Here is a 140502-nt window from a genome sequence, read left to right as displayed (position 1 = left end):
TTAGCAAACCAACCGTCACGGAACTTGGATGTCACTTGTAGTACACAGTCAGTAATGCTGTTTTTAATACTTTTTAATGTGTAGTTGTTTGTGTGGCTCAATGTTTTCTGACTTTCAGTAGAAACATAATAGAACCCAATAGGAATGAATGTGTAACCAAAATAATTTTTATCTTTATCTATTATTCCTACAAAAAGAGATAGATAGATGGTCTTTATTATCCCGAAATGACTGTGTTACAGCAGAAAGTTACAAGGACACACACATACAGAAAATAAAAGAATTATACTAGAGATAATAAATAAGATTTAAAAAAAAAAGATAGGATGAAATAAAATTCCAAGATTTTATTACATAAAAGTACCAGAACACCTACTGAAAAAATATATACTCAGAGGAAAGAAAACAATGTACATGTATATACAGTACAAGTGTAGAATAAAAATATACAACCTACATACATAGTATATATGACAAAATATATTTTATTAAATATCAAATATGAAGTAGGCCTAAACAGTAGGGGTGGGAATCGATTGGCACCTCACGATTCGATTCCGAGGCCAACGGTTTGATTCTAAACCGATTATCGATGCATCTCGATGCAACAGTTTTTTTATGTACATTTCCATGCGTGATTTTTAAAAATATACATATAAATCTGAGTTTGCTACTCAGAGTTTGCTAATCACTTCCTAGACAAAGCAGCTAGACAAAGCTTAGATTTTGACATATACAGTATTTGTCACACACAAGTTTTAATGAAATGTTTTATCTACTGAAGTTTTTATTTTGTAGTCATTCCATGTTTAAGCCTTAAACATGCTTGTGAAAGTCACCTTCTCTCCCAGTAATCTTCCATGTCAGAGGCTCAGTCATGTAATGTGATAAAGTAGATGAACATCCTATATGTGTTTTGCCTAATTATTTGTCTTATTAGATCATGTGTGTATGTATGTGTGTGTGTGTGTGTGTGTGTGTGTGTGTGTATGTATATATATATATATATATATATATATATAACATTTTTTTTTGTATTATCTTTAAATCGATTATTAACTTATCAGAATCGATAATCGAATTGTTCTAGAGAGAATCGCAATGAGAATCCATTATTTTTCCCACCCCTACTAAACAGTGTGCAAGTGTGAAATACTGGGCCATATGCTGGTGTGTTTACTTTGGTTTATAGAAAGTGATTTTCTTTCCTTGGGTTTAAAGGCCTCCAGAGTGTGTGAAGAAAGGCTGCTGGTGTCAGGGAGGACACCCTGTCGTTGGAGCCATGGTGCCTCTCAGTATCCCACCTAAAGCCATGGACCAGGGCCTGTTTGGGGAGCTCAGCATCCAACCAGTCACACTACTAAGCCCCTGTGTGCTGCAGTACCCCAATCTGGCAACACAACTCACTCACATAAAAATATCCTTTGCTAATTTTAGCATAAATCTGCTTGTGATTTTCACAGACAGAATCTCTAGGTGCGAGTTATGGAGGGTGTCTGTTGCGGTGGCTTCGGGATTGCGTCTCTGCTTTTTTCAGATGACGTTCCGCTAGCTTTATCAGATCATGACTTCATGTGCACACTTGGGAACTTTGTATTAAGGCAGAGCTGAGGGTCAACACCTCCTAGTCTAGTAATTTCCTGCTGTAAAATGGTTGATTGCTCCCTTTGGATTGTGAGTGAGGCACTACTCCAAGTGAAGAAGTTGAAGTTGTTGGGGTCTTGTTCACACATTTATGCTTGAACAGAACTAGTTTGTTCTGTGGATGGAACTAAGAGTAGAACCGCTGCTCCTTTCTGATTTGGATTAGTGTTCCTTGACTTCACGTGTCCAGGTATTGGTATTTGGCCCCAGTAATGTTCCTGTGGCAGGCCCCTCCACCTTCTTCCAGAACCTCCCTGCTCATCTGGACTGTCAGGAACTGGGCCTGCACGGTCTTCACTGCTCCTCCTTCAAAGGTAGACAACAACAACTGATGGGAACAACACATACTGATGGCCAAGATACATTTGAGGTCATTACCTACGGGCTGGTTTCCTTGGCCAGCGTCAAAGCAGAAGTCTAGTTAATCCTGTCTTAAAATGTGACTTTCGGAAACACTTGTTAAATTGATTATTTTTTAGAGCCCAGGCCTGAAGCTGCCCATAAAAACTTTGATGGTCCACAAAAGGCCTATGATTTGAATCATATGACTGAAACCAGACAGAACAATGGACGTAGAAAAAGGAACACACACGGAATGCAGTAACAAAAAAATCTTAAGGTGATAGCACTTAGAGAGAAAGGGCTTCAATGCTGAAAATCTGGGCTCCAGCAGTGAAATGGTTGTCACTGCATTTTCTAAATCCATCTCCTGTAAATTATGTCCACATGGAACCCATCTGCACTAGCAGTTTATGTTTATTGTGAACAGTTGGCTCTGAAGTAGTTGAAACATTCTCACAGCAGAGAGTTGGGGTGGAAGATGGGTTTAAAATGAGTTTGACATTACACGCTCAGGTTTCCATCCTGTTTTATACTAGAAATTAGTATTTTCATTTGTCATATTTAACCTTGACAATGACTTTTCCCAGACCTTACCTAAATGTGTTTAGTTGCCAACATCTAATCATACCCTTAATCTTGCCTCGGTTTCCATAGGTGATTTAAAAAATAAATTAAAAAAACAAACGTTGAAAAGTGCAACATTTTGCAGTTGTGATCACCATTAGTGTTTTGAATTTTTCACCTGAAAAGTAATGGCTTATTAACATAATTCTTCTGTATGGGTTTTTCATGTCAGAGTACATGGCAAGCAGGTGGTTGGTCTTCGGTGAAATAGTCAAATAAATCCTTTTGTGTCCAGACAAGAGTCCGCCTTTTTGAATGATATTCTTTCTTCTTTAGTAGGGACATTTTCTCTTAGGCAGTCAGTTAAATGAATTAGAGTTGAATCTAGGATAAATCTAAACCATGTGTGAGAGAACTGCATGTTTATTGGAAAGAGACACTTTTTGTGGAACTAAGCTTAATCATCACTAAATAATCTCTGAATCACTTAAAATGTAGCTGATTTTTCAGAAATCGCTCTTGCATAATAAGCGTTTCTTGTCCGTGTAGATTACACGATGACTTACAACCACGAGCAAAACCACAGGTCTACATACTGTAAATCACAAGACGCTTTTTCATTCACAACACAGATAATAAACCAAAAAGGCCCCATAATACAGTCCACTCTGGTCTTTGGCTGCTAGAGAGAAGCTCCTCTGTCACAACTATTAAATTGGTGAAGTTTGGTTTATTCTGGCCTGAAAAGGGATGCATTATGAGGTAAACATCTGTTAACTCATTGAACTTAAGTGAACTCAGGTTTTAAAACTAAAGCTGTAAAACCAAATGTAACAGTTACTTACCCAACCCAAAGGTGTGTCTGCCATTACCGCAATGATACGCACATGCGATTGTTACAACCCACCAGTGTGCCTTCAACTAGTGAGGACTTGCAGTGTTCACTGATTAAAAGTAAATATCGTCACTAATAATCATGTTTTCCTTTAATTTCCTTGTCATGTTTTCCTTTGCAAAAAATGTTGTAACTTCCTTTGCAGATCATGTGCACAGCAGTGGCATGGTGTACACAGTAGAGCAAGAACCCTGTAAGGATCCAGAGCAAGAATCAAGTCTTCTGCCAATGCAGCAGAGTCTCCGGCTTTACCTCTTTCTGCAGCACAGTGACCCTTTCAACTGCCACCTCTCCGATCTGATGGGTGAGAGACAGCTGCATGTATTATCACAAAACACTGCGTTAAAGTTGGTCTTTCTTACTTTTTTATGTCTGTGATCCTCCCACAGCCACAGAAGTGCTGATAGAGCACTACCTGGAGGATATTCTGAACAACAACAGGCAATCAGTCACAAAAGCCCTGCAAACTGAGCTGCAGAACACACTGAAAGCCCAAAATCGCAGAAAAAAGGCAAGTCTGACATACACATACACAGTAACTGCAGAGAGGAAATGTGTCTAAAATCTTATTTTTATTTATTTTTTGACTGTGTAGAGATTCAACAAATATTCAACAGAAAAAAATTATCAACAATAGGTTTGATAATCAGTATACTGTTGGTGTTTTTTATTAAGCAAAGATGTCAAACATTTGCAGGTTGTAGCTTCTCAAAACTGAGGATTTGCTGTTTTCTTTCTCTGTGTTTGATTAGTGTAAATTTAATATTTTTGGGTGATGGTCAATATCATTTTTTTCTGACATTTTATAGATCAAACAATTTTTAATGAATTGAAAAAAAGAATCAATACATTATTGAACATCAATAATGGATTTGGGCCCTAATAGTATATGTTTGGGTGTTAAGGACCAAGAGAAGCTGCGTTCAGCTGCTGAGGTGATTCTCAGCTCGTCCATCAGTGTTGTGAGCTGCAGCAGTAACATCGACTTCAGAACTGCCTGTCTGAACAGCATGAAGGTGTGGGATAAAAACAATTTTAAACATGTATATGCATATAGTTATAGTTAATTTTAAAATAGAAGTTATTCACTTCCACAACTCTCATATTTACAATGAAGCCACTGGCAAATATGGTATCAGGTTAAATGCTACACTGTAAATAGACTTGTTACTTACAGAAATGTTCATGTATACGTGTTGATAGTGTGATAGAAGTCAGATGTGCCTCCATAATGTACGTGTTTGTCAGGTGCGTGACACTCATGCCCTTTCATCCTCCCTCCGTGAATCACTGAGGAGGGTGACATCATGGAAATTCACTCCCAGGGACAGGTGCCACTCAGCTCAGGTGAGGGGCATGTTTGTTGTTCACTGCTACCAACCAATTACTATAGCAGCACTTCGGTGCTTTTAGACATGTGATTTTAATCCACAATCTACCACCTCGTCATTACTTTCACAGATGGAAGGAGAACATCCTGAGAGTGATGAGGCCACCAGAAGAGAAATCTGAGCATGTTTGTGTTTGTCTTGAAAGAGTTTTGTTCTGGTTCAAGGCTGTGGGTAGCCTGGTTGACGCCAGACCCTTCTCAGTTGGAACTGAGAGTTCGTCAGGGTTTACCCAAGCTAGGCTGTGGGAGCATTTCGTTTTGCAATTTAAAGTGGGATAGTAGTACATGTTGTACTGTTAATGTGATGGTGATAGAATCTTATCAGCCTCAAATTTAAATAATGCTGGATTTTGTTTTTTATTGTTGTGTGTGTTCCACCAGATGTTTAGCACAGTTTTAAAAACGTTCCCAACAGAGATTTACATTAAACTGAATTTTTGATATGAGATCATCCTTTGTTGAGTTTTTTTAAATAATTGTTTTATTATGTATCCAAATAAACAATATAATACAATAACATGAACATCCGTACAATATAATGTACTTTATACATTCTTATTGAGATTGTAAGTTTGCATCAGTTCAAGTTAAGCTACAAAAACAAGACTAGTTAAACGTAAAAATATTTCGACAGGGCTGAGGGCTAAAACTAAATAAATACTCTCATGGAGACCGCAAGAGGGCATTATAGGCTTTTATTGTCTGGCGCTGTTGATTTCCGCTTATTATTGTTTTGGGATGTGACGTAAGTTCCGGCCGCCAACACCAGCAGCCCTTTTTCGCGGTAAAATGAAATAAGCATCTGACGTTCGTCAGATTTATTCTGCCATCTAACGTGTACCTTATTGATGTGGCTAGCATTTAGAAATCGCGTTATTAATCAATTGGCTCGTCGGCGTTGCTATGAAGTCAGAGCAAAGCTAACGTTAGCTACCCAGTATCATCAAAACATTGGACCGTCAGACGTTTTAGCCTCCATAACTAACGTTACAAAGTCTAGCTAGTAACGATAACGATAGAGTAAAAAAACAATGGCACTAGTAACCGGAGAAAGCCTAAAATCAGAGCTGGAAATGTTCGACGTACCCTGCCAAGATGACTCCGTCCTCGACAAGCGTAAGTAGCTAACAAATTATGATTTTGTGACATTTTCTAGAAAAAATATGTCGACAAAAGTAGCTAAGAATACCAGTAACTTAACCCCAACAAACTACTAAATAGTCACCAGGGTGTAACGTTACTCGACTGTACTGGTACATTTTATACACCTTATGTAACGTTACAGTGTCTGTTTTGTAACGGTGTTTATGAGGTTTCTTGTTATTTGTGCCCTATTATTACCTATGTAATAAAGTCTGGTTCTTTTAATGCCAAACATTGGCAGTGACTGCAGGTGGCAAATCCCCCACATTTACATCACATTGTGTCTTAGCTCCTGTGATAAATGAGAAAATTCAGTAAAACGTCAAAAATACAATGATTTTGAACCACTGAATGTGCATTATGTCTCAGTGGCGTACAAAAGCATCTGTATTCACGTTAAAGGTGCCTCGGTATACTGTATTTGCAGTCATCTTATTGTTACCTGCTCTCCTTCCTATCTCTCATATCTCCTGTGTCCCTCAGTGGTGGAGCAGTGTATTTGTAACAGAATACAGGCAGATGAGATGGTGCTGGAGTGGGTCGCCTACAGCACCACAAAAAATGGACTAAAACTCACCTTGGACGCCCTGGAGCAATTTGAACATGAGGTACCAGGAACATTGATTCTTTGATTTGATTGTTTCTTTTTTCTATCAAATGCCATATACATTGTGTTACTGATATTGTTGCTTTGAACTTGGGCCTCTGTTAGTCAATATACACTGTCCTCACCGTCATTATGTATTTACAGCAGGTTCATTTTCTTTGCAGGTGTTAAACAAGAGAAATAAATCTAAACAAATCCTCAGAAAAGAAGAAACTCATAACAGAACCAGAGACATCCACTCACTACAGGACTTGTATCTTTCACAATGAACTCTTAATGCTTGACTATCCAGAACCTTCTCTTGTCTGTTGTCTATCATGAGTGTAGGGTAATGCCATTGTGATACAGTCCTTGACATTATTTGTTCAGAATCAAAGCTGAGGAAGAGGAGGAGAATCTACTGGATGCTTACTCTACTCCTGCTAAGGTAAGCAGTCTCTTTTGACTTCAGACAGTGTTTCTGTTGAGATATTGACTTTTAAAGCTAAAGTGTGTGTGTGTGTTTGTTTGTTTGTTTGTTTGTTTAGGGCTCTCAGAAGCGAGCACTGACCACTCCTGAAAACCCTCATTCAAAAAGAAGTGCCGCTCTGCTGGCCAGCCCGGGCCTGCTGCTGTCTCCTGCCAGCTTTTCTCCCAGGTACTCGGCAATTAACGTTAAGTTAATTTGTTCCTTATTTTATAGAAATGGTAAACTTTCTGTAAAAATGTTCTAAACCCGTTACAAATATAGTAATAGTAGTAAGAAACCAAACCTTTAATTCCAACTGCCCTTTTAGTTTAAATGGATCTTCATGTGCAATGCATTGTCCTATTACCACTTTGAAGTGAAGGTACTGCATAATCTTGTGCCTATGACAACAACAGAAAACAAATCATTTTAAATACTCTGAACCACTTGTTAATGTTGCACTGTGACCTGACTCTTCCCTTCTCTCTTTTAAAAGTGCAACACCCTCACAGAAGTACAGCCAGCGAGGAGGGAAAGGGGAGGTGGTGGTTACATTCGGGGCTGTGCAGGGAACCCGCTGGGCAGGCAGGAAGGCTCCGGGCGCCGGCGTCCAGCTGGAGCTCCTGGAAGGGCCTGAAGACTCCCTCCGCTGCAGCTACAAGTACATGTTCCAAAGGCTGCGCGATGTTCGAAATGGTAAGAGACAAAACTACACTGGAGGGAAGGGTCCTTTATTTTAAAACTCGTAAAAAAAACCTGCCCAATGGCATAACTGACACTTATACATTTCTATTAAATTATAGATGAAACGGTATACACTCTGCTCAGATAAATAGAAAAGTTTTTTAGGATTACACATTGTTTGAAGTCTTTGCATGTATTTTCCCCAGTGTTGACGGAAAAGATAGAGGAGCTCGGCGACGGCCTCAGGTCTCACTTCACCATCGAAGAGTTCTCCCCCGTCTCTCTGCCTGCTCAGGTACAGAGGTGGTACAGCTGGGAACAACCTCTAAATCATAAAAGCCTTAAACCTATGATTTCCAAAAGTTTGGAAAACACCATGGATAGCTTATAGTTATAATTGATGTTTTACTCTGGCAAAGTTGTATTCCCTGAACTAAAAAAATGTAAAAGCAGCTTGGTGCTAAACTTTGTACATTTGAATCAGCTGTTGAATATATTTTAACATAGATGCAGGAAAAGGATAGTCATGGTATGTATATCCCTGCAGGTTAAACATACTGGACTAGTTAGTACTAAGAAAAAATATAACTTCTCAATGTGCTCCATATTTGTTGTTTTAACTGACTTAAACTAGATACAATGTATTCAATATAATAAAGATAATTTATTAAATGCATTTGCATAATTAAGTTTAGCCTGACTGCTGTGTTTTGTCTCTTCACCTGTAGGACAGTATAACAGTGTTGGGTCAGGTTTGCTGCGACAGTAATGGCAAACTGAATGCACACTCTGTTCTGTTGGAGGCGGGACCGGAGCAAGGTGGTCAGCAAGTACCTGTTGACCTATCGGAGCTTAAAGAGTATTCCCTGTTTCCTGGTCAGGTGAGCAGAAGGAAACGTCTTGTCTTGGCAGATCAAGCTACAGTTGGGTCTGCTTTGAAAGTAATTTTAACTACGGCTGCACAATATGTCGTTTTTTTTTACTGTCATCGCAATATCAACCGGTGCAATATACACATCGCGAAAGGCTGCAACACATGACAATAGACACCAAACAGATATTTTGTGTTAGAAAATATCAGCAGAAAACTGCACTTTAAAATGTAACGTGTCTTTTTTTTAGTAGTGCCTTTTATACTCAATATAATGTTCAATTAGTCCATAAAAGAATGTTTTAAATTCAACAAGCAGTTTGTTGTATTGTAGACGAGTACCGAAAGCAGCAGAAATGCAGAACTAAGTACATTTCAATATCGGTTTATGTATCGCGACAAATATCGTTAGTGCGATATTCATCAGCATTATCGCATATTTTCCTCATATCGTGCAGCCCTATTTTTAACTGTATTAAGGAATATTTCCGACATTATTGAATCATGTATTCTGCCATTGTAAGTAGGGCTGAACAATTAATAGTTTTTAAATCAAAATTGAGATTTGAAATAATGCAATTGGCTAATCGGGAAGACTGCGATTAATCAAATTTGAAATAGTTAGTTGAATGTTAGGCAGGGCAATTTTATTTATATAGCACAGTTCAGCAGCAATGCAATTCAAAGTGCTTTACATAAAACATTAAAACTTAAAATTAATACAAATTGATAACGAATTGAAAGCATTTAATACAAAAATAAAAACAATGTTAGTAACATTTGGTTTAACATTTTTTTTAATTCCTTTTTTTAATTATATTTACTGTTATTTCATAAGATAAATGCTGGGATAATGTCCCAGATTGTTTCCAGAAATGTCCCATTTTATTTTCAGTGGATTTTTTTTAATTTATTTAACATGATTGTAGAATGTGAAATATGTAGATGCCGCTATTGAACTGAGGCATATCAGTTCACAGGAAAGTACTGATATTTTTTATTGGAATTGTTTTTGGTTTTTTTACTATAACTTTAGAGTTTATGATAAATGTTCTATGTTTGAGTGTTCAATGTTCCTTGTTTATTAAAAGAAAAACATATCCATGTTCTCATCCCTGTGTAGGAATATAGAGCGGTTTTGATGGTGCCTCATGTTATAATGCTCCATGACATGTTTTATCTGTTACACAGTAAATATTGAACTTTGGCTAAACTTAAAAATAAATAAAACGCAAATCGAATGGTGATTGCAATATCTGGCAGAAAAATCGCAATTTGATTTTTCTCCCCCAAATTGTTCAGCCCTAATTGTAAGTCCCCAGAGTGCATTGTGATTGCAGTAATTAGCTCGCACAAAGCGGTGGTCTCTCCTTTACCTGTGCACTGAGGTGTGTGTGCAGCAGGTTACACGGCCACCAAGAGTAACAGAGTATGCCAAGGACCTGGGCACGAGACTCACCCAGCGTCTGACCGAGAACTCTGACAAGCAAACAACAATTCCCACATCAGAATAAATAACCGCCTGCCTGCAGTGTATGAAACTCAGTTATTTTTTCCTCAGGTGGTCGTGATGGAGGGAATGAACACAACAGGAAGAAAACTGATGGCTTCTAAACTCTATGAGGTCAGCAACAGGTTAACACGTTTTTTTCAAAAGTGTTAACAAAAAGTGCTGACACATAAAGAGAGTCAAAGATAATGCCTTTACAAAGCAACATTTACTTGAAATATTGCTTTAAAATCTCCGCTTTAAGAACTGGGGCCTGTTTGTGTATCCTTGTCCTTTTTTAGGGAGTCCCTCTTCCTTTCTACACTTCTGAGGTGAAAACGGAGATGGAAGAAGGTAAGCGATGTTGGTTGATAACATTTTTATTTTTGGGGCATTTTAGGCCTTAATTTATATAGGACAGCTGAAGACATGAAAGGGGGGAGGGGGGGGGGATGACATGCAACAAAGGGCCGCAGGTCGGATTCGAACCTGCGGCCGCTGCGTCAAGGAGTAAACCTCTATACAGTATATGGGCACCCGCTCTACCATGTAAGCTACCCAGGCACCCATGGTTGATAACATTTTTAAAGTACCCCATGCCAATCTCTAGGTATGGTGAAGGGTATGTGATGATGTGGAGCTATTTTAATTCCAAAGGCCAAGGGAACTTTATCAGGATGCACAGTATCCTGGATCCATGAAATAACTGGCCTTTAAAAATAAAAATCTGCCTGCCTCTACGGGAATTTAACATAGGGGTGTACTTACTTTTGTTGCCAGCGGTTTAGACATTAATGGCTGTGTGTTGGGTTATTTTGAGGGGACAGCACATTTCCACTGTTATACAAGCTGTACACTTAATACTTTACATTGTAGCAAAGTGTAATTTCTTCCGTGTTGTCCCATTAAAAGCTATAATGAAATATTTATTAAAATGTGAGGGGTGTATTCACTTTTGTGAGATACTGTATGTGTGTGTGTATATATATATATATATATATATATATATATACACACACACACACATTTTCAAGGGCGTTTTACCAGTAAACCTACTTCAAAAGACCTCCCTTGGCCTCTCTCTAAAGACCTCTTTAAAGCACAAAACGTGTACAAAAGGGAACACATAATAAAGAAAAAGAGGAAACCGTTATTAAGTTTAACGCTAGGGTCCTTCAACTACAATATCAGGAGTGACTGTGCAGTCGGTTTTTGTCAAAGTTAGATTTAGTTCTTTGTCCCTTTTTATATACATTGCATACCCACTGGTCATGTCATGCGATTGCAGAGCCGATGAACGTACTGGTGGCATGCGGACCGTACACTCCCTCTGACAGCCTGACCTTTGACCCTCTGCTGGACCTAATCAATGTCATTGTGAGGGATCGTCCTGATGTCTGCCTGCTGGTATAATTACTTTTTTTTCTTTTTTTGCTTTATCACAATCAGCGTTTCTTCCACATGCAGATGGACCATACATACATACATACATACATACTTACTTACTTACTTACTTACTTACTTACTTAACATGTTGCAAGATGCACAAAATGCTCATGTCTTTTCTTCTGTCACAGTTTAGTAGCTTACAGTAACACAGTTGTGACATGACTGCCTGTTATGTTTGGATTTTCTAAGTCTTCTTTCTCTTCTCCAGCTCGGGCCGTTTGTGGATTCCAAGCATGAACAAATTGAGGTACATCTAACTGTGGGCATTTTGTGTCTTTATACCAGAATACCCACTGCTCCTCGATCTAATGTTTTGCATTTTAGAACAATCTGATTTGAACATCCAAAGTCAATACATGGCCATGCGAATTCATTTTGTTCAACATATTCATTTCTTTTGTCCAGCTCTTCAAATTGAGTTGATTGATCATGAATTGGTGTCCATCTCTATCTCCGTCCGTTTCTCAAATAGAAAGCTCAGGTGACCGAGACATTTGAGGCCATTTTCTCAAGATGTATCGAAAGCATTGTGGATGGCACCAAAAGGTATGTCTCATATCTCCCCTACTATGAAACTATGATTCCATTATTTTATTAAGACCGGTTTGTTTTCTTCTATCCAGTGTTGGCTGTCGCCTGGTGTTTGTGCCCTCCCAGAGAGACATCCACCATCATTTCATCTACCCACAGCCTCCCTTCACCCTGCCCAACCTCAGCAAGGACCAGGCCCAGGTCAGACACACAAAGACCTGAGTGTAGGAGTCTACACGTAAACTAAACAGGTGTTTCTCCCTTGCTGATGAGCACATGCAACAGGCTTGTGAGCAATCAGAGAAAGCCTCAATGTAATAGTATAGCGTTAAACTTGAGATTTGATGAGTCGCTGCTCTTAGAATGGGTCAACTAGCAACACCTCTTTCCGACTTGTTATCAACAAGATTCAAATTATTACTTTAATGCACATATCAGTCTTACAGTGTTTTTCTTCCTACTCTGCAGCGTGTCACCCTGGTCCCTGACCCCTGCACCCTGCTGATCGACGGTGTGACCTTTGGTTTGACGTCCACTGACATCCTGTTCCACATGGGCGCAGAGGAGATCAGCTGGTGAGGAAGATTTCAAATTTTCACATACCTACATCCAACGCTGGAGCTTGTTTGGTAATGAATTTGAGAGGAAAATGTCTTAAAGAACTGAATGTTTTGTGTGATTCTTACGTTTTTGTTCCATTATTCACATGAACAAACCTCTCTGCCGCACTTTGGATTTATACTCAAATACCAGAAGCAGTAGTTGCATAATATTGATTATATATTTCAATGAATGGAATTGTTGTACAGTGTTGTGTTAAAAATTGAAAATGTCTTGTGTTGCAGCGGCACTGGATCAGACAGATTTTCTCGCATACTGAAACACATGCTGACCCAGCGGAGGTATGAGTGCTAAAAGAGTTCCTTTGTTCTCTCTATTTTTAAAGATGATCCAACATGAATACACCCCCACGTTTGTGTTTTCACCTCCAGTTACTACCCGCTGTACCCGCCTGCGGAGGAGGTGAACATGGATTATGAGAAGTTCCAGAGCTTCGGACAGATGCCACTGACCCCCGACGTCCTCATTATTCCCTCTGAGCTGCGTTACTTTGTAAAGGTACAGAACTCCTGTTTGGGTTCACATCCTCTACACAAACGTTTAGTCTAGTTATTGGTTAAGGGCTCAACAGTCATTTAATTCATTGTCAATATGAAAATAAGTACCGCTATGAGTTCAGTTTCATAATACAAAAAAACCACACATTTTATTAAGTTAATTTAGCTACGAGTCCAAAAAACAATTTAAACATAATGTTGACTTCTGTAAAGAATTTTTTTTATAAACCATTCTCGAAAAGGGTGATGGGTAGTTTTCTTTTTGGATTATTGTATATACATAATGTCTTTTTAAAACCTCAGGATGTGGTCGGCTGTGTATGTGTCAATCCTGGACGGCTGACCAAAGGCCAGGTGGGCGGGACCTATGGCAGGTTGCTCATTCAGCGCAGCGCTGCATCAGACGACGGGAGGAGAGGGAGCCCCTGTTTGGCTGCTCAGGTGGTGAAAATCTAAAAGGAAATTCCAATTTTTGAATGCTCGTAACCAGGACCAGTGTGCAAGCAGCTTTGAGCGCCGTGTGTAAAATATGTAAACAAAAGCTTTACTGTACTGTTGAAAGCATCTGGTGTATTTTTATATGGCAAACGTGTCAGTTTGGTGGAATATCAGTCACACAGACACAACCGCAATAACAATCTCTTCAATAAATTATTGTCACTCTTTGTATTGTTTTTTGTACTATTCTTACATCTACTGTTTGTCACAGCATTATATCTGTTTTTTTAAGCCACTGACAATTTAAACATAATGTTGACTTCTGTAAAGAATTTTTTTATAAACCATTCTCGAAAAGGGTGATGGGTAGTTTTCTTTTTGGATTATTGTATATACATAATGTCTTTTTAAAACCTCAGGATGTGGTCGGCTGTGTATGTGTCAATCCTGGACGGCTGACCAAAGGCCAGGTGGGCGGGACCTATGGCAGGTTGCTCATTCAGCGCAGCGCTGCATCAGACGACGGGAGGAGAGGGAGCCCCTGTTTGGCTGCTCAGGTGGTGAAAATCTAAAAGGAAATTCCAATTTTTGAATGCTCGTAACCAGGACCAGTGTGCAAGCAGCTTTGAGCGCCGTGTGTAAAATATGTAAACAAAAGCTTTACTGTACTGTTGAAAGCATCTGGTGTATTTTTATATGGCAAACGTGTCAGTTTGGTGGAATATCAGTCACACAGACACAACCGCAATAACAATCTCTTCAATAAATTATTGTCACTCTTTGTATTGTTTTTTGTACTATTCTTACATCTACTGTTTGTCACAGCATTATATCTGTTTTTTTAAGCCACTGATTGAAGGAGAAGGAAACGAAAAACAAAACCACCAACATTAGAAGTTGTTTAATATAGTTCTCAAATGTAACTAAATTGTGAGGTAGAATTTTTGTCCTATTCTTGAGTTTTGGCAGTTGAGAGAAAACACATTTAGCCATAAAAGTTGTCAAACTCATCAGAGTCACTTGGGTGATCCGATTTTGTCGATTTGTCCACTTGAAAAATGTCCACGTCACAAATTGCTGGAAAAGAAATCAAACGCATCAACATTTTCAAAAAGTAAGGGTTTATTTTGTAGATAGCTAATCCGTCTTTTAATTGTAAAGACTGAAGAAACTGTACCTTTGGGTTTCTCATCAGCTCTTGGATCCTTTTCCCTGAAAACGTACAATAAAAAAAGTGAGATGCATATTTCTGGGTGTAGTTTTTTTCCTTCAGAGAAGTAAAATCAGAACTCACTCTTTTTTCTGTGATTGTTCTTGAGGTGCCAGTAGACGCTCGACATCATCCTCATCACTGAACTCATTTGAGTCATCGTCTGAGGATCCCCCCTCCTCATTATCATCATCTTCACTTGCCTCCTCTGCAATAGTGTGCATCTTTTTAGATCTGAAAACACCAAATTGCTTAAAGTTCAGGTGCTGTGGCTTGTGATTAAGATCATTTAATTGATTATTAATTATCTTACTTGTCTTGTGGTGAGATGATACTGTCCTCTGAATCGCTTTCCTTCTCAGCTTCTCCTGTTTCGTCTCTTCTCTGCTCCTCTTCCTCCTCCCCCGCTCCTTCCTCCTCTTCATCTGACTCCCCGTCCTCTTCCATGTTGTCCTCACCTCCTTCGCGCTCATCCTCGTCCACCTCTTCATCCTGAGAAGATGCAGAACCCTGTTGTCTGTTCTCTCCATCTTCATTCTTCAACCTGTCTGACTGGTTTTCTTCATGATCACCCTCTTCCTCTGACTCCTCATCCTTTTCCTCTGTCTCCTCTTCTTCCTCTACTTTATTCTTTCTTTCGGAAGCGTCATCATTATCCTCCACATTTCTCTTCGCTTTCTCTCCATCTCCAATTTTTTTTTCTGATTGATCTGTCTGACTGTTCTTTTTTTCTTCAGCATCACCATCATCTCCTAGATCTTCCTCATCCTTTTCTCTTCCACTGATTTGTTCAGACCTGCTACTCTCCTGCTTTTCCATTTCAGCTCCACCTCTGTTTTCAATCCTTATACTAACACTTCCTGATTGCTCCTCTCTCTGGGATGCAGACTCCTCTCTATAGTTCTCAGATTTGTCGTCAGGACTTTGATTACCCACTTTTTCACTCCTGGATTCCTCAATTAGACTCTGTAAGTCCTCACTAGTAGACTGACTCTCTTCTTTGTGACTCCCTGAGTCAACTCCCTTGCTTCCCTTTGCTACCTTCTCAGCCCTTGGTGATTCAACTACAAGCCCCCCACTTCTCCTCATCCCCCTACTAGTGCTGGTTCTGCCTTTCACTGATGAGTTGTCACTTTCGGAGCTTTGGGCCACTGTGACTGCAGCAATGACAATGGCACTGGAAGTCCTAGATGACCTTAAATGAGTAATGGATGGAAAGGAAAAATATGCAGAATAAGTATAATAGGTTTGTGTATAAGTGGATTTGTATGGTAGGCAGAACAGTGGTTCCCAACCTGGAGGTCAGGACCCCCCCCCCCCCAAGAGTTGGAGTATTGTTTTTTATTGTGAAAAGTTGCATAGTTTTACCTCTTCAAGACTATAAATTATTCAAATGAAAGATGAGGTATGCTGTGCTTGTACTCTTCTCTTTTTGTGTGTATTACAATTCATTACTAATATACTATGTGTGTAGGAAAGGAAGTACTTCTCTCATAGTTCTCTTATCCCAAAGTCCCATAGTTTAGAGTTAGTTGTTTTGCAGCATTGTCTGATTTTTGTTGTGAAGTTACCATATACTGTATATTATAGACAATATGTATAGAGAATATTACTTACTTCTGAGAGCTGCATCTTTCTCTGTCTGAGGAGGAACACTGTGATCTTCCTCTCTCCTGCCTCTTCTTCCTCTTCTCTCTGCTCACCTGACTGCTCTCACTGCTCTCTGCATGGCCATCGGACAGACGAACTGGACACAAAAATGACATATCAGATCGAGGTGACTGAAAATATCTACGGAGGAAGAGTAAATGCATAAGATGAGTTTACAAACACTGAAGTTCGACTTGTCACATTTTTCCTTTCCCACCTGGTTTGATGTCCAGCTCCTGGGATGCATGACTGCTCCTGTCTCCACCACCTCTCTCTCTCTTTGAGCTTGGTGCTCGGCTTGTGTTAGCCTCCTCCCGCGCCACCTGTGACACCCCCATCTCAGGAGGAGGCTCCTCCATGTACAGCTGACCCCACAAAGGCTCAGAGCCTGGAGGGATCCCAGCCGCACCAGCAGCCCAGGACCAGGGGTAGTCCAGCTGCAGGGAAGCCCAGCCTGGGGGGTTTTGCCTGGGGCTGGGGTGATGATGACCAGGTGTGTAGGCGAGGTGGTTGAGCTGGAATGAGTGAGGAGGTGGAAAGATGCGTGGTGGGAGGAACGACGGAGGGACATGAGAGGAACCCTGAGGTTGATAGGGTGCTCTGACAGGAAACCTAGCCGTCTGGGACTGAGGATAGGTCTGCCTGGAAGACTGCATATAGGGGAGATGAGGGGAGCCATCTTGGTTGTAGTCTAAGTGGCTGTTTGTGCTGTAGTGCTTTGGAGGTGCGGCAATTTCTTTTGGCATTGTGGAAGGCCCTGCTAACAAAGATACATATTACATAAGAGTTTGTATGTCTCTGTAACACACCATTAACATTGAAGAATAAATGTTGAGTCACAAAAATTTGTATTGTTGTGGTCAAGTCAGTGAAGAGGAGGACACCTTGTGAAAGTGAAGGTCGATCGGCAGAGGACTTTGTCACATGGTCCTCTGTGTTCTTTAGACATGACCTCAAATACTCCTCCGTCCTCTGTTAAAGAAACATTTTTGTCACAGAAATAGAGCTGCTAGGCATGCAGCAAAAGGTCAACAGAAATGCCTTTTACATGTATAAAAGATTATTTTCAGATAGCTTTTTGACAAACACTCTTTACATCAGGCAGGTTGAGGTAGAAACGGTTACAATGATTATGATTAAGAGGCGGAGCGGAAAGTGCTGTTGTATTGCACATCCTCTAATTTTGTAGTTGTTCAGTTCACCCTTTTTGAGTGTAAGAAGAGAGGATTTTTTTTTTATATTTTGATGGCTCTCTTAAAATGACAGAACCAGCTGTATGCGTTGGCCACAAACTTTGTGAAGCGTGACTGTGACTCGCTTGTACCTTCCTCTGAGCAGCCTGTGTTTTCTCCTTGAGTTGCTGCTGCCAGCGGGGGGAGCTCTCCTCCAAGTACCGTTCATACTCCTTCTGAAGGGGTCAAAGGTCAAGAAGAAGATTCAGCACCAGAGCTTCACAGTGGCAGGGGTAAACAGATAGATTTACAGATGGGAATTGTGTGTTGTGTTTGTGTCTGTGCACCCGAATAGTTTTCATGGCAGCAGTGAGAGTTATCATCTTGCTCAGTGTGTCTTGGGCTTCGTCAAACTGCTGCAGCAGCAGCCTGTTGTGTTGTTGGGCTTTAAGCTCTCTCTCCTTCAGCTCCTGCCAGCGCTGCTGCAGATGTATTACCTCGCTACAGTAAACACACACAACACACACACACACACACACACACACACACACACACACACACACACACACACACACACAGTGTCAGAGATTCATAACATTTACACCAACATACACTATGATGCACATGCCTTTTGTATGTGCACTTACGGCTGATGATGACTCTGAGGAGATAAAAAGTCTGGCTGCAACAGCACAGGCCTGATGACACAGATGAAGAGACATGAGTGCATCATAATACAGCATCTTAACCTGTGACACACACACACACACACACACACACACACACACACACACACACACACACACACACACACATATATATTATGCGCTCCCTCTTTAGTACCCATACAGTCTATGTTAGTACCTCAGTATTAGTAGTCTATTTGTACTGTGGTAATTTATGTTTGTAATGATAATTATTGTATTATTTTAATTACTTATATAAAAACAATTAAAACCCACCTGACCTCATGGCAGCATTCAAAGAGCTTACCTTTTTTTTAGACTCTGCTCTCTTTGTTTTGTGAAAGTGTTTCTTTCTGTGCCTGTCAGATGTCCAAGAGACAGTAAATTCTCCCTCGATGCAGCCATGACTGCAGGCGATCAGTGGATGCAGAGATTATCATGGATTAAAGTCTGCGCTTTGGAGGGGGGGAGGGACGAGAGACATGCTGCCCATCCACACATAGGCGTGATAATGGGGTTAATCAGTAATGAAAGTTTTTTTAAGAGTCAAGATATTTTATTGTCATTGTATGAACACAACAAAATTATGTTTGTGTCAATCAGGGCAGCAGCAGTAAAATAAATAAATAAAACAAGATTAAAAAACAAACAATAAAAAGATTATTTTTGCATTGCACAATGTACTCATGAGCCTTTGCAGAGTTTATCAGAGTTTTTCAATGCCACACAGGTAACAAAGTTATTGAAACATCCACTTACTGCATATACAGGTCTGGTCAAAGTGTCCCATTAATCTGTACTTAAAAATATTGAAACCCATTGATATGGCACTTCATTGCAACATATTCAGAACTAAATTCTACCTCATTGGAGGAGCTATAGAAAACATCCCTGTCCTGCCATCTGAGCCATCTGAAACAGCTTTATTTTGGCAATGAAACACACATCCTATTTTATTAACACGTATTCCTCTTATATTTGTAAATCATATATTGGAAATTACATCATACAGGTGATGCCCACTTCTGGTCCTGGAGAGCCCTAGCACTGTATATTCCTCAACCTATACATCTGATTACCTAGAACACAAGACAGATGAGCTAATCAGGTGTGTGCAGTATTGGGGTAGATGGACAATTTAGGGGCTCTTAAGGACCACAAGTGGGCACCTCTGGTTTAAAGCAAATTGCATTCACCTTCACATGAGAAATGATAATAGTTTAGATAGACAACTCACATTAAAATATTACTGCTAAGTTTATTTAGATATGGTAATATGCTATAACTTTTGGCATCAAGACAGGGATGGGGAACATGCCAGAAATTCTGTATTATTTAAGAGCCTCAAATAAGAGGTCTTAAGGGCCCCCAGATTTTCTAGCATTGCCCCTGGTCAAGCCTATTTTATATACAGCAAGGTGGTATCAAGGCAATATCCCCCTTAGGGGTTGTAATGGCAGAGCCCATAGGTGGATTCTGGTTAGGTGGAGGGAACAGGTTTATTTTTTTCTTGTTTCTTTAAAGTTTCTTATGTTTCTCTTCAAACAAAAATACACTGAGCAAAGCAGAGCATGTGAAACAGCAGCAGGCTGATGTATGTATGCGCAACCTTTTTTGGGGTGTAGAATAACGCAGCATAAGCACAAATAGGCTAAGTACAAATAAATAGACTTAATTTTTTTTTTTGTATCTGTATTTTAAAAGGGGAACACGATCGTTCACCCAGAGCGGAACCACAATATGTTGTTGCACCGCGGATGTATTTTCATGTAACACGTTTTCCGTCCACCACCAGCGGATCGTGGTAGGGAGGGAGGCTTTAACAGCGTCACATTTCATCTCTTGCATTACATTAATTTGTCCGAAAGTTACATACATTATTATTGATACCGTGCGGTTAATTTAACCTCGAAGAGAAAGCTAACAGAGCGGTTATTTGGTTAACTAAGCTAACCAACGGTTACTACAGTGCGTCTGTCAAATCCGTCCTCGCCCTTTGAGCTGTCACATCACAGAGAGGTGGACACTGGACGGGCAGGAAACATGACGAGTTTGGCGAGTCGGGTGTTTTTCAGGGTCGACAGGGTGTGTCGCCACCTCCCCGTGGTCCTCAACACTTTCCTGGTCTTCTCAATCACCGGAGAGGTGAGCTACCTGGTTCTGGTCGAGCCTTCGCTGGAGGCGGACCAGAATAAGACGGTGTGGTCCGCCTGGTGGAAAGCGGTCCACCTGCTGGCTCAGTACTTCATGCTGGGAAACATCTGCTGGAACGCCGTGCTCTTCCTCAGAACCAGCCCCAGCATAAAGGGGGTGTTCCTGGGAGGACAGGGCATGGGCCAGGGGTGGAGGTAAGGAAGGAGCAGCAGCTTTATCTTTATTGTCCACCAGGGTGGACATTTGTCCGATTCACCAAGCACAAGTGACAACATAAAACATTAAAAGCAGACAAGCAGTTAGTAAAACAAAACACATCGATCATATTACACATTAAAAATCAGTTAATGTCCATGTCTGTGGTTTAAATCTCATCAGTCATTTTGTTGAGTTAAAAATGTTGATGGCACTTGGGATGAAGGACTGCTTGAATACATTTTTAGTTGCCAACGGGACTCTACAGCGCCTCCCGGAGCTCAAACTGGCTGAAGAGAGGATGGGAGCTATCTGCCAGGATATTCCTATTTCTCATTTCCCATTTCCATTTTACCCTCTATGGATATGCCCTGCTTTCTTCCTCGTAGTTAAGGGCTTTTTGGGGTTTGTCAATTATTTTGCTTGCCGTTTAGAATCCTAGAAAGTTTATTCTTAGAGCTATAGTTTAGGTGACTGTATTAGGCAGACAAGTTAAAATACTCTTAACAATAGTTCTGTGCACTAGTTCTTACATTTGCTGATTAACACTACACTACATTTCCTAAGAAGATAAAATTAGCAAAATATACTCTATTTTTAGAGAAGCTCACCTGGCTGTCCAGAACTGTGCCGAGGTAAATGTTGTTTAGGAGCATATCTGACTGTAAATAACAGTGTTTTCTCTCATTTTTCCCACACAGGTACTGCTATACATGCGAGACACATACTCCTCCTCGCTGCTCCCATTGCTACGACTGCAAAGTGTGTGTTCTGCGGCGGGATCACCACTGCGTCTTTTTTGGCCAGTGTGTGGGCTTCCGTAACTACCGCTACTTCCTGTGCTGCTTGTTTTTTATGTGGTCGGGGCTCCTGTACGCCACTCTGATGAATGCAGAGGTCTTCATTGTCATATTGAAAGAGGGTGTGACTATGCACAGTGTCCTGCTGCTGCTCATACCCTGGATCATGCTAGTTTCAGGTAGGATCTGGTTTGTGCAATATTGGTTTTTCAATTTTACCTTAGTTCCTTAGTTCCTTCCTTAGTTGTGGCATTTACCAGCGTTACTTATACTGTACACACTCATTTGTTTGTAATTTTTGCACCTCAAAGATTGACTTATTTGAGTCTAGTTTACTATTTAAATGTGCCATCACAAACACAGCAAATGCCATTGCTTTAAAGTGCTCATATTATGCATTTTGAATTTTCCCCTTTCCTTTATTGTTATATATCTTTTTGTGCACATGATAGGTTTACAAAGTGAAAAAGCCCAAAGTCCACCCCAAAGGGACTTACCATCTTCCAGAGAAAACACTGTTCACAAACTGCTCCAAACTTCTCTGTTGTAGTCCAGCCTTTACTTCCGTGACAAACGTGCGTCACTTTGTAACAGACGTTATAATGCTCGCCTAGCTGCTAGCATGGCGCACCCTCATACTCTGCAACTGACAAGCTAGCAGTACTTACTGCGCATGTGCGACTCCCAACAAAGATAGTACAGAAGTGAGATGTCTCCCTCTGTAGCTAAAACAGAGAGCTCAACACACAGGGTGAAAGAGGAGCTGCAGCAATGTGCAGTACAACAAAAATATGGTAATTTCTGAAAATTAAACCACATAAACCTATTCTGGTACAACCTCTAAATACAATTATGAACCTGAAAATGAGCATAATATGAGCACTTTAAGTTAATTTAATTTAATTTACACAGTCCAATATCACAATTTTGCCTCAAGGGGCTTTAAAATCTGCACAGCATACGACACCCTCTATCCTTAGATCCTCAGTTAAGGAAAACATCCCCCCAAAGCGGAGGGGAAAAAATGGAAGAATCTTCAGGAAAAAGCAAAAGAGGAAGGATCCCTCTTCCAGGATGGACAGATGTGCAGAAGATGTTGTGTGCTGCCTACTTCATTAAGTTCTTGTCTGCTCTATTTTCATCGGCCAGAACTCGCATGAGAGAAAGCTCTGGTCAAAGTGTCCCATTAATCACCCACAGTGGTCTGCAGGGAAACTTACATTCATAAATACATTTGAATGACACTTTAAGGGCTGAACTGGGGGTAATAAGGAATGCAAATACATTAAAAGTTACTTTCCCCACAGCTCTCTTTAACTTTAATGCAGCAGATGGTTTATGTATGCTCGTTGACACATCAGTTCAGTTGTTTGTGATGAAATGGATCCCAGGAATATAACCAAATCTATTTCATGTAAAAATTTAACCTTAGCTTGGATTTCTATCACTGGCTGTGATTTAATCAGTGTTGCTGTCCCTTCTCTCCCCAGGGCAAGTCTCAGCACATGCCTTTGCCTTTGCCTTCATCGCTGACACATGCGTGGTGGGCTTTCTGCTGGTGTCTGCCTTCTTCTTCTTCCATCTCTTCCTGATGTTTCGGGGTCAGACCACAAGGGAGTGGTACTCGACCCGCCGACCCTACAACCTCGGGCTCCTGGGCAACCTGCGTCACGCTCTGGGCCTTCGCTGGTACCTCTGCTGGCTTTGCCCACTCCTCCCATCACCTGTGCCTGGAGATGGGATAAACTTCCAGGTCACAGGATTGCTTGAACCCACCCGGTAACAGCTGAAGGTCTGAATATTAACAAGCCGCATGTCTTTGCTTTAGTGGTGATGGGTAATGTTATCGGGAGCAGCAGCGGCAGGGAAGATCACCTCAGTTCAAGAAGAGGTAGCTTGGGATGGGAAGAAGCCAGTGTGTGGTTGTGTAAGATGTTAATGGGTGTAACTGTCTACCGGTATTTTCTCCGTAGTCTTTACCTGTGCTGAAACAAAGAAATGATGGGTCGACTCTGGAAGGTATATTGACCTTGACCTAAAGGTAATCTGTACTGAACACTCATTGCCTCAGAGTATTAACACAGAAATTAGCATTGTTCCTCAGGAATACTGAGCCCTGAAAATATATGTAAACATCACTGAAATGGGAATGTATTTTATTGATCATGAGAAATGTATGATTTTAAATCCTTGTTAACAAGCACCTGCAACTACAGACTATGACTCCTGGGTAGTCATCCTCTTGGGAGGACAACTTAAATGGACCTTTCTCGTACTGATTTTTTTGCCTAAGGTCATACAAATTTGGCTTGCACTGTTCCTCAATATTCCATAGGATTCTAAATCTGCAGTTGTGTGTTAGTTGCTCGGATCATGATGTGCTTTCCACTTGTCTACATCCACTCCTGAGCTCCAGCTGAGTTTACTATACAGAGCTTTTTACTGGAAATTGTTGCACCAAGTGAGACGATGAGAACACTGAGAGGGTGTTCACAAGAGTTGACAACATATGTGTAAGAAAACAATCAACAGAAATTTTACATGGTGTAAAATCTAATGTTGCAATTTACAGACTAATGTAAAGTAATTTAGTGAATACAGCATTTAAAATCTACTTATGTAGAAAGCACATTTGGACAGTCTTTGATGTTTCACATTACGTTTCAGTCAGTAATTTACTACTACAAACTACACCTACAGTGTAACAACATGACGTGTACTGACTTGACTGCTGTGTCCCAATTCCCTACTACATACTAATTGTACACAGTAAATAATGTATACTAATCTTTACAATATCCTGTTTTTGCAGTAGGTATACGGGAAATCATTACCTTTTTATACAATATGTTTGACACAATAGAATGAAAATGTTCAAAAAAAATGTATAGTTATTTTTATTTTCTGAGGTGTTCCTGGAGCTGTTCCACCTCACTGTTTAGATTATGTAGAAGACACTCCATACTCAAAACCTGCTTTGATTTAGTTTATAGTATGGATTTGGGACACAGCTAACATGTCTCACAGCTTGATGCCAAATGGACTTCTGTTACCTCAGTACAATTTCCCCTCTTTTATTTATATATATATATATATTTTTTTTTTACAAGCCATTGTTTTGACATGAGCTTTTGTCCTACACTGAATTTACATTGCAGAAAAAAGATTTTTTAATAGTTTGATTATGTCTGCCTTTTTTGTGCTATATCATATGGGTCACATGTTTGGTTTTGCTATTTGAAAGTGCTTAAATAAATTGTTTCAAGGGAAGTATGGAACCATTGAAAAAACGTTTAATTTAATTATTTTATTTTATGTATTTCGTGGTGTAATAGTAAAATTGTGACTTTGAAACGTGTTTTTTGCAGTTCCAACAATTTTAAACATGGACGCTTGAGTAAAATATACCTATTCAAATTTCATTCTAATGCAGTGAACCCAACACAGACCGTTTAATTAATCACCAAGAGCCTGTCTTCTCAAACATTTCGTTTCTCAACAGGGGCACGTTGAATTTAAAAACCGTTTTGCTACGGTTTTCCAACGACATGTTTCCTCGAAAGGGTGTAAAACATATTATTAAAACTACATCCATGGTGTGAATTGAAACTACGTGCTCTGCATACACCACCGTTTTGTCTGGGCTGGGGCTGAATCTTTTTACAATAAATACATAAAAATAAATAAAGAAGAAAAAATAAAGGCCTGAAGGCGACCCAGGTTAGTGCCAGGTGCATGGTAACCTGGCAACGCAGGCTTCCTGCGCTTGGTTTAGCAGCCAGAACTACAATTTAGCTGCTGCACTTTAGACCACAGTCTCTAGCTTAACCTTATTAGTTTGGAGTTACTCGCAGGTAAGTCATTTTTGTTGTCCATTTTAAAGCGGATATAAGTATAAAACATTAGCAGTTGTAGTATTATGCAAACCTTTGGTCAACTTGTATGGGTGGTATCATGCTAGCTAACTGAGAAACGTTAGCTAGCTAATGGTAGCATGTAGCTAATGTTACTAGCTAACTGAGTCTGTAAAACATTAATGAAGGGTGTCAACAAGTATTGAAAAACACTAATAATTTTCTCCAACACGTAACGTTACTTTCACATGTATGTGACTTGTTAGCAATTTAGCTAAGCTAGCTGATCAATGATGAGTTTTAGCTAACATTACCTCAGTTCTTTTTAAAATGTGACTGTAACCAAAGTTGGATAACTCTAGCTAGCTATGGAAAGTTAACGTTAGCTACTTTTAAAATAGCCTTTTTCAAATATAATAAGATGTTGTCAAAGTGCCCCCACTAATAAACTGGGAGTCATTTCAATCCCAGAATCTCTCTTCTTTTTTTTTAGTCAGGTAAAAACAGCCTTGAAAGGTTGGAAAATGGCTAAGATATTTTTGCGCTTCTCATTGCAGGGATTTCTGCTTTATGCAAAGTGTCTTAATAATTAATCTATGTTATACAAGTAATGTTAATGTTATTGTTAGTTAGATAAGTTAACTGGATCAGTCTAGTCTATCCTTAAAAGTTGTACATTGAGAGATTCACACCGTCAACACTATTCAATGGACTACAGTCATAAATGTTGTCAAAAATAATTAATTTTTTTATTAAATAAAGGCTGGAAGAAAACGGAAAATATAGCTTACAAGTCGTGTTTTGCTCCTTATGGTAATTTGTTTGGTGGACCTTTGTCGATCAGAAGCACCACGGAGGAGTAAGCCAGCAGGATGGATGTCACAGAGGAGAATATGTGAGTGATGTTCACTGAATAAACCCACACACAAAAAAATATTGCAATGGCACTGTATGGAACTTGATCTCGTGTGTGTGTGTGTTGGCATGTGGACATGCTAGTGTACATGAATACACTTACTAATTGTACTTTTTATACACTCATAGCTTTTGTGTGTGTGTGTGTGTGTGTGTGTGTGTGTGTGTGTGTGTGTGTGTGTAGGACACCAACAGAGATGCTTGAGAAAATAACTGAGCTTGATTATGCTCACAGCCAACAGAGGGACCTGAATGCTAAAATGAGGCAATTGCTGGATGTTGCAGACGATGATATAGCAATGCTGCGCTCAGAGAACGCCAACCTCAGAAAACAAGTGAAAGCGTAACTAGTCACACACATTTGTCCCTACTCAGTAGCAGAAGGGTCCCTGAGGCGTATGACTATCAAACTTAACACTGCAATTATCTTTTAGCATATTAATGATCTGTTTGATTTTCCTGCTGCCTTTGACATGGCTTTTATTTTATATCTGTTTTATCTTTATTTTTTCAATGTTTTTGTCGCGCCACCCCTGTTATCTTTGTTACTTAGTGCTTTTGAACTAGTGCTTTAACATTATGGTGAAAAAACGGTCAGCAGCAGGTAGATGTGTTTGTGCATCAGCAGCCTGGAGAAGAACATCAGTGAAGCACAGCAGGTTGAAGCAGAGCCTTGCAGTTCCCTCCTGTCCGATGACCTCAATGCAAAGAGATGCAGTGAACAAAAGATTCAGAAATTGGTGGGTAACCAGAAGTATAAGAAGGCAAAGCAAAATCCTTGATGATATCTAGTCTTACATTGCAGTGATAAACGGCCCAGCTCTATTCCAGTGTTGCTTCAGGCAGAGCTCTGAGCTGCTACTAACTTAAATTAACATTCAAATGATTTGTGTAATCTTTTAGAAACCACTGTATTCTCATAGTTTGCTTCCTCATATCTCGTATGCTTCAATTGTGTCTTTTACTGTAGTCTAATCCAGGTCGTAGGTCGATGTATTCAGGCCCGCCCTCACTGCAGTGGCATCTCACTTGTAAACCTCAGAAGTATATGTCAAGGATTTTACTTTTTTAGACAACCTTTGACAAGAAAAATGATAATTCCTCTTTAAAATTTCATCAATGAGATTTTTGTAATTTTTACTATGCATTTAATAAAAAAATAATGGATTGCAAGTGTGTTGATCTATAATCATAAAATAGGGTAATACCAGCTAGGGTTTTATTACTATACAGCACTTTAACAGCCATCCTGTGGAGGTTTGGCATCAATGGTATATGTTATTTTTTCTTCCAAAGTCTTACGCCTACTATGTTATAAACAATTCCAGGCTATTTTTGAGACTTAATTACATTCAATGCAAATGTTATGCTTTTTTTTTTTTTACATATATATCCAGGTAACCCTTCATGTTGTTGTGTTTTTATGCAGGAGAAGGAAAACACCACGATAAAGGAGCAGAATAAGAAGCTAACTACAGAGGTATGATATCTGTTACTTTTCACATAGCACTATGATCTGTCATCATATACTACAGTTAGAAGAGGTACAGACATTTCAAAACACTTGGCACATTTAAATTACTTTTTAATTCTGACTTTTTCAGCTCAAGAGCTTCCAGCAAGAGAGAGACCAGGACAAGATTGGCTTGAGCAGGTTCAAGGTTTCACTTCAAACTCTGGAGGTAACACTATGGATTCAACTTGGAGATGTTTGATTATTTCTTTCTCTCCATTCTTTCTACCGGTGTTTGCATTAGTCATGTTACATTGTCAAACCGCTTCTGATTTGTTATGTTGTGTGTTTCTTCAGCGTAGCATGGGAGAGGCTCAGTTAGAGCTGCTTAAAAGGGATGAGGTCATTCATCAGGTAGGAACACAGACAACAGCACTAGACTGACCAAAAAGTCAAAGATTTTCTCATAAAGATTGATCTTTCGCTTAGGATGTCAACATGAATATCTTGACAGTTCTTTGTCTTTTTAATTATTTGAACATCACATTTCTTCATGTGTGTGTTTGTTTTAGAAAAACTTGCAGTTAGAGCACTCGGAGGAGGCAATAGAAGAGTGCTCCAACATCATAAAGGTAAAGATGTTCTCAACCATTTCTATTCAGTTAAGAAAGTAGAAGGAAAAGTATTCACTCAGCTACCGACCGCTTTCAGATTAAGTCTTATCGGAATGAGCTGTTGAAGTGTGTCTGATCATGTTTCTTTGCTCCAGGATCTCAGGCTGACAAATCAGAAGCTGAGTGAGCAGTTGGAGAACAGACGGGATGAGGCCTCATTGTAACTCTGACACATTATATCCTCTTGCTCTAAATATATCATGAAGTACACTGAGTCGTCTGTTTGCAGTCATACTTTACTGTGTGTCTGCTGTTTGATTCTAGCGCTTTTGTGAATGACCTGATGGCAGAAAAGGAAGGATCGCTCAGTCCCCCTCTGTCCTTCGCAGAGGAAATGAATCTGCTGGCCTCTTCAGCTGAAGTGGAAATCAACACGTCAGACTCCACGGATCTTAGACATGTATGACCTCTCCCTCCTGTGTATAGACTTTTAAACTTGAGAGATTGTAAAAATCACTCAGTTGCCACTTTATTTTGTTCACCTGGATAAAACTAATGCAGTCTTGCAATAAGTCCTATAAAGTGGCAACTGGGTGTAGATTAAGAGTTTGATTATTCTGTACTTCCACAAGTGACCACTAGAGCGTGCCACTGTAAATCCAAAGACTGTGGCTGTAGAAATGAGGGGATTAGTGATGTCTGGTACTGTATGTGCAGGAAGAACCTGAGGTGGAGGAGCTGCCGAAGCCTCAAAGTGTCACAGTAGATCTTCAGACCAAAAGGTACTTAAGCTTTGCATCATAAAATGGCTCTGAATCATATTTCGTTACCTCATTCATAATCGTCCCTCTGGTTTCTCCATTGTCTAAGGTGTGCAGGTGTCTTGGAGACAGCCGTCCAGACAGTAAGACTCTTTCTGCTGTTTGTCATTCTCACCGTTTTGGCCTTTGTGGCTTCAGGAAGCTGTACAGGAAACTTTTTTTCCATCAACACCTTGTGGAGTGGTGCACACCTGATGTTACAGCCCTACTGTAGTGTGCAATATGGGGCTTTACCTCCTATTTGATTTAAACACTCCCGCTTATAAACATGTTAACTATTTTTGGCTTATTGTTGTTGTTTTTTTGTAGCTGAATATGTTTTCTACTAAGCAGATCATAGGGCTAATGTTATTTTAAATAATTTATTTTTTGCAAAAATACTAGCCTACATGCAATGTGCAGTGGAATATAAATCGTTTTGCATATTTATTAGGAGTTTGTGCACTGATTTAGAAGATGTATGAAATATTTTGTTTTTATTGAAACATGTCTTGCTCAAACCAATGTTTATATAAAAAAATCATTTAATAGTTCATATTTTCTTAGTCCTCCTGGCCACTACACATCGACTTAAAACCGTACTCACCTGCTCTTATGTACATTGTAAACGTTTTTGTTTGCTGTAATTGTTTCTTTCGTTGAAATACAAAGGGAATTTTGTACTTTGGCTGTATTTTGTAATTTGGATTTTACTTACTTTAAAGTAGTTTTACGAAGGGATCTCTTTATGGTCAGTATGGGGAAAGGGTTACAGCAGCCAATAACTCATTCATACATATGGCCATGTGAGTATGGTATGAGGATACGCTGGAATACATGTGAACCAAAGAGATGAGTTCTTGATGAGAGTAGTAGTCCAGTCTGCCATAAGACCGTTTGTTTATTATTATCAGGTTAGTATCCCAGTTACACTAAAACATTCATTAATAAATAATTACTTTTCACATTTTGAATTCCGTGCTCCAGTAAGTGTATCTATGCCTTCCAGTCGCCCCTCCCAGCTGAAGGCGCTCCCTGGTGGTCTTGTCTGTGACATAGGAAACACCCCCTCCCATACGGAAAATCATAAAGTGGGGGATCAAATGTAGGACAGGAGGGACGAGAGGACGGTCTGAATCGAGGGATGTTTTTTTATATCATAGCTGGTTGATGATTCATTTTGTGTGTGCTGGAGTTTGAGCTCGCGGATGCTGCGTGGGGACTGACTCGTGCTGAGATGCTAATGACAGGCCAAACCTATCAAGCATCCTCCTGTGTCGTGGATGGAGCCCAAAGCTAAATAGCTGAAAGACGATAAATCGGAAAAAGAGAGCCAAAGGCCAGTTTTTATCCAGTCTGTATAACGGGGACCGCACCGGCTGTGTGAGGAGGAGTGGCGGCGTCGTCGGCAGCAGGGACATGTTCTGAGCGGAGAGCCGGCGAGCGGCGGCGGCTGGCGGGATGAAGGCGCCGAGGAGACCGAGGCAGACGCGTCTCCTCCCCCGGTTCTGCGTCTGTGCAGTCGGTCTGCTCGCAGCCGCCTGGATCTTTAACTTCAACGATGTTACAGGTGCTTTTCAAGGAAACTACACATACGAATGTGATGATTTAATCATAAGCACATCCGTGTGTTGTCTATGACCATGCAATTCACATTATTTAAATGTTAGATTGCAGTAATAATACAGATAATTATAACCTTAAACGAGTGTTTTTAGCAGCACAGTAGACAAAAATAAATACAAGTTGGGTACATTTACTGTATTTGTATGTATTTATATGTCAATCCTTTTTAGGCTCCAATGCACCCACTGTGGATCATGACATCTCCTTGTCCAAGAAAGAGCTCATGCAGCAAGAAAAAGACAACAATGAAAATGACAGTATTTCTAGATCCGGTGAGACATCTTTGTGTGTGCGTGTGTGTGCGTGTGTGTGTGTGTGTGTGTGTGTGTGTGTGTGTGTGTGTGTGTGTGTGTGTGTGTGTGTGCATCGATCTACCTCTCCCTCCACCTCATCCCTCATTTCTTCAAACTCTGCACATCTAGATGTTTAAACAGTTAGGCCTTTGAGGGGACCCAGTTGCTAGGAAACTGAATGCTGAATTTGTAGTTGGTTAGCTTGTACATCTGGAGCTGTTCAAAGTGCCTGCCATGACCTGCTGATTAGTAGCCTCTCATCATCAGTTCTCTCTTCGCTTGTGTGTGTGCTTGGATCCAATTGGCTGTTTTGAAAGACTAAGAGAGAAGCAGTGACGGCATCTTACAGTCTGATGTGAGATGAAGAGATTTTGTATCCAATTACAGAGAATATATTGAGCTAGAAAAACTGCCTTGGGGGGGAAACAGTACAGATTAACTTCAAGGCCTCAAAGACATGTTCTTCCTATTAACAAATTGCTATTTTCAAGAGCACCATCTTGTTCTTGGTGATAAAAATATACGGTTTGATCCGTGTCTAAACAAAATCATGTGACAGGTTGTCATAATATCACACACCATATATGTGTCTCTATCCCAACATGTGATGCATGTTAGCTGCTAACTAACTGCACAATGTTGCCTCTGTGCAAGATCTCAGACACTTTAGTCACACTTGTTTCCCACGTTTGTTACCTTTCTCTTCAATGGAGGTTTTATGAATCCTGACTCACAAATAAATCAGAAAGTCACTTGAGAGGTTTCTTCATTTGTTATTTTGAGCTGCCTCATAATAAAAGCTTCTTTATGGTGCAGTGAGTCGTGGCATTAGTTCGAGCTTATGTGCAAGACGTTGCAGTCTAGCAAAACACTACAGCAACCTTACAGTTTGAAAGAGGGTGGTAGCGATGTGTCGTCTAACTCAGCCAAATTTGATGCCTCTAAAGGTTGACTTCATAGGAATTGCTGGCTTTATTGAAAGCGTTGGAAACTTGGGTGCAGATGACATGAGTGACAGTGTGAAGTCTCAAGATGAACCATTAAAAAAAGGGCTGAAAACTCAATTATAATGCAATTTAACTGGTGTCGTGTGGCAAACATTTTAACGTTGAGCTGTCTCAGCCCTTGTTGCTAGGGGATACAACCGGACACACATCCAACAAAGTCATACACACACCCACACATTCACAAAAAGTCATCACAAAAGTGACTGGAGGTTCAGGGAAGATCTGCAAATTACGATTATTTTCATTGATTATTAATTAATCTACTGATTATTTTTTCTCCATTAAATTTCCTAAAACATGAGGCAATGTCATCCAATTGCTTGTTTTGTCTGACCAACAGTCCAAAACCCCAAGATATTCAGTTTACAATCACATAAGACAAAGAATAGCAAAACCATGATCATCTTTAGTTTTCAGCCTGGACCCAACAGCCAAAAATCCCTGCTGAGGCTCCTCTTAGAGGTCAAAGGGCACAACAACTCCTTTAAATACAGAGGTGCATGACCATTTCAAAAGTCAATCAATAAAATCAATCCTAAAAGTGACAGGGAGTCAATGGAGAGAAAGATTAACAACAGCTCTTCTAATTTGAGAGGCGGGAACTTGGGCTGTTGAAATAACGATTCGTTGATTTTAAGAATACTTGTTGACTGATTCTTCTGTGGATCAACTAATCAATCCATCCACTAATTGTTTCAGCTCTAGTTCAGGAAGTTCCCCCATTTTACACATCATTAGATTACTCTCTGTCCATCTCTTCTCCAGCTGTCAGTGATTTTCCTGAAGACCTCTTCACTCTGGAGCAGAAGAGACAGGGAGCGGTAGTCCTTCATGTTCTCTGTGTGAGTATCGGCTCTTCCTAAATGGATGCTTCATTTTGTTGCATTAAACTCACAAACCGAAATGCTTATATAAGCCATATGGCCAATAATGTGTCTCCTCTATTTCACAGGCGATCTACATGTTTCATGCACTAGCCATCGTGTGTGATATTTACTTTGTGCCATCACTGGAAAAAGTATCAGAGGTATGAACTAAAGACATATGTAATATATAAATAAAATCATGTAGGACATATAGTAGAGTTTTTTTTTAACAAGAAAGAGTTAGTTTAGTTTAGAGTCTACAGTTAGATTGTTGATGTTGTCTTTGTGTTTTTCAGGTGTTACCTGGGATTTTTACAAAGCATTTGTTTATTTTATTTTCATCCAAACCTTCAAAGGATAAGGATGGAGTTATTTTTCTGTCTATATTTCCCACGAGAACTCATGCACAAATGCTGCATTAGTCCAGATATCAAAACTTATGTCTTCCCCACCTGTGTCACCCAGCCCCAAGCACATTTGTTTTAATTGAAAGATTACATATATGTATATATATATATATATCTGTAGTTTTAATGTTTGCTGTAGTTTTTAGCAAACATTACTCAAACATGAGTACAAGTGCATTTGCTGGGGAAACTTGTCAATTGTGGATCAACAGCCTCATCCTTCAATCATTAAACTTGTCTTCCTCTGTCCACCAGAACCTTCAGCTCAGTCAGGATGTTGCCGGGGCAACCTTCATGGCAGCCGGGAGCTCCGCCCCCGAGCTCTTCACCTCTCTGATTGGTCAGTAGGCGTTCGTATAATCGATTTCTCACTCTCAGGCATTAGCCCAATGATTGCCCCATTAGTGCTCCAATTACCTGCAATCATAGACATCTTCACCTGATCAGGACTGAGGGGAGTCAAGTTCATGTCGGCACTGATTTCAAGCGTTGAGTAGACAAAGACGGCGAGAAGAGCACATTTCATTTATGCTTGATGGTTTACCAGCTTACCTGCAAATTTATTAAGTGTTTTTTCCCCCACAGATCATTAGGGTTTCAGTAAATATGGACATTGATGAAAAAATACACTTTGGGTAGAAAAGATCCAGGCATTGGCATCGATAAGATTACAGTTTCCATGGTGAAATCTTTACAAAATAAGGACATTGTTCACAGTGTTTGGAAACTTTGGCGCAGAGATAAAACAGATACAGAAACCATCGTACACATGTCGTGGTAATAATAGGGATTATCCTGGATACTGCTACTTTTTTAGAAGGCATAACATACAGTTTAATACAATTGAAGCAGATGTATTGTTTTGATTTGTAAGAATGAAAACTTTGCTTCTAAATCCATGTGGCTAAAGGACATTTTCTCATATTGCATACATATTGCCACTGAAATAATCTATTTTATTCTCAAATGAAAAATAGGCTGGCCTTTACATGTATTAAAGTGACTTAAATAAGTAGCATAAGATAAAAGATATCTGCCCAGCCCCCTTGGTTATGTATATATGTAATATTTCTGTTTAGAGGAGAGAGCTATTATGCCTAACTTTTTACACATTTATGTATGGGAGAGAGATACAATCCATCATTTCTTACAGATTGCCACATTACTTTAGTTTTTGCTGATGATTTATGGCTTGCGCTTTCCTGTTCTGTGTTTTTAGGGGTGTTTATCACAAAAGGAGACGTGGGCGTGGGAACTATTGTGGGATCAGCTGTCTTTAACATCCTGGTCATCATCGGCCTCTGCGGCATCTTCTCTGGACAGGTCCATCTTAAGCTAAAATGAGAACTGATCTCACCTTTTCTGAGCTAATAAAACTCATTAAACATAAAAGCAAACAGATATTTTGTATTTTAGTTTTTTTTCACATGATTACATCTTACAACATTTGCTTGACTTTACTGTGTGTCTTCTCTTTCCAGACCATCTCTCTGAGCTGGTGGCCTTTGTTTCGTGATGCTGCCTTCTACATCCTGTCCATACTGGTGCTTATCCTGGTGAGAAACTCCCCATTTAATTCCTCCAGAAACGACAGTATATATAGCTACCAGTAGAGAGAAAATACTCACGTCATATAATATTATTGTTTGACAATACTGGATTTCTGAGGCCAATATTAATTCATTATCCTATCAGTCATTAATTACTATTATTAGAACATAACATGTTTTCAATAGCATCCCTTAAATGTGTTTGGTTTTTAGAATTGTAACCAAGATGTGACGAGCTAATAGGAGTCAATATATTGGCCAATATTAGCTAATCAATTCTTTTTATGTTCCTTTGATAAGACATATAAAAAGATTTATTTTTTATGGTGTAATTAAAGTATATTTTCATCGTATTTGCAGGTGATCTATGATGAAAAAGTCGTGTGGTAAGAGTGTAATTAAACTCTATTATAATTTAGCAGCCTATGTTGTTTGAATATCAGGTTGCAGGATAGCTGGCTGTCATTGTGATGAATGTGGTATTAATGAATCTGTGTTGGTGTTTGTGTGCATGTTTTAAGGTGGGAGACCATCATCCTGATCTCTATGTACGGAATCTACATAATCATCATGAAGTGAGTGTCTTTCCCCCCCCCCCCCTCTCACATTTCTATCCTGTTGGTATCAAGCCACCACGCACTCTACATCTTTGTGTGTGTGTGTAGGTTCAACAGATCTCTGCGCAGCCTGGCAGAGAGACACTGCAGCAGGGCAGGTCAGCCATGTCTGAGCCGCCTGCGACGGACGACTGCTGTCGGAAACGTTGGAGACTGTGACAACGACATGGTGCCGCTGAAGCCAGGTGCAGCAGCTCATGTTTGCATGCGTGCATGTGTACATCCAAAACATAAAAAAAGTTTCCCTCAGTCTCTCTCTCAGAGCAGCGTTCAACAGACCTAGTGACACAGTTAAGGCTGCCTGTCAAACCCTGTGGAATTCCAGCAGGCTGAAATAGAACAAGACCGCTTAGATTTGTTCTCCACTTCTATTTTGTTTTCCTGTTTGTCTGCTGTCTATCGTTTATCTTATTAAGCTATCCTCTGCTATCCACTGATATCTCCTGCCAACCTCCATCCATCTCCCTGCACGTTTCCCAGATTCATGTGCGGTGGCCGGCCAGGACTCAGGGGTGGTGATGGTGGATGAGCTGCTGAACCTGCACCCCCACCAGCTCTCCTTCTCAGAGGCAAGCCTCCGCCTTCTCATTACCCCGCATTTCCCCCCATTCACCCGCCTGCGCATGGCAGGACGCATGGTCATCAACGAGGTACACCACACGCGCTCGCACCCTGCACATAACGTCCAAGTTCCACCGGGTTTTTTCGGCTAGATTGGTGGGTATTTAAATTTGTGTGTGTGCATCATTTAAAAAAAGAAGAAGCAATATGTCACTGTCAAATTAACATGGTCATATTGGTCAAACCGTACCATAAATATAATGAAGGATCACTGCACTCGTGTGCACTTGTGTACCTGAACTGGGTTGCACCAGCTATTTGTAAAGCCGTTCTAAGGTTTGTGTTGTAAAGTCCTCCTTAAGTTCTTAGTATCTACTCGCTAGTTTTTTTTTTATTGAATTGTGTTGCACCATTAAAACATATGGATGTCACTGTAGCGTCACAAGTTGTAACATAACTGCCAAAAAAGCAGTTTTTTTAATGTATATGTATACATGGAGAAATGTGTGTTTCAGATTTAAGGCGGATTTATGGTTGTACGTAGGCTCCACGCAGAACCTACAACGTAGCCTAGGTAAGTAGCCTACGCTGTTGTGAGGATTTATACTTCTGCGCTGGTGTGCCTGCGTCGTTCTAGCGTATCTCTTTAAAAGAATAGCAGAGCCGGTATGTGTGTGCGCCTGGGGAGTGTGTGGTAGAGCGAGTGAGAGAGTGACGGGGATTAGCTTCGGAACGAGTACAGACTCCGGCAGTGGAGATGGAGAAACAAAGTGTCTCTCCTGTGCTTTCTGACCACGGTTGGAAAGCCATAGCAGGAAAAGTTAACCCTCTCATTAAATACATGTTGTTCACGGAGAAGGAGAACCTGGGAATTAGTGGTGGGCAGATCGATCCAAATATTGATAATATCGATACCAACGTTGGTATTGATACCAGTATAATGCACTGCTGCAGTTTCATCAAAAAGGCGACCTGGCTGTCTGTGTCTGTGTAAGTGCCGTTGCTTTCAAATGCCGCTCCTGTCACAGCGCGGAAAAGGCACACTTTGCTCCTCCTCCCCCCTCTTGTGATTTCATGTTGTACCGTCACATGACTCAGCGAACAAGCAAGCAATCAGCCAGGCCCGGCAGCGGCCAGCAGCACACACACACAAGCAGGACAGAGACAGAGGAGAAGACTGGCAGAGAGGAAGAGGAGCGCTCTGTGGCTATAGTTTCAGGCCAAAAATGAAACAACGGCAAGCTGTATAATTTGTAAAAGGGCTATAAGATACAGTGTTAACACAACAAATTTACACAAGCATATGAAAATTCTGTCCTGGGTTTAACTTATTAATAATCCAAAGGAAAAATCACAAAAACACTTAAAGGTCATGAGAATTCATTCAAATTTAGCAATTCGATGATGAATCCTTAATTATTAAAAAGTATCGGTATCGGTGATACTGGCCCTGTATTTATTTAAATTTTGCAGTATCGCACATCACTACGAAATGAGTAGGGGGATATGCGACGCTATGCGATGCTACCAAGTCACGGCCAAGCGGACCAATCACAGTTGTTGCGGTCTGCGTACTATAATTACCATTATAATACCATAATAATACCATAATTCCTCCTGAATTATGGTATTCTTCGATAGCCTGAGTAACTTTAACCGTTGTTCATGTGAAATCTCAAAGACAGCCTGATGCTTTGTTTATAGACTATTTGTGGGTGGCTGTTTGCTGTTTGACCTATCAACTCCTGTCGATAAAGTATAATAGGGTAAATCCTGTATAGTGCATACACTTGTACTTGTAGCTGTTATGTATCTTTTTAAGTCATTGTAAGTCGCAAGCGCACACACCAAAGGCCACAGTATAGTTCGAAGACTGGCGTAGGGTACAGCGTAGGGTATGGCGTATCTATAGCAGAAAATGTGCAGCATTATATGGATTTATTGGAAAAACGTCAGTGAGAAAGTTGTTTCTTCGTAGTTGCTTACTTTGCTGTACAGAACCGTAGAGGTCATATTCTTTCATTCCTCCCACAGTCGGCCATTACCAGAAATCTTTTAGCTTTAGCTCCATATGCACTGGAAGAAAAGTCCATTTAAGTTTGCTGGTAGTGTTTTTGGTAATAATTATGTTTTTAGTTGCCATATTGATTTGTTGAACTTGTTAACGATTTATCAGTAGCAAAGATACTACTCACAGCGCAGTGTTTGTACAGGAGCTTTGCAGGTAGACAAAAAAGATTAGGGGAATACATTTTTGATGGCATATCAAACACACACACACACACACACACACACACACACACACACACACACCTTATAGTATATTACACCTTATACAGTGGTGTGAAAAAGTGTTTGCCCCCCTTCCTCATTTCCTGTTCCTTTGCATGTTTGTCACACTTAAGTGTTTCGGAACATCAAACCAATTTAAACAATAGTCAAGGACAACACAAGTAAACACAAAATGCAATTTGTAAATGAAGGTGTTAATTATTAAAGGTGAAAAAAAATCCAAACCATCATGGCCCTGTGTGAAAAAGTGATTGCCCCCCTAAACCTAATAACTGGTTGGGCCACCCTTAGCAGCAACAACTGCAACCAAGCGTTTGCGATAACGTGCAATGAGGCTTTTACAGCGTCCTGGAGGAATTTTGGCCCACTCATCTTTGCAGAATTGTCCTAATTCAGTTACATTAGAGGGTTTTTCGAGCATGAACGGCCTTTTTAAAGGTCATACCACAACATCTCAATAGGATTCAGGTCAGGACTTTGGCTAGGCCACTCCAAAGTCTTCATTTAGTTTTTCTTCAGCCATTCGGTGGTGGACTTGCTGGTGTGTTTAGGATCATTGTCCTGCTGCAGAACCCAAGTTCGTTTCAGCTTGAGTACACGAACAGATGGTCGGGACATTCTCCTTCAGGATCTCTTGGTAGACAGCAGAATTCATAGTTCCTTTTATCACGGCAAGTCTTCCAGGTCCTGAAGCAGCAAAACAGCCCCAGACCATCACACTACCACCACCATATTTTACAGTTGGTATAATGTTCTTTTTATGAAATGCAGTGTTCCTTCTACGCCAGATATACTTGGACACACACCTTCCAAAGAGTTCCACTTTTGTCTCATCGGTCCACAGAATGTTGTCCCAAAAGTCTTGGGGATCATCAAGATGTGTTCTGGAGAAATTGAGACAAGCTTTGATGTTCTTTTTGCTCAGCAGTGGTTTTCTCCTTGGAACTCTGCCATGCAGGCCATTTTTGCCCAGTCTTTTCCTGATGGTGGAGGCATGAACGCTGACCTTAACTGAGGCAAGTGAGGCCTGCAGTTCTTTGGACGTTGTTGTGGGGTCTTTTGTGACCTCTTGGATGAGTCGTCGCTGCGCTCTTGGGGGTAATTTTTGGGCGGCCGGCCACTCCTGGGAAGGTTCACCACTGTTCCATGTCTTCGCCATTTGTGGATAATGGCTCTCACTGTGGTTCGCTGGATTCCCAAAGCTTTGGAAATGGCTTTATAACCCTTTCCAGACTGATAGATCTCAATTACTTTCTTTCTCAATTGTTCCTGAATTTCTTTGGGTCTCGGCACGATGTGTAGCTTTTAAGGATCTTCTGGTGGACCTTACTGTGTCAAGCAGCTCCTATTTAAGTGATGCCTTGATTGTGAACAGGTGTGGCAATAATCAGGCCTGGGTGTGGCTAGAGAAATTGAACTCAGGTGTGGACAACCACAGTTATAGTATGTTTTAACAAGGGGGGCAATCACTTTTTTCACACAGGGCCATGATGGTTTGGATTTTTTTTTCTCCTTTAATAATAAACACCTTCATTTACAAATTGCATTTTGTGTTTACTTGTGTTGTCCTTGACTTTTGTTTAAATTGGTTTGATGTTCGAAACACTTAAGTGTGACAAACATGCAAAGGAACAGGAAATGAGGAAGGGGGCAAACACTTTTTCACACCACTGTATATCATAATATTATCCCAGACACAAGCAGACAGTAACTTAATCTTCAAATCTGCTTCCTCACTCTCTCGGCTCTCCTGCATGTGTGCTTGCCATTTCCAGTGCCAAATTAAAGTGTGACTTCCACTGCTGCCCCTGCTCTGTACCATGCCCCTGATCAATGCTTTCCAAATCCCCCTCTGGTGAGGACATGCCTGGCTGCCAGGTCTCATATTGTTAGCTACAGTCAGATGAAGTAGTTTCTCATGTCATTTTCTTTCCTTCTTTTTTCCCTTCTTTCTTTTCTCTGACTTCACCCTCACTCCCTCCCCACCCACAGAGGCAGAGGCTGATTCGGGCCCGGGGTGGCCCAGAGGAGGGGGGAGCCTCGGGCGAGGAAGGCTTGGGTGCTAACGGGTCGTGGGGGAGGGAGAACGGGACGGTGGCCGAGGGAGACAAGCAGCCGCTGGAGGGAGAGAGGGAGAGGGGTAAAGAGACGGGGGGAGAGACAGGTGGGGTAGCACATCCTAAAGAGGAAGAGGAAGAGGATGAAGAGCAGGAGGAAGGAGAGGAGGAGAACACTCCTTTCAAACCCTTCGTCCTGCCACGTGAGTGTTATGCACACTTTGCATCTTTTCATGTGTCAAATATATATCTAAAGCTAGAAAATCTCTCAGGTTCAAACTGACACTAAGATTCACAGGCCGTACCACATTAATAATTTAGAAGTTTAGATGAATCTACAATGATCCCTGTGGGGAAATGTGTGTGTGTGTCTGTGTGTGTCTGTGCGCGTGCACGTGTGTTTTCATAATTTCCTCAGATGGTTGGTGTGTGCGTCTGAAGTGGCTGCTCTCTTGGCCCGTGAGCGTCCTACTTTACTTCACCATCCCCGACTGTAACCTGCCGCGGTGGGAGCGCTGGTACCTGCTCACCTTCCTGTCCTCCACGCTCTGGATAGCCCTATTCTCCTACCTCATGGTCTGGATGGTACGAAACACACTAATGCACTTGCACGTGCACACACACAAACACGCACACACACACATAAATACATACAGCATCTTCCCTCTGTGTTTCTGTCTAGGTGACCATAATCAGCTACACACTTGGAATCCCAGAAGTCATCATGGGCATTACTTTTCTGGCAGCCGGCACCAGTGTCCCTGACTGCATGGCCAGCCTCATCGTTGCTCGACAAGGTGCGCGTGCATGCGTGCGTGTGTGTTTTACATTGTTGAATAATTTAAACTTTGCACATTTTAGTATATTACAAAACTAAATCAGGTTTATTCTTGACCAAAAAATTAAAACTGACTTGAAAAACGGTTTGACTGGATTTCTAATAGAGGTGTTGAAATTAATCAAATAATCAATTCGAATCGTGGACGTGGACAATGCTGCATCGATAATCAGCCGGGCCATAATTGATTATTTCTGTTTACAATTTAATGTAGGCCTAACAACATTTCTGTTTACATATTCTGTTATGTTTTGCACATTCAGGAAGTGCCATGTGCTCAGTGCTGTAGTTTTATGTATCCAATGTATTTAGTATTAGAGGACTGCAGAATGTTTTGTTTTTGAAGCTTGAAAAGCTATGAATTAAATATCCTATATGGCTTTAATGGAAAAATGTATTTGACGCATCGAGATATCGAATCGAAGACATGATAATCGTAATCGAATCGACTCGGGAGATCAGTGAAGATTCACACCTCTAATTTCTAATGTCATTTGAATGCCTTCCCACTACATATTTACACCTGAATTTCATTGTGTGTATGTCAAATGTTGCAGGGATGGGCGATATGGCTGTTTCCAACTCCATTGGCAGTAATATCTTTGATGTGCTTCTGGGCCTGGGCTTCCCCTGGGCCCTGAGGACTCTCGTTGTCAGCTACGGATCAGTGGTAACACCAGCTGTTTTCTCTACCTGATATCTTGTACAGCTGGCTTGACCCATGATCCTAAAAACATAGCGATATCCCCTTGGTTATCTCATCTCTCTCCCCCTTGTCACCTCTTGACTATCCACCTGAAAAATACTTTTAAAATACTTCTGTAGGTAGAAGGTAGAATACGAAGGGAGTATCGCTAAAGCCAAAGAGAGAACGCAGCGGTGGTCGAGCGAGCTAGAGAGTGAATAAAGAGAGGGAGAGCCGTAGAAAGCAGTGAATCAGAGGAATAAAAATATGTTTTCAGATTGTTTCACGGCTGTTATGTTCCAAAGCACATATAAACACACACAACACACCTTGTCGGATTATAAGTAAAAGCAGAGCTTCATCCTGTCTGTCTGTCTGTCTGTCTGTCTTTGTGTGTGTGTGTGTGTGTGTGTGTGTGTGTGTGTGTGTGTGTGTGTAGGTTAGAGTTGTGCGTCGATATGAGACGCTGAGGGGAAAAGCTGCGTTGGCTGAGATTGGCTGCACAACCTGCGTTATTGGCTTGGGGTTATACACTCACGTGGGGCCCAAAGGCACTTTGTTGACGCCCATAAACATGCACACCAAAAGATAAGAAGAAAAGAGAAAATACAGGCAGAGGGCAGGGTCTCTGCAGATACAGACACCACCACACACTTCTAGTTGGTCAAGTGATGATTGAGAGGGATTATTTGTTTATTAGTCTATACTATGTTTTATTAGCATAACACCTTCCTATTATGCCTTTGAAGGGGCTGTACTCGATATTCCAAAAAAAAAGTGGTCTGGGATTGCCTCCACACGGCTCTTACAACTCGTCAAATTCTGGCGCTTTCTCATCCCATACACATGGCATCTACAGTACATGCACTCACGTGCACACGCAGAGAACGGAGAAGCTCGGATTACAACACACAGAGGGAGTGTGACTTCATTCTCTGCCCAGGACGCCATTGCTCCACGATATCTTTACATAGCAAATAATTGTTTATGGCTGTATTAAAGTTCTGAATATGGAGGACAGCCCCTTTAAGTCTGAATATTGTTCCGCATTTAAAAGAAGAAATGAAGTCTTTATACGTGAATGTACAATACATTACTGTATTTAAGTATAGTACAACACCATGAATGAACTTTGTTAAGACATGGAATTTATCATTGTGTGGTTTCAACATGTTAATGCTTTGTCATCTCTGGCTTTTAGGTGACAATTAACAGCAGAGGCCTGGTGTACTCAGTGATTCTTCTGTTGGCCTCAGTCGTACTCACTGTGAGTTCTATCTGATCATTATTGTTAAAAAATCAGTTAATTCATATAGGTATTTCTTAGATTGTAACATGAGTCTGCACCAACATCAGCTGCCTGTTATTTTTTACCAATGATTTTCCTCTCATCTTTTTCCTGTCAAGGAGAGCCCTTGTCTCTGTTTCCAGACTCAGGAAATTATATTTAGAGCAGTGCAACAGGAAATGAAGCTCTCTCTTTCCATCCATCCCTCCTCAGGTCCTGTGTGTCCATCTGAACTGCTGGAGGTTGGACCGCAGACTGGGACTCTGTCTCATACTGCTCTACGCCATCTTCCTCCTCTGCTCCATCGGCTTCGAGAGTTTGTAGAGGACAGTCACACTCCCTGTACACGTGCACGCAGAGTCATGGTCCAACTTGTTTTCCACATTCAGTGCTGCCGTTATTCATTAAATGTACAGACAGATGAATTTTAATTTCACTTTAAGGGTGGCTGTACATGTTTAAGCAGCGTTACTTCAACACTGGCTGCCTGAAAGCTACGTTGTTTACCTTTGATAAACGAGTATTTTACATAGTTTTGTACCGAGTACCTCCAGCCCAGATTTTGTGAAATCAGACCCAAGTGATTATGCACTATGTTTCACAAAAAATTTACAAAGTATTGAATTTGTATTCTGAAACAAAGAATAATGTATAAGGAATCCTAAAGTCGGTTAATTTACTTATTAATACTTTATGACTGCTACGAGTAATGTCAATGACCAGATGATTACACATGTAAGTTTATATAGTTGCTTCTCATTGTGTGAAGTTATTTTATGTACATTTTTATGTCGAGTTTTCATCACGCCTTTGTATCTGTAGTTGTAAACAGCAAAGCATGGCTGGTCATCACGCTGCAGTTAATTGCACTGAGTCACTGTTGTCTTGGCCTTGTTGTCTTGGCCCCCCCCCCCCGCCGCCCTCCCTCTTTCCTCCAAGCTTCTCAGCACAGAGGTGGTGTTTTTGTGCTGGAATAAGGCGACTGTATGCTACAAGGTGTTTTTGAATGTCTGTTTGGAGAGAGACGTTGAGTGTGTGTTGTTAAGTTCAATAAAATGTTTTGTTCTGTGAGGTTTCTCTTTTGTCGTTCTTCACTTGTTTCACAAATTACTGTAATAAATGTAACAAGAATTAGAGCAACATATTAAGAATGAACTATGTACTATACAATGACGTAATGAACTGACATTTTTATAAATGTTTTGTCATACTATACTATGCCTTTTTGTCATTTTTATGACATACTATATTGCATTTTTAATTTTTTTTTCAGCAAACTATGCTATAACATTTTTATGACAAACTATACCATGACTTTTTTATGACATATACTATGACTTTTTGTGACAACCTTTACTATGACTTTTCTGACTTCATGACATACTTTACTATGACTTTTTTATGACAAACTATGCTATAACATTTTTATGACAAACTATACTATGACTTTTTATGACATATTATGCTATGACTTTTATGACACTATGACTTTTTTATGACTTCATGACATACTTTACTATGACTTTTTACTTTTTATGACATACTATACTATAACGTTTTTATGTCTTTTTGTGACATACTATACTGAGACTGTTTTAGGATATACTATACTAATTAATCGCATGCCGGCATTTATTAATTTATTTTACACTTCACTCAGCTTCGCGTCGTGCCTAACAGGCTACTATTTTGACCCTTTACCGCACCTTTACTTATCATCAAGCTGCGATACTTCCTCCTGCTGCAGGCATGATGGAGAAAGACAGCAGCAACACGATTCTAAATGGCGCTTTTAATTTTCCAAAACTCCCGGACGGCTCAGTAGACAAGTCGAAAGCTATATGCACATTGTGTAAAGCCAAATTAAAATATCGCCGAAGCACGTCAAGCTTGAGCTACCACCTACGAGCTAATTAACGTGACTCAGGTTAGTGGGCTCAGTCAAAGCACTATTTTGGAGAGTGCTGAGAGTGCTACTTGCCGACCTGTGGATGAAACCAAATCCCAAAAAATGACTACAGCTCTTGCGAAATGGGTGGCAACTAACTGCAGACCTGTCAGCATCGTAGAAGACTCGGGTCTCAAGACGTACTACGGTTGGCATGTTCTGACCCGTCTCATTGCCGTCGAGGGGGACAGTAGTTTCACCATACACAGCCTGTATGACACGGAGAAAGCAGCCCTGCTGCAAGGTGCTGCAAACGCTGTCTCATTAACCGGTGATCACTGGACGTCAGTGAGTAATCAAAATTATTTAGAAGTTACTGCACACTATATTGACTCTGGTAAGGATAGGGATTTTTAGTTTTTTAGTTAGGTACTTGGAGGAATTGTGCAATAATGACAGATTCACACATTTTTCTTTTGTTTACAGTAAATAATAAACAAATACAAATCCTAAAGTCAAGTTCATAAAGTAACTTTCTTTGCATTCATTTGATTCCCAATCAAGATACACTGGTGAAAGTATAATGGCAAAATAATAGAATTTTAATCATGTGATAAAACATGCGATTACATTTTTATTACTTTTTTCGACATACTATGTCTTTTTTTCTTCTTTTTTCAACATACTCTACTTTGACTTTTCGACATACTATACCATGTCGGGAAGGGAAGTTTGGGGTCCCCTGCTGGAGCTGCTACCTCCGCGACCCGACCCCGGATAAGCGGATGAAGATGGATGGATATACCATGACTTTTTTATGACTTTTTTTGACAGACTATACTGTGACTTTTTTTTCAACATACTATACTATGACTTTTTATAACATACTACAGTATACTATGACTGTTTTAGGAAATATTATACTGTGACATTTTTATGACTTTTTATGACATACTATACTATGACTTTTTCATGACATACTATACTAAGACTCTTTTTTCAACATACTATACCTTTTTATTTTAAACTTTTTACGAGATACTATACTAGGACTTTTTTCTACCTTTTTCAACATACTATACTAGGACTTTTTTTCAACATACAACTATACTAGGACTTTTCGCGAAATAATATACTATGTGTTCTTTTTACTTTTTGCATATTATACTATGACTTTTTTCGACATACTATACCATGAGTTAAGTCATACTCTACTTTGACTTCTCGACATACTATACTATGACTTTTTCTACTACAACATACTATACTATGACTTTTTTTAAACTTTTTTTCGACATAGCATGACTTTTTTTTCAACATACTACTATACTATGACTTTTTCGACATACTGTTCTATGACTTTTTCAACATACAATACTATGACTTTTTTGACACACTATACTATGACTTTTTTATGACTTTTTATAACATACTACAGTATACTATGAATTTTTTTCGACATACTATACTATGACTTTTTCGACATACTATAAAAATACTTTTAATTACTTTTTTTGACATACAATACTATTACCTTTTATCTACTTTTTTCGACATACTCTACTAAGACTTTTCGACATACTATACTATGACTTTTTTCAACATACTATATTTACTTTTTTTTACTTTTTTCGACATACTATACTATGACTTTTTTCTGCTTTCTTTAACATACTATACTATGACTTTTTTTTCAAAATACTATACTATGACTTTTCGACATACTATACTATGACTTTTTATTGTACTGTTTTAGAGATACTATACTATGACTTTTTCGATACTATACTATGACTTTGTTTTCAACTTTTTTCAACATACTATACTATGACCTTTTAATGACTTATGACTTACTTTATTATGACATACTTAGTATTTTTATGACATACTATACTAAGACTTTTATGACTTTTTTGACATAATATACTGTGACTTTTTTAATGACTTTTTATCACATACTATACTATCACTTCTATGACTTCTTATATACTTATACTATGACTTTTTAATTATTTTTCATGACATACTATATAGTGACTTTTAACTACACAATATGCTATGACTTTTAAAAAAAAATTATGACATGCTATACTATGACTTTTAATGACATACTATACTATGACTATTTTGACAGACTTTTATAAGACGTACTATGCTACGATTTTTATGACATACTGTACCATGACTTTTTAATGGCTTTTTATGACATACTATATTTTGACTTTTTTAACTATGTATTATGCTACTTTATGACTTTTTTTACATAATTTACTATGACTTATTTTAATGACTTTTTATCACATACTATATAACTTCTATGACTTCTTATCACATACTATACTATGACTTTTCATGACATACTATATTATGACTTGTTTTTATGATAAATTTTTTATTTTTATATTTTTGAACATAGAACATACAGAACAAACAACTACAATCAAACAAGAACCAAAACCCTCTTCTACCCCCCAGCCTCTGCGGTCTCGGGGAAAAACAAAACAATATACAAGAAAACAAAACAAAACAAAAATCACACCCTGCCTAGTCGCTCTCTAATTCCTGTGGTGCCGAGGTCACCAGGACCGACACCCGTGCTACTGCGCCCCCCCCACAGGCCCACAGTCGATGACCCGGCTCTGTTAATCCTTGCTGCAGAGAGCTCCAGCACAACCACATCCAGGAAGCACGCCAACCACCGCTTTATACAAAGCGAGTGGGGGAGCCAGCGCCGAGCCACCACCTTCCTGGCCGCGGTCGAGCCAGCCAGCCAAATCCTTCCGTCTCCGAAGCAGATGCAATCCAGAGTCGCCATCAAGCAACAAAACAATTGTGTCAGCAGGAACTCAACATCCCATCACACCAGACACCACCGATGTTGTTCCACTCCAAAACCCATGCACCTGCTCACACCCCCAGACCATGTGCAGGAAAGCTCCAGCCCGTCCAAGCTGCCAGAACGTGCAACAGGGAGCAGGAACGACCCCAGAGACGCATCTCCTCCTCCGAGTCCAACACTTCCCACGGCACATGTTGAAGTGGATCAGCTGGTATGGGCTCCTGGAACAGTGGGAAATGTCTCAAACTGTCTCCCAATCAACTACGCTTCCCTCAGGGCTCAGCTCTCGCTCTCATTTCTTTACCATTGGATAGGAGTTCTCCTAATACTTGCATCAGTTCAGCATAAATCCGGACACTAATCCTCTCACAGGAGAATCAACAAGCCATTCAATGATTGGGTGCATTTCAAGACTGCCCTCGTGTCTGAGCACGACTGGCCGAGCGACGAGCTAGAGGCCGGGGCAGGCGCTTGCTGGTTGTCGCCTCACTTCATGGAGGTTCTCAACTCTGAAAACTTTGAAGCAAATTGTCAATTCGGCATCAACTTTCGCAAGACTGCCTATATTTGAAATCTAAACAGTTAATTTCTCGTCTAAAACGTTATCAGACGTGAATTTAATGATGAATAAGATGGTGAAAATTGTTAAAAATGTCTCGTTGTTGGTTGTTGCTCTGTCTGCAAGTTCTGAGTTGGCAGTGGGCGTGACTTATAAGTTCGACCAATCAAGTACACCTAGGAAAAGGGAAAAGACCCTGCTCTGGAGTAGGAGCTAAAAAAGTACGCTACTGAGGCCAGAGGAACTTAAAAATACCCCAATTTTTCCTGTCGGAACACAACGAAAAAAGTGTTTTAGGAACATTTAGTTCTAAGAACTGCAAAAATCCCTCCGGTCGGAAAGACACTGGCAGTTGTTACACCGTATCATGATGATTGGCGGAGAAAAAGCAAAACACTTTTCAGACCTCACCATCTGCGTCGCCAATTCCTATTTTGTCTCCAAAATGTGCGTAGGCCTATGCATGGGTCAGAGTTTGCGTGGAGGACCGCACATTCTCCCGTCAAGTTTGTTTTTTATAAATCACAACCTTTGCGTGGGAAGTGGCGTACGCACATTTTCAGCCCCGTTTTGTGCGTACGCCACATTTATAAATGAGACCCCTGGGCAGCCACAAATTCCACTGTTCCACAATTATGCGACAGCACTCGCCACTCCGACTCCACTGCGCGCACCCTAACATCACAGAAGCGCTCTTGACATCATTAGTCTGTTTCAGTATATAGCTAAGGTAAATTACTTTTCTGATCGTCAAAACTACACCAGAGATGTTTGGCTTGAATATATATGCTATAATAATCAGGCTGCAATGACCTCGCCAACAATTTCCTAACTTGTGCCTTCTACACAGAAAATGTGTCCTAACCACGTATCTTTAAAGCAACTTATTCTTTTTGCAGAATAACCAAAGTTTCAGGAGACACTGAACCAGCATAGGCCTATAAACCGTAGTTCTTTTCCACACATGAACAGGAAGTAAGCTGAACAAATGCCCGTATTTCAGGATAATTACCAATTGTGCCCAGTAGATGGCACTCTAACACAACAAATGACACAAGAAACGACTTATCATTCATTCTCATCTCAGCTGAAAAGACCGTTGAAAAGTTTCTGTTCTGAACCTCCTTCCAGGATAACTGAAGTTGCTTGGCTGACAGGGCTTTTTGAATCCTTCTGTAAAGTTATCGTTAGATACTATGATGGTGCTGCTAACGTTAGCCGAGTTGCTTGCAGACTCAGGCTTTTCAGCTGCCCCAACAGAGTTTGCCTCGGTGGTAGACGAGGAAACATCAACTGTAACATCTACAGATGAAATCTTGCTAATTTTAGCCGCATTACTATGCCGGAAGAAAAAATCTTGTATCCTTTTCTGCGACATATTCTTCTCTACAACTAACGTTCCAGTCAACTGGCTTCAGCCTGCTCGCTTCTCAGTGAGTCACGTCACTTGACTCACTTTCACTTTGACCTCTATAGCAGCTATAACAGTTAATTTTTAGTAGGCTATATTCAAACCTATCCATAACCCTTTTTTACTATTTGCCTCATTATTTGATATACAAAAATTAGGGCTGTCAATCGATTAAAAAATTAATTATATACTCTGTGATTAATTAATTGAAATTAATCGCATACATAATTAACGGTGCCTGAACCAATACTTTTTAAGAAAGTAAAAAAAGAAAAGAAAAAAAAGGGTACTAAACAACAGTTGGTGACATTAAAGAAGGCTTGTTTATTGCTAAGGCCATATGGTCAGAATTAAATGATTTAATAATAATGTATAACAATAACTTATTTCACTAGTAAATTGCTGTTGAACGACAAAAACAACCACCAGATGGGAAAAGGACATTTACAATAACTTCAAATGCACCACGAGGCTGTAGTTTACCAGTTTCATTGAACGCACCGTCTGTGTTGTTTCTCCGATGGCAGCTGCAGATTGTTACATACCAGTGTTGAATCCTCTACAGTAAAACACAGTCAAACTTTACACCGTTTAGCATTAGCCGTCAGCATTTTAACCGTGTTTAATCCAGCTACTAGCTAGCGGTAGGCTAACGTTAGCTGCTGTCAAGTATAGTGTTAACTAGCGTCACGTGCAGCGGTCTTTGTGTTGCCGGTATCGTCTGTTTCAGAGCATCAGAAAAAAGCGCAGACATATCGGCAGGAAGAAGATTTTTACAAGTAAATGTTCCAATTAATGATCCAGGCAGCACATTCTCGTCTCCCTCCTTCATTTTACAGTCCAATGGTGGCTAGAACGACTCCGGGTCAAACGTCAATATGGAATGGATTAATCTGTGTTCTTTTTTTTAACGAAATGAACGCGTTATTTTGACAGCCCTAACAAAAATATAAATAATGTCAGACAGCGAATTAGTAATTATTTAAAAAATAAAACAATATAAAATCCAGCTCCTGCCAACAGCGGGTGCTGCAGTACCCTCAGCACCCCCCTTCCCGCGCTTGTGGAGTTTAACTCCGAAAAGGCAGTTAACCACAGGTTCCCGTTAATGTGTTGTGATATTTAAACAAACGATCCGTCAACGGCGAAATAAAAGCCTCTTATTTACGAGACCGGTCTGAGAGATATCCAGCTTACAGCCGGGGTCTCCGAGTGTGACTGTCCGAGCAACAAGCTAGCGGCCCCAGCAGCGAAATTTTTTTTTGCAGGATGGTAGGGCAAGAACCCGCCCTACTCTCCATCTGAATGGCTAGTACTCATTGCCTGCTCTGGTGGGATTGGTTATGTTTAGGCAAGAGGAGTGGAATTGGTTATGGTTAGGATAAGAATGTCAGGGTCAGCCAATCAGGGATGAGTTCTCTAATGAATATTCATGAGTCTTCCCCTACCATCCTGCAACAAAAAAAACTTGCGCCCCGGCAGGCGCTAGCTGACTGTCGCGTCACTTTATGGAGCTTCTGAACTCCGAAAACTTTGAAGCAAATTGTCAATTCGGCAATGATTTTCGCAAGACTGCCTATATTCGAAATCTAAACAGTTCATTTCTCGCCTAAAACGTTATCAGAAGTAAATTTAGTGATGAATAACATGGCGAAAATTGTTAAAATTGTCCCGTTGTTGGTCTGTCTATGTACCGGAAACCCGACCCTCGTTGAATGCCAAAATTAATGTTGGGATACGGGTGCTGCCAAGTTCATACCAAGGGGGTAAGCCCATAGACATATATAAAATGGACCAACAGATCCCGTTGCTCTGGACGGAACAGTGAAGGATATTAGAGGCACTTTTCCGGTGATGGCTGAGCATTACTGTGCAGCCTCCAACTGAGAGAGACGACATAAATGTGACGTGAGCAACCTGTCTGAAAGTTGTACGCAACTTACTGTCGCATAGTAGAGGAATTACCGTACAGTACAGGAGAAGCACGCAGGCAGTTTCAACTTACATTAGCTGTTTAAGTTTAATTACTTATGTTAACTAGCATTTTAGTTAGCAATAATTAGCCTGTGTCCATGTTATCTCCTTACATATACCTACACTCTCCGTCTCTGCAAGATTTGGAATGATTGAGATTCTTGGCACAGCTACCAGAAGACGTACAACTTTCAGACACGTTGCTCACGTCACATCTACGTCTTCAAGCTCAGCTGGAGGCTGCGCAGTAACGCTCAACCATCACCGGAAAAGTGCTTCTAATTCACTTCACTGGTCTCCGTTGAAATCTATGGGATCACTTGGTCCATTTATTTAACTGTCTATGGTTCATACAAGTTACCAACCAATGCATCGTGCATCTATAAGCTAAATACCACATCCACATGAACAAATTCAGTGGTTCTAAACCATTCTTTTCTGGTTTTATGACTGAGTTTATAAATTACATTGATTCAATTAAGTACTCAAAAAATACTAAGGCCGTAAGAACTCTGGATCTATATGAGTCGTGTGTGACCTCAAAGGTTTATTAATAAGGGTTTTTTTCTTTTATTTTTTTCTCTGCCTACCAGCTTGTCCAGTAGGCTTATTGTGACTGTGGCTGTACCCCTGTATGTTGTGTATCTGATGTAATGCTGTATGTCATTTGTTCTGTGTATTTTGTGTTGTATTTATCTGTAATGATCTGTATGTATAAATAAAAAAAAAATGCACAATCCGTCATGCACATGTACGAACATCTTGCACATGTGCATGACGGATCGTACAGGTAGCACAGATCGTGTACCGACAGGCAGCACAGAATGTGTACCGACAGCATACTTGGTAAAATGGGAGTGTCAAGAACATTTCCGGGAATCTTAACTGTTCTTGTTGAAATGCTTGTGTATTGGGACAGTACTTTGGCAACACAAGATGATGTTTCACAGGGACACAAGAACACAAGTCAATAGAAGAACACAGATTGAGTTTTGGAAAAAGCACTCCAAGGCCGCCACAGTGGAGGAGATGATGCTGGACTCTCGTGCCAGGGAGCTGACCCAATATGAGCTCCCCGAGATCCTGTCCGTACTGCCCAGCCTGGCTGGATCCAGAGTGCTGGAACTGGGAGCTGGCATCGGGTGAGCATGCAGCTGCATTAGACTGTCTGTAGTAGTGGATGTGTGTGAGCATCTTGTTCAGGGTTTCCATTTAATTTAGGGGCCTGAAGCAAAAGGCAGATTCAATTCAAATTCAGGGGATCAGATTAAGTTTTTGATGTTGTGTTGGAGAACTAAACTAGTAAGCTAAATAGATTTATGAGAGAGGCCTGTAATTTTCATCATAGGTACACTTCAACTATGAGAGACACGACGAGTTGAGTTTTTACCAGAAAGTTCTATTTTGGTTTCAATAGGACAGAGGAGCCTCTTAAAGAAGAAGTTACAGGTCTGTGAGAGCCAGAAATCTTGCTTGTTTGTAGGTGACCAAATACTTATTTTCCCGAGGAATTTGCAAATAAATTCATTAAAAATCCTACAATGTTATTTTCTGGATTTATTTTTCTCATTTTGTCTCTCATAGTTGAAGTGTACCTATGATGAAAATTACAGGCCTCTCTCATCTTTTTAAGTGGGAGAAATTGCACAATTGGTGGCTGACTAAATACTTTTTTGCCCCACTGTATACTGACGTGTGTCTCTGCAGTCGTTTCACCAGCCACCTGCTGACCAAGGCTGGCCATGTGACGGCTGTGGACTTCATGGAAAGCTTTGTGGAGAGGAACAGGCAGGACAATGGTCACCATAGCAACGCTACCTTCATCCAAGCTGATGTCACAAAGCTTGATATCCCCCAAAACAGGTGTGTGTTAAACTTTATTTATATAGCGCCTTTTAACACCTCTTACCCCCTACATGAGACTGAGTTCCCTGAGCAGCTCCTTCAGCAGCAGACTGCTGCACCCTCAGTGCAAGAAGGAGCGCTACCGCAGGTCCTTCATTCCAGCAGCAGTCAGACTCTTTAATATAACATCATAATGTAGCATTGCTAACTGTTTCTGCAATATGAGCCATCACTGGACAATATTCTGCACTATGTGTATTTATTTATTTATCACTCTGTGCAATATGTCATATGTATTCACCAGCACCTTACTCATCTGTATATCTGTTTATATACTGTCTGTTTATATAAGGGTGTTTATTGTGTAAACATGTCTTTTTTTTAATTACTATTATTATTATAACTGATTCAATTTTCTTGTTCATATACTTTATGTATATATATTTATATATTTTTGTCCTATGTATACTTAATGTGTATTTGTGTTATTCTGATGTGTGTACATAGTTTTTTCTTTTTTCTTTTGAGCTGCTGTAACACAGGAATTTCCCCAGTGTGGGATTAATAAAATCTATCTCATTTTATCTTATCTTAGTACAACATTGCAATACAAGGTGCTTAACAATACAGCAATACAATGAAAATAAATTTAAAATAAAAACAAATTGATGAAGATTAAGAGAATGCTAAGCTAAAAAGGTAAGTTTTAAAGTTCCTTTTAAAGGTATTTACAGACTGTGATGCCCTCGGCTCTTCTGGTAGGGTATTCCAGAGGCGAGGACTATAGACACTAAATATCGCCTGCCTGTAGTTCTTTGTCCTCACTCAGGGAACAACTAAATGAGCTAATGTCAGAGGACCTGAGTGATCTAAGGCGAGCATATGTTGAGAGCATGTCTGACAGGTATTCCGGCGCTAGTCCATTGAGTGATTTAAACACCAAAGAAGGATCTTAAAGTCTATTCTAAAACTAAGATGCAGCCAATGAAGGGACTTTAGGACGGGTGTAGTCTATATCCTCTGGGATTGCTCTGTAGCCGACGGAAATTCCGATGGATTTCACTCATTTAGGCCGGATGTCCGTTGCCTAGGGCTTCCTTTGTGTTGGCATTTTAAACCTTTTCTCAAATCTCTGCAAGGTAAATCCAGACAGCTAGCTAGACTATCTGTCTAATCTGAGTTTTCCGTTGCACGACTAAAGTAACTTTTGAATGTACACGTTCCACCAAAACAAGTTCCACCCTGAGTTTATTTATAACTTTCTTAGGTAGACCAGAGAGGACAGCATTGCAGTAATCAAGCCTGCTGGTGATAAAAGCATGCATGAGTCTCTCAGTATCTGCCTGGGAGAGAAACGGCTGCACTTCAACAATATTTCTCTGGTGACAAAAGGCCATTTTAGTGAGATTCCCTCATGTGAGATTCAAAATTCAAATCTGGGTCTGTTAGGATATCTGTTCTTTAAGAAACACTTTATATCTTCAATGTTTAGCCATGCAGTGCTCTATGGATGGCAGTACTGGTCAGTCCACCACTTTGGACCAGACTGAAAACTCTCAACACTATTAGATGGACTGCAAGTTGGTTCGGACATTGATTGTCAGCAGACGATAAAGCCTACAGACTTTGATGGTCCCCTGACTTTTCCTGTAGCGCCACCAGGAGGTTGACATTTGTGATTTTTGCTGAAATGCTTCAACAAATGGACGGAATTTGGTACAGACATTGTTGCCCTCCAGCCACTCAGGAGGCATTCCTTTCCACAACGTATGAAGCTGTGCACGTGGCGTGAGATTCTACGACAATGTTGTGGACTCTCACTCCACGTGCACAGCTTTACATGTTGTCGGATTAAAGCAGGCAGCAAGCCATGCATTCTGATGGAGGATGGAGGATGAACATAGTATCCACTGGCTATCAAATCATACATAGGATATTTCCAATCTCTGCGCAGAAACCAGACCGGCTTTATTTAAACAATTTTAGCTTTTTAATATATTTTAATGTTTCCATTCATTGTTCCCCTCAGCATTGACTTTGTCTTTTCCAACTGGCTGCTGATGTACCTGAGCGACACAGAGCTAAAGTCCTTTATAGAGAAGACACTGGGCTGGCTGCAGCCTGGTGGCTTCTTTTTCTTCAGAGAGTCCTGCAACCACCGGTCAGGTACTTAGCTAACAATAAAACGTCCACATCTCTCTTATGAATAGTAATGGTTTACACATTAATGAGAACTGAATCTGACTCAAGAAATTTAAATAGGGACATTTGCTCTTTCTTTCTCATTTGCTCTGTCTTTCTTAGTAGCCAGTAACAGTAGCCAATATCGCTTTCAAAAGCAAATGGTGAAGGATTTTGTTTTAACTTGCGACGTTCTACCAAGGTGACTCCAAGAGGGACTTTAACCCGACTTGCTACCGCACTGAGGCACAATACAGCCACCTGGTATCATCACTACAAGTGGAGGTGCCAGAGGGGGGCCAAAAGTTTGGTTTCGACATTGTGTTGAAAAAGAAAGTTCAGGCCTATGTTGAGGTAGGCATTTAAGTCTTCTAGTAGAACCTTGGGTATAAAATTGAACATGGCAGTGTGAGATGTAGGTGCAAGGATGTGTAGTTAACCCTCTCGTTTCTCCCCTCCTCCATCTACTTCTCCATCCTTTTTGTCCTCCTCCTTTTCCAGATGAAAAATAATCAGAATCAGATCTGCTGGCTTCTGGAGAAGGTTCCCCGCTCCTCGAGCACCCAGAACGGATTCAACACCTTTCAGCAGTTCCTGGACAACAAACAGTACACCAACCGCAGCATCTTGCGCTACGAGAAGATGTTCGGAGCTGGTTACGTCAGCGCAGGGGGGCCCAGCACCACCAAGGTTTGCCAATTTTTTTGTGCCTGTGCACTCTGCAACAAGTGGTAGCGTAGCGATCTACTGCGCATGTGTGGAACGCGTCCTCCAAGCAGATAGTATAAACAGAACTACTGTGCGACCGCCGTGTACGCATCTGTTCTGGACTATAATCAAGCCTTTAGTCTTGCTAACAAATTACCTTCAACAGCAACAGAACCAGCCTTTATCGTAGCGGCTTTATCAGGGATAAATGTTTCTGTTCTATTTTTTTGTTGGGGAAGCTGTGCTTTCTTTCTATAATGCACCCTCTCTCCATGCCACATGAGTAAACTTGTGCCAAACAGACTTCAGACCTGAGAGTGTTTCATTCAACATTATTATAGACATATTTCCATGACTAAGAAAAGTGACATATGACTCGTATCCTTTTTTTGTGCTGACAGGAGTTTGTGGACCTGCTGAACCTGAAGCCTGGACAGAAGGTTCTAGATGTTGGCTGTGGCATTGGTGGAGGAGACTTTTACATGGCAAAGGTAAGAGCCAAGGAATCTGACATAGTTAGGGTGATGCTTATAATGATGATAGAGGGATTTTATAATGATTTAAACTACAGCGAAGCTGATGATTATGTTACTTTTCAGACCTTTGGAGTGGAGGTGCTTGGCCTGGATTTGTCAAACAACATGGTGGACATCGCCATGGAGAGGGCGATCACTGAGAAGCTGCCATCAGTATGTCTAAATGTTCCCTTGTCCAATTAGTTTAAATACCACAGATAACAGTTTTAAATAATGTGCATGCACTCTACCTCAGGTCCAGTTTGAGGTGGCTGATGCCACTAAGAGGTCGTTCCCAGAAGGTTCCTTTGATGTGATCTACAGCAGAGACACAATCCTTCACATAGATGACAAACTGGCCCTCTTCAAACGCTTCCATGTGAGCATTTTCTCATACTTTAAACGGTAGCATTAAGCAGTGGTGGCTAGCCCATAGAAGATGCCAGGGCAATGCCCCTCCTGCTCTACAATATTAATTTAATTTAGTCAGGGAGGGGGAGTATGTTTTGTTCAGTTCAATATGAGCTGTTGTGTACATTATAGTAACACACATTTTTTTCAGTGTTGCCGGTTATATTGTTTTTCAGCAGAAAGTCTGCTTAATTTTTGTCATATTCCCCCTGAAATAAATTTCACCAGTGGCATTAAGTCATTTCATTGATTTCCAAAAAACAACTGAAAAGAAAGACTTTTATGTCATACAGTATACTGTACATATTTCGTTGGGAAACGAAACTTTATCCGGTCTAACTTTTCTGCCTTGGTTTTCATTCTCCGTGTTCTTTGTATCCAGTCATGGTTAAAGCCAGGTGGAAAGTTGCTCATCAGTGATTACTGCTGCGGGGAGAAGCCCTGGACACCGGTGTTTGAGGCCTACGTCAAACAGAGAGGCTATGTTCTCTATACACCCTCACAGTATGGCAAGGTAAATATTCAGTAGACCCTACTTATGTAATAGTTTGTAAAAGGGCTACACTGCCCTATGGGGAGCTAAAACCCTTTGGTCCTCTTTACCAATATGTAACGAGGCGATTGGCACACGAATTATTGCTGAGCACACTGCAGTTTCTGTTTGTACACTGTATCATCCAATATATAAATTAAGTGATATGTCTCATGTTTCTTTTTTCCTCATTTCCTCATTTCCTGTTATCTTTGTACTCTACTAATAAATGCATACAATTCCCTAAATAAAAAACGCACAATATAAAGAGTATGATCCTTTAACTGTTTGGCCTGTGTACATAAAACAACCTAAGATCTGTGCCGCAGGACATTCCACCGGATGCATGTCTTTTCGCCGATGTCCGTTTCCTTCCACTTTCTTTGTGTTGGAATTTTATACTCTGGTGGATTTATGAGGACTATGATTAACTGTTCCTCAGATCGCTGCATGGTAAATCCAGACAGCTATCTAGACTATCTGTCCAATCTAAGTTTTCTGTTGCACGACTAAAACAACTTTAAAACGTACACGTTTCACCAAAACAAGTTCCTTCCCGAGGCTATTTTGCAGAGGCTCCATGTGGAGCTTAGCACCGCCCATGACGATTGTGATTGGTTTGAAGAAATGTCAATAAACCAGAGCATGTTTTTCTCCCATCCCGGAATGCTATGTGGACTAGCCAGACCAGCCAGGTCTGGCAAAGTGAGACTACCAAGTCCCTAAACAATCCTGTCATGTTTAGATGTTTGCCTGCCCACCAGACAGATATGTTAAAGGTTTGCTGCTTTTCAGTGAAGACTTTGTGAAACAACCACATTTGCTTATTGGGTAACTCTTGTTGTACAGACAGCCCAAATGCATAAAAAGTGTGACTGTGCGCTCTGTGGATGTGTTGCTAATGTATTACTACTGTCCATCAGCTTGTGGTGCTGTTCCCACTCTACTTCACCCTTTCTGTCTCTTCTCCTGTAGTTCCTCCAGGATGCTGGTTTCTGCAATGTTTGCTCAGAAGACCGGACAGCCCAGTTTATCCAGGTGATAAAGACAGAGCTGCAGAGAGCTGAAGTCATCAAGGATGAATTCATTCAGGTTAGCATGCACACCCTTTCAACCTAAGGACACTAACTGAACCTAAGGTTATCTCTTCTTTGGATGAGTGCTCATCATACCTGTGTCTGTCCTCTGCAGGAATTCTCTGAAGAAGACTATTTTGCAATAGTAAATGGATGGAGTGAAAAACTGGAACGTTCCAACAGTGGAGACCAACGATGGGGACTCTTTTATGCGACAAGGGATTGAGTGATTGCACTAAGAATTGAGAAGACAATAAAAGAAAAGAAAAAAGGTTTTCTTTCCTTATTTCCATATTGTCTATGCTTTTGTCTGATGAATTGTTTGTTTAAAAAAAATTGTTTATTTTTTCATTTAGGATTAAAAGTAATTTGTGAAGAAAACATGCAGAATTTGTTAAACCTGAAAGTTACAGCAGCAATTAAAAACATGATCACAGTATTACAATATTGACATGTTATTGATATGATGTAACAAAGGATAAAGCATTTACATATCTTATTTAGATAAAAATTAAGTTGGTTCTTATAGGAATATACTGCAAAATTAGCACCCTAAGTTCATCATCTCACAAAATATGGAAAATGAAAAGGAACTGGTTTACTGGAACGATTTAGTCTGCCAGCAGAGTCGAAAGGTTCAGAACTTGCCTGACCTGTTTGGCTCCATGACTACCACACCGCCACAGCTGCACAGTGTAAAAAAGGCCTACATACAGTGATGGAATCGCTTTCTGGTCAGGCAGGCTGCTCAACAGGACATCCTGTCTTACCTAATTAATCTGTCAAACTTGTGTTGTGAGCTCATGAAGTGTCAGCATAAATCTCCTCTGTGAAGTGAAATTATCAGGAAACTAGAAAGGACCTTATTATAAGGCTTGTGTCTTCTGAAACATGTAACTAATTACCAAATTTGTCATTTTAATTGACAGAACTGTTGAATTCCTGTATGCTCTTGCTGAATGTTTACCATTATCTAATTGCCCAAACATTCCTGTCTGTGAAGCTTTGGAATGACAATTCTGGTGAAAACTTTCTTTCTTTGGTCGCAGATATTTTTGTTCTTCTTCGTTGGCTTTAGTTGTTTGTTGAAAGCTCAGGCAATGTTCAGGCATAGGGGCAGAAAGATGCACATATCATGTTGTGATATTTTGATATTTTAAGCGTTATTAGCATCAAAATGGCGCCATAGGAGCTACGCGTTGTGAGGAGAGGCTTACCCCCTTGGTTACTGGTTGCACGGCATTCGTCGTTCAACTGCTCATGACTGTATTCCCAAGATGGCGGCCGCCTGTATACAAGAATGCTACTGTCTTTCTAAACTATCTTTTTAATAAACTGTCTGTACACTTACAAAGTTCTCAATGCTTCGATTTACATGTAGGGGACCTCATTATGCTACCGTGGAAGTGTGATGCTATTTTGAGCCTTGTTAATGGTATAGAAATAGCGATTTGTTTTTACTTTCCAAGTGCCCCGAATACAAGCGTTGTAAGCTAATCAGCGGTTCACGCTAGCTTGTTTGAAGCTACAAACACATTCGATTAGCATGAAAACATGTCCCAGAGAACGGTCGACTCGGTACACGTTATTAACTCCTAGGTTCGTTTTGCGCCGGAATTGTCCTTTAAGACCTCTCCTCTGCATTTCGAACGGCTTTGGTAACGCCAACATTTATAAACTCTTACTTATATTTTCGTTTCGACATCATGTTCATTAATATGTAAATATTTATATCATTATATGATTTCACATGACAAAGAAATAAATTGATTGTTGCACACAATCGACAGTGAGGGAATCACAGAAGTCACACTGAACGCTACCTCAGCCACAGAGCGTGAACACGTTTTCAGGTCAAGGTTCACGAGAAGAGAGAGAAGGGGGGGTAAACAATCCTGCACACAGGATCTGAGCTGAAATAAAGGGGAAAAAAATCCCAACTCAAAGTGCACAAATAAACATATACATAATGAGATATACATAAGCACAAACATTTAAAACAAATACAACAGAAAATACGACAGGTCATAAAAGAGACAGTATACACAAAACAGTAGATTTAAAAGACTTCAAAAGCATAGAAGTATAGGAATTACTTTAGGGTAAGCAATGGCAAACAGAAACGTTTTAAGCCTCAATTTAAAAGGGTTGGGGCAGATCTCAAATGTTCTGGAAGTTTACTCCAGATCTACGGGGCATAGAAACTGAAAGCTGCTTCAGCATGTTCTGTTGTGACCCAGTGGGCGGTGTGCAAGCTTGTCCCAGGTGATCTTAGAGCTCTGGTTGGCTCGTAACAGAGCAGCATATCAGACATGTATTTTGGCTCTTTACTAGAGTGACATGAATTTAATTGACAAATTAACAAGTTTGATAATCCATTAATTCTTTAAGTGTGTAGATAAGATAAATGCTAAACATTTCACCATCGGCCATTGGTGTGTATGGGAATGGTTTCAAGTCTGGTTCCATGCGTCTGGGCTGCGACATGCTCATCTTCACCAAGAACGGCGGCTGACAGACTGTTGGAATGCTGTCTCAGACCTACCTGGAAAACATCAAGGCCCAGGCCGTCATTGTCCCCATTGTTCCCTTCAACCAACACACCAATATCCTTCATGAAACAATAAGGCATGAAATAAAAGTATAGATGTTCATATTTTTTTAGCACTTCTCATCAATGTTGGCTTACAAGTTTTGATTGAAAGTTCATTCATGGATACAGAGTTTGTCCTCAACATTTAGGCTTGTTAGGACAGTTAGAGTCTGAGAGAGTTCTGCATGTTTTTAGTGTTGGTAGTTAAGATGGGGGTTAGAGTAGGTGGGAAGTTATTTAGTGGTTGTGGTTAAGGTTTGGGTAAGCGCCTACAGTACATAGCAAATATAAGTCCAATGCAAACGTGTGTGTGTGTGTGTGTGTGTGTGTGAGTACCTGTGGTTTTGTAGTAACACTGATCCAGTTTCCTTTTAAAGCCATGTTCAAATTGTTGTTCGTAAATCCCATCTCTATTTTGACAATCTTAGAGTCATTATAAGATTCATAATTACATGTAGTGTAAAAGCTCAAGTAATGTACCTTTATGCTAATATATCAAAATCTTAATAAAGAGTGTTGACAGATGGTGTCAGACCAAAAAACATTAATTAAGAGTATGTGTTTTGAATTTAAAATGTCTTACTTTTTACACACTCTCTGTCTGTTTCTATGTTCTTATCAGGCCTACCTCAGTATCTTGTATCTGAAGCCGAGGACACAGATTATACTGAGGGGGAAGAAGATTCTGGCTAAGCTGGTGTCGAAGAGGCTGACACAAATTGAGCATGACGTGTACAAACCCCACTTCAGTGTATCCCTACAATATCTGTGTTTGCTAATATGTGAGGATGGTGGTATAAAGCCAAGTCATTATCTGTATTTGCCTTCATTCACATGCAAACAGGAAGTGGGAAGTTAGTTGCTTTTGGAGATCAGGTAGTGTTTCTTTTGCTAGGATCTTATAAGGCAACATATGTCTGAGTCCAGACAGGGGCTGGGAAAAATAGGAGCCCTTTACAACTCTCAAAAGGTGCTGATGACATTTGGAGAAATGGTTGATAAATTTAACATACCCCGTAATAATTTTTTTTAAATACCTACAGTTGAGAAATTTCATTAGAACACACCAAAATCAAACATTATGCATCCCCGAAATGTCTACCATAGAAAGATTAATGAACGTGAATTGTTTAGGGAGAGGTTTAATATCCAAAAGTACAGAAACATCTGCAGGACGGCTGGAGGCATGGAGAGAGGATCTACAGGAGGCAATCCCAATAGAAAAGTGGGAGGAGGCATGCTCTAAAGCACAATCGAGAACTACTAACACTTGCCTGAAATTACTACAATACAATTAGTTGATGCGAACGTATATCACTCCAGAAAACCTTAACAGATATAACAGTGCTATATCTGATGTTTGTATTAAGTGTGAGAAGAAAAAAGGCACATTTTTCCATTGTATTTGGCAATGTACAGAAAAACAAAAAATCTGGCAAGAAATAAAACTATGTATTCAAAATATTTTACAGATTCAAATACCCTTAGCCCCACAGTTGTTTATATTGGGTCTATACCCAGATAATTTGAAGATTAAGAAATATCAACGAACATTTGTAGACTTAAGTGTGTTAATAGCAAAGAGAGTAGTAGCCCTCTCATGGAAAAACACCAGAAGTCCAAGTGTAAGCAGGTGGTTGTCTGAACTATCTACAACTCTCCCATTGGAGAAAATTACATATACAATAAAACATCAACACCATAATTTTCACCAGATCTGGGACCCCTTCATTTGTTATGTATTGAGAACAGATTTGTCACATGTGATGGAAGAGCCTGGGGACATGTAAACAGTGGCACTTTGCAGTACCTAGGATTACAGAAATATGTTTGTTTGATTCTTTTTTCTATATAATGGACCAGAATGGACTAATTCATTGACCTGACTCCCAACCAAGATTTGGATTTACTTGAGAGGGTGGACATGTTTGTTCAAGACATGTAATTGCATTTCTTTGTATCTCTCTGTTATGTTGTGAAAACAATAAAAAGAATGTTGGTAAAAAGAATTGTGCGTGCATGCATGCGTGCGCACAATTTGCGCTGAAACAGGAACTTCCAGCCTGACAAGCCAGACCCACATCAAGATGTTGGGTCTGGGAACTCACCATTGACAGAGCTCAATCCGAGGAGCGGGATAAACGGTTGTCTTTCAAATTCCCTCTGCACGCAATAGGATAGCACTACAACCAGGCAGAGCAACAAGAAGGTAGCGAAGCTAGTTGATAGATTAAACTTTTACCGTATCCAGTCGGCCAAACTCCGAACACATCTTCCTTTTTTAAGAATGATTTCAGTGCCGTTCCTTGTTCTTTTCTCAAAGAAAAGCTTAACTCTAAGTCTTCCAGAAGACCGCTGTTCCCAGCAGCAGCAGCAGCCATAAGCCGGCCTACCGACTCTATACACAATGTGATTGGCCTGACCAGAGTTAGTTTTTTCCAGCTCGCAAGCCAACGGAGAGTGCCTAGACCCCACTGGCTGCAAAACACATTTGCTGTCGCTAGGGTGCTTCTAGATTTCTAGGCTACTGAACTTCAGCAGAAGTTGAGTTGCTCAGCCAGGTCTCTTTTACTTTCAGAAAAAGAAAAAACAACAAAAGAACTACTTACATGTGCGCCCTTGTTTAGAATAAGTCTCCCGGCTAATCCTGCCTTGTAACTGACCGAAGTTGGAGAAAGAGCCTTTCTTTTACTGTCTATGGATAATATGGGCACTTTAAAGTGTATGTGACATGCAGTCGCCGGGTCCGTCATCAATGACTACCCTTCTTCTGCTTTTGACCCACGCTCACTTCCGGTGGAATCTAAATAGTTCACTGCAGCAACAACCACCTAGTACTAGCACCCCCTGCTGTCCCATTCCTGTACTGACAACAAATAGGAAGAATCGATTACTTCGAGCCCATGGGCAGGGGCGCTGCCAGGAATTTTGGGCCCCATGACAAAAAATCAAATTTTTTCTGCGCAGCTGTTGTCACCACATCTCTAGGACCTAACTGTCCCATCAAAAGCTTTACATAACTCTAATTAAAGGCTTGCAACTGTCTTGCTTCTTGTAGTTCAATACAGTTAATATTGTCTTTATCTTACATGCAGGCTCAGGTAAGCTACTCACTGTTTCCAACTGTCCAGCATCCAGTACAGACAGTAGGTTGTTGTTTTTTTTATTTTATTTCATAATGATCATTATGTGAGAAAATAATTGTTATTAATGTGTTTGAATTTCTGTCATTAATAAATATTTCATTTTCTTTTTTGTAATGGTAAAAAGGGCAAGAGAGACAGAGAAATCCCCACAGACTCCCTGCTATGATGCTAACTGGCATGTCATTGAACACAATGTCGCTCACCTTCTTCCGTGGGACAGGGAGGGGCACAGTTAGGGGGAGACTGGGGTGCTGCTGACTCATCTGTTGTTAAGTCTGCTAAAAGGGGCAGGGACAATGATTTAATATGAATATCTTGCTAAACGTTTCCCTGCACTGATTAAATGGTGATTAAATGTAGGCTGACGACACCCAAATTGACCTAGCTTTGACACCTAATGTTTATGGCCCTCTTGAATCTCTTTGTCATTGTATTGAGCAAATTAACCACTGGATGTCTCAGAACTTCCTCAAGCTAAACAAAGACAGAACTGAAGTAATAATGTTTGGTAAAAAAGAGAAAAGAGATAGGATTGCAACCATTCTCGACAAAAAAGTACTTAAAACAAGGATAATTTTAGAAATCTTGGCGTCCTTATAGACAGTGATCTAAATTTTGACAGCCACATGAAAGCAATTACTAAATCAGCATTTTACCATCTCAAAAATATTGCCAAACTTAGGGGTTATATGTCAAAAGATGACTTAGAGAAACTGATTCATGCCTTTATCTCCAGTAGGGTTGATTACTGCAATGGGCTGTTCACAGGCCTTCCTAAAAAGACCCTTAAACAGCTTCAAATGATACAAAACGCAGCAGCCAGAGTTCTTACAAAAACAAAAAGAACTGAGCACATAACCCCTATTTTGAAATCCCTGCACTGGCTCCCAGTAAGTTACAGGGTTGACTTTAAAGTACTGCTGCTTGTTTTCAAGTTGTTTAATGGAATAGGGCCAAAGTATCTATCGGACGTGTTTCTGCAGTATGTACCACTCAGGTCTCTCAGATCAGAGCAGAAACATCTTTTAGAAAAACCCACTCTCCGTACCAAACAGGGTGAAGCAGCACTCAGCCGTTCACCTCTGGAACCAACTTCCAGAAGGCATCAAAAACGCCCCATTAATCATAGTTTTAAATCAAGACAAACTCTTTTCAGATGCCTTCTGCTAATGCTTCTCTGAAGCATTATTACTTATTGTAGTAGACCAATGATTTTTACTATTCTTTTCTTTATTTTATGCTTTTATCTTTTACTGTTTGTATGCCTTAATGTTCTCATGCTTTTATTTCTTACTGTTTTTATGATCATGTACTGACCCTTGCTTTTGTTTTGTGTGAAGCACATTGTATTGCCCCGGGTATGAAATGTGCTATATAAATAAACTTGCCTTGCCTTCTGACTTTTTATGACATACTATTTTATTACTTTTTTTGACATACGATATTATTACTTTTTATGACATATTGTTTTAACTACATACTATGCTATGGCGTTTTTTATGACATACTATACTAAGACTTTTTTACAACTTTTTTGATATATTCTACTATGACTTTTTTTTAACTTTGACATTTTATGACATACTATACTATGACTTTTTTTTCAACATATTATACTATGACTCTTTGACATACTTTACTATGACTGTTTTAGGACATACTATACTATGACCTATTTTACATTTTTTATGACATACTATACTAAGATTTTTTATACATTTTTTGACATACCATACTTTGACTTTATTATCACGTGTCCTGACTAACATGTTCTATTTACATAGCAATGTACTGTAGTTCAGTGTCACATGGAGCTGTTACCTACAGCACTTTGGTACCAATGACAGCTATTTTATGGCTTGGTTTGGGATTGCCACTCTACTATCTACTTTCCGTTTTACAATTTTACAGCTATGACTAGCACCTTTATTTCCTTTGTGCATTTTTGTCACTTTTCTAGTGTGAACAGACTAGATACTTAAGACCTGCTAAAAATGAGTTGAGTTAAAGCAATTACAAAGGACACGTAATTCAAAGTGATTTTTATTGTCAGGCTAAATCGGTTTTGATACCAAAGCAATGTAAAAATAAAAATAGTACAACAAAGTACATCATTTTACAAATACTCATAATGGAGGTCTGACATATCAGAATAATCAAATAAATTCAAACATGTCACAGTCATAACAAAAATAGAAAAAGTCAATACAGTACATAGAATGCATTAGGAGCTATATACTTGAAGTGTTTGCTATACCATAGACTTTACAAAATTCTACTAGAAAAACTCCCAGTACCAATGGAATATCAGGTAATATAAAATGTAAAAAAAAACAAAAAAACAATACAAAACAAAACAAAAAAAACACTTGTGGTGTGAGAGTGTCTGCATTTATACAGGTGCAATCTGCATGCAAATCTGCCTCTGTGTGACAAATGATGAAAGCAGCTACAGTTTGTAAATGATTCTGTGTGTCATCGGTTTGACAGCAGCAGTTTAAAAATAACGTGTTTCTAAAAAGCTAGCACAAACAGCTTTAAGGAGAATACTAGTTACTAGTTCCATCTATTGGTCAGTTTCCCCTGATAAGAACAGCATTATCTGACTTATCAAAAGTCTGTTTTTTATCAGAATAAGAGAATGTTAGCTCTGTCTAATGGATAATTAATATTGAAGAAAGGCATTATACTAAATGTTTTGTCTCATGAGTCCCACTTATGGTACGTGTCCACATAGGCATCGCCCCGCTTGCAGTTATCAGTTTCTCCTTACTGACCACTGTGCCAGTGGACACATACCTTTACAGTATATGCTCTGTTGTATAGTGTTTGATAAAACTGATCAAACCAGTAACATCAGAGATGAAAAGTTGGTTTTGGTGCAACCCTAAAGTAGCAAGGTCAAAGCATTTGTGCTAACAGCTTAATGAGTCAAAGACAGGTTTTTGTTGTCCTTCTGATTTTAAATGAAACAAAGATGGTAGACATAATTATGATAAGCTCCATCGGTCATTGTTGTGTGTATTTCATGATGGTGGGCCTTGGCACTGACTAGCTCCCTTAGGGAAACCTCTTCAAAATATTAACGCTCCGATGGATCAGACAAAAGTACACAGACAAATGCCACTACAAAAGTCCACTAGTAACCAGAACAATAACAATAGTAATAATAATAATATTCCTCGACCATATACATGGTGATTTTTTTTTCTCCTTTTTCCCACATTCAGGGAGTAAAAATAGATAATTTGGCAGAAAGAAAAACTGTGTTGTCTCGACAGTCCACACTGTGTCTTTGAGTGTGAAAGGTTGCAGATAATTAGCTGTGATGCTAATCTGTTTGCTCCTGGGAGCTCCCACGGAGAGAGCAGTTACTATGTTTACTGCATGCTCTCTGTCTCTGTATCTAGTGTGTGTAACAGTCTGGGAGAGAGTGTGTGTCTATACTGTATATACGCACAATATGTAGGTGTTGGCAAGCCTTGAGGGCTTTGCAGGCAGGTTGGTAGTGATAGATTGATCCCCTATGTTGACTGATCCCCCCACTGACGCTGTAGATATTAAGACTTCTAAAGCTGATCTGCAATCTGGCCCTGCTACATCTGGACAGAGCCTGGAGCTCCGGACTGAGAGGAGGTCTGACGTTTTCATCGGGGGCGGGATTTGTTGATATGATGTCACTCAGGGGCAGAGCTCTGGTTCTGCTGGTATATGGAGGCTTTATCCTTCAGCAGAGCCAGGCACAGGTGGCAGCTCCAGCTCCCTGTACAACACATAGAAAACAGTGAGGCCGGGCTCAAGAACCACAGGTGTAGAAATACACCATCAGCTAGTCAAGCATCACTGGGAGGACATATTTGTTTGTTTAGTCTCCATTTAGACAAGAATATGCATTCTTCATTTACATATCTGTACATCACAGCACACAACACAGTACCTAATTTAGGGAAGATAACTGGACTGTCTAATCATTAAAATCTCATTATCTCCTTAACCAAGATGTCTCTCTATACCTTTAAAACAAGGACACACAATGACGTCACATTTGTGTTGTCAAAACACTTCTTCGACCAATATGATTACACTTTGTGAAACTCTAAATGTAAAATAAAATTGTCAGTTCATTGATTAGTTGATAGGCATTAATCACTATTTATATAAAAATATAAGACTTTTTTATTTTTTATTTTTTTTGGCCAATTTAGGGCAGCAGAAACAAGTTGTAAGCCCAACACGTGTTTTAAATATCCAGCCGTTACAAAGCAACACTGTCTTTGTGTCCATCTGATGAGTCAAATATTCACTCTTTTACCTCTGTTTTTGGTCTCTACCAACTCTAACCTCTATTTTCCACCAAGAGCATCTGCGCTGTGTTCCGGAGGCGCCGCAGGCCCCGCGAGCAATCGGGGCAATTTAAGTCAATGCGTGATATTCCACCAGCTGCACCACAGCGCATCCCAGAGGCGCGTGTGTCTATTTTCACGCGAGCCGCCCGGCATGGAGTTTAATTACAGGAGTGCTTGGAGTGGAAGGTAGATACTAGCTTAATAAACACGTGATTGTTTTGAAAAGTAGAGACAATATAATCTGTGAGTCGGGCAGGCAAAGATGCTCCACTTCTGAGGCCCTCCTATGGCGCACGGTGAAGGATGGAACAAAACCGGAAGGCTGCACAGACGTGCTCAGTGGAAAATGGGGGTAATTTTGTCTGTCTTCTGTTAGGTGCTGAGCAGGTAGTGTTCAGTGGGTTTTTAGAGCTTTTTCCTCAAAAACAGCTATGGAAGCGGTGAGAGTGAACCAAAACAGTAAAGTTGCAGCCAGACAGCTAAACAATGAGCTGAAACTTACTATAAAGTCCCATAAAGCAGAGAGGAGCTGCAGATCCAGGTGATAGTTCTCTGTAGGTTCATCACTACTAACGACCCCTTTCACATCCATATTTGATACTTTGCAATTATTGAAATAACGATTGTAGCTCCTTTAAACTATGAACACTTGGCTGGGAATTCCCTCCTGTAATTGTAATCAAAGCTATTCCGTTTTTGCTATCTTAGTAACCATCCAACAAAAAAAGCAACGCTTTTCTATTATTTTATATTTTATATTCTATTCCTACTTTTACCAAAAGCCATTACATTATATGTAAGCCGTTGCTCGGAAAACATATAAAGAATGTATTTATGAGGAAAAGGGCAGGTAGCCCCACGACGATTTCAGGGAGGTGTCAAAGGAAATGATTATAGGAGAAGAGAACAGATCAGACAGGTTGCGGGTGCCTCTGACCCAGTACAAAGTGATGATATCCAGAATGAATAACAACATGCACGCATGTCTTTCAAGTCTGTTAACTTCTGCAGTGTCCAGTGTCAGCTTACCCTCTGGTGGTTCAGTCATGGGGGGACTTAGACAGTACATGTGATAGCCTCGGTCACAGTCATCACAGAACAGCAGCTGGTCCTATAAAAACACAACATCATGTTCAGTCTACTGATTCAACAAAAACAATCAGCAACTGACAACAACTAAATAATTAAACAAGGCAACAAAAAAAAAGAGATAAAAAAAAGTATGTCTACAACATTTAGAACATGCTACGGCTGCATTAAATCACAGTATAGGGCATCACAGAGAGCAGAAAGGGGACTGAACTGTGGTTTAATAATGTAAACGTTGAATATGGAGCCAGTGTGTTATACACCGTATATATATATATATATATATATATATATATATATATATATATATATCGTATAGTCAGTAACAATGTATAAAAGCGCTCACGTCATTCTCTGAGGTGCCGCAAACGTTGCAGCACTTGCACTCGATGCACTGCCAGCGGTAGGTCTTCACTGCAGCCATCATCACTGGTGTGAACTGCAGGCATGTTGGATGGCCTGCAGGAAGAAGAGGACATGTTAGAAATGTTGATTTCAAGTAAGATAAAAAGAAATTGTGCCATGTGATAACAGAAAGCTTGACAGGCATAGCAACAGTAACTAAGGGCCTTTTCACAACTGAAAGTGTGAACCAAGGTCCGGACCAGGGTTCATGTTTTTGTTACATTGTATACATTTGATCAGGTTAGTTTTGGTTTCAGACTGCAATTATGCAAGCACGCTAAATAACTATACATGGCATAACTACGTCCTGTTGTTGTCCCATACGTGAGCTGCGTCGCCCGACACTTGTAATTGATTGGTTTGTAGACGCGCTTCCCTGTCCTCTCGCATTCTCTCTCTGGTTTCACACCTGTAATTTTGGTTCGGATTAAACTAAAAAGTCTGAAAGTCCAGACCAAACGAGGTAGCTGTGAAAGCCCTCTAAGGGGCATCAGCCTTAGTGAACAGTTAATTAGTAATGAATGAGACATGACAAGTTCATACCTGAGCGTCCACAGTCTGAGCAGGACACCAGCTCTTCTGATTGGCCAGTCTTCTGGTTTAAAGTGGAGTCTCCAAGGCAGAAGTCACAGTAATCGTTGGGCAGTGCCAGCCCATTGGGACCCTTCTTAGTTGCTGAGCAGGAGAATGAGTGAAGAAACCATTCAGTGCACATTAAACTGTCACTTTAAAGAGTTATCAAGGAGGATACATTAAATACCATTATCTTCTTCCAGATGAATATATTGCCATTTGTCTGACTGTAGTAAAATACAGTTTAAATCAAATACTTGAAGTATTTAAACTTTGAAGCAGTTTTACAAACATGTTCATGCCACATCAGACAAACGCCACCTTTTTTTCTCACTAACTGGCTGATTATGTATCTACTGTAATTCATGATCCAAACTAATGAATGAGTGACAACTGACAAAAATGCACTTGGTGAATGGATTTGCTAACACGGTGTCACGTGCACAAAAGAAAACAACAGCAATGCGATGGATATGTTGGGGGGGAAAAGATGGATGATATGCTTAAAAAATGCCATAAATCCCAACTGTGCAAGCATGTTTCAGTCAGCAATACTGAGTCTAATCCCAAAATTGGGATTCAAAGTCATGAAAATCAAAAAAAATGAAAGGAGCAAAAATTAATGAGAGAGAGACTTCCCTTGTACAAACACACATGCTACATGGCATGCAATCACTTCCCCCCTCTGTCTCTCCCTCAGCATTAGAGAGTGACTCACTCTTCTGCTCCTCAGGCTGGCGAGGAGTGGGTGGTGCCTCGATCTCCTCGCGGTCCTCGCCCTCCTCCTCCGCCAGGTGAGAGTGTGTATAGTGGTAGCTCAGGCCAGGACGGTTCTTGTAGCGCTTCCCACAGACTGACACACACAAACGGTCATACAAAAGTGTTAAAGTGATGGTGGCTAATTCTAACCGTCCAAAAAGGCCGAGGGTGGAACCACAAAAATACGCCGTTCATCACCCCACAACCAGCTTTATTTTTCACATGGTTAATATTTGGCTGACGCGCTAGTAGCAAACTCATACAGCGGAGGTGAGCATTTGGCCAGCAGGAAGTTATAGAACACAAACGAAGCGGCATTTCAGAAAAAAAGAAAGAGAGAAAGAAAGAAACGCATTCGGAAGGACAACTTTTCAAATTTCTATGCTATCAAACTAAGTTCAAGATGGGGTCTTTCAGATCACATCATGCATGGCAGAAGGCTTGGTTTTGTCTTTTAGGGGGGAAAGCAAAAGCCTCTCTTGCTGACATGCATGACACACGGACGTTGCAAAGGAAGCTTCTACTCACTGTCGCAGGCGTAAGGTTTGTCCCTCTCCTCCAGTGCTGCAGCTGCAGCCTCCTGTTTTTTCTTGCCATTCTTGTCACTGCGACCCTATAGAACCCATTTAACAGTTGACACATACACTTCTGAAGGATCAATCCCACAGGGAACTGACAAAAGACGTGGTACTCACCTTGGACTTGCTCTTGCCTCGTCTCTTGGGGGTCTCGTCCTCAAAGTCGTCATCATCCAGGTCGTCCAAGTAGTCGTCGTGGTCAAGGACCCGCTGCAGTGAGAGGGTCTGGATTAGGTCTCACTGTATTGACTGTATGAACTCTTCCTTACTTTACTTACATTCAGAATTTGATGATTGAGAAAAAAAAAATGCCTCAAAGTTGTTTCACTGTTTTCTTCATTTTTGTGATTCAGTTTAACATTTAAAACATGTTAACTATGTTTAACAAAAACATGTAGGAGAAGCAGACAGTTTCTCATAAGGTAAGACATGAAAAAGATTGGGAGAAGAAATTTGCCCTGCCTTAGAAACCACAGCCTATGGAATAAGGTAAGATCAAGTTAAAAGCTACGGATTTATTACAAAATTAAATGAAAACAGGCATCTAATATCAGACAATTGTAATACAATCTAAATCTATTCCTGTTCTTTGTCCTGTGCTCTAGTATATATCATCGCACAAAAAAAGACCTGTGTCCTTAAACAAAATACTTTTTAAGAGTGACTGAAAGGTTGTCGAGATCAATTGCTCAAAGGGATTTGCCTTTAAATGCATTTCACATGTCATTAGTTGTACTGCGAGACTCTAGATGTCAGTTGCATTGGAAGAGTGTTCAGCCAGTTTTGAGCCACACCTTGCGGACACGCCCAGAGGACGTGTGAGTGGCCGCTGAGGTGGCAGGAGGCTCCACAGTTACTGAGTCATCTTCAGGGCCGCGGAGGTCCGACACTCCACTCCTCCTGTCGAGGGGCTCCCCTTTCAGCAGGGCCTCCAGACTGCTGCCATCCACAGCCCCCAAAGCATCACGCTTCAGACCCAGCTCCAAATCTGCTATACACACCAAGCAAATTGGTAACACATGCATTGACATGACATGAACACAGAAACAGACACACAAACATACCAAAATTAATTAACAGAACAGGGCATCCTCCTCCTGCAACCGTTAAATATAAAGATATTGAGTAATCTACAAAATCTACACATTTTACTAGTAAGGTTGATGAATGAACCCTACTTGACTGTTTTTGTGATGGGAGACAAGTGATACCTGCTTTGAGAGGAGGGAAGGCCAAGCGGGGGTCCTCAGGGGGGTGGGAACGGCGTTTCTTCCTCCAGCGACGGGCTGGGTAGGTGTACAGCTGCCCTGGAGCTACACCTGATGAGACACAGAACAGAACGTATAGAAGAACCAGCAGGTGGAGTAGGTTTTGGTGTGCTCTGTTGTACTAAATAAATGGGCCCTTTGTGTTTTGAAAGGTATATATATATTTTTTATATATATATAAAACTTTATTTTAGCCGTTTTCAATATACAGAAATGAGCATACATACATATACAAACAAACTCGAGACACAGTCCCACATTGGTGCCCTCCCCACACACCCTCCCATGGAACCAAGAGTGCAAAAAATAAATAAATAAGTAAAGAAATAAAATAAAACAAGATCCAATTCTACAGAGGTATATCAATGGGCTAGTCAGACAGTTGACTAAAGAGAGCGCTTAGATAACATGAGCTGTTAGAGATTCAACTCCTTCACATATTCGATGAAGGGAGTCCACACTCTATTGAATGTGTCACAAGAACCTTTCAGTGTATGTCTAATCTTTTCTAGTTGAAGTAAAGATAGCACCTCCTGGATCCATCTCCTGAAGGGTGGGCATTTATTAGATTTCCAATTATGAAAGGTGTATTTTTTTGTACAGATGGCATGTTACACAGTACAAATTAAAATAAAAAAAAAATCACATAAAACAAGAACTTCTATAACTAATTTTCCAAGTTTTTCATTAGTTTGCAGAGTATTTGTACAGGGTTCGTACACCTTTTCCAAGGTGAAATTCAAGCACTTTTCAAGCACTTTATCCAAAATGTAAGCACTTTTCAAACCTTGAAAACACAACATCAACATTCAAGCATTTTCAAGGATTTCAAGCACCGTACGAACCCAGTTGTAAAATGCCTTTATTTTGATCATATTTTATGCCTTTTATTATCAGGATACCACATGAACTGAAAGGGTTTTTCCTGCACAGAGAAAGTATTGGCACCCCCCAAAGAGGTTTTTAGCCAGCGCCAAAATGGCAGATTTTCAGCAGTCAGCCTCCCTCTCATCCACAGCTGCTATATCTTACATATGTAGCTGGTGCTGATAAACCAGCTAAGCTGCATTGTTCTGACTGGACCTGAACGCTCCACTGTGAAGACAGCGCTAATGGGATCTCAGTTTTACCGTGCAGTCAGGCTTTACAGGACTCTCACAGTGACTATGCTGCCCTGGGAAACTGGAGCTGCTGCTGTCTGTGCACTTGGCGGGCTGCGCTTCCGTCTGATGCCATCAGTATTAAATTGAAACACTTTCATAACCGGTTAAAAACGTTGCGTAGTCGCGTTTGTGTAGCCCCCTATGCAGGATTATCAAGACGGGCCCCCCCTACCTGTGGCAGGTGGCTGGTGGTCAAAAAAGTTAACTTCATGGCCTGTGCATTACACTACTACTGTATATTCAACATCACTGACAATTTATTTATAAGCAGAATGTATTTCAAAATAGAAAACATTACCTTATTATTTTGTTTTCATAACATGATTGAATTACTGTACAAATTAACAGTAATAGTAGTTACCTTATGTAAGTCACTTCTACATTTTTTAACTTAGGAGCAAAACGTGCTCCTTGGGAAAAAGGTACCGTCAAGCCCTGTTCATATTACTTAAACGAACTGGACTTTGGGGTCAAGAGTAGTCAGATCCGGGCCCAGTTCCCAGATGCGAAAGCCCCCTTACTGAATTATATTCCATTATATTTTTATATTTTGATTTGTTACCTGCCACCACAATTTCGTGTTTTCCTTGACATAAACAAAGACGTTTTCCCCATAAATTCAATAATGTATCAGAATGCAGGAAATAAAGTCATCATGCTCAAACTTTCCTGCGGGAGGACCTCCAGACCCCACACTTAACAATGCCCCCCCAAAGGCCCATTCTAAGGCAGGAAAACCCTGAACTAATGATAACATTGAATTATCATTCGGCACTTATTATATACCTGCACTCCGGTGTCTCTTCTCCATCCAGATGTAACAGTTAGACTGGGCTACACCAGTCTGAGAGTCCAAGAAAGGCATGAGGATGCTGCGCTCAGCACATAAGCGAGCGTTGTAACTATGACACTGCTCCATAGCATCTCTATAGTACTGCTCTCCCAGCCTGAAATGTGAAAGTTGGACACAGATAGGTCAAACAAATAACAAAGATCAGGATAGCATGTTCATAATCACTGATGAATGAACGTTGCAAATTAAGCTTTAAAAATAATAAACACTGTAAAACAAACACTGTTAAGCTATTAAAGTATGCAAGTGGTATCTGAATCTGTAACTGTATATGCATTATTACACTTATGCAAATGAATCCACACTCTATTTCCATATTTCTTACTCTTAAATTGTCCTAGTTGTGTTGAAGTTGTTGGCAACATTTAAAGTTCATTCTTGACCTGTGAATAGTAGTTCTAACCAGTGCCACTATCCACTTACTGGCCTTTTCTGGTGCTTTCAATACTTTTAGGTACTGACTTATTTGCCTATATGATCAAGTATTGAAAAATGCCTCCTTGTCATTCAATACCAAATTTCAATACATAAGGATTAAATTCCATTAGCGTTAGTGAGCCAATAAGCATGAAACATGCTTCTACCAAGATGAAGTGATTGGCTGTCTACATGTAGTAGAGGCATGGAGGAAAAACTCTGCATTATGCAGAGACAGGGCTCACGTGTGTGTTGTTGTATTTTGAAAGGCTTGAATACAGTGAGCGTCACATAGGTGTAAAGAATATAAAAAATGAGATAAAGATTTATACTGTTATGTGTAAATACTTTTTGTGAAAACGGATTTTATAAAATTTGTATCGAAAAAAGTATTGTTCAGGAACCGGAAACGAAGTCACAGTATCGAAAATATGATCACACATAAATTGGCTTTTTCAGAACTGCACTATAAAAAGGAGCAGTGCAAGCACTTACTGTGCAACCTACTGCTACTTTGCTTGCATATTGCACTGTAATTCATAATTCTCTCCTTCACTCTTTCGTATTTCTTAAACTAATCACAATTATAATACGCAGCCGTTTTCGGTGCAACCAAAACGAATAATCACTATGGTGCACGAGTGAGTGCCCTTCCTCACAAATGACGTTACAGTATTTATTCTCAGCTTCATTGTGCCAGCAGCCTGCTCACAGACTGCACTATCTCTGCATTTATTAACAGCACCCACATAACCAAGCCGGAATTCATTACAATGCCTAACTTCACAACATGAACAGTAACGATGGAGGGACCTCAGAACAAAAGGTTGATTGTTAGCAAGCCTCTCCTCACAACAAAGCACCCGCCAAGTTGACAGGTTACTGTTAAATTAACTCTCTCCTTCATCTGCAGGCGGCTGACTAACAACAGTTTGGATACACTGTGTGTAACGCCACCTTAAACACACCCATGAGTAGCTAAGTTAGTTATACGTAGTGGGTAAAATACAGCTCCACAATGGGCTCGCCTCATTTATATTTGCCCACAGCTAACAAGCTAACATTAGCTCAGTGGATAACGTTATTCTCTTGGGACAAATATTGTATTGAAGATGCGATGTTTACCCTTTTCAGCACTCTGTAGTAACATGATGATTAATCAATTATACATTTAGCTCTGTATGGCTGCTCGTTTTACTGTTACAATAAATAAAGGTAAACTTACACTTTCACAACACTGTCGACGGCCGCCGCCATGTTTGCTTATTGCGGTTGTGTGAAGTACCACTGCGCCTGCGCATAGACGTTTGTGACCATTACTGCCTCACAGGGTGAAAAACATGAAGTGCACTTCAAACAGCCACTGCATGATTCTGTTGGATCAATGCAGCAGACACTAAAGCACTTTTTATATTACAGATTATGTTGATGGGACGAACAATATTTAACAACCTCAACTTTCCCCCCCACATCTTTCACCTCCCCGATAACCCAACAATCCCATTCAAACGTTTCTATTGTCAAGGCTGGATTACCAACTGCCCCAAAACCCCCCGTTTATTGTTTTGGTTATTTAGGCCTAATTACTTGCAAATGTATGCACCACTACAGTACAGCTTTAATTGATATGTGTCAGGTCCTGTTGGAGTTCACTGACCAGATGAAGGAGCTGGTTATTGCTGGAACCAAATTTACCCCCCTTCTCCCATCATTCACCCTCGGCATCCACCTGCCCCCGTTTTGACACAATCACCAAAGGTACAACGCCAGGCGCCTCTTCCCCCTCAAGAAAATAATGGTGGATCCGCTAAGTAACAAGAAGCACTCAACACAAATTTAGCAAATTTAGCATCATTCCTCGTCAGCCACAGCCTGTCCCAAAAAATGAGGCAGATAATCCTTTTAACACACTAATACTAGCCTTAATAAACGTCTTTTTTAATCAATGATTTTATTATTAAGCACAATCTTGATTTTATGTTTTAAACTGAAACTTGGTTAGACCATAATAACAGTGCTGCTGCTCTTATCGAGTCAGCTCCTCCTAACTTCAGTTTTATGAGTGAGAATAGACGAGTAAATAAAAAAGGAAAGTCGCCATTTTGTTTAATGACTCATTCCAATGTACACAAATGAAATTAATGTAAATTTTGCTTCTTTTCTTAAAGGTCCCATGGCATGAAAATTTCACTTTATGAGGTTTTTTAACATTAATATGAGTTCCCCCAGCCTGCCTATGGTCCCCCAGTGGCTAGAAATGGCGATAGGTGTAAACCGAGCCCTGGGTATCCTGCTCTGCCTTTGAGAAAATTAAAGCTCAGATGGGCTGATCTGGAATCTCCTCCTTATGGGGTCATAAGGAGGAAGATTACCTCCCGTTCTCGGCTATGCCCACCCAGAGAATTTGGCCCGCCCATGAGAAAGAGAGAGACATCATGGCTTGAAAACAAGCAAAGTGGCAGTTGGTCAAGGCCACACCATCCTCCACCTTGCCCCCCCCTCTCTCCTCCTCAATAGCATTTGAAGCTACAGACACAGAAATGGCACATACTAAGGAAAGCTCATTGTGGGACTGGCTCTAGTGGCTGTAATTCTGCACCAAGGCTGAATTTTGGGAAAGAGACTTCAGATACAGTATTAGGGGACCACTAAGGCCTATATAAAAGCATCCAAAAAGCAGCATGTCATAGGACCTTTATGCTGAGGTCCTTCTCTCGATCTATATTTCTTGATATCTACAGGCCACCTAAATACTATGCAACCTTCTTTGATGACTTTACTCAACTGCTGTCTATAATCTGTATTAACTTTGACCGTGTAATTATTGCTGGGGATTTTAACATTCATGTTGACAGCCTCCAGGACAGAGGGACTAAAGAACTGTGTTATGGTTTTGATAACTATGGACTAACTTAGCATACAATTTACCTCCTTCTTCCCTGACAAAATTCAGAAAATTAGACAAGCAGTCAGTGCCTCCACATCAAGTACAGAATATGTGTTTTATATATATATATATATATATATATATATATATATATGTCACAGTCTCCACGCAAAATCAATTAAAATATGATACAATTTTATGCGATCAACCAAAAAGACCTGGAGGACATTATACAACATCTGAACCTGCTGCCTTGGTATTCTGCCAACAGGCTTTTCGAAAAATGTTTCAAATTGTTTGGCTTCAGATCTTCTACAGATTGTAAACACGTCTCTTCTTTCAGGTATCTTCCCAGAGGCCCTGAAAACTTCAGTCATCAAGCCACTCTTATAAAAGAACAATCTAGACATGACACTAAAGAGCAATAATAGGCCAGTATCAAACCTTTCATTTTTAAGTAAAATCATTGTTAAAGCAGTTTTTCAACAATTACACCTTTTCTTGTCACTAAACAACAGTTTTGATGCCTTCCAGTCAGGTTTTCGACCACACCACAGCACTGAGACGGCTCTTGTTAAAGTCTTTAATGACATCCACTTAAACACAGACAGTGGCAAAATGTCAGTCTTAGTATTACTTGATCTCAGTGCTGCATTTGACACGGTCGACCATAACATATTCCTAGACAGATTGGAAAAATGGGTTGGACTTTCTGGCAGAGTACTAAACTGGTTGAATCCTACCTAAAGAATAGGGACTACTTTGTGTCTATAGGTAATTACGCATCTGAGCGGACATATATGATATGCGGAGTTCCCCAAGGCTCCATTCTAGTCTGTTAAACATTTACATGCTTCCACTGGCTCAGATTAGGGAAAACAACAAAATACATTACCATAGTTATGCAAACGACACATTAATATACATAACCTTATCGCCAGGGGACTATAGTCCAATCCAAAACTGAGTAAGTGCATTAAACAAATCAACGATCGGATGTGCCAGGACTTTCATAAATTAAATGAAGAAAAAAGCGAGGGGTTGTTTTTGGAGACAAAGATAGCCTAAACTATTAAAAGCTCAGCTTCAATCGACAAAGTTAAAAACAACAGACAAAGTCAGAAATCTTGGTGTAGTCATGGACTCAGACCTGAATTTCAATAGCCACATTAAGACAATTACAAAGTCAACCTATATCACCTTAAGAATATATCAAGGGTTAAAGGACTTATGTGTCAACAGGATTTGGAAAAACTTGTACAGGTCTCCTTGTGAAATCAATCAGACAGCTGCAGCTGATTCAGAACACTGCTGCTTGAGTCCTCACTAAGCCCCGGAGCCTTTACACTGGCTTCCTGTCCCTCAAAGAATTGATTTCAAAATACTTCTGTTGGTTAATAAAGCACTGAACGGTTTAGAGCCAAAATACATTTCTGTTCTACTGCTACATTATGAACCACCCAGACCTCTCAGGTCGTCTGGGACAGGTCTGCTTTCTGTCCACAGAGTCAGAACTAAAGAGGGAGAAGCAGTGTTCAGCTTTATGCTCCACATATCTGGAACAAACTACCATAAAAATGCAGGTCCACTGCAACTCTCAGTTCTTTTAAATCAAGGCTGAAGACCTTTCTTTTTGATGCTGCCTTTCTTTAAATAATTGTTCATTTCTTATACTGCACTGTAACTTTTATTCTCGTTTTTATATTTTTAACAGTTTTTAACTGCTCTTTAAAGGTGCAATATGTAATACTGACAACTAGTGTTTAAAATAATAAATAAGACTCGAAGTTCACGGAGGTTGCCAGGCTGACCATGCAGATTCACCGGGCCGTGCGATGCTTCTGTTGCGCCACACTCCACTTTATTCCTATGGGTGACGTCAAGCAACTTTAACGCGCCCGCAAAGCATCCCAGGAAGGCGGCGCTGCATTTGAAAAAATTCTGCCCAATGCCCATCTTTATGCAAATTAATCCGTTGAACGTGAAGCGACTATCCAATGAAAACACAAGGTTGTAGGTCCTTTGTTGTACTACAACGGTGCCTGTGAAACTTTGGTTCCGCTTACAAGACAATTTATTGTTTTAACGATCTCTTCCATGACCACCTAGTAGTCCATAAAACAAACGAAACTAGGATTTGGAGAAAGATATTGACTGTTGGTGTTTCTGGTGAGGATTTGAGATTGCATTGAGTAATTTAAATAAAACAAGATTTCGAAATGGCTTGCATTGTTTGTATAGGCTATTAATATGTTCTTATACTGTTAAATACATTCCTAAAATGGTTGTACATTTGTGAGAAACACGTAACACAAGTTAAAACGAACTGACTATGAGCTGCAAACTGACATTTTAAATAAAACGCCCACACATGTCTGAACGAGGGGAGGCATCGCGACACCACGCTACAGTCGTGTCGCAAAAATGGATCCACACCATGAGACCGCAGCATCCACAACAATGTTGCTAGTCACATAGCCAGACATTATTTCACAGCACAGCGGAATAGCTAACATTAGATGCTGGCTATATTGACAGTCATAAAAGCCTGTGCTCACGCGGAGCTCTATAGCCAACTGACAGGCACACTTTTTCAGCTTAGAATTACGGTAGGAACCGCCAAAAACACAACCTCACTGTCCTCTCCACCCAATGGACAGACACACTTCCTCGGCTTAGAATTACGGTAGGAACCACTAAAAACACAACAACCTCGTCGTTCCTCTCCACCTGACGGACAGACACACTTCCTCGGCTTAGAATTACGGTAGGAACCGCTAAAAAAACACAACAACCTCACTGTCCTCTCCACCCGACGGACAGACACACTTCCTCGGCTTAGAATTACAGTGAGAACCCCTAAAAATAACACTACCTTGCCGTCCTCTCCACCCGACTGAACACACTTTATTGGCTTAGAATTACTGCAACAATCGCTAAACACACAGCAAACTCACGGTCCTCTCTTTCCGATTTACAGCCCCCCTCTCTTGGCTTAAAATAACTCACTGTTGTCGGCTACGGCCGCTGAACACGCTACACGTTGTAAACAGCTGCGGCCCACTTGCCTGGTCCTCCGGCTTGCCTGGTCCTCCGGGAACCATTAGCAGTTAGCAGGGTTAGCATGGCGGCATTAGCCAGGATCAGTCGGGATCACTTTACTGGCTGTGTCTCAATTTGTTTTTGCGATTAACCAACACGGGTACTCTAGCTATATAATTCAATGTGAGTACACGAATGTTGAAATGACATAAAATGCCCGTCTCTTGTAGCCATGATAAATTAGCCTGAAACTAATGCTTACCTGTTCAGGAGGAAATTAGCCAACTTGCCGTCCTTTTGGGCTCTAAACTGTCTCCATCTTTCAAATACATCTCCAATATTTACCCGGGGTTTGTTACGTCTCTGGTTTATTTTTAGGTCGGGTAGACTCTCCATTGATCCTGTTCGTTTGTTTGCTGTTTTCATGGCTGTACTAACGTTACAGCTGTAGCGCGCTGGGTTTATGTTTTTGCAGGTATATCTGGCAACCCGGCCTGGCTGTCAAACTGGGCAGTTGATAACAACACACAGGGCAAAACACAAACAGAAATTCCGTCACGGAACAGAAATTTCAAAAGGAGAAAATACTGGCATTAGCATTGTTGTCAGAAAAGACAGTACTTCAACTTAGCATGTTTCCTTAATATCTGATGACGCATTGGGGTCATTTTTGGATTTATTACAGTAAATATATTACATATTGGACCTTTAATGTTTTATGTAAAGCACTTTGAACTGCCTTCTTGCTGAAATGTGCTATACAAATAAAGCTGCCTTGCCTTGCCTTACAACATCAACTGTGTCCTGCATTATTGCATAATATTATACACCCCCCCATCAAAATGACTAACCAAATCCTCCAGCCACGGATAAATTAGCTCGACACTGATGCCATTTCAAGTAATGTTAGGTTGGACAATAGAGTTTCTGTACAGTTTTGTCTATCACCCAGACATAATCATGAGTCTTTGCTAACAGGATAGACATACCACTATCAACGTGGGCTGTCAACTTTGCTTCCAATTTCCACAACTGGAAAAATATGGCAGCTACAACTGATGTCAAAACTATCCTCAAAAGTTCTGCAATTGCATGATTGTTTTATTAAATATCAACATTGCCTAATTGTTAATGTCTGGAGTTTTGAAGAGGTCAAAATATGTACTGAACTGATTGGTCCAGTATGTTTCAGCATGTTCAGCAGACAGGGTTGAATTAACTCTCGAGTGGATGTTTTTTAAAACTTAGCCTCTTATGGCAAAAACTGAGCTTGCGAGATGTTCATTTGGCCAACATTCACATAATGCAAAGTTCAAAATACATAGCCTACCTATTTCAAACTTCACAAGAAGCCAGATGACTGGATATTTCCAGTTCACTAAAAAGTTCACAAAAAAATGAGACAATGCGGTCAGGATGTCTGCAGGTCCTTAAAAGATGCTAAATGTCTTAAATCCAAATTAGACCTTCAGCCATTAATTGATTTTATATGTTTAAATCATATTTATTTTTAACAAAACCTTTATATTTGTTTTTTAAAGTGGAAAATCGTGGCAGCAATGCCCACTCTTTGGTCAAAGAAGTCAGTTATCAATGCTTCAACTTTACTGTCTGTTTTCTAGTGTATTCTCTATCTTCTTCAGACCCAATTGCCACCCAACGCATTGTATTTGCCAAACAAAGCATTGTATTGTGTAGGCTACTGTCTACATTTCAAAAAATAATCCAGAAATAGAAAGCTATATATGATATGATATGATACTGTAGATCAAAGTCTCATAAGCCAGATAACGTTTTACATTTCATACACAATTTAAACATTTGGTGTATTTACAGTATAGGCAGCAGACAGGTTTGTGTTGATGTATCTGACCTTCCTTCCTACATTTGGAAATTAATCTTGTCTGTCATAAATTGATGACACAGCAGCTGGAGGATACAGTGGGGCTCGAAGGTTTGGGCACCCCAGGTAAAAATTTGTATTAATGTGCATAAAGAAGCCAAGAAAAGATGGAAAAATCTCCAAAAGGCATCAAATGACAGATTAGACATTCTTATAATATGTAAAAAAAAAAAAAAGTTAGATTTTATTTCCATCATTTACACTTTCAAAATAACAGAAAACAAAAAATGGCGTCTGCAAAAGTTTGGGCACCCTGCAGAGTTTATAGCATGCACCGCCCCCTTTGGAAAGCTGAGACCTGACAGTGTCATGGATTGTTCTCAATCATCGTCTGGAAAGACCAGGTGATGTCAATCTCAAAGGTATCCTATAGTAGGCTACACTAAACCTACTGTGCACATCACAGTTACTGCTACCTTATTTTGTCAATACACCATTCAAATTACGGTCAAATACCCAATCATCACCCTGTGGCTAGTCTCGCATTGCCAGACCTTCTTCCACAGCCATGTAGCCTGTTTCAGGAAATCACAGAGAATCTCTGATATGCCAACATCCTGGTTACAGTTGAGGAGCTTAGAGCCTAAACCTAGTCGGCACGGTTTATGGGGATGCAGCGAGATATAAAAGTCGTTGTAGGGCTATCAAGTGTCTACTCGGTGATAACTCACCCCTCCCCGTTTAAGAAGGGGACGATTAACCAGACAGATAGAAAGACTGGATGTGTCAATCCATGCTCGTTCCCACAGACATGCGACAGACGCTCAGCAGACTGGTGAGTTAAACAGAAAGTGAAATTCATTCATTTGATTTATTAAAACATGTCACAGTTAACAGCCAGCTCTCGGCTTCTATCTAGGCTACATTTATATTTCCAGTTGAACTTAGCCGTTCACCGTGAATTGAACTTAGACTGCTATATAGCTAATGCTTGTTGACAATGTACGACAAACATGTTCAGGGCAGCAGTTAACAGCAGATAACACCCCAGTTAGAATCAGAATCAGAATCAGAAAAGCTTTATTGCCAAGTACGTTTTTTACACATACAAGGAATTTGTTTTGGTGTTGTAGGTGCACGTCACACATTCTCTAAAATAAGTGGAATACAATTAGGCCTAAGTAGCCTACATACTTGTGAGGTAGGCTACCTTTACTGTAGTCTACTTAAGTGTACTGCACTTAATTGTGTGCTTCTTCATAGCCTAAACTCCACTACATTTCAGTAAATATTGTAGGCTACTGTTACTTTTTACTCTTACACAGCTATAACTTAGTTGCTACATTGCATATTTTAAAAATGTATAGTAAGAATTATTTTGCAGAACATTACAATACCCAACACATTAGATAGCCTTACCTCGACTCATCTTCAAAGGCTGTTTAGACACAATATGTAACAACTTTACTTATGATACTTTAAGTATAGTTTGCTGTTAGAACTTCTGTTTTAACTAAGTAAAAATGTAAATGCATAACCTTTGCTTGTAATTGAGTGTTTTTACATTGTGGTATTGGTACTTTTACTTTACACTTTTTCCATCCCTTTCCAGTGGCACATGTGCTTCACTGAGAGAGAGCCCGTTTCTCTTAGTCTAACCTGTTACCCACACGCTTGGTCTGACCTGTTAACCACAGCAGTTTCACTGACTCCTCACACACACACACACACACACACACACACACACACACACACACACACACACGTAATCATTGACTACAGCAAAAGCAAAACAACTAATAAAATGCATATATACTGAAAATAAATATAAATACATTTGACATTTCATTTGTCTTCAGATTGAACTGAAGATCAGAACTAGTTTTGACTCATCAGCCTTATAGTAATTTAATTGATAGTTTGGTCTGTTGTATCACAATGAAATGAAAGAACAAATGATGAAATGTAAAAAGATGAAATCTATAAGCACAGTATAACAGTAGTTAATCTACAACTAAACCTACACATTTCTAAAAGGCTATAAGTAAATGTAAGTCTAAATACCTGAAAGACTTGTTTTATTTGCTCAGCTTTTGACAACGCCTTGATTGTGCAGACTAACTGAAACCCTGTTTTGCCAGTTTCAACACATAATAATTAAGGGAGGCAGTGAGAGTCAGTCATTGCACGATGAGCTTGAACGTCCCAGGATTGGTAGTGATGGTGCTCTTCTACCTGCTGGTGCTGGGTACCGGCATCTGGGCCTCCATGAAGTCCAGGCGGCTGCAGAAGAGCATGCAGGCAGACCGGACAGAGATCACCCTGCTGGGAAACAGAGGGATCAGCATGGTGGTGGGAGTCTTCACCATGACAGGTGAGCATCATTTTTAAAATTTTAAATTAAAGCTTTTCGTCGCAATAAGGCGCATGTTGATTTCCACTGTGATGCAAGTTATGGTTCATTTATATAGATCGTACAGTCATGATGTCAACGTTTTTGTTGGTTAAGTAGTAGTCTAACACAGTTAAGTATTGCAAGTCTAACACATCTACACATCACAACAAGGTGACTATTACAGTTGCACACACATCGTTTTGTAAGAAATGTTTCACTGGATAGAATCCATTTATCAATTTATACATTCATGTGACATGCCTGCAGCATACATATCCTGATAGCCCAGGTTGTCCTGAAAACAAAATGATGTCTATAACTTGATAGTGTATTACAGGGTTGAGGTTACACAAGCATTATTATTACACAAAAAATGAAATCAGGCAATCCAAATATTGGGGGGAAAATGGCTTAGACGCCAAAGGGTTAACAGTAGTCATGTTTCCATCTAATTGTCAAGCGAATTTTAAGCAAACTTTTAAAATGTCGCAAAAAAGAAAAAAAAAGAAAATGCGAGTTAGAAGCGTTTCCATTAACTGGTTTATTAACTGGCGAATAAACTAGACTACGCAATAGGCCTGCATGATTCGGGGAAAAATATGAATCATGATTTTTTAGCTTACAATTGATATCACGATTCTCTGCCATGATTCTTTTCTCACAAAGTGCAATGTTTATTGCACACATGAACCATGACAAAAAACAAAACAAATTGGCAACACCAAACATAGATTTTTTTTTGGCACCTATAGCACATTGCGCATCACCACAAGCCTGTAAACATAGAGGCTTCAATGAATAAAAGAAAATAAAGTACATACTGGCCATTTAAGTACAGTAGGCTACATAAAATAGTGACATATAACACATTGAACTAAATACAGGCTCTATCTGAACTCCTTGAACATGTCTTAACATAATTAAAACATGTCAATGTTAATATCAAAAGGAGAAAAAAAAAATTAAATCCCGAACAGGTGTGAATCGAGATCGCGATTTTATAACGATTTATCGTGCAGGCCTACTACGCAAAGCGTAGTTTCATCACAAGTTGACGTTACGCACGGTTGTAGATTACAAACCGGCTTGCTAAATCAAAGAGTTTAGAAGCTAAGTTCATTTAATGGCTAAATGGAGAGAGGTAGCATTGTACAAGTTGGCCACCTGTGCAGAATACAGGGTTGTAGCAGAGACATTTGGTGTCAGTAAGACAACCATTCACCGCTGTGTATATGTGGTGTGCAGGGCCATACGATTTCAACCTGTTGAACCAATTCGTCAATTTACCCGACGTGGCTGAGGCACAGGCTATAGCGCACCGCAACTCCACTACGCACCTTGTGCCACAAGTGTACGGCACACTGGATGGGACCCATATCCCGATTCTTCCTCCATCCGGTGGACACCGGGACTATAGTTATGTGAGTTACATGTTAGCTACGTCACAACTTATTCGACAAAGCTGTTTCCATCTCCCATTTTGCGCATAAACTCTTTTTTCGAAAAAGGCAAAAACCACCTTAAGCGAGCATAAAAACTTTTTTGCGAATTTGAGGAAGTTTTCCATCAACATTTTTTAATGCGATACTTCAAAATTGGCATAAAAATACGTTGACTTGGAAACATGACTATTGATCTTAGACTCATTTTTGATGTCTAGTTTTATGTGGTGTTTCAAATGTACAATGAGTTATTAATATAACTGATTGATAATAACTAATTGATAATAGTAGGCCAGTTTAGCCTAAACAGGGTTACAATGTGATCAGTGATGGGGTGTGTGTGTGTGTGTGTGTGTGTGTGTGTGTTTTCGTGTGTGTGTGTGTGCGTGTGTGTGTGTGTGTGTGTGTGTGTGTGTGTGTGTGTGTGTGTGTGTGTGTGTGTGTGTGTGTGGGCTTCCTACAGCTACATTTGTTGGAGGGGGCTTCATCGTTGGTATGACAGAGGCAGTGTACACTCCAACCATGGGTCTGACCTGGGCTGTCATACCGGTAACAGCAGCCATGTCTTTCATTGTTGGTAAGACAGTTTTTCAGGCATCATAAAAATGGCATCATGTGTAGGCTATATGTATTTCCGATTTAATATTGATTTTTCAAAACCGTGGCAGTGGCAACTTTTGCTAAATTTTCTCCTTCATTCTCCAGTAGACTTGCAGTAACTCTGGTGGCGACGATGCGCATTGAGCTCAGGCTCGTACACAGTAGGGGTAGAGAACCAACCCGTTCTCACTCTCAACTTGTAAAATACGGACGCTTGGTCAGTGGCTCTCAGCGTCAGATACAACGCAAAAAGCACCCTTCAGTGTGTGTATAAAACGCACCCGGCAGAGCAGCAGCTCCGCGGCGCTTGAAGATGGCGTGGTATTAAGAGCAACAATGGTAGTGAGTAGTAGGAAAGACTGAAATGCCGCGTAGGGAGGTTGGTTGGGGTGGTTGATGGGTCAAACAACATTGGACTTTAACCCTGTTCTCAGGGTCTCTTTTCCTAAACCCAACTGTCCCTTTCTTCTTTTTTCTAAACCCAACTGTCCTGTTCTTCTTTTCCTAAACCCAACTGTCCCGTTCTTGTCCCGTTCTTCTTTTCCTAAACGCAACCGTCCTGTTCTTGTCCCGCGTGTCACGGAAAGGTACCATTTTATAAGCCCAGCCACAATCTTTTCCTAAACCTAACTGCGTCAAAAGTGACACCAATAGTCCCGACCAAGAGTGTTTAGATAAAGCTTGTTTAGATATGACTCAAAAGGAGACTTTTAGCGTCAATAACAACGCCAAAGGCAGCTGACCATGCGTCCGTATTTTACGCGATGGGAGTGAGAATTTGTTGAGAGAACGCGCAGCGGGGCAAGGAGGCATTTCATTGGTACTTTCCAAGCAGACCATGAGGCAGTGATTGGTGGGCGATTTACAGGATTACAGCAGCTACAGATGACGGATCTTTTTCGCTCCTTTTTCAGAGCCCATAAGTTAGTTATTGCTGTCTGGGTTTAAAAACCATTTCAAACAATATATAAAAAAGAGTGTATATTGGAAATAGTTACCAACTCTTTGATATGGACCTATATTGCTCATTAGTGACGTGTCAAGATTGTTCTTTTTTTAGGAGTAGTTTGGTGACTGCAGTTTTCAAGGCTTTTGGGAAGATACCTAAAAGGGGATATGTGTTTACAATCTGTAGAAGATCTGAGGCCAAACAATTTGAAACAATTTTTTAGGAGGATTTCAGATGTTGTATGATGTCCTCCAGGTTTTTATGGTTGGTCGCATGAAATTGTGTCATGGTATTTGAATTGGTTTTACGTGGACACAGGGACAACACATATCCTGTACCTGATATGGAGGTACTGACTGCTTGTCTAACTTTTCTTCTGTCTCCCTTTGTGTGATTCAATTGTTAAGGTGGACTTTTCTTCGCCAAGACAATGAGAGACAAAAAATATGTAACGATGATGGACCCGTTCCAGATCAAGTATGGAAATGCAATAAGTGGAGTTCTGTCTGTGGCACTACTGATATCTGATATAATCTGGGTTACAGGGACTCTAATTGGCTTAGGTAAGTCACACTTTTAATTTAGAAGCAGCACAACTCATGTTCATACACATAAAGAAGTTTCGGAAAATTTAGATGACTTACACAGAATTATTTAATGAAATCTTGATCAAGGAGAATTTAGAATTAAACAGTACAGTGTAGTGCCATCCCAACTTCTGAAGTCCCTGTCTTCCTGAAGGTGTATTTAAATTCATGAGGTTTTAAATTGAGCTGATCCATCAATGTAAACAAAGATATTGCAGGCGCCGTAAACACATATGCTTACCTTAATCATGAACCCAAACACGTCAGCACAGACTGAAAACTGAGAGCTGGCCTTGGTGGGATGGGAATGCTTGAAGCAGCACTGTCTTATCAAACAGCTGTTACGTCTATGGAGACATAGAGTTGAACTACTACTCTGCCTGAGACCGATTATGACATACTGCCATTATGTTGGACACTGACCTGAATGAGACCTGGGGTACCACTGTCTCAACTTAAATAGCTTGAGTTCGTAGGCTGGAAATTCCACGACAACACTGACGTCAGTTTTCTCTATTTTTTTATTTATTGCACCGTGACGAACATACAAGATTTCCAAAAAAATATTATTTATATATTATTATATTATATTCTTTTAATTTTAAACATGTTGTGAAACATGCCTTTACTCAACACCAATAAACTAACAAGCCTGGTATTGTGCAACAATGCCCCAGGAAAGAAACAAGCTCTTGTATTTGGGCCAGTATATCATCAGGTAAAATGCTGAAATGTTTCAATACCTAACAGGATTAAAACAAATACGTGTGATGTAAACCAATCACCTGTCAACCTGTCAAATAGATTATTTATTGTGAGGGGAGACTGTAGCGCTCCATCTGAAAAAAACAAAATTGCATCACCTGTATTGATCAACTTGTGAGGCTAATGTAGTCTGTTTCAAGTATTTCACGTGTCAGTTACACGCTGAAACTGCGAAATGCTGTATGTCATCTATCCAAATGTAATTATACTATTGGGCACACTGCACAGTGGATATCATGCTAAACAGAAAGAGCAGTATTTTATAAATGTAGTACATTTATATAGAGCCAGCATGTATGTGATTGTGTTACTTTTATAGGTGCAACAATGAGTGTGATCCTGGATTTGCCCTATACTGTTTGCATTTGGCTCTCTGCCACAGTAGCCATCATCTACACACTTCTGGGAGGCCTCTACTCTGTAGCCTACACCGACATCATACAGCTAACCCTCATATTCTTCAGTTTGGTGAGTTCCTCGCTTACATAGAAAATAATGTCTTCCAAAAGCTTATTATAAGACAATTCGACAGAAACATTTTGAAGCTTGATAAAGCCTGCCCTGTTGTTGGAAGAGAAAAGTTTTCTGTCGAGGGACAAAACATCTTATGATTATCTTATGCAAAGCTTGTGGTGCCATTCTGACAAGTCTCTAAACATCTGCTCGTCACACCTACAGTACATATCTACAGTACTTAACAGGTGAATATGCATGTTTTAAAATGTTTAAGTCAGTGGTTCATTGTCTCTTCTGCAGTGGTTATGTGTCCCCTTCATCCTTATGAATGCCCATTCAGCTGACATCACCAAGACTGCTTTCAACTTCACCTACCAGGACCCCTGGATTGGTTCAGTGGATAAGGAAAGAGCGTGGAGGTGGATTGATAATTTCTTGTTATTGGTAAGGACTATTTTGATATTACACCGTAGGAAAAGCAAGTGTTAATAATAAAATGAATGATGGCTGAATTCCATTAAGCTGCTTCAGTTTCAGGGTCATGCTGGCTCACTGTCACCCTGTCATGGCTTACTGGGACTTGAGTAGAACAGAGCCATTGGTAAGGCCATTAGTATATATAAAAGGTTCGGTCACATTACGTTTTTATTCAGTATAATTTACCCACATTGTGCCCCGAAAAAGGATGTGGTTTCATATTTCTGGTGCAGGTAGTAAATAAATATTGATCAAAATGATCATAAACAGTGTATAAGAGTGATGTTACAGTTTGTGATTGCATAGTGTGACATTTTACTAAAAATAGTGATAAAACATACTAAAATAATACCTTCCCCAATTCCAATCACAGTACATCAGTGTTTCTGAGCACATCTGCTGAAGGACTTCAATTGAAACGAATGGGAAATAGTCATAGGATAGAAGTGTTATGTGACCATTCCTTGACAAGTCAAAAATATCTGCTGTGAAAACGGCCTGTTGGAGGATGCATAAAAAAACTTTACCCTTGGGCGCCCTGTAGGGCTTCCTGTTCAGTTTATCTGACATACAGTAGTGAGAAGAAGGACATCATTGTGTGATATGAAATTCCACTGATTCTGGTCACTTGGCCATTAAAAAAGAAGTTAAGTAACACAACAGTGAAGTGACACGACTACTAATGGTCAGGATGACACACACAAGACCTATTTCCATTGTTGTCCTCAATGTACAGAGTGTAATAGGGCTGTACCCAACTCAGAATTTTGTCAGTCGAATCGGATCTTGCTGTTAAATACGAATATTTGACTATTTGTTCCTTTTTATATATATATATATATATATATATATATATAGAGAGAGAGGATCAAACAGCGCAATGCTTTACGCTCCTGTTTCTAGAACATTATTGTTCAGTGGTGTGGATGCTCACATCGCTATAGTTATTGTTCTTGGTGTGGATGGCACTTTAAAGGCCACTAGAGTGTAAGAGTGTTTGTTTTTCGAAGGCTTTTGGTAACCTTGGATATCAGGACTTCCACCAGAGGACCCTGTCAGCTGCCTCGTCAGCCACAGCCAGGATCACCTGCTTTATTGCAGCTCCCCTCGTCCTCATACTCGGAATCCCATCCGTGCTGATTGGAGCAGTCGCAGCATCAACAGGTACAGCAATGGATTTAACTAGAAAAGAGAAGCGATACTATGCTCATGTATGCCGCATTTTTTGTATCAGACTGGAACACAACTGTGTATGGCTCCCCGTCCCCATACGAGCGTGGAGAGGCCGGTCTGGTTCTGCCCATTGCTCTGCAGCACCTCACACCACACTACATCTCCATCATTGGTATTGGAGCTATAGCTGCTGCCGTGATGTCATCAACGGACTCGGCTTTATTGTCAGCCGCCTCCATCTTCACATCCAACATCTATAAGAACATCCTCAGGACCGAGGTAAGAGGAGACCTGAGGAGAAGAGCAAGCTTGTGGGTTTTATTTTGGCTTCAGCTTACAGGCATTTTCCCCCCTGCAGGCATCAGAAAGGGAGCTCCAGTGGGTAATCCGTGCCACTGTGGTGTTGGTGGGCTTGGCTGGTACAGCGCTCACCTTCCTACACAACAGCATTATGGTTTTCTGGATCCTGGGCTCAGGCATAACCTACACCATCATGTTCCCTCAACTCGTCTGCGTCCTCTTCTTTAACATCTCCAATGGTTACGGCTCCGTCATGGGCATACTAGTAGGAGTATTATTGAGAGTGCTGAGCGGCGAGCCATTGATAGGGTTGCCTATTGTTCTCCACTTTCCAGATTGCACTCTTGAGGATGGCATATATGTCCAGCACTCTCCTGTTCAGACGATCTGCATGTTGTCCAACATGTTTGCCACTTTGTTGTTCTCCTCCCTGGCCTCACTGCTCTTCAGTAAAGGACTGATTCCTGAGAGGTGGGACGTATTTAAAGTAAAAACCCACAAACCAACCCAGAACTTAATGCTAATGACAAATGGTACCACCAAAACAGACGAGGAGGAGAAAACTGAAGATCAGAATGAGACTGAATTAATGTTTACTACAAATCGGCAGGATTGAAAGAAAAATGGTTTAATGGGATGCTAACGTGTTTTGTATGGTGATATTTTATCATGTCTCTATTTTTATACCAAATACTTTTCTCTTTGTAAAATGATAATCTTGGTGACAGGATGGTGTAAGAATTCATCTCTTGCAACAAGTGCATGTGTAGTGAATTTATAGAAAGTAAGTAAGTATATTTACTCAAGTCCTGTACTTAGGTACAATTTTGAAGTACTTTTTCTTTACTTGAGTATTTCTATTTTCTGTTATACTTCTACTCCACTATACTTCAGAGGGTTGTACTTTTTACTCAACTCCATTTATTTAATAATACAAAATATAATTAACAAATACTGTACATAATTATGTTTTAATATAAGTTAAGATTAGACTTTATTGATCCCGATGGGAAATTTACAAGCTAACACGCAGCATATAAAGTAATTACAATTACCAATTACCAACTGCAGCATTAAACTGATGCCACAATGCATCAATTATAGAATCCAATAATAAAACATGCATTGTTCTGAAATGGGCCACTCTGCATGTCGATGACTTACTTTTGGTTACTTTCTGTATATTCTGTTGCCAATATTTTTTTACTTAAGAAACATTTTAAATACAGGTCTTTTACCTGTAACAGTATTTCCACAGTGTGGTATTGCTACTTTTATTTTAGTAAGATATTTGAAAATTTCTTCCACCACTGTGCGTTGATGTAATTTCTATTTCAGTGGGGTTTGATTAAATGAGCCTGTTTACTTTTGTTACTGGTACATGATACTGGTGTGATTTTATGTTGAACTACAATCAATAAATGCCCTAATAAGATAAATAAATTTAAATGTGAAACCTCCTATAAATGTACAGTCAAATATGGGATGAATGCATAAATAAATCTATAGACCATACACTGCCCTCCCTTTTGTTGTGACATCTACTGCATTTAGCTGGATGGGCCTGCATTTAGCTGGATGGAAGCAGGTATTTGTCCACCTGCATACCATTATTTTTGCCATACATTGTGCTCATTTCAACCTGTTACTGATACAAGATACCTATGTTAAAGGTTACAATCAGTGCCTGTGTGTGTTATGTTAGTCTCAGCACCCATCCAGCAACAGAAATTCTATCCCAAACCCTCAATGTGGTTTATAAAAATAAATAAGTTGGATTAGTTATTAGGCCTATGTCTGAGTTTAGTGTATACAGCGTAAACACCCTTACATTGGTATGTAGTTGCCCCACTTAACATAATAAGGTTTTCAAGTAAGGTGTGTTTAACATCAAATGTAAAGTTCAGTTTGTTTATAGTGCACATAACCCAAGGAAAGAGAGAGCATATTTAGTGTTTATGTACTGGTAATTCCTGGTTCGGCCTTGTTGAGGCAGTAACGCTGCGTAAAGTTGAAGTTTTGACCACTTCTTAAGAAAACAAGGAAGCGCCTGTACGTTATAGCAGCAGAATGATTGTCGACTGCAAGAAGTAGCTGTCCGCTGATTATCTTATCAGTGGCGTATAAGGTGACTAATTTATCCATCGCGCTTTAATGTACCAAACCGTTAAAATGTGTAACTAGAGCTCTTCAATTGAACAGAATGAGCGTTAGCTAGTGTGTGAGTATGTGAAGTTAGCATGGTACATTAACTTTGCTAGCTCGGTTAGCTGTAACAAACCGTTAACGATCCGCTGAAACGGTATTGGACGTTCGTTAAAGTCAGTTTAAAATGTACAAAATGCCGTTTTCTAATTATGACGGCTGCTTCCTAGCCAAACCCGAGTTTTGACTCAAAGCGTGTCGAAAGAAGCTAACTTTTCTTAGCAATGCCATTATTGACAATTTCGCATTGGCAGATCTAACGATATGTCCAGCGCTGCACAGCATTTAACGTTAAGTGTCCTCAAAGTGCTGATACACAAACCCTGCAATATTAACGAAATTCTCTCAGACATCAATACGAAACATAACTCACCAGAGAGGCAGGTCGACGCAGAGATTTGTCATCTAACGTTAGCATGGAACTAGTCAGTTAGTAACGTTACCCCACTTACCTTGTCTTCCATTAAACTCAGGATAATTGCTGAAACCAGCGTACACCTCATACAGTGTAGAACTGATTATGTGTATTGAAGACGTCTACACCAAAATTATTTTTACTCTTGAGCTAAATTTCATTATATTGTTCTGTAACGTTATCTGTTTCATAATGACAATGACTAACTTGGTATTTAATGTAGATTGGTCAATCTGTGAGATACCCAATCCAATTTAAAGGGGCATCTCAGCAATTTAGTATTACAATACATTTTAGATTTAATAAAGTTGGAAGACTTTGACGTTTAAAACCAGTGCCTATTATAAAGTTCACTTAAACCAGTATTTGTATATTGATCTCAACAGCTAACTAGCTAGCTCTCCTGCAGAAATGGAGGCTGGGAGAGGAGATGAGAGTCTGGATGTGAAGGGAGCAGCTGCAGCAGCAGAACCAAGCTTTTCTGGACACCAACAGACCTCTGCAAAGCCGGTTTGGACTTTGCTAGAGGAAGCAGCCCAAATGAAAACAGAAGGGAATGCTCTCTACAGGGAGAAAAACGTTCGCTCAGCCATCGGGCGTTATCACCGAGCTCTGCTGGTCCTCAGAGGCCTCGACTCTGATGTGATGGCGTCAGTGAAAGGGTTTGGACCTGAGATACCTGCTCTCGCACCTGAACAGGAGGCTTTTCTGAGAAATACACAAGTGGATTGCTACAACAACTTAGCTGGTAGATAAAACATCACAACTATGCAAAGTCCAGGGGGGAAAAGAGTACTAGCTTTGACTTAAATATATCTGTTAAAATCTATTCAAGTAGTAGCTCTTCAAAAAACTATTCAGAGTATAAGTTAAGTAGTTCCATGTAGTTACTAGTTTTATATGGAGTCCTAATAATCATTTCAATGTGAAAATGCCCAACCAACAAATCCCTCTGCAATTCAGTGACGCTCCAAAGAGGTGACTTCCTTAACAAGAGCATTTTCATTGATTGCATTACGAGGGAAATTGGCAGCTGGGTACAGTATGTACAGTATTATAAATGTACAAACATATCTCTTTCAGCCTGTTTGCTGCAGAGACAGAGTGTTGACTATTCTCGTGTGCTGGACTACAGCCTGCGGGTGCTGCAGTGGCGACCAAGTGATGTCAAAGCAATGTACAGGGCAGGAGTAGCCACTCTGGAGATGGGAGATGCACAGACTGCCAAACAGTACCTCATCCAGGCCTGCAGAGAGCAGCCTAATGGTAAGAAAAGAGCCAGCACATCAGGGTCGTTCACAGCAGGCTTAGGCCAATATGTCTGTTATGTTTTCACAAATCATTTTAGATGGCTATTTATCTCCAATGAGTACGTAGTTCCCATTGGTTGTTATTTGTGAGACTTCCTTCTCTGTGGACAGTTAATGTATATATTCTGTTTCATATTTGATAACCACTTAAAATAGTAAAATGCCCTTAGAAGAAGAAAAAGATTTGTCAAGATGCTTTTGTCTTTGAAATGTTATTTATTACCTTAAAGAAATAGTTCGACATTTTGGGAAATTCGCTTTGTTGCTAAGACTTAGCTGGCTCTGTCACAGAATTTGTGAGAATGTATTGTCTCTAGTATCTAATATATCCTGCAGATTCTCTCCTAACATTCACCTGTGGGATAAAGGAAAGTATGCCTTTCCAAAATAAAACTTCAATATTATTCCGTCTCAGATGCCAATGTTAGGAAACATCTGCAGAGGGCTGAGGAAAAACTGAATCAAGAGTTGCAAAAAGAGAGGGCCATGTACCGAGGCATGTTTTCCACTAGCCTGAAGAGCAGCTCCGGAGAAGGGATTAACGAAACCAACGGAGCTGGTGAAGGAGTTTGAGCCTGCCATCTCAACCCACCAAATGAAGCCTCAAACTGAGAGAGACTGTTCATCCTCAACTGATCACAAACCAACTGAAGAATGTTGACACATCTTGAATAATGCTGTGTCTCCTTTAGGTGAGCATAGGAAAGTAAGAACTGCAAGTATACAGACTACTGGGAAGCGGTCAATAGGAAACTAAAGATGTCGCTGCTGAAAATAGAAAGAAGAGGATGGGGAAGTTAGTTCCCTAGCAACACGGAAGCAGAGCTGTATTTCAGTTTGGATATTTCAGAAAAATGCCTCTGAAAGCTAAAGTGAGACTCGTCATGCACTACTCAAAGTTCTGATTATGCCTTCATGATTACAGGTGTCTGGTCAGTGCTGTGAATGTTGATTTTGTGAGTTTTCAAGTAAAATATTTTTTTTTATAAATAACGTCCAAGCTCTGATGTCTCTTTTTAAACTCATTTGATTGTAAAAGTTTATATAGAATACAGGTATTTCAGGCAGAGTACAAGTTTAGTTATACATATATTTCTTTTATTCATTGTAAGCCATGAGAAGCCACACTTTGTCTCAAATAACTTCAATATTTTAATCATTCAGTATTTGAAAATCCTGAGCACAATATCAAGTTAAAGAGTATTTGCTTGGTTTTGGTCATTATCTGGCCAATATGATTGTACTTCAGAGGCACTGTTGCCCATAAACAGAGGATTATCACATTCTCACAATAGCTATTATCACTGAACAAGTCACAGAGCAGCATGCAGAAGGGGAGTGTACATTATACATATTCATACTCATGGTGACAGGATGATTCTGCTTATAGCCAATATGAGTTCATATTCAATATCTTTAAATTGGGCTACTTTTAGCCCAGAATAGAGTTCTGTTGAGATGTTACATCCTTTGAAACAGCATTCACACACTGAAAAACTCCCCTGAAACCCACACTAATAAACATTTTAAAAGGTTTGTAGTTCTTTCCAGCTCCTAAAAGGAATTATTCACCCCTATATGAAGTTGTCACCTAAGTTTTCTTCACTGACATTTATCTGTGGACCACGCTGCACCCTACAGCACTCTTGCTTGCTACTGTAGGGTGCACAATTAATGCATTGTCGATGAGGAAAGAATTTGGGAGACAGCGAAATCAATTGGCTGCAACGCACTGTAATTATGCTGCAGAACCTATTTGAAGAAATTCGACAGACATTTTGTAGTTTTTTTGTGAGGCTATAAAAAGAGTCTGTCTTTAAAAATGTACAAAAACATTACTAAGATGAATGATGTGAGCCAAGAGCAAAATGAATAGCTTTTCACAAACTATGTGCCTGAGAGGAACTTCCATCATATTGGTAGTGGATTAAAGGACTGGCAGATATCTTATGGCCAGTATTATAAAACCAGTGTGTCTGTCTAATCAATCATTAAGTCTTTGAAAGTTTAAAATGATGGCACTTCCTTTTACATGAAATATAATACCAACCACTCATCAATCACTGGTGTTTTGAACTTAACACGTGGAAGATGCATATACTGTGATGGTTATTTATTGTACATGTGTCACTTCTTGGATGGCTTCCGTTTGAGACTCAGGGACCTCATGGAGCCAAACACTCTCCTCCCCAAGTCCCTCAGTGATCGAGAGCGCTGTAGGGACATCCGTGAAGGAGGGGATGGAGAGAAGGAAGGGGAGGAGAGAGGGGAGAGGGAATGGCAGCTGCCTTCCAGGCTCTGAGAGCGAGAGAGGTTAAAGAGGCTGGCGGTGGAGGACAGGCGTTTGTCTTCCTCCTTTGCTCTCAGCAGTCTGATGCCTTCGTCTTTGCTGTGGCCCATGCCACTTTGCCCCACATCTAATGAGGAGACCCAGTGTGCCCGCTTTGTGGGCTCCTCGCCGTGGTTACGAGACACCAGCAAGCCTTGGGACTCACTCCTGAACAAAGCCCTCCTGGAAAGCCTGAGGCTGGTGCTGCGTCTTTCCCCATCTTCCTTCCCCTTCTTCTTTGAGAAGATGGGGGAGTTCTCTACTTTTGGCCTTCTGTCATTATTGCTAGATGAAGCCTTCATCTTTCGATGCTCCCTCCTCCAGCTTCCAACGCTGTTCCTCCTCCATCCATAGCCATACTCAGCTCTGTCCATCTCCTCTCTTTCGCTTTCGGACTCTTTGCTCCAGAGGCGTCCGTCAAAGCCCCTCCAGAGTTTGTTGGAGGTCTTCCTGGGCGTCTGGACTGCTGATCGCTCCCTCTCCTGCTCCCCAGCCCAAACAGAGCTATAGTCATCTCTCTTGACATAGCTGCTTACTGTGGCTGCCCGGATCAGCTTGTGGGAGGCATGCTTTCCTTTATAAAGCCCCTCCCCCTCCACCCTCTTACACCCACCACTACCCCCACTCTGCCGAAGTGATCCACCCCTTGGTTGGATACCGCCATGCTCCAAAGGAGAGCTCCTTGTATTGGTGCGAGGCAGGGAGCACTGGAAAGGCGCATCCCGTCGGAAAACAGAGAGCGGGGTGGCACCCAGAGGAGATGGCTGGAGAGGCCGAGGAGGGGAACGACCTCTGGTGGTGGGGTGGGAGGCAGGGGAGGAGGCAGTGGAAGAGGGAAGGTCAGACGGGGAAGGGATCTGCTGGTAGTGGCATTGTGAGGAGTAGTGGGAGGATGGAATATGGATGGGCTGATAGGGGTGTATGGGGCTACTGGAGTGTGAGAGAGGAGGAGTGAGGCTAGACTGAGACTGTGGAGAATGGGTGACACTGAGAGACAGCTGTATGGGTCTCTGGGGATTTAGGTCGGTTAGTCTAGTATAATCATGTGAATGATCTGTCTGGGCTTTCAGGTGGGTTTTACTGTGACCCCTCACCTCACCTGCAGGATCCGTTTGGAAGCAGTCAATATCCAGCTCCACACCTTGTTCCATCAATCCCACCACAACAGCCCTAGAGAGGCCAGAGAGGCGTGAGATCTCCCCCACCATGGGGGAGTCTTCGCTCAACTTAGGACTGGAGCTGGACTCTTGGATCAAACTACTGCGCTGAGACCCTGGAGCTGATCCGGAGTTTGAACCAAACACTGATGGCCCAGTCTCAGGTGGAGCACCGCTGCTCCAGTCTACTGAGCGACAGAATACAGATGACCCAAATCCAGAAGTGGGTCCAGACCCTGAAGTGACCTCCAGGGAACTGCGGTGGCTCAGGCTGCTTGGACATGTTGAAATGCGAGGGCGAGCCCTAAGTGCTGGGGTGGGTGTAGTCGAGGAGAGTGATGTAGCAGAGGCCGTGGAAGTTGAAGAAATGTCGCTCCTCAAAGCTCCACAGCTGCCATTTTTGGGATTGTCCACCAGTCCCCGGCTAGAATTTAAACCAGGAGTCAGGTTTAAGTTGAGGTTGAGATGCAGATTTATGTTCAAGTCCTCTCCGGTTGCTGAAGGAAGGTTACCTAGGTTGATTGAATTTCTAGTAGCTTTTTTCCCAGTTGTGCTGAGGCTGATTCTGGCAGAGTTTCCCAGCAGCGACTTACAGGGAGTGATGCTGCCCCCTGGCAGGGTGGAGGGTGTACTGCGGCTCTCAAAGGCAGAAAGGGACTGGGTCGAACCGTGATTTTTGCCAGGGGTACAAAGGCCTCTGTGCCTGACTTGACCAGGGGTGGCAGCTGAAGTGAAATCGGAAGTGGAGGAGGTTACCCGGCTGTGGTACTGGCGAGCCAGTCGAGAGATGTATTGCTCCAGCTGGGTGAAAGAAGCTTGGCCAGGCTGCTGAGGCTGGTGAGGCAGAGTTGGATCAGTGTTGGACTCTTGTGGTTCATCTAGTTGGGGTCCTTCAGGGCTCGGAGAGGCCGATTGCTCTTGGCTCTGCGAGGTGAAGAGGGGGCTCTGGAGGGCGACGGCATGCAGCGGGCTTGGGTAGGGGTACACCTCCTTGGTCCGACGGGACACCAGGTCGGTGCAGTAGCGAGGGTCCAGCTGGGGGTTTGGATGGAGGGAGGAGGTGGGGTCGAAAAGTGGGAGGAGGGAAGAAATCAGGGAGTCACTGAGTCCTGAGCACAGGTCAGACAGAAAGCTCAGACCGTCTGCTTCAATGTCACTTTGGACTGTAAGAGACGAGAGAAGAAGAACATTTTTTATTATTTTAGGTCATCATTCCATAATATTTCTACATTAATCTCTTAATGATATGGATCTATTGTCCAGCTCACCTGAAGCTGGTGTCCCTTCTGTTGGTTCAGCGTCTTCCTGGCTGCTCTGCAGTGCAGGCTGCTGTTGCTGCACTGCACCTTCTGACCACAGGATGTCAGTGTTGTCAGCAGACAGAGGGACATGCTCCCACAGTTTCAGGGGTCTGGCCGGTGGCGCCGATCCTCCCTGAGCAGCGTCACTGGACACAGAGTAGCAAGAGTCTGAGAGCGAGCTCCCGCTTACTGAATAGAAACCTTGAGAGGAAGAGAGGAAAATAAATTCAGAATGTATGCGTATGCTAACATCTAAGCGACAAAATCCAATCATTTCCTATAATACTCAGGGGAGCTAATGATGAAGGCCAGGAAACAGGGGTGCCTAAAGACCATTGTTTCATTTGTATTTCTTATTAATTCTATAAATTAGGGGGTGTACTTATTCCTTAGCCAACTCCTATTTTGTGCTGTTACTGACGTTATTTATTTTTTCACTACTTGTTATGTTACATTTAATTTAAAAACAGTGACAAAAAAAACATCCAACTATTTCATACACATGTTGCTTGCAGTTTCATAAACTCTTTGTCTGGTAGGTCTTTCCTGAGAAAGGAAATTATGTTTTCTGGAGCAAAAGGGTTAGTGTTGTTTGGATGTATATAAAGACAGTTAGTAAGGTCAGTAAAAACTTACTTAGCTAAACAAAGACGTCACCTATAGAAACTCAAACTTCAGTAACATAAATTCCAGGAAAAAGGCGTCACAGTAGTGGATCCACTGTTTGACTAACAAGTAACATGAAGGTACTGCAGTGCAGAAAGAGCTGTGAACACTTGCAGTAGCTTAAAAAATATCACTAAAATTTACATTATAATTTACGATTTGGAGGAATAAATATAAGGCATGAAACTAACTTCAAACCTAAAATAATCTTTCAGGTTTGAGTTGAATTACTTAAAATAGTATAAAAGAAGGCATACATGAGTGCATAGCAGGGAGAGGAATGTCTGAGTTGGGTGCAGTGATACAGAGACCACAGTTACAATGGGAGTGGATAAGAGTTTGGCAAGAAAGGCTGAAAAGTTGACAGAGAAAGAGAGAAAAAGAGAGAGTCAGTGCCAAGTCCCAGAGTAAGAGCAAGTAAACAAAAGTAAAAAAGAACACGGTTAATGTTTAATGGGGCTTCTCTTACACAAGGTGAGCTGTAGTGATATCAGATGGTGACAAACTGCGTTGGTCACTGTTCAGGTCAGTGCTGTGGACCACACAATGTGTGTGTGTGTGTGTGTGTGTGTGTGTGTGTGTGTTTACCTGAACTAGGTCTGGAGTCACTGTCCAGATGGACCGTTCCACTGGGGTCTGGTGTTGGTGGAGAGAGCAGGTCAGAGGGGGCGTCCCAGGACAGAGTAGACCAGCGTGAGTTACTCCCCCTGCCAGATGAGGAGTGGACTGTCCCATCCCCTGAATTACTGCCACAGTACTCTGAGCTGCTCTGACAGGGCAATACCACTATATCTGAGGGAGACGGCACCTGATAAAAACAAAACATGTGACAGGTGAGGGCTGACCAATATTGACAAAGTCAAATATCTTTGACTACAATATCTAAATACTGTAACTATGATTATATGCACGTACATATTTGTCTGGGGAAATAAAACGTTTGGTGATGTGGATAAAAAGGCCAACCAAGTAAAAACATGTGTAGATCATTTTACCAAATTACAAGAATCAAATAAGTGCAGAAACAAATTAGCATTTACAACTATACAGAAAAATGACATGTGAGTTGCTACAAAGCTAATTAAGACTATCAGCTCCACACAACTCTCTCTGTATTTCTCAGTATGACTATGTTCAGAAGATTGTGTCATCCGGCGACTTTCGCGTGCAGAAACTCGAGTGAAGACAATTACCTCTTCTGAAGAGTCCATCATGGGTTTTTTTTTAATCACGGAAGGCTTGTGTCATGTAGATATACGCTGACAGTGTTGTTGTCATTACTTAGAATTCCTCAGAGACAGAAACTACGCACTATAGCTTTAAGTAAAGTACAAGTACCTCTCAAAACTGTACTTAAGTACAGTACTTGAGTAAATGTACTAAGTTACTTTACACCATTAACAATAAAGCCACTGCTTTAAACCCACAACTCCTTGGCACTGCTTGTCTTTGTGAGAGTAGAGACACAGTTAGACCTGTGTGAAAAGACATGTATGTACATCCATTATATCATTTACCAGACACACTCTGGTGACGTCAAACCGCTGACCGGAAGACACACACACAGACACACACACACACACACACACACACACACACACACACACACACAGTTAAGTAAAGCAAAGTGCCTCCATTTGCTAGATTAGTAAGCGCTTGGTGGAGGAACCCCCCTCCTCCAATTATCCTACAAATCCCCTACCCCTCCAGGACAGCAGCCAAGAGGTGCCCCTGCATTTGACTGATCGAGCCCAGACAACAGAACACTGTGAGTGGCACTGATCAATCCTCTTGTTACTGAGGAAACAATACAGGTAGTGACTCACTGCTGGGGTGACAGGAGAGAGGGGTGGGATTCAGAAGATAATGGGAGAAGACAGATGACGTAACAAAGAGCAGCCGGAGCGGCAGAAGGGAAGGGGGATGGAGTGAGGAGAAAAAAGGGAAGGAAGGAAAAGAAGTGGGAGAAAGAGTTACAGACTTAGCCTATAACCGGTCAAAGTCTGTAACTCTTTCTCCCACTTCTTTTCATTTCTTACTCTTTTTCTGTGTGAATTAGGAGCTTCCACTCACTCCTGTCCTGTTTTTTTTTCTCTTTCTTTTTTGTTTTTTTTACTTCCAAGGGATTTTAAAGTGAGTCGAGGCGAGTGGGTGACCAAAAAAATAAAAAAAGATTGAGTGAGAGGGACCAAAAAAGAGACAGAGAAATAAGAGAGTGAGTCACTGAGTGAGTGAAGGCGGTAAAGGGAGGGTGAGGTGGGGAGTGGGTGAGCGGTTGCCGGGTGAGAGAGAAGGGCATCTTGAAGGACCCCCACCTCCCCCACACTCCCCTTGACAAATAATCCCCCCCCCCCCACCCCCACACTTCTGTAATATCCTTCGAGCCTGCCGCCCCGTGCTCACCATAGCTACAGCTGCTCGCTCTCTAACTCTCGCTCACTTCTCCTCCCACACAGAACCACAACACTACAACAGGCTCGGCGAAATGTTTAACTCAGCCTGAGGACACACAATCCAGGCTTGTTGTGACTCTCGCTCGCATGTATGAACTGTTGTCTGTTCTGCCGCTAATTCCCACTCACTGCAAATTTTTCTTACTGCCATAAAAGAACATATGTTTATCATTCTGCACTTGTATGGGCCTCAACTTAAGTCTATTTAAAGATATGAATTAACCCTTTAAAAAGTCCCTTGAATGTGTGTGTGTGTGTGTATATATATATATATATATATATATATATATATATATATATATATCATATATATATATATATATATATATATATATCTGCAAAAAGGTCCATCTCCTCAATATAATTCCTCAACAATATAATGCACTGCACATTACAGGATATAATGTTACACAGAGACCTGCATGATCAAATCATAGGACAGACAAGTGGGTGGGGGTCTGCTCAGAGCTCTGTAATACGATATTGCTTCATGTGAGGGAGCAGCACAGCCCCTCTGGAACAATATGAAGAAAATGTATGGGTCGATTGGACAATAATGCTAGCGATCGCAGCTGCACAAGCAACATACCTCCTCTTAATAAGTGCATTATGTCATTACAGCGAGACAAATGGCAGCGGTTGCCATGTTGAGGCAGAGTCATTTGGTCAAACAGGAGTGAGTGTTTGGTGAGAAGTCCTTGCTTGTTCTACAGAGCAGTGTTTATTGTTTCATGCATTATTAATGTGGTATTGAAATTTAAAGATAGCCCACGTTGTGCATCTTCATCTTCGCCAGCCGAGTGGAGTGATATGTTCTCCAGCTTTTCTGAAACATTCAGGTGAATCTTTCATTGCACATAAAAAGTAGAGTAGAGTTGTTTTTTTCCCCCGGTGAGCTTAAAAGGATCCCGAGACAAGAACCAAGAGAAAAGCTGTCTCACTCCACAAGTCAGGGTAATGGCTCTCCATGTAAGATGATGCTTTCCAATACTAAACCTAATTTCAAGACAGGCTGCCTTCAGTAATAGTGCACACAGCACTGCATTTGGTGTAGAGACACATACACATACTGTGTATTATGGCTGCAACTATCAATTATCTTTAGAATCCATTCAGCTGCTGATTATCTTAAATAATTGATTAGACATTTGGTCTATAAAACAGCAGAAAACTGTGGAAAATGATCAAAGTAATGATATCAAATGCCTTGTTTTGTCCGATCAACAGCCCAAAACCCCAAGATAACAAGAAATGACAAGGCAAGTCATTTTTAAATTTTGAGAAGCTGAAACCAGTAGATTTGGGTATATAACATGAAAACATTTCACTTAACAAAAGGAGTTGCTGCTTCATTTCAAGTCTATCAATTATTTCAACTAATTGCTGCAGCTCTTCTGTATATGTGAAGTAAGGGAAGCTCTGCAGCACACACCTTCCCCCACTCCTTTCCTCTGTGTGCATTCTTCAGTAAGGAGATTTTTATTTTTCAATACTTAACGGCAAGAATCAGTGTTTCAACAACTTGGCCTCGACACCAATTCTGAAGGCAAGAAGAGTTGCTAAAAAGTGTGACAAGATTAAAATGTTACAAACAAGTAGTCGACTTCTAGTTTATACAAAACATGTAGAATACTTCATTTGGAAATCAAAGCTGGGTCTACTTATAAAAACAGATTTGCAACCCTAAAACTGAATCACTTATGATACTGAAACATATTCATACAAACTAAATGTGTTTTCTTTCCACAAACAATGTTGAAGAAGCACTTGTTTTTGAGGTGTCATTATTTCTTTCAAAACCCTGCATGCGTCATAAATGCCGGAGCACATCACAAGGTTGAAAAGATGTAATTTCAAATTGTATTTTTACATCACTTCCATACAGCCATTATCCAGACCTGCCAAATATGGATTTGCACAGTCATAACTCCTACCCTCTCTCTGCTATTAGAGAGAAAAGGTGAATCACATTTCAAGAGTTTAATTCCAAAAGCAAAACAAAAAAATTAACAACGCTGGTGTTAAAGTAGAGCACATTATGTTGTGAGTCATCTAATCCTCAGCTCACACAAATAGTTACATTTTGAAAAGCAGAACATCCTGCGTTTGTCAAAGCAGTAAGTAATGAATTCCAGGTCAAATGAACAGAATGTGTTGATGGTAGTAAATAAACATCTGCTTTAAACTAGATGTGGTCACTTTTGCAACAACAAGAACAACTATTTGTCTTGTTTTGTCTCTCATTTATGCATCTTTTGTGTGTTTTGTGTTGGCGGAGGTCGGCCCGAGCAGAGGGCAGAGTGCCAGCCTGCTCTGCTACACTGGCAGCTCCCTTCAGAGGTGAGAATGAGCAATGCTGCTTGGCCTCTCAATGGGATATCTCAGCACCATGGGGGGAACTACAGAGGAGATGTTGGGAGGTGGGTGGTGAGAAAAGCGGCACATTATGAGCCACACTTCCATGGAGATGCCCTCAGATGGGACTGACATTTCTGTCCCTGCACTGATGAAAACAGATTGTATTATTATTATTATTATTATTATTATCTTCCCTTTAGTGCAAGCCTGTAATTATCGTTTCAAATAAATACACTGTTCTGCAAAAAGGTGACCTCAACTGTGGCCTGATTTAGACAGAACATTCGTACATGTATTAATGTGCTGCAAGCTGTTGACTAATACGGCTCATTACAGTAGTATCCGGCACACATATTCACAGTGTAAATACACTGTGTGCAAAGTGATCAGGATGAAGTGTCTGTTACTTTCTCAGAAAAACAATAAAAGGATATTAATGCAGCCAAGGATTTAATTTCTGAGGTAGAAAAACTACCAACAGCAGCAGACCCTGAACACAACACGAACGTGTCATGTCACTGGTTTGTCAAATCTGGAAATGATCTCGAGATAACATAACTGCACTCTTTGTACAATGCAGTGAATTAGGTTCATAGAAAAAAGTCTGTATTATTTTTTTTTTTGATATTTTGATCTTAAGGAGCAATTTCACTGCTTGAAGGAGTATTATTTCATAGAAAAGGCTGTCAATGTGGTGGAATGGTGCAATTATTGTTAAAATTGGTGCCCTATGATTGAAAAAAAGGACATAACAGGCTGTTGTATTTCCTGAAGCTGAAACTAACCATTATTTTCTTGAGTTTGTCCAATAAAATGTCAAAACAAAAATGAAGAAAAATGCCCATCACAGTTTCCCAGTGCCCAAGGTGACAGCTTTAGATTGCTCACTCCTAAACCAAAATATATTCCTTTCCAAAATAGTCGCTGTCAATCCTCTAATTGACCTCCTCTAATTTTTCAGCTCTATAGATTCAATATTGTCTTGCCAGTGACCATTTTAGATCATGCATTAAGTCTCTCATTTCTAACCGGAAAATCTTGTTGGATGCACTCTAAGGCATCTTTATCCTCTCATTTCCAACAGATTATTTTCATCTTGATAACTTTACTGGTTCAAATGTAGTTCATGTTCACTAATAAGAGACCAGACAGCCCCAGTATCCAGGCCTCCAGGATGGGACCTGTTCAAATCCTGGCCTCCTGTATTACATGTCAACCCACATTCCCCTCATTCTCAACACTAGGACTGGAAATGGGTTAATTGTATGTGTGTCTTTGAAGATCACCCATCCTAACCTTTGTGAAGAAAGTCACAGTTCACTGGAGCATTAGCTCAGATGACCTATGGTGACGGAATCTACCTTCATATTGTGATCAGAGTGATTTGAATGCAAACTGGATGCCAAAGTGACCTTTACAGCTGATGAGCTTACCGGCCAGAGACAAAAAAACTGCAGCAGTGTCTGGTTGCTGGCTTGTGTGACAATGCCTGCACCTGATTTTAGCGCCTATCCCACCACATCCTCTTTTCTAACCTTGAGGCAGGGCACAGAGCCAGCCAGACAGGAGCTGGTCCTGGTACCCTGACCTCCATGACATTTGCTCCATGTGACGGTCACACACTGCTGATGTGGAAAATTATCGGGCATGCTTGGATGGTCCCTGGCATCATCTCACTCAGTTGGGTGTTCAGCCCTCGGCACAGCCATGCCCCGCCAGGCAGCGATACAATATGTCTACTGAGGCGCAGAGGGACTGGCTTGTTGGCAGATCACCATCATCCCCGCATCCATATTTAATAATCTCGTCATGTAGAGCTCCGTGACAGACGCACTGACTGACCTGTTGCCTGCGGGATGTCGCAGAGCCATGCTTGGCTTCCGAGGCGGCGCTCTCCGAGGTTCCGCTCCCCTCTTCCGCCCGTGGCTCTTCGGCGTTGGCGGTAGTGGAGGCTCGGTGCTCCAGAGCGGTGTCCACCATGTCCAGGTGTTTGCACCTGAGCAGCTCCAGCTCCAGCACCCCGGCCAGCGTCGCGTTGAGGCGTTCTCCGATGCGGACGCGCTCAGTGCCCGACCAGAGCGAGTTCACGCAGCCGCGGCGGCCGGCCATCCTCGTCGGAGTGCCCGGCAGGCGGAACCAAGGCGCACCGCTGACCACCGCTCAGTTGCCGTGCAATGGACGAGACGAACGAGTTGGCTATGGTGCAGCTCCAGGTAGAGCAACACAGGTCCGGACGAGCGATAGCAACATAGTAGCCTACTTAGCCGCTTGGATCAATGCGATAGGGGAAATATAATCACCATCTCTAACGTGCCATGCAGCTACAGCCTACAGCTTCAGGCAGCCCTGCTGACTGGCACAAGACTAGAACTAACGAATCCACCGGTACACTGAGGGAATATCAACGAGCCATGTCTTCATTTCCTGTTGACACAATCCTCTCTTTTTTAAATGTCACTTATAAGCTTCTCGGTCCAACGGAGTTACCATGGCGCTGTTCTCTTGTACGCTGTGTCCCCTATGAGACAATGCAACAACAGACAGACGGAGGGTGATAGCGTTACATGTGGGAGCAGGCAGCGGAGAGGAGGAGCCGCTGCACCAGAGCTGCACACCGATTGGACAGGGAAGTTTTTCGAATGGACGTAGGCCTATGCAAATATCCCCCTGAGTGTCCAACTTCACTGTTCAGGATGCCAGTGGACAAATGCTCACATTCCTACAGTGTCCCCATAGTGAGGTTACAAAGTGACCTCATCATGCTCTGTAGTACGCTATAGTATCATTTTGTACACAATACTATAGTTTTAATGTGAAAATGGAGGCTATAGTAGGATCCCCCAGGGCCCCCCCAAACCCCAACTTTAGTTAGGGAACAAATCTTTTTCAAGACATAAGGTCTTCTGTGAAAAAGGTTTGCAGCAGAAATAGAATATAATAATTTCCTTATTTACGTGGCCCTGGCTTTTTCAAGGGAATGGGGTGAAAATGTAGTTGTATGTAAACTTTATTATTTCAGTTTATATTGTGTTCAAATGGTGCATAATCCTAAATAAAGTTGTGATTGTGATGAATCAAATTACCATGAACTAATTGGCACACAGGGCAGTGAATCAGTAGCAACTGCATTTATATTCTTTTAAAATCTTTTTTAAAGTCCTACCATTTATGAATATCAAACTGTCCACAAATTAAAAAAATAAAAATAAAAAAAGTAAGAAAAAAAGCATACAGTCTTCAATAAAAAAAGGAGGATTATTTAGGCAATTATGTTTCTGTATTATTCTGCATGTCAGACAGGTGCAGTGCATTTTGCTCTTGAGCCACCTTTCAACCAGCAGAGGGTGATCTTCATCCACAACAGAGCATCGTCCCTGGTTATGTTTCCACAGGCTGCTGGCTCAAAATGTTTTACTCATCTGAGTTAAACTATTATGTACATTCAGTTGCTGGTTTATTGACAGTGGAGAGCACAAAGTCTTAGAAACATAGAATGATCACACAGTTCAAAACTGAGCATTATAGCTTTCGTGAAGGATTTATTACAGAGTTGTTGTATCAGACTGCTTTAATTTGTGTACCCTTAAACTGGCAACTGAGCGTATATAGTGAAACTCTAGTCCTGACTGCATTATATCCTTAAACATCTACATCAGAAATATTATTATTATTATTATTATTATTAACATACTGAAAAACAGTTTGGAGATACGGCACCTGTGAGAGCCCCAGTATTGAAACCGAATTGATGTTTTAGTGTCAGGGGCCCAAAGTGTCAGGGCCCCACCCCCCTGGCCTTCGCCTGCAATATATCACTCAGAGACAAGTACCGACCACAAAGACATGCAAAATGACCACAGATACATTAAACAACTACAAAAAGATGCAAAGCAACTGCAAATAGACACAAAATACCTACAAAAGGGGGCAAAACAACCACAAAGAAACACAAAATGACTACAAAGAGACAAAAAACTTCTACAAAGAGATGCAAAATGACCACAAAAAAACACAAAACCATAGAGAGATGTGTAATGAATACAAAGAGATGGGAAACAACAAAAAAGAGGCAAACGCATCACAAAGTCTGGCTCTTGGTAAAGATGTTAGGGCGTTTTGCATGTCTGTGTACAGGGGCATAATCCGTCCATGCCTTCATGTCAACACTCCACTTAGTGTTACTATTGATCACGCTCATTCTCAGACATTTCTGAAACAAGAGTTAACAGTTGTAATGTGGCCGGTATGGCTATCAAACAGTGAGGTCAAAGGTCAGAGTTGAATGGAGAGCATTCAAACCTCATGATAAAGGCAGTGGCACCAGGTTCCTCTGAATTATGTCATGTGGTGTTTGTGCTCCTCACATAGTGGGCTGCCCTCATTACACTCCTGTCTACACAGCAGCACCCAATATCACCAGTAGATGTGAGAATGCCCAGTGAGATAACCAGTATGTGTGAATGTGCATTTACACTGCCCACCAGGACCAGGAGTGTGTCTTTGTTTGTTGGTGTCACATTTCAGTTCCTCCCAGCTCCTTCTCTATAAAACACCAGCGGTCAGAGCAGCTCAGTGGGGTTTGTTGACTTCCACCCGAGGGGACTTCACTGTCAGCCTGGGAAAGACCACTGCGCCGCCTCCATCACCGCTGGTCTCTGCAAACTGCCCCAAGTAACAAACAAACATGGCTCCTTTTGAGAAATCTATGGAGATGATGCCCTTCAAGCAAAGGAAATGCCTCGGTAAGTCACATTTTGTTGCTTGCTTTAAAACATTGAGCTCACACCGTATTGATGCTTTTGTTAAAAGTGTGAAATGTGTATAAAATATTTCTTTATAGAGACAAGAAAAGATGAAGTATGCAGCATTCGGACAAAATTCCCCAACAAATTGCCTGTGAGTTGATTTTCCATACAAATATAAAACATTTAATCACACTTTATGTGTGTGTGTGTGTGTGTGTGTGTGTGTGTGTGTGTGTGATGGCACCAGCAGCTTACCCCAGATGTGTTTTTTTGTGTTCAGGTCATTGTTGAACGTTACCTCCGTGAAAAGACTCTCCCCCTGTTGGACAAAACTAAATTCCTGGTTCCCTTCGAGCTCACCTTGGGTCAGTTCCTCTGCCTGCTCAGGTAAATAATTTGTGACACTGTGTGTTCGTAGAATCAATAGACCTTACTTCTCAACCAGCTTGTTTTGGAGTTTTCTAGACTTTTTCTTCTCAAGCCAACCCTCCATTCTCTCCACTTTCTCCCCCAAGCTGTCAGGTGTGCCATTATTCTCTTCCTGCCTCCCTCATACTCTCTTTTTTGTCCTAAAAATCTGTTGTTGTTTTCATCCTTTCTCCACCTCTCCAACTGTCTCTTTCTTTCAGGAATAAGATTGCCCTGGACTCAACCCAGGCTCTGTTCCTCCTAGTGGCAGAGAAGAGCATGTCCTGCATGTCCTCCAGCATGGGGGAGGTTTATTCCCGCTACAGTGACACTGACGGCTTCCTCTACATCACCTACGCCTCGCAGGAGATGTTCGGAGCACCTCAAACAGCAACCAGACCGCCCTGCTGAACCTGAAGCACATATAATTAACTGAACCACACAACCAAACTGGAGGAAAAAAGAGGCAAGCAGAGACTGTTTTTGTCCAGTTCTTTTAAGCCCTGAATTGCAGCCTACCTCATGACACTTTCTGGACATTCAAATGCAGCAAATCACTCTTTTCTTCATGCTCTGCCACCTGGACAAGACTCACCCTGATGATGATGTCTTTGTTTTAGACAGAGTGGTTGTGAGATTCAATACAGATGCAATAGTTCTCCAAAAGATGATTTTCTTGGTCTGTTCTATGTCTTTGCTGGTCAAACATGTTCATATCTTCAGATACATTGCTGGAATTCCAGTTTAGTGTAAAACCACCACCTTCTTCACTCTACACAAACAGGGTCAATGTCTTGCATGTAATCAGACTCCTTTTTTTAGCACTTATCTCCCCCTGTCGCCTCTCCTTTCTTTGATTGCCACTTCATCCTCGTCCTTTCCTTAAAAATGTGAAACTATGCTCTGGACTCTTGAGGCCCTCATTGAAAACCTGGATGTCACTTGAATGCTGAATGATTTGTTCTGTATCCGGCTGTCAGTAGAGCAAAAAATAAATCAATATCATTTTAATTTATTGACTTTGTGTGATATTTACCTATAGTTTATAAAATATTTAAAGTTAGCTTGCTGCTATGAAAAAGATGGTCTTTTCAAAATGTCACTTTTTTAGGTGACAGCTATGTTTTTTAGTTTGAACTCCAGATGTTTTAGGTCATTGAATAGAGTTTGAATGGGTTTCGAATTTTGTCAAACCACACAGAAGCTGTTTAATCCTTCAAGTTAAATTAAAGCATCAAAAGTAGACATTGTTTCATAACATCTTAGGGCTTTTTAGGGTGGTTAAGGCTTCACTACATTAACTGTTGAAGCTATGGTGTTGTTACACTTGAAATCCAGTGATTTTACCGTGCACTTGGAAGTCGGATTTCACTCTTTTCAGCCAGATGTCGGTTACCTTCCGTTTTGTTTGTGTTGGAATTTTAAACTCTGGTGGATTTATGAGGACTATGGTTAACTGCTCCTCAGATCTCTGCAGGGTAAATTGAGAGCTAGACTATCTGCCCAATCTGAGTTTTCTCTCGCACGACTAAAACAATTTTTGAACGTACACATGTTCCCCTAAAACAAGTTCCTTCCTGAGGATATTTTGCAGCGGCTCCATGACGATTGTGATTGGTTTAAAGAAATGGCAATAAACCAGAGCACGTTTTTCTCCCATCCCGGAATGCTGTGTGGACTAGCCAGACCCTCCTCCGCAGTGCTGTGAAGGAAGGTCTGGCAAAGCGAGACTACTTGTACTCAGATGTACTGTAAACACACATACAAGTGCCCCCAGTGGCGTAAAGTACTTAAGGCAGGCCCTAGTGCAGTCTAGTATCTGCCGCTTTTATGTTTGAAAGGCATGACATGCTTGCTTGGCTTGCAGATAGCAGATTTTGTGCATAAACTAGCTACCAGAGGGGCGCCTGGGTAGCTCACCTGGTAGAGCCCGCGCCCATATATAGAGGTTTACTCCTTGATGCAGCAGCCGCATATTTGACTCTAACCTGCATATCATTCCCCCTCTCTCTCCCCTTTTATGTATTCAGCTGTCCTATAAATAAAGGCCTAAAATGCCCAAAAAATAATCTTAAAGGGACGCTATGCAGTTTTGGCAATTTCTTCGCTGTTTTCTCACATTCTGCTCGCACGTTTCTCTATAGAGCTCCCCCTACAGCTTCGGAGAAGATATTTGGCAACGCTGTTGTAAAAACTCATTGGCGACTCTCCCCCCTCCCATCTTCTCCCTCTGGTCATGTGCATTTGTTTTCATAGAAGCCGGCAAACGCACGGAGCCATGTCCACTGAGGTAGACAGCTAGTAAGCCCGTAACAGACAGCAATCATAATAAAAACCTTTACAGACAATAGCAAACATCCTGAGGTCACAATAACAAGAAATACAAAGATTAAACAGAGTTTATCCCAAAGATACTTACAAGTACAACAGCAAGGTCAGGTCAGCATCAGATTCGCAGGCTTCTGTTTGTCTCAGTTCTCTCCATTCTGAAAACGCAGGTCCTATGTTTACTTGTGTCTGACTCCTCGCTCGGTCAGTCTGCCGTTTCCTCTTTCTCTGTTCCTCCTAGCTTTCTGCTTCTTTATTGCCGGCTCAGCCATGACGATAGTGTGAAAAACTCCATCGCTACCGTGTTCTTATAGCTAGCCGGTTCCTGTGTGTGTGTAGTGCCGTGAAGCAATTCGTTACACCGCGAGACCTGCTATAACGTGATACCTGACACTGAGGCCGGCGGCCCGCCGGCCGAAAGTTGCAAGGGTGTTTTTTTCGCTCACAGGCGCTAGGGTGAAGTGAGACGACCACCATTCAACCCGAAAAAAAAGTCATATAACCATTCCAATGACTCTGAAGCTGTTCAGTTAAGGTAAATTAAGCAAAAAAAAAAACTGCATAGTTCCCCTTTAACAAAACCAAAAGCTACCATACATCGTCTTGTCACATGATCAAATAGAGACTTGACATTGGTCAACATCAACATACATATTACCCAGCAATCATCATTGCATATCTGTACATGGCAAAAATACCAAAGAAAATAAAATCATATATTTATTTCAATGAATAGTTTTGAGATTGCTACTACTATTTTACAAAAACAAATTAAAACAATGACTCCCTCTACAGGGCCCCACACGGGCCCCAGTGCAACTGCACTGCCTGCACTGTCTATAGTTACGCCCCCAGGTGCCTCATTCCTCACCTGCCTCTCAGAAGCGACACTCCCTCCACATGATTGTGTCATATAAGCCTCGCACAATCAACTATCTGCAGGGGTCAGAGGGTAGGGGGGGGGGGGGGGGGGTATTTTTAGATGTAGAAGTGACAAATGTGACCCAAAACCCTGAGAGAGAGAGGGGGGGTAAGAGAAAGAGTTGGGGGGAGTGACAGGATTACAGTTGAAAAACAAAGAAGCAAAACAGGGAAAAGCTGCTCTCCGTAAACATGTGGAAGAAAAGGAGGGAAGAGGGAAAAAGAGATGGGGGGGAAGATAGTGAGGTCCGAACGGACAGGAAAAAGGAAACACTGTATAGTAGAGATATACAGTGGGGGGAGTGAGACAGCTATCCAAACACACAGGGACGTACAGTCACTTCACATCACTGTGGGCATTCAAGCAGCTCTCTGTCAATATATTATCATTCCAGAACAACCCTGAAGCTACTGCAAGCTGTAAATGATCTAATGCATGTGAGTAGGCCTACTAATGCTCAATAAAACAAAGTCTGCAGCAGGTTATTTCCATAAGATTTTACAAAAAGCAATTGGAAACATGCAGAAGTCCCTATTGAACATTGTAATTTCCCCTTGCGGGATTAATAAATTATTATTATTATTATTAATAATAATAATAATAAAAAGAGTAGAATTTTTGGAAATGTTGAATTATGCTGTAAATATAGATCATGTCGTCTAGAATCTGACTTTACAAGTAGAGAAATGAGGTTACTTCAATGCATCACTTTAGTTTTTGGTTTTGAGACCAAACCGAAGATCCAGCCACTTGTAAGTTTATGTAAACTACAGTAATGCTGGAAAAATACAACATACAATTTACACCACATTAACTGACACTCTGTGCTTTACAACATTTTGACAGAAACCAAAAGAAACTTATTTTTCTTAAATGTATGCCACACATAAAATGCTTTAGTCTCTACCTCTTCTCTCTGATTTAGAAGAAAGTCTGAGTTTCTAAACCATTTATTTTGGTTGTAATATAATATATATAAGATTTTAAATTTATTGTGTATCTGTTTTCACATTTCTTATTATGATATATTTATTGCTGTTATTTGATCCATTTTATCCTTCTGATCTTTAACTATGCTCTTCATAGAAGTCTGTCTTACATGTTTTATAAACCGATGGTCTGGTCTTGTTCAGAGTCCCAACCTGTAGATCAAGAACACAGGATAAATTAAGGGGTGTAGAGATTCATACAAAATAATGCATTATTTTCAAAATTTTCTCAAATGTACCTCTTTTTTTGCAAAAATGCTAGATATTTTCACCTCTTGAGGCCTCACAAATCCTTCAAATGAAACAATCCAAGAAGGGAAATCCCTCTTTGATTTAACTGCTTACAACTCGTGGCCATAACCTGCGACAAACATTATATTTATATGTTTTACATATATTTTTGACTGAAAATAAGTGTTGTAAGTGCTGGTGCTATTTTTGGCTGAGACACTCCAGTAAAAAATAAGAAAGGACACAACCATACATAGTGTTAAAATTGGCCCTAATATGAGTCTATCCAAACACAATACCTGTAATAACTTATCAAGACACAAGAGAGCGCCTCTGGACTTTATCAAAGATTAAATCTGCCACTCTCGGAAAAAACTGCTGGTGAGCATCATGTGTATGCAACACTGACTGATAATCTAGGGAATCAGTGTGCAGAACTTCAATGAGTCCCCCTCTCTCTCCCCTTTCTCACCTGACCTGTCAAATTAAAGGTGGAAAAGCCCCCCAAAAAAATCTTTAAAAACAATAAAAAAATAAATGTGGACATGCGTGCAGTGAAAGAAATAGTATGGGAATGTGTTTGTATAAGTCTTGGCCTTGCATCAATCACCTGGCTGCTGCTGCCTTGACTAACAAGGTTCACGTTGGGGTAAAATCATATAACGCCTTCAAATTTACTAACAAACACTGAGGTGCATCTGATTTACGTTTGTTATACCGACATTATGCTTGAATTATGCAAACAGACCCAGTCAGAGCAGATTCACACCTGCCAACTCAGGTTATATAATAGTATAAGTTAACGAAGTGAACGTAAAGCGAAGTTATAAGCAGCCAGCTTCATTTCTATTCAGACTCTAAATATGACTTTAATAAAGCTACAGCTTCCCGTCTTTCGCTTTATGATTTGTGCGTGTCTGCTTGAGCCTGGACTGAATTTCTAGTGGTGTAAATTGTCTCCATGTGTCCTGAAAATGCTCCAGAGAAAGTCTCAAGTGTCTGCCTCCACTGCTGGTTTCAATTTGCCCTCACAACTATGTAGTGAGAGGCGACTTGTGTCATGGGAAAATGGCTTTATATGTCCCGTGGCAGTGCTGACAACTCTCTGTCCTACAGAGGGCACTGCACTACATTGAAACTATCGAAATAGGGGCATTTAAAAAAAAAAAAAGTCAGTGTCTTGACGACCTCTGGGTGACACGGTCCTTGACATGACCCTATATGACCAATGACAACAAATTAAAGCCACAAAGACAATTACCCCAATTTCCTTCCAGTGAGAGTTTGTTCTGTGAATCAAACATCTGATTAACTTAAATCAATGGTATGTATCAAATATTCAATGAAAATCCACATAACCACAAGTCAGATGGTACAGTATTCATTTTTATTTACCTGGCAAAATAATAAAAAGGGAAGCATTTGGAAAGAGTCCAAGTTAACAGTCAGGAAATACAAAAATATAGATGAAACAATTCTAATAGCTGTTTTTATTTATTTCCTCTTTCTCTCTCCAAATGGAAAAAAAAAAACTATATTTCTTTGGATCAACATATAATAATATGGACTGTTACTTAGAAGACATCTTTTACACAGGATGCACAAATCCATGTTCAGCCCCATCATGCGACTTCCAACTACCCATCAGTTCATGATCAGGTAATGTCCTTTCATCCGTTTGCAAATCAACCTCACTCATTTATTTTTAACAGATACCTAAATATTATTCCCTAATGCACAAAAGATGAACCCTCCCCTCCCCCCTCCCCCCGACCCCTCCAGTCTCTCTCTGGTGAAAACGATCACAGCGATACCTCCTCATGGTGTGTCAGGAAGCCTGGAGACTCACAGCTTGATGGAGGATGATGCTGTTCATGCTTGTAGTTGGACTTTTGTCTGAAGAGTCCTGAACATGATGCAAAAGCGTTGACATGGCTGGTCTCCAGGCTGCCCCTCCTCCTCCTCTTCTAGGCCTCCAGGGCTGTCCCGCGTTTGGACGGTGGCACCAGGTGTTCAGGCAGCGCGGGCGGCAACTCGTGACCCTCCAGCTTCACTTTGATCAGGTGGTTGGCCAGGGCGAACTCCTCATCATCAAGGAGGCCATCTTTATCCACGTCTGCTAGCTTCCAGATTTTTCCCAGGACCGTGTTGGGCAGCTTGGACTTCAGCATCTCCTTCTTGGCTGCAGCGCCGGACACTTTGCCGTTGATTGGTGAGAGGGTGTAGAAGATCTCATCATATGTAGGCTTGTCGCGACCCACCACCCACTCAAGCTCATCGATGCCTTCGCTGGCACCCTCTCCATAGCCATGACCAAAGGGACCATTCATGGTTCCCTCAAAGGCGCCACCCTTGACGGACTGGCTGGGCATGGCGGCTTCTTCCTGGCGCACCATCGCCATGAGACGTGCAATGTCGTTGGCGAGCATGTCCTCCACCGCCTCCAGCAGCTTTGGCTTCAGTGCTGCGAACTTAGAGAAGTCCTGGCCATTCAGCAGCTCCTGAAGGGAATAGGGGTTTGAGAGAAAACAGGAATTGGTGATAGAAATAGATCAGTCTTCAATGGCTACCAATGGGTGTAGCATGCAAGAAGCAGGATTTCCTGACAAACCAGGAAAAATAAATCTCATCCCCGCCTTGGCCCATCCTGGAGTGCAAGGGCAGGAAAGAAGGGCAAAGATGTGAAGAGAGTAAAGGTTGGAAGGTCATTCTACTCTGAACCGTTTGTTTCTAACACTTTATTTAACTTTGACTCTAGAAATAGAGTCAAAGTTGTTATTGCATCAAGTAGCTCATGTAACTCTGAATGGTACATATCGGTCTACTGTGTAGGTGGCTGGATTCATCTCTGGAATGATCTTTTTCTTTAATCTCACCTGCATCTTGGCGAGGTTGGGGAAGTCTCCAGGTGAGATCTGGTGCTCCTTCTCGATCTTGTGGTAGATTTCTCCCAGGTTGGCTATCAGCTCCTTCTTCTTGGAGTCCTTTCCAAACACACTTGGCATGTCCTTTTTCAGAGAGCTGATAATGTAGGCCTGTACCTGCGCACCATAAAAGAAATAGGACAGACTAATTTAGGTGATTATTGAACTGCGCTTTCGTCATTACCGTGGGGGGTTGGATTGTTTATACTGTATTCTAATCATTTTTAGTTATTTCTCCAAAGCAAAAGTTGAGTGTATTTAGTTTTGAACTAGTGATGAACTGAGATTTTGGTGTTCAAGGGAACATATGCTATAGGGAGTTGACTCTGTAATAAAGTACAGTGAGAGAGACCTGGCTGGAATCCCTGTTAAACTGTCACAAAATGAACATCTAACTCAGAGGCTTTCTGATGCTATCAAGAAAACTATCAAAACACTAGAAGTCTGTTTTCACATTCAGGGATGCAAACACATGTATGATGGAAAAAAAGAGAGAGCTACCCGAAGTCAGAGTGCAGAACACAGTGCAGCAGAGCAACTTGGTTATATTTTTTGTGGAACTTTTTTTAAATGTACCTACGGTATACAGCAATGTATGCATATGGGGTACAAGTCACCCAAAATGACGTGGAAAAAAACGACATTTGATGAAAAGCGAGTTGTTTGCATCCCTGCACAGCCATCTGCTGAAGGAGGACAGTTCTCTGTACTCACCTTAAATCTAAGTTTAACACGTGTTTGTACAATTTTGTGACAGCTAGTCTGGAAGCCAAACATGGTCCAGTATGCAATTGTGAGGTGGAAACTTGAAACCTCCAGAACACAAACACAAGAATGAGGACTGAGTGAAGTAAGAGACATCTTGTGTCCAGCAGTTAAACTATTAAAAAGGTGCCCTGCCACACGTATTTCATTACTTTGTGGTAATGTCTGAAGTTCTACCATGGACTCTGTAACATGTTTTGTGGAAAAAAATGCCTTGGTTACCTTGTTTCAAGCCATTCTAGCATGGTATAGAAAGCCTGCAGGAAGACTCAGCTCAATTTGTGCCAGTTCTCATTAATATTCAACGAGCTAAGCTGCTTGACTCTGATTGGCTAACAGCTAGCCAATGAGAGCCTGGCTATCAGCATCCTTTACCCAGCGCAACTGGGTGAGCTCATGAATAGTAATGAGCTCAGGCAACATGATGTCAGACTGACCAGCTTTTGTAAATGGCCTGATTTCTCCACTTATTTCTTTTCAGTGGCTAGAGCTGACAGAGGATGTAGCAGTTCATTTTCACATTCACAACATAACACAAACACATATGGACCTAACATATTTCAAAAAATACAAGTAAAAACGGTTTTGTGTGGCAGGGCACCTTTAAAAAAGGAAAACTGTTTTGTGTATTTATAGATGCTGGACTTTTAATGAAGCAGAAGAAATATATGTAGATGCAATTTTAACAATCAAACTTTTTGTAGTATTTCCATGTGTTTTTTCATGGGGTCTAAGCTGTGAATGTTTTCATATATACATAGAGACTAGAAGCAGAAATAACAAATAATCCCTCTTCTCTTCTGGTTTATCAAATTACTGTCATACTTGTACTAACTTCTGCCTTTGGTTAGTTAAGAAAACACCAAAGTTGCATAAAACAGGATCCCTCTCTTTTGGGGCTTGAGGACAGGGGGCAGTGATGAGAGAATGAGAAAGAATGAAAGCGAAAATAAGATGGGTTGACGCAGCTTTTTAAATCCGGTGTTTTCTAGCCACTCTAGCTGCATTGCACTAGAGATGGCAATGTCTGTCTGTCGTCTTGTTTATACTGACCTTGGCAAGGCGTGCTCGTTTGATGAGGTCATTGAGTTTGCGTAGAGCGGCGTTCCGTGGCAACGACTGGATATCTAAGAACAGGTCCTGCTCCTCTGCCTCAAACAGCTTCCTGTTGTCTGGGACCAACAGGGGCTGGGCCCAGAACGACCCAATGTACACACGCACCACCTGGAATCAAGTTAGTTTAATAAGTTAACCTCCAATAACCTCCACTGATCATCAGGTTACACTTTACTGCCTACACCCACACAAGAGGAAAACATTTCACCAGTCAAACATGACACTGCAATCTGGCTAGAAAGTGTAAACAGAAACAAAAATAAATGTGCATACTCAAAATAGACATACAGGATGTGTGACAATGCAATACAGGGCTGTGAGGTTGACAGTGAAGCAACAATAAAAGGTTAAGTGTATGTGCTCGGTGCTTCACATCCTTTAGAGAAGCTCAAAGTCAATGAATAATTCTCTACATGTTCCAAAGGTTTCTCTGGGATCGGTTTATGAATATGGCCCTGGATCAAATATTAACTGAACAGTCAGGGAAAAAAAATCACAAGACAAGCTGGGTCACACGATATCAGGTAGCACAACTTTTTTTATTATCACTTTTGTTACAATGACAAACTGAGAACATTAGCTGAAATATTCTTAAAATCTGTCACTATTCAATCACCGTCACCTAACCTCTGTCCAGACGTACCTAAAATAGCTACATGTTCCCCCAAAACATTAACATTTCATTACCAGATCCAACTGAGATTGAAACGTTTTCCCAATCAAATAAATGTGTGGATTGCGACTAAAGCACACATGTGAAAAACTAATGCTTTGTACCTCAGGCGTGTTGATGATTTTTCCCAAAGACCACATCAGCGCTCCGTAGACCCTCATCAGCTGCTGAGTGCTGATCTGGTCCGCCTTGTTCAGCACCACACGCATTTTGTCCTCGTGGTTCTTCAGAGCTCGGATCACCTCGGAGAACTCGTCCGAGATGTCCAGCTTGTGGGCGTCGAACAGGAGGATGATGCGGTCCACGCGCTCTGCAAACCACTCCAGCACCGCGGCAAAGTCGTAACCTGGAGAGAGAAACAGAGAAGAGACCGTGTGTTTAAAATGGGATCTGCACAGACACTGTTGTGCCCCCGATGACTTTCACAATTGCCCTGAGTCTTAAAGGACAGAAAGTGCAGTTTTGTCTCCCTGCCAGTGTGCAGCAGTGCGTTTCAAAATAAAATACTTTGTGTTCAATGGAAAAAAGTTGGTGTTTTTTTTACCCAGACAGAAAAATAAATAAATACATTTATAGCTGTAATTGCAATACCATGAAACCTTGATATTTTTGCTGAAGGTTATCATACCGTCAGAATCTCATACCAGCCCATGCCTAGACACAAGGTCAGAATAACATTAAATATGATATGTATTTAGGCTGGAAACTATTTGACATTAGTTTTCCAAAAGAATGCTACATTAAGTAAAGACAGGTAGTATTCAGATTTTGCGTATCATGTCAACTACTCGGTTTCTTTGTTGTCAGACATTTCTTTGATAATTCAGGTTTCACATGTTATACTTCTGGTTTACTTAACACAGATTACTGCACAGGGTTCACTGATATCTTAGGCTAATACTGAAGCATTCTTGTAAAGAATATTCAATATAAAATAGCCTTATATTATGTGTTGTTGGTTTAATAAAATCTTGATAATCAACTGAGTGAGATTCAATTCAGAGCCGTTATAGTTTATCAGAACTGTTACAGACCCAGTCAAAACGGTTGGGTACGGAGGGACATGGACACTGAGGTAGCCTACCAGCATGTGTACTAACTTACAATAAATTGTCATTGTCTTGTTTTCCCCACTCATGTCAGCATAAGATAACCCTAACCCTTTGCACTAGTACTGTGCTTACAAATAGCATACTGGTGTGGAGAAATACAAGAGTTTAACATGACAACGATACAATATTGACTGATTGGAGCCATTGAGCAATGGCTCCAATCAGTCAATAAATTGTATGTTGGCGCATGTTTCATTGTGGGTTCTACATTCATATTCCAAGTCTTGTTGATCCAGTAATGTAAAGAGAAAGGACTGTTTCCCCTGGTTACCTATTAACTAGCTTTACTGAGACAGCAGGAGATGCATATGAAGGTAAAGACAGTTTGAACATATTGAAATCCTTTTTGGAAAATCTGAGTTGTATTAGGAATGAAATGACCTTCATCAGGGACAGTTTTCAGCAATGTGCCTTATAAGAAACAAGCTTGATATTAATGAAATAACAAAAAAGGAAGAACTATTTACTTCCTTTGGTTATCTAACCAAGGCATTTTTCACAGAGCTTTCTTTTGCCTTGAGGAGCCGAGGAGGGAGGGAGGAAGAGAGAATTATGGTTCTGATTAGTCCGTGTGTCATCTAATCAGAGAAGAATGTAGTTGCTCTAAAAGCTCATCTTGGCTGTCGCACAATCAGGGGTAGATCTGCTGCACATGCACTCCAACATAGCTGGCTTTTGTGTGTCTGAGCACATGTATACAAAAGAGAGAGAGAGATACAGTAGATGGACAGAATGAGACTGTGATAAAGATAGATTAAAAAAAAAAGAAGAGAAAGAAAGATGGGGGTGAATAAAAGTGAAAGTAAAAGAAAAACATAAGAGATGGATGCAGGAAAACCCCTTCAACAAAGAGGAGTTTGTGCCTATTTGTGTGTATGACGACATGTGAAAGTAGAGGGGGATGAAAGTGGAATATTTAAAGTCCACGATCCCTGTGGGAGCCAGCCGAGGACATTTGCTCATTCTTTCTCAAGTCTGGTTTTGACACACGTGTCAGGGAATCAGACAGAGACAGCTGCTCAAACTTACTTATAGCACATAGCATCGGCAACAGCTGTGCCTCTACTATGTGTATTGACATGTAGGGATACACCCATGCACTCAGGCAGGCCTCAAAAATATGTGCCAATCACTGACAGAGAGCAGAGAAATGGGAGAAGACCTGGCTGTAGAATTATTTGTCTAAAATCTGTTCATATAAGAAAACACATTATCATTCAAATCTACAGTATAATTAAATACTAGTTTTGCATTTTGGGAAACACACTCACTTTCTTGCAGAGAGTTAGATGAGACAATTAATACCACTATCATGTCGGCACGGTAAATATGAAGCTACAACGAGGGGCTGGTTAGTGTAGCTTAGCTTAGCTTAGTATAAAGGCTGGAGATAGAGGGAAACAGCTAGCTCGGTCCAAGGGCAACAAAATCCACCTACTACCACCACCACCTCAAAAGCGCACTAATTAACACAAATATCTTGTTTGGTTAATCCATACATAAACCTAAGTGTAAAAATAAATTAGGGCTGCATCTATTTTAATCTGCATTCTTTTTTCCGATTGTTTGGTCTAGAAAAGGTAAAAAGTAATAGTGAAAAATGTCCATCTCAGTTTCCCAGAGCACAAAGTGATCACTTCACATTGATTTGTTTTTGACCACCAATAATGTAAGACAAGTAAAAGCAACAAAGAGGCTGAAACCATCAACGTTTTGGAATATTTGCTTGAAAAATTACTTAAACTCTGTCTAAATAGTTCCTGATCAATTTTCCTTTCGATCAACTAGTCAATTAAATGTCCAATAGATTCATCTCTAAAAGGAGTAGTCCCGCATGTAAAAACACAACTTGTCGTTTCAACACTTCAGTTTTTTACGAGATATAATGTGTTGATTAGTGGGCTTCATTGTTACTTGATTTTCTTACCTGTTGACAGAGCCCGGCTAGCTGTTTTCCTCCCGTTTCCTGCCTTTCTACTAAGTAACTGTCTCTGGCAGTAGCTTCATATTTAGCATACAGACATGAGTGGTATTTATCTTCTAATCTAACTTGAACTGAAAAGGTGAATAAGCGTGTTTCCCATCATGTCAAACTAAACCTTAAACCAAAGCTACAGGGATATGTTAATGCCACAAGTTTTAAAAGTTTCAACTCAGCTTCTGACAAATCTTTTTTTTCTGTCAGCTAAATTTGCTAAATTGCATTAAACGTGCCACTATCCATGTCAAGTCATCAGCAGCAACTATGGGAAAGCCGCCAACCAGTTCTGCAAAATCACAGTTTCGTTATAGTTTGACACTTTATGGTTAACTAAAGTACTAACTCTGAGCCACACTTGCTGACCTCAGCAAAAATTATTCCATAATAATAAAAAAAGCATTATGCAATGACAAAACGTCCATGAATGGACAACACAATTTCATTGTTTCTGAATGTAAAGCTGGCTGTACCGGCACAAACACATGCCCTTCACACTTCAGCTGCGCAATGCAATCAGTCCTGTTTATATATGACACAGCGAGTACAGTATGTCTGGGTAGTACAGTATTGTATCTTTGTTTATATAGAAACAGTTAAGAGGATAACGTGTATGTGTGTGTGTGTATGTGTGTGTGTGTGTGTGTGTGTGGGTGGGCGGGCTTGAGAAAGTGAATGTGTCTCTGTTCTGTTCTCAAATGTATAAGTATGTATGTATAGAAACAAAACTGAGGAATGAGGTATCAGATTTCGTTTGCTCCTCCTCTTTTTGGATGAGGTCACCTCAACAGGAGACAGTCTTTTCATTCATACAGACACTTGCTTTAGTTTCTTTTCAGATGGCACACATTTACGCTTGTATGTTTACAGTTGCTCGTTTGGCCTTTTCAGTGTCTTTGCCAACCCTCCGTATTCTATTAATTTATGAATCGTTGAATGCAATGCGTATGAAATGTCAGAAAGCAGTGACAAATGCCCAAAGTAAGGTCTTCAAATTGCTTGTCGTGTGTTTCCAACAGTCCAAAAAACAGATACTAGAGAAAAGCAGCAAATCCTCATATGGAGAAGCTATAACCAAAATGTTTGGCACTTCTGCTTGAAAAATGCCTTAAAGTGCTCATATTATGCTTTTTGGCTTCTTCCCTTTCCTTTATTGTGCTATATATCTTTTTGTGCACGTTATAAGTTTACAAAGTGAAAAAGCCCAAAGTCCACCCCAAAGGGACTTACCATCTTCCAAAGAAAACACTGTTCGCAAACTGCTCCAAACTTCTCTGTTGTAGTCCAGCTTTTACTTCCGTGACGAATGTGCGTCACTTTGTAACACACGTTATAATGCTTGTCTAGCTGCTAGCATGGCGTACCCTCATACTCTACAACTGACTAGCTAGCAGTACTTACTGAGCATGTGCAAACAACAAAGATGGTACAGATGTGAGATGTCTCCCTCTGTAGCTAAAACAGAGCTCAACACACAGGGTGAAAAGAGGAGCTGCAGCAATGTGCAGTACAACAAATATATGGTGTTTTCTGAAAATTAAAACACATAAACCTATTCTGGTACAACCTCTAAAATACAATTATGAACCCGAAAATGAGCATAATATGAGCACTTTAAATGATGAATCAATCTGTTGATTGACTGTCATTTAAACTCTATGTCTTAATATTTTCTCTCTTTTCCTTTGTGCTGTGTGTCATAGGAAATCCGACTCAATAATAAAGAGCAGATTTACTGACTGTGTAACAGCTCTCTGGGGCAGTGGTGGTGGGAGGAGGGCAGTCTTGGGAAACTCTCTGCTATGTTTGCCATTTTACTCCACATCCTTTCCCTAGAGTACACAAAAAACTTATGTATGTGTACTTCCTCTTAAAGGGGCTTAAATCAGGTAGAAAAGGCAGAAGCTGTGTTCAGCTGCACTGTTATCTCTGCTTGAGTTATGTAGGATCATCAAAAGTAAAAGGAAAACTGTGTATGTGGCAATTCTGAAGTGACCCTGTTGGTCATAGAATTGTTGCTGCACATGGACAATTAGATAAAAATATTAAATGATTTATCTTCACAGAGCACAGGGAAATGACTCAGATATAAAGTGATAAATGATACAGCACAGGACAAATAGAGAGGGTACGCAGCTGCATAGAGGAAATCATTTGGATTATTGTTGTTAATTCTATCTTCTAATATAAACCTGGCTACAGGCCCATCTGAAAACAAAAAGAAAGATAAACAAAAAAGAGGGAAGGATGTGAAAGAGAATAGTGCCGTACAAAACCACAGGTACAGAGACAGGAAATTAACTTCACAGTGGTTTGTGTCCTCTCCGTGCTACCATCAAGCTGTGAAGACCTCCATCAGATTGACATGACCTGTTTGGTTAGGCTTTGAACTGAGGACTTTAAGAGTTAAATATAGGTTGGAGAGCACTATGAGCGAGAGAGTTGACTTTGTGTAGCGCATGTCAAAAAAATACCAGAGCGAGACTGTATGTAGGTCGGGTATGTAGCAGGGTTCCTTTTCATATTTGAACTTGTGACTTCCTGTGGGTTCATTTTGCATAATGTGATTACAGTATGTCAGAGTTTTAGAGCAGAGAGGGTATGGCTCTGTTAAACAACAGTAGCACTAGTGAGTAGGTGAGTGAGAGAGTGAGTAAAGTGTGAGTGTTTATGTCAGCCAGACCTCTGCTTATCCTCTGTTTCTCTCCGGACAGGATTCCAGGAGTATCGATGATACTGATGCTCTCCAGGACGGGGTTCGGCATCTGGGCACACATGAACCTGCCAAGAAAATACAGTAATGAGAGAGTGGACCGTGCAGGGCACAGAGGGGAGAAAAAGAAAGTTAAAGAGAGTAGAAAGAGAGGGAGGATTGAGAGAGTATGAGACATAGGGGTAGAGAGGGAGGGCGGGAGGGACACAAAAAAACAAGTAGGGTGAGAATGTTTATACATAAGCTTGACATTAAACAGACATTATTCTGCAACCTTCATGCTATGAGGCACTAACATTCGTACCCTTACTCTACACACAGAAAAAGACTTACTGAAAAAGACACACAGCTAAAATACAAAGTAGCAGTGGGTGGATAAATAGTAGGTAGATTTTAACATAATAATGGAAAAGTACCAGAGTTTTTTCACACAGCACATGTTATGCCTGGTGTTTGGTTGAACCTTGACACTAGGGCTGCAACTGCAAATAACAATAATTCTAATTATTGATTCAACTGCCTATTGGTTTCTAGATTAGTTTTGTATCATTTGGTCTGTCCAGGGGGACATCTTCAAATAGTTTGTGCCATTTTCTGTTGGTCATCTAATTGATTAATTAATTAATTGTTTCAGCTGTAGTTGACACTCTTGATCTTTGGATCTTAGTTTTTTCTTCAGCAAAAACAGTGAGACTACCTCATTCTGATTTTTCAAACAGTGGAGGAGCTGCTTGTAGGAGGTTACCATTGATGTTTGAATGTTAGGGAAACACTGGGACAATACATTATAAGTTCCGAATTGTAGGCCTGAGTCATTCCCAACGCAACATAATACACTACACAATGGTCTCCTTCAAGCTGGGACACTGGGATTTAAACTTTAAAGGGGAGTGCGGCTCTCCAACAAAAATCGAGCCAAGGCACACACACTCATATAAACACAGACAGATATACACACTATGAAATGTTAGAGGATGAGTGGTTTTGCATAACGATAGTTGTGTCCCACTGAGAATAACGAAGGGGATTGTTATGACACCCCACGGCTCAAAGTACTACTTCTCGCTCTGCTGCCCTTTCCCTCATTCTGAACCGATACTCACAACATAAGCTCAGAGGCACCGGGTCACAAGACCAGGAAAACCATGCTTTTACATTCCTGGGGCGGACACACACACACACACACACACACACACACACACACACACAGAGGAAAAAGGAAAATCCAAGGACAATGAACAAGTCAAAGAAATATGAGAGTTGGGCTTCTTGCATAGAGATCCTATGCATGCTATAACATTACAATAACAGCGATTGCCAAAGATAACAAACATGCAGGTCTTTCCACTTCCTCTCATAGCTAATGTCGTATGATATCCAGTTGGAATTTTGGCACAGGTTTTCCATTTAACCATCTATCCTGACATTTTCCACACAGAGCTCGTCGGAAAAAATGCTCTGATGAACTAGAGCTGGAATTCTTAGAAACAGTAGACCCTACCAGGGACGGGGGCCCCGACAGCTTTAAACTATCTGAGATCCTTTGCTGTTCAATTATGTCTCGAGAAAGTGAGAAACCCATCTTCTCTGTAAGGCTGCGGTCCTGTCATGAAGGCCTGGGTTAATACTCCACATCAGACCTCTCATGTTATGGGGGTCTGGGTCCAGCTGATGAAAAAGAGTCTTCCTCTCTTGCACCACCTCCTGATCTATGACCTTCCCTCAAATCTTAAGCTTAACTTCCCGTAAAGAAGAGGAAATAGGGCGGCTATCACTAGGGATGTGGACAGGGAGGAGAGTGTCACTATTCCATTTGCTTCCTCTAAAATCTAGTGTGTGTGTGTGTGTGTAAATTATTTATATATCATAATATATATAAACATCTCATTTGTATTTGTTTGCTATGTGCTCTGTAAGGCTGTGCATGTGTCAACCCCTATCTGAGTAAACTGCAGAGTCAGTGTCCTGGAATGAAAGGCCATGAGCAGGACAGGACGGAGCGGGACAGTGTTGGCCAGTGCGGAACTTAAACTTTGCTGACTCAGGTTTTACTGACTAATGGCTTACAGAGAGCACAAACACACAGAGGCCCTCTGACTGCAGAGGTATTTTAACTAATGAAGCAGAAGCTAAAATATATGCAGGTTTATCTGGAGTTAGGCTACTTTTACAGAAACATTGCAATTTAGTACAAATCAGCGCACAATCTGAAACCAGGCTGCTTCAAAAAAGAAATAGTGGGAAAACTGTCAAAAGATTGGCAAGCTAGTAGAGTTTAGGGTTTGCCAAATCCGAGAGCAAACTGTAGGTGTGTGGACCACATGACTGATTTCTGTTTACTCTCTTCATAAATAACTGATTATATCGAGGGGTAAGTCCTATCTGAGGCTGGTAGTTAAAGGCTAATCTGCAGGTTAAAGGACTATGGTTAAAGAGCTTGGTTACACTGTGAAATTGCCATAATGCTGAGCAAGGCCTTGTGTGCTCCTCTGACATGGTATTTTCTCCTCCACCTTAAAATCAGTCAATTAACAATCTGATCCTTGATATCTTTATCTACTTAAAACTTCTATGAGAAAAAACACATTCAGTCAACCAGCAGCTGAAGGCCAATCCAAATAAGTTTGGCCTTCTCAAAGGAAAGTTGAAAACTGGCCCAGTCTGAGCCAAAAGCAGCCCAGATCCAAATGTTTGTCTGGATCTGGTTCTTAACGGACTTTTTATCAACTGTAGACCTACTTTGGGCTGTGTGCCATCACAACTTAATAATTATGTATTTGGCCTACACATACACAGAGCTGTTCAAACAGGTCATGCACCTGCTATGGTCATAAACACAATATTCTGTAATGTATGATCATGTGAGTTGTCCCTAAGCCAATGAATGACCACTCAAGCCTGAATTCAGAGAGAACCACAAGTCCCATGATATCACAGGATTGCGTCCAACAGTTTGACAAATGATGCTACGATGGAAAATAGCCATTGTTTGTACACGATCGTATCTGGTTTCCCCTCAAGTCTGTAATAAACTCCAGAGGGGTCAATCAAGGCCTGTGAGGTCTAACACCCCCCACTCTTTTAAAAGGGTTATCTGAAATTCTTCACTTTTCTGAGTTTGACTGATGCCGTTGCTGGAAGCTTGCTCTCATGCAAGATAAAACAAACACTCCACATAATTGAGGGAAGGGATAACAGGCGAACAGGCCAAATATCTTGGCAAGTGTCAACTAGAGTGTTTAATACAAAATATGGCTAGACAACCCGACTGATACTCTGAAGCTAAAAGGGCAATACAATCATGACAAGTTAGTCATTTGTGTATTATTTGTCCATCTGTTTGGCTGGCTTTTCCTGTGCAGGGTCACACCACCACACTGGCCACTGAAAAGAGAAGGGCTATACCCACATCCTTTACAGGAAGTGACACATCTACAATCAGATGTCATCACAAATCCACAAACAATAGATTGGATTAAGATGTTTTCCCCAAGCATCGTCACGCTGACTCTGACTCAGAGTACCTGGCTTGTGCAGTCTAACCTTGCACTCTGAATTTCTCTCTATACTATTTGTTTGTTTTCATTTTCTCTTCTGTTTTCACTTTTGCTGTTTTCTATCATTTCCAAATGTTCATCTTGCATTAATGAGTGAAAGCCCCACCTGTGCAATACTTCTGAGTCATGTGAGTTTTTGCCATGAGGACTTTTTTTTTTACACCAGACATCAGGCTGAATACCAGGAATACGTATCACTGAGTGATTCATAAAACATTGGGAAGTCCTCTGGGGGTGTTCTTAGACGCTCTGGTTCATCAGGCATGTGGATCAAACGCCAATGAGCTGAATGTCTCAGTGAAACACTTGCTAACTCAATTAAACAATACTACAAGAAGACAGACACTGACACCAAAAAGCTATAAACCTTTGTGATAAGATTTCATAAAGCCTACACACAGATAGTGAATAAGGGAGTTGGCTTGTCGGCTTCTACTGATGAGGTAACACTTATATGACCAAGGGGTACGAAACTTATGGCACCTACATCCGAGGGCAGGACAAGGTCAGCTTGTTGCCTAGCAACACCCAGAACTATTTCAATGTTCAAGGGGCCAGGCTGTGACATTGGAACAAAACCATGTGTCACCAGTGGCTCTGTCAGGTGCTTCAAGTAAGAAGTGCCTGAATAAGGGCAAGGTGCAATGTTAACTGGCAGGATTTGATCCAAAGTGAAAGGACTTCCTTGTCAATGGGATCAGGTATTAGAAAGCACCGCCCTGTCCTTTGCTTTGCCATACACAGAGTGGCTCTTCCACACAGCTATTGACACTGAACACCAGCATTTTCTCAAGATGACGAAAGAGGGAGAACTCTCACACTCTTGGCTCTGAGATGGCTGGGAACAGAATACTGTGAATTCCCCTGTGTGGTACCTTACATGTAAGAACATGTCGGGAGGGCATTTAAATCATTGGGTAATGTGCTGTTTTGACACGGTTCTCAACATACATTTGTATAAACTAATGACATTTCAAGAATAATAGGACATTAACATGACATTCATTTCAATCCCACATTAATAAATAACTGTAGGGCTCTAACTGCTAAATTCCTATAATCTTAGTGTATTACATTGTTGCTCAGTGTAAGCTCTTTAATGTGGTCTGGGGACTTGGCACTGGCTTTACCTGTTGAGAAACGCGTTGCCAAAGGCGTTGAGTTTGCGGAAGGGCTTCTTGGGGTCGACAACCAGAGCATTACCCGGTATCACCCCGTCCTGTTCGCCATGCATCACCGCGATGAAAGAGTCAGTTGTCGGCTCGGGGCCAATGCGCATACCGGGGAAGTCCTGTTCCATGAGGTGCCGGATGAAGGTGGTCTTCCCGGTGGAGTACTGCCCCACAAGGAGGACCATGGGCTTGTTGTCGAAGTCGGCATCTTCGAGTGCAGGGGAGTGGAAGTCGTGGAATCGATACGTGTCCTCTAGCGGGAACAGTTTGGTCCGGTAGAGTCGCCGCAGCCCCTCCGACACGTTCTGAAACAGCTCGGGGTCCTTCTTCAAGTTTTTCCTGAACATGATTACTGCCCTTAGTTGACACAACTGTGTCAGTCTCCCCTTGAATAATTATCTGGTTTTGTGGCGTGGATCTCTCACACCGTCAAGAGAGTAGCTGCCTGCTGGAATGAAGCAACGGCTGGGCGAGGTCTTGAAAGGTTTTGTCCCCACCCTCCTCTTCGTTAGCTAGCCACACACAACGAGTCAGTCATTCAGGGAGGACTCCCTCGTCAGCTGACGTTGGTTTACGTAAGATGGCCAACTACACTCCACCATAAATAGTTAGGCAATTAGATGTCGTCTAATACTACAGAAATGTGGCAATATAACCGCTACAAGCTATCTTAGAAGTTAGCTAACTCGCTTAGCAACCAGCTGTCAGTGAACCCCTAAAAAAGAAGGCTGACACGCTTGCAGCGGATACCGGAAATACACATATTTCACAATAAAAGCGACAACGATGCCGATATAGTGGTGGGGTATTTTTATGCTTCCAACTTTAAATTCCCCAATTTATCAGTTTTGTCTGTATTGGCAATTTTCCTCCCACCAAAGGGCCATAGTGATATATATATTTTCAGCGTTGTTTGTATTTTACACAGTGATATTGTGTATTTCTTTCGTATCAATTTCTTTAGTTTTGGAGTTTTTGCTTTTTGCTGCAGAACAAAATGTTGTTTTGTTTTATGGGTATCAACAGAACACAAATGGATTGACCTGTTATTATAGAAGCATAAATAACTATGTATCAATTATTAGTTTTCACACAAACATCCTCTCACAAATACTATTTTCTACCCTGAATTGAAAAGATCATTTTATTCCTTTATTTTATGGTGTCAGTACGACAGCGTTTCATTTGTTAAGTTTGTATCTGATATACTATGTCTTGATCTATACAGCATATGGACACTCAAATGTAAGCATTAATTAATTGATGAATTCAATTATTCTTTCATTCATTTATTCACTCGTCAGTAAATCTTCCAGTAACGTTTTTACCTTTTAGCCTACAAGCAATTTTGGTTTCATATTCATGAGGTTTTGGTTATAATTTCAAATGGCTATATCTAATTGAACAGAGATATGGTCAATAAAACCTTTATTTTTTTATTTTTTACTTTTATTGTGTATTACTCAGACGGGTGTATATTTTTTTATTTTTGATGTATTATTTTGTTTTGCGGGCATTAGTAAGCACTTGAATTGACCTGTTATAACAGCAGTACAATTCATTCAAATCTCATCCAAAACATCCTCTACTCCTTTCACTCTTAACATTGAAACTCAAAATATTCTTCTATTCTAGTCCTTTGAGACGCCATTATGTCAATATGAAAGCCTTTTATGTTTAATTTGTCAGATTTACATGTGATATTACCATTTAAGTGTTACTTATGTAGTTTTGTTTTCATTTCAGACAGCTACTGTATATGAAATGTGCATACATCAATTTCTCTCTCTCTCTCTCACACACACTCTCACACACTCTCTCAAACACACACAATATGTCATCTATATGTTTTCTCTGTACCTACAGCACATAAAAAAAAGACACACAGAATTTTAGGGATTAACTTAATTTTATTGCAAAGAGCAACCTGCACAGATACAGTTTAAGCATCTAACTGGCACATAATGTTAAACAGCAAAAAGAAGATGTTACTGTACACAACCCATTGACTTTTGAAAATCAGATGTGTGAACTGTAAGCTACAGAGAGTCCCCGCAGCTTTTCGATGACAAGAGGTGTCCCACCACAGATAACAGCAGCTCCACTGGAAGCCAGAGTTTTTCCATATGGAGATGCTGTTACAGCTGGTGAGACCCACAGAAACAGCACAGCTGACAGTATGTGCAGACCATGAGAATGTGGTGGTGGTGGTATTCATTTCACCACAGTATTGGTTGTACAGTTTTCTGAACAAATGATGGAGGTTACACCAGAGTTCAAATATTATGAGGTGTGATTGTAAAAAGTTTTTTTTTTTTTTGTGTGTGTGTGTGTGTGTGTGTGTGTGTGTGTGTGTGTTATATGAAGTGTGAATTGTTCAGGTTCAGAATAGGATTATTGGATTTAAACTGCCAGATCCGAACAATGGTTCAAAGATGAGAATTTCACAATACTATTTGAACAACATAATCACCAGTGTGATAAAAGTTTCACATGTGAAATAATGCTGCCCTCTTATGGTCAGACCTCACTGACTACACAAAATCAAATCATTTTACTGCACATTTTTATCTGAGCCCTGATGTGATAATACCACCCACACCTTATAAAAGGTTAGTTAAATATCATCCAGCATAGTCTTACATCTCTTGATCTTGGTTTTTACTGCTTTGAGGAAACATGTTACCCTTATGACACCAATAAAATCAGGGTCACTTACTCAATGAAAGTGTGATAGGAGCCAGGAAGGAGTGCCATCTCCAGCAAATTAATTTTAGCCTTTAGACCTTTAAAATTAATCTTTTACACACATTAATTGGTATGGCTTTGAACACAAGTAGTAGGCTAAATATGAGTATCATTTCCTCTTGTACATCTCATCTTCTTAGTTTCTTAGAATCTCTCTTAACTTATCCTGACTGAGCTCTGACCTTTAACCCTCTCCCTCTGTGAAAAACAGGGCCATAAAGCAATTTATGGGTAGACTAAAGAGACCTTCACCTCTGATGTCTCCTTTCGACTTTGCCCACCCAGCTATATAGTTTACCAGATAATTCCACTGTGAAAGTGTTAGTAGCACTTTAAGAGAATCTTCAGCACTGAAATAAAAATGAATATGTTAGTGATAAAGTCTGGACAGAAAGTCTGATCTGGTCAGTTCTGTGACAGGAAATCAAGTTTGAGAAGAAGTATCATATTTTAAAATGAGGCTTTTGTAATGTCGGGTTGATTCAACACTAGTAGAGACCTTCACTCTTACCCTTTTGACAGGAGTCAGGTTAACTTCAGGTTAAAATCTACAGAGATTACCTTTTATATCCTGAACAGATTATATTTCAGTCAATTTTAAGATTCCCCTTGAAAAGCGTTATTATGGTTTCTGGACAGTTATAATAAATTGACCCACTTTGTTATAGAAATGAAATGTGAAATGTTTTAAAGATTTTAAGATTGAAAGCATGTATGTTGCCTGGCAACAAATAATTCCACGAGGAAGCATTTAGAGTTTAATTCAGTTTTCCCTAATTTCATAAAATTTCCTTAATAACCATTTGGATCTGTCTTTATAGCCATGTAGTTCACTTCAAATGAGACGGTAAGATGCTCAAAAGGTGATCTGTGATTGATGTTTTACTGATCAAAGAAAATCAATGCACTAAAGGTGACAAGTTGCTCAAATTGCTTGCGGAGTGGATGCACAGTTAATATCTAATCCATACAAAATATAATCATATTGGTGTAAATGCAAACAATCCTATATATTGCTATAGTATACCCCATACATTAAATGTAGAGTGACTGATATATGATTAAATAAAACAGTTTCTTTGATTAGTAATGTTCAGTTCTTAGCCACATTTAAATGTACGAAAAAAGCTCATACTCACCAAGTAAATACTGCGAATGAGGAATATTTCAGTCAATAATTATGAGAGAAAAGTCAGAAAAGTGGAAAACAGAAAAAAAGATCAAATGAAAGTGTTAGAAAAATCAACCGAACAAATAAATGGTAAACTAGAGAGAAAATCCGTTAGAGGGTGAGCTTTTAAAAAAGAAGAGGTCAGATAGAAGTGAGCAGGCCGAGGCATAAGTCTGTCCATAATGGCAGACTCGTGAATGAGGGCTGCTTAAGACTGCTTGGGGGAGAGAGAAAAAATTAATCATTACACTCAATGTAAATATGTAACAGACCCAACCTTCAAGTCAGCAAATTGCATTCTGATTGAACACAAACAGACACAAGAGGATGGGATAAAATCATACAAGATGGAGAGCAGCCAAGAGACGCCATCCGGCCCTAAAGCACTTCAAATCAGCCTCCTCACACTGTGTCATTGCTTCCTGTCTCTGCTGTCACATTTCCCAAAAACAATTCAGATTTATACGTCATGCATAATTAATTGATTAAATAACTAAATCGGGAGACAATTAATCACAGCTGATGCACTCAAAAGGCATAAGTCAAAGTATTTTCTTTCGTTCTCCCCATTAAACAAAGAACCTGTTGAGCTTGTTTTACATTGTTTACATAATTTAGACTAAAGGTCCTTCAATATCTGATATAAATATCAAAACATGTATGCCATAGCACTAGCAGTGGTTGCATTCCGGTTGCATTTGTCATAATTGTAGCTTATATGTAGAGACAGATACAAACTGGACTTTGAAGCAGATGCTATAAAGACAAGAATTCATGCAGCATGCTGTCTACAAACAATGTCTTTTCTCTTCTTTGTAAATTAACTTGTCTTTTCCTGTAGCCTTCACCAATGTTTAGTAACTTTTATAATAATGAATTCGTAAAATAATGAATACAGACATAGAGACATCTACTCTTTTGACTCCTTTATGATCTTATGTATTACCCGGGCGAAGGAAGTACATTGAACACATCTATACGCAGCTTGTGAGAAAGAAACTGAAAGGACACACAACACATAGCTAGGCCTATGCAAATTTCGAGAGATGTTCTCATTATTTTGCGATAAATTCATTGTTTTGAAAGTTTCTCATTATTAGCATACTAAGTCATTTTTTTCAAGATAAGTATGTTTCTCATTATTTAGGGATATCGTGTCATAATTTTGAGATACTAGGTCATTACTAGGTCATTATTTAGAGTTTAGAGTTTCTCATTATAATGACTTACAGGATCTGGATTTCCATCACATTTTGGCGGAAATAGGCCCCGAAGTATGGGGGGCAAAAAAATCGCTATTCACTGGTTCTGTTTGACCTATGTGGTTTCCCGTACTGTTGAAGCGGTGTTGACTGATGTGTGAGTAGCTAACAAACGTTGCCTTCATGAATATATTAGCTGATATTACCTTTTTAAGAAATAAAATAACACGTTTGCCTGCCTTTACATGTAGCATACAAACAAACATTCTTAGCGAAAGTGATGGAGAGCTTATGAGAGTTCCTGGTCGTTTTTAATCGTGCTAGCCAGCGAGGCTTCTCAGCTAGCTTTCGCAATTTGAACGTTAGCCACGTTAATGCTAATTTTAGCACTCAGCGTAACGATGGTTTTGATATTAAATCACTTCAACTAGAACTAATTTTTGCAGGCTGCTAGTCAAGTAACGTGTACTATTTGTTCACACAGTGTTATATTCTGACTACAACGGTAACGTTAATGAAGCTCCTTCACACAGAGCTGTTGTAATGACTCTAGTAATAATAGTCATTTTAATTTGCAGACGCGTGCCGGACCATTATTGTGACTCACTCTTTGTTATCAGCAAATAACCGCAGTGTAACAATATAAACAAATGAAAGTCGATGACTCTGTTAATTTTCCGGTATTCATACAATCTGTTTCAGGTCAAAATGGCAGAGCTTACAACACTAGAGAGCCTGCTGGAGATGGGCTTTGACAGAAACAGAGCGTGAGTGACACCAAATCTCAAAATTCATATTTCTGTGTATGTTATGTGTGTGTTTGTCTGTCCTGTTTGTTCTATGACATCAGGGACCTGTTTAAAATAAGTGTTAACACTTAACATGTTATCTCTTGGATTTTTTTTTTTTTGTCTTCTATATCCATAAATAAAATAATCAATCAGTTAATCATCCTGGGTAATATAGTTCCTAGATTTGAGACTGCTTTCAAAGAAGTGAAAGTAGAACCTGTCCTTTATCTGGTGCTTTCAGGGAAAAGGCAGTGGCACACACAGGGAACCAGGGAATAGAACAAGCCATGGACTGGTAAGTCTGACGGACATTAACATACTAGTTTTGAATCGACTGGATGGACACTGAAAGTCAAACTCTTATGTCTCCCTCATAAAAGCTACCTGTGCTACTGATTCCCCGGCATAATGTGGATACTCATAATCAACAAAGCAGCAGCACTCATCTTTCCTGTGTGATGTGGTTTCCCCAGGTTAATGGAACATGAGAACGACCCAGACATTGATGAGCCCTACGTGCCGCCTGTGGGGAACATCCTGGGAGGAGACGCAGACAGCCAGTCCACCACAGAACAGCCGTCACTAGCAGACACCGCTGAAGGTTAGGGCAATGGAAGCATGCCACACACCACCATAAAAGTCACCTAGGGATGTGCAATATGACGAAATATACCATGGGGCAATATAAATTTGTCTACCGTAGGATATTTTTGTCCGAATGTTTGCACCATGTTAGCTTTTGCTCTGATATCTTTGAGTGTATTAGGACATTGTGGGCAATAGTGGTTTTTGGTATTTAATTCACATGATTAGACAAAAACAGACATTCCTATTTGGTTATTTCATCCATAAACAGTTTGTATATGATTGTTCTAGAATATTTACAACATCAGGATATATATATAGATATTCTGATATAAAGTTACATATAATGTGACAGAGGATTTTATCCAGGTATAAACTCTAAATTAGCTTTAGTGAATTTAAGTGTTAATTTATACTGAACATGATGTGATATATGTTGGTTAGTCTCTCTGTCTCTTTCTCTCTGTGTATTGTTTTTCTTCTTCAGTTTTAGCTTTCTCTCTTCTCACCTCCACCAAGGTGGTTGAAGTGGTCGGTACACTTTGTTTGTCTCCTTGTTAGTGTTTTGTTGTGGAGGTTTTCTGTGTCCACACTAAGGGTTTGTGGTGTTAGGTGTGTATGTTAGGTAAGCCTGTTATGTCAGCATGCACTTTTTGCTTTGAATTGTGGTTGGCAGGGAAGACATTTCAATAACACACAATACATATCTCTTCCTCTTTTTTTCCATCTTTCACTTACTCATGTGCATTTGGTTTGGCTTTAGGGACAGCAGGTGGAGATGGCAGCTACGATGATAACGAAGAGAGTGCAAAGATGCCAATGTCAGAGGAGGAGAAACTTGAACAAGTTAAAAGGTCAGATTGCACACGCTTGACACAATCCCTGCAATACTGTATATGTCCAACTCACAGCTTCTTCTCCTTACGTAAC

General features: G+C 40.6%; 12 protein-coding genes and 1 long non-coding RNA gene across 17 annotated transcripts in view; 9 read left to right on the top strand and 4 right to left on the bottom strand.

Annotated features, from left to right (window-relative positions):
* Positions 1-5281, top strand: part of top6bl (TOP6B like initiator of meiotic double strand breaks) — a 7287-nt gene extending 2006 nt beyond the window's left edge. The window contains exons 6-13 of the mRNA XM_078261422.1: positions 1-47; positions 1222-1426; positions 1835-1958; positions 3591-3749; positions 3835-3956; positions 4351-4461; positions 4694-4792; positions 4907-5281. The exon at positions 1-47 is cut by the window's left edge and continues 25 nt beyond it. Coding sequence (XP_078117548.1) covers positions 1-47; positions 1222-1426; positions 1835-1958; positions 3591-3749; positions 3835-3956; positions 4351-4461; positions 4694-4792; positions 4907-4957 — 918 coding nt within the window. The 3' untranslated portion in view covers positions 4958-5281. The remainder of the gene's footprint in view (positions 48-1221; positions 1427-1834; positions 1959-3590; positions 3750-3834; positions 3957-4350; positions 4462-4693; positions 4793-4906) is intronic.
* Positions 5282-5571: 290 nt separating this feature from the next.
* pola2 (polymerase (DNA directed), alpha 2) lies at positions 5572-13840 on the top strand. 2 transcript variants are annotated; one of them, XM_078260505.1, is made up of 18 exons: positions 5573-5951; positions 6462-6586; positions 6750-6838; positions 6955-7012; positions 7113-7222; positions 7530-7729; positions 7924-8012; positions 8446-8598; positions 10150-10212; positions 10380-10431; positions 11366-11484; positions 11735-11773; positions 11999-12072; positions 12150-12258; positions 12526-12632; positions 12903-12959; positions 13050-13176; positions 13479-13840. In XM_078260505.1, exons 1-18 carry the CDS (start codon positions 5867-5869, stop codon positions 13629-13631), a joined length of 1809 nt encoding a protein of 602 aa, XP_078116631.1. In that variant the 5' UTR covers positions 5573-5866; the 3' UTR covers positions 13632-13840. The 2 variants fall into 2 exon arrangements, with proteins under 2 accessions (XP_078116632.1, XP_078116631.1); XM_078260506.1 differs by lacking the exons at positions 12903-12959; positions 13050-13176; positions 13479-13840 and adding an exon at positions 13004-13022 and having other exon boundaries at positions 5572-5951.
* A 6248-nt stretch (positions 13841-20088) lies between these two features.
* zdhhc24 (zDHHC palmitoyltransferase 24) lies at positions 20089-24570 on the top strand. Its single transcript, XM_078260502.1, has 3 exons — positions 20089-20679; positions 21382-21659; positions 22971-24570. Exons 1-3 carry the CDS (start codon positions 20375-20377, stop codon positions 23261-23263), a joined length of 876 nt encoding a protein of 291 aa, XP_078116628.1. The 5' UTR covers positions 20089-20374; the 3' UTR covers positions 23264-24570.
* A 5698-nt stretch (positions 24571-30268) lies between these two features.
* On the top strand, positions 30269-43836 carry LOC144524882 (sodium/potassium/calcium exchanger 3-like). The gene is made up of 17 exons (XM_078261397.1): positions 30269-30686; positions 30913-31014; positions 32808-32884; positions 32995-33069; positions 33571-33655; positions 34535-34638; positions 34797-34871; positions 35226-35251; positions 35387-35440; positions 35531-35667; positions 35963-36132; positions 40328-40595; positions 40811-40977; positions 41075-41189; positions 41788-41900; positions 43117-43182; positions 43417-43836. The coding sequence occupies exons 1-17, from the start codon at positions 30578-30580 to the stop codon at positions 43525-43527; spliced, it is 1854 nt and encodes a 617-aa protein (XP_078117523.1). The 5' UTR covers positions 30269-30577; the 3' UTR covers positions 43528-43836.
* An 8926-nt stretch (positions 43837-52762) lies between these two features.
* On the top strand, positions 52763-60496 carry LOC144524330 (uncharacterized). The gene is made up of 11 exons (XM_078260501.1): positions 52763-53016; positions 53582-53737; positions 55749-55885; positions 56103-56254; positions 56402-56590; positions 57010-57099; positions 57208-57297; positions 57380-57502; positions 57917-58048; positions 59042-59158; positions 59258-60496. The coding sequence occupies exons 1-11, from the start codon at positions 52811-52813 to the stop codon at positions 59366-59368; spliced, it is 1503 nt and encodes a 500-aa protein (XP_078116627.1). The 5' UTR covers positions 52763-52810; the 3' UTR covers positions 59369-60496.
* A 359-nt stretch (positions 60497-60855) lies between these two features.
* Positions 60856-64480, bottom strand: LOC144524331 (uncharacterized). The gene is made up of 2 exons (XR_013502595.1): positions 64345-64480; positions 60856-61687 (listed from the first exon to the last, which is right to left on the bottom strand). It is a non-coding gene; the product is annotated as an uncharacterized LOC144524331 (long non-coding RNA).
* A 2431-nt stretch (positions 64481-66911) lies between these two features.
* Positions 66912-77632, bottom strand: dpf2l (D4, zinc and double PHD fingers family 2, like). Of its 3 annotated transcripts, none has more exons than XM_078260498.1 (11): positions 77558-77632; positions 75849-76009; positions 73843-73950; positions 73426-73622; positions 72749-72841; positions 72582-72666; positions 72013-72147; positions 71265-71396; positions 70663-70775; positions 70257-70338; positions 66912-68644 (listed from the first exon to the last, which is right to left on the bottom strand). In XM_078260498.1, the coding sequence occupies exons 1-11, from the start codon at positions 77587-77589 to the stop codon at positions 68559-68561; spliced, it is 1224 nt and encodes a 407-aa protein (XP_078116624.1). In that variant the 5' UTR covers positions 77590-77632; the 3' UTR covers positions 66912-68558. The 3 variants fall into 3 exon arrangements, with proteins under 3 accessions (XP_078116624.1, XP_078116625.1, XP_078116626.1); XM_078260499.1 differs by having other exon boundaries at positions 73426-73619; XM_078260500.1 differs by lacking the exon at positions 72013-72147.
* Positions 77633-84681: 7049 nt separating this feature from the next.
* On the top strand, positions 84682-94763 carry LOC144524326 (high-affinity choline transporter 1-like). The gene is made up of 9 exons (XM_078260495.1): positions 84682-84939; positions 86246-86478; positions 88405-88518; positions 89898-90053; positions 91162-91310; positions 91599-91742; positions 92786-92939; positions 93010-93227; positions 93307-94763. The coding sequence occupies exons 2-9, from the start codon at positions 86295-86297 to the stop codon at positions 93862-93864; spliced, it is 1677 nt and encodes a 558-aa protein (XP_078116621.1). The 5' UTR covers positions 84682-84939; positions 86246-86294; the 3' UTR covers positions 93865-94763.
* A 502-nt stretch (positions 94764-95265) lies between these two features.
* ttc9c (tetratricopeptide repeat domain 9C) lies at positions 95266-98162 on the top strand. Of its 2 annotated transcripts, none has more exons than XM_078260496.1 (4): positions 95266-95376; positions 96255-96616; positions 96952-97134; positions 97594-98162. In XM_078260496.1, the coding sequence occupies exons 2-4, from the start codon at positions 96280-96282 to the stop codon at positions 97749-97751; spliced, it is 678 nt and encodes a 225-aa protein (XP_078116622.1). In that variant the 5' UTR covers positions 95266-95376; positions 96255-96279; the 3' UTR covers positions 97752-98162. The 2 variants fall into 2 exon arrangements, with proteins under 2 accessions (XP_078116622.1, XP_078116623.1); XM_078260497.1 differs by having other exon boundaries at positions 95271-95376; positions 96278-96616.
* An 85-nt stretch (positions 98163-98247) lies between these two features.
* On the bottom strand, positions 98248-109996 carry LOC144524325 (uncharacterized). The gene is made up of 4 exons (XM_078260494.1): positions 109285-109996; positions 103220-103439; positions 101933-102166; positions 98248-101827 (listed from the first exon to the last, which is right to left on the bottom strand). The coding sequence occupies exons 1-4, from the start codon at positions 109549-109551 to the stop codon at positions 99306-99308; spliced, it is 3243 nt and encodes a 1080-aa protein (XP_078116620.1). The 5' UTR covers positions 109552-109996; the 3' UTR covers positions 98248-99305.
* Positions 109997-112036: 2040 nt separating this feature from the next.
* On the top strand, positions 112037-113591 carry map1lc3cl (microtubule-associated protein 1 light chain 3 gamma, like). Its single transcript, XM_078261395.1, has 4 exons — positions 112037-112184; positions 112283-112338; positions 112468-112574; positions 112817-113591. Exons 1-4 carry the CDS (start codon positions 112127-112129, stop codon positions 113004-113006), a joined length of 411 nt encoding a protein of 136 aa, XP_078117521.1. The 5' UTR covers positions 112037-112126; the 3' UTR covers positions 113007-113591.
* Positions 113592-118912: 5321 nt separating this feature from the next.
* ehd1a (EH-domain containing 1a) lies at positions 118913-133796 on the bottom strand. Its single transcript, XM_078260493.1, has 6 exons — positions 133034-133796; positions 128317-128414; positions 122648-122889; positions 121808-121978; positions 119942-120106; positions 118913-119566 (listed from the first exon to the last, which is right to left on the bottom strand). Exons 1-6 carry the CDS (start codon positions 133420-133422, stop codon positions 119033-119035), a joined length of 1599 nt encoding a protein of 532 aa, XP_078116619.1. The 5' UTR covers positions 133423-133796; the 3' UTR covers positions 118913-119032.
* A 4381-nt stretch (positions 133797-138177) lies between these two features.
* The window catches only part of ubxn1 (UBX domain protein 1), a 4905-nt gene continuing 2580 nt past the window's right edge, over positions 138178-140502 (top strand). Inside the window, exons 1-5 of the mRNA XM_078260491.1 lie at positions 138178-138353; positions 138899-138963; positions 139229-139282; positions 139461-139588; positions 140336-140426. Of these exons, the coding sequence (XP_078116617.1) occupies positions 138905-138963; positions 139229-139282; positions 139461-139588; positions 140336-140426 (332 nt within the window). The 5' untranslated portion in view covers positions 138178-138353; positions 138899-138904. The remainder of the gene's footprint in view (positions 138354-138898; positions 138964-139228; positions 139283-139460; positions 139589-140335; positions 140427-140502) is intronic.

The sequence above is a fragment of the Sander vitreus genome, chromosome 10, assembly GCF_031162955.1.
Source record: "Sander vitreus isolate 19-12246 chromosome 10, sanVit1, whole genome shotgun sequence".
NCBI lineage: Eukaryota > Metazoa > Chordata > Actinopteri > Perciformes > Percidae > Sander > Sander vitreus.
Note: the sequence above shows the minus strand (reverse complement) of the source record. Positions and strands in the feature narration are given on the sequence as shown.

What these genes read in the sequence shown, in the direction of transcription:
- LOC144524882 (XM_078261397.1), top strand. Translation starts at nt 30,578, where the DNA reads ATGAAGGCGCCGAGGAGACCGAGGCAGACGCGTCTCCTCCCCCGGTTC. An exon ending in TGACAGTATTTCTAGATCCG is followed by an intron (nt 31,015 to 32,807) that starts GTGAGACATCTT and finishes TCTCTTCTCCAG; the next exon opens with CTGTCAGTGATTTTCCTGAA. An exon ending in ATCTACATAATCATCATGAA is followed by an intron (nt 35,441 to 35,530) that starts GTGAGTGTCTTT and finishes GTGTGTGTGTAG; the next exon opens with GTTCAACAGATCTCTGCGCA.
- ttc9c (XM_078260496.1), top strand. Translation starts at nt 96,280, where the DNA reads ATGGAGGCTGGGAGAGGAGATGAGAGTCTGGATGTGAAGGGAGCAGCT. An exon ending in TTGCTACAACAACTTAGCTG is followed by an intron (nt 96,617 to 96,951) that starts GTAGATAAAACA and finishes TATCTCTTTCAG; the next exon opens with CCTGTTTGCTGCAGAGACAG. An exon ending in CTGCAGAGAGCAGCCTAATG is followed by an intron (nt 97,135 to 97,593) that starts GTAAGAAAAGAG and finishes ATTCCGTCTCAG; the next exon opens with ATGCCAATGTTAGGAAACAT.
- pola2 (XM_078260505.1), top strand. Translation starts at nt 5,867, where the DNA reads ATGGCACTAGTAACCGGAGAAAGCCTAAAATCAGAGCTGGAAATGTTC. An exon ending in TGGCTTCTAAACTCTATGAG is followed by an intron (nt 10,213 to 10,379) that starts GTCAGCAACAGG and finishes GTCCTTTTTTAG; the next exon opens with GGAGTCCCTCTTCCTTTCTA. An exon ending in ATTGTGGATGGCACCAAAAG is followed by an intron (nt 12,073 to 12,149) that starts GTATGTCTCATA and finishes TCTTCTATCCAG; the next exon opens with TGTTGGCTGTCGCCTGGTGT.
- map1lc3cl (XM_078261395.1), top strand. Translation starts at nt 112,127, where the DNA reads ATGGCTCCTTTTGAGAAATCTATGGAGATGATGCCCTTCAAGCAAAGG. An exon ending in AATTCCCCAACAAATTGCCT is followed by an intron (nt 112,339 to 112,467) that starts GTGAGTTGATTT and finishes TTTTGTGTTCAG; the next exon opens with GTCATTGTTGAACGTTACCT. An exon ending in CAGTTCCTCTGCCTGCTCAG is followed by an intron (nt 112,575 to 112,816) that starts GTAAATAATTTG and finishes TCTTTCTTTCAG; the next exon opens with GAATAAGATTGCCCTGGACT.
- LOC144524325 (XM_078260494.1), bottom strand. Translation starts at nt 109,551, where the DNA reads ATGGCCGGCCGCCGCGGCTGCGTGAACTCGCTCTGGTCGGGCACTGAG. An exon ending in TGACTCCAGACCTAGTTCAG is followed by an intron (nt 102,167 to 103,219) that starts GTAAACACACAC and finishes CTTCCTCTCAAG; the next exon opens with GTTTCTATTCAGTAAGCGGG. An exon ending in AGAAGGGACACCAGCTTCAG is followed by an intron (nt 101,828 to 101,932) that starts GTGAGCTGGACA and finishes CGTCTCTTACAG; the next exon opens with TCCAAAGTGACATTGAAGCA.
- ehd1a (XM_078260493.1), bottom strand. Translation starts at nt 133,422, where the DNA reads ATGTTCAGGAAAAACTTGAAGAAGGACCCCGAGCTGTTTCAGAACGTG. An exon ending in GGCAACGCGTTTCTCAACAG is followed by an intron (nt 128,415 to 133,033) that starts GTAAAGCCAGTG and finishes TTTTCTTGGCAG; the next exon opens with GTTCATGTGTGCCCAGATGC. An exon ending in AAATCATCAACACGCCTGAG is followed by an intron (nt 121,979 to 122,647) that starts GTACAAAGCATT and finishes ACTTGATTCCAG; the next exon opens with GTGGTGCGTGTGTACATTGG.
- LOC144524326 (XM_078260495.1), top strand. Translation starts at nt 86,295, where the DNA reads ATGAGCTTGAACGTCCCAGGATTGGTAGTGATGGTGCTCTTCTACCTG. An exon ending in GGGAGTCTTCACCATGACAG is followed by an intron (nt 86,479 to 88,404) that starts GTGAGCATCATT and finishes GGCTTCCTACAG; the next exon opens with CTACATTTGTTGGAGGGGGC. An exon ending in AGAACATCCTCAGGACCGAG is followed by an intron (nt 93,228 to 93,306) that starts GTAAGAGGAGAC and finishes TCCCCCCTGCAG; the next exon opens with GCATCAGAAAGGGAGCTCCA.
- LOC144524330 (XM_078260501.1), top strand. Translation starts at nt 52,811, where the DNA reads ATGATGTTTCACAGGGACACAAGAACACAAGTCAATAGAAGAACACAG. An exon ending in AAGTTCAGGCCTATGTTGAG is followed by an intron (nt 56,255 to 56,401) that starts GTAGGCATTTAA and finishes CTCCTTTTCCAG; the next exon opens with ATGAAAAATAATCAGAATCA. An exon ending in GAGACTTTTACATGGCAAAG is followed by an intron (nt 57,100 to 57,207) that starts GTAAGAGCCAAG and finishes GTTACTTTTCAG; the next exon opens with ACCTTTGGAGTGGAGGTGCT.
- dpf2l (XM_078260498.1), bottom strand. Translation starts at nt 77,589, where the DNA reads ATGGCGGCGGCCGTCGACAGTGTTGTGAAAGT. An exon ending in GAGGCAAGAGCAAGTCCAAG is followed by an intron (nt 72,667 to 72,748) that starts GTGAGTACCACG and finishes TGGGTTCTATAG; the next exon opens with GGTCGCAGTGACAAGAATGG. An exon ending in CATGACTGAACCACCAGAGG is followed by an intron (nt 68,645 to 70,256) that starts GTAAGCTGACAC and finishes TGTGTTGTACAG; the next exon opens with GGAGCTGGAGCTGCCACCTG.
- zdhhc24 (XM_078260502.1), top strand. Translation starts at nt 20,375, where the DNA reads ATGACGAGTTTGGCGAGTCGGGTGTTTTTCAGGGTCGACAGGGTGTGT. An exon ending in GGCATGGGCCAGGGGTGGAG is followed by an intron (nt 20,680 to 21,381) that starts GTAAGGAAGGAG and finishes TTTCCCACACAG; the next exon opens with GTACTGCTATACATGCGAGA. An exon ending in CTGGATCATGCTAGTTTCAG is followed by an intron (nt 21,660 to 22,970) that starts GTAGGATCTGGT and finishes TTCTCTCCCCAG; the next exon opens with GGCAAGTCTCAGCACATGCC.